The sequence below is a fragment of the Erythrolamprus reginae genome, chromosome 2 (genome assembly GCF_031021105.1).
Source record: "Erythrolamprus reginae isolate rEryReg1 chromosome 2, rEryReg1.hap1, whole genome shotgun sequence".
Lineage (NCBI taxonomy): Eukaryota > Metazoa > Chordata > Lepidosauria > Squamata > Dipsadidae > Erythrolamprus > Erythrolamprus reginae.
Window position 1 is genome coordinate 240,289,916 of NC_091951.1, and position 144,179 is coordinate 240,434,094.

The window sequence follows — 144,179 nt, forward strand, 5'->3', positions numbered from 1 at the left end:
CAATTCAAGGTCATATTTTTCTTCTTACTGGAGCAATTGATTAACTGGTTGATTAATTGATTGATTGATTGATTGATTGATTGATTCATTCATTCATTCATTCATTCATTCATTCATTCATTCATTCATTCATTCATGCCCTTCTCCTTGCGGACTCAGGGTGGCATGGTTAGCCCAGATATACTGTACTCATTTGCTGGTTGCCTTCTTCCAATTACTGTACATGCCTTGGCTGACCATTAAGTGGCAGCAAAGAGATATAATAAACTAAAGTCATAGTGGTCATCTGGAACTTTTAATATCTCCATTAATTGATTGATTGCATGCCATTGATTTTCTCCATGATAATCATCACCTCTTTCTCCAGCTTTTTCAATGGTGCATTTAAATTGCTGCATAACCGAATCTATCTGTCTTGCTATTGGTCCTCTTTCCTTTTTCCAATATTTTAGAGCTTTCTCCAGAGATGTCAATTAATATGTCAATGAAAAAAAAATTCCATAAAAGAGAGAATCTGAAGGTACCCAAGGATTATGCGGCAACTGTTTAACCCAACTCTTTTAGCACTTCCCTGTGGTAATGGATTCTTAAAGGTGAAAGTGGGAAACTATTTTATCCTCTTTTAATTTTGCCCACACTTGTGCTGAAAACAACAGCAGCAGCAGCAGGGTATAAGGAAAAGGTAGATTTGGGGAGGTGGAGAGGAAATGAGTTGTTGAGACTTAAGCTCAATGGAGCATTTAAGCACGCATTAAGTTTAAGGGCGTGAGTAATTGTGTTGGTTTTAGTTAGATGTGCTTCGTTGCATGGTGAGAGATATGGCTTGTGTCAATCTTATACTAAGCACCCAACTGCTTGTCTTTGTCAATAGGAAGGAAGCACATAATTGAGAGAAGGAAAACAACCATCATTGAAGAAAAAGACATGATTTTGTAGTGACTCAAATACAGCTTAGTGCTAAAGAACTAACCAGAGGGCCAAAGCAAACCTTTGGACTGCTGTCAATATTAACAGGCTGCAAAAAATAAATATTTTGACTTAAAACTGAGATAAAGATCCATCTTTAAGCAATGGAAATTCATCATCAGGCCCCAGTGGTGAGACAATGTATTCCAGAAACTTAATCATTGATAGAGTAGCAGGATCAACACTAAAAAAGCAGGAATGAGAACCTTACTAGGAAAAAAAATACAGCTGACTGCACCAATAGACAAAGCATTATGGAAGTTGGGAGTCACAAGACAATATTGGTGTTTCATGCTAAACTTGTAATGTGGGAAAAGTAATTAACTAGCTGAGATCATTAAAACTCAACCCTGCTGTTCTGTTCGGGTCGTATGTGACCCGAAGCCAAGTTTGAGTCCCTGTAAAAAATTTTCCCTGCATATCTGAAACTTGAAATTTCATGGCTTTTCATCATTTCAGGGGTTCTCTCTATGAGAATTTTTTTTGGGGGGGTGGGGGGTTTCTTTCTTGCTGAAAAACAAAAAGTCACACTTGTTCTGTTCCCGGGTCACCCTGACCCGGACCGCAAACTCTTCATTTGAAGTGCTTATGTTTGGTCAATTTGAATACTTTTTTCACTTGGAAAGTAGTCCGAACATTTCTGCACACAATGATATGAAAATTGAAATGAAAAAAGTAATTCTTATTGGTTTATTTTGCTGATAGAATGCGTGCCCCCCCCATTTTTGTGAAATATTTTTCAATTTATGGATAGTTTTGCTTGCAAAAACACGGGGGGGAGGCACATTTATGTGCAAAATAAACCAATAAGGATTAATTTGTTCAGTTCAATTTTCATTCCATTGTGTGCAGAAATGTTCAAACTTGTTTCCAGGTGAAAAAAGCTTTCAAAAAGACCAAATATAAGTACCTAAAATGATCAATTTGCAGTCCGGGTCAAATAGACCCGGGAACATAAGATTAGGGAGTTTTCTCGAACTGAGCAGCAGGGTTAAAAACAGGTCTCACCTGATCAGGGCTACAATAATGCAGGTGAGCCTTTGAGGGCAGAAAAGAGAGAGAGGCAAACTCCAATCTTGATAACATGTTGAGATCATCTGGGTTTCTGATGACTCCAATCTGATGGCACTCTGGTTAATACCTTTGGAAAGAATCTTCCAAAAGAGAGAGATTATATTTGGACTGTATAACTTAGACCGGTGATGGCGAACCTATGGCATGGGTACCACGGGTGGCACACAGAGCCATATCTGCTGGCACGCGAACTGTTGCCGTAGCTCAGCTCCAACGTACATGTGTGTGCTGGCCAACTGATTTTTGGCTTGCACAGAACCTCTGGGAGGGCATTTTTCGGCTTCCAGAGAGACTCTGGGCTTCGGGTGAAGAAATAAAGGTCAGTAATAGCTCGGGGCGGGTGGGATGGCTTTTTTTTCAAAGCACAGAATGAAGAGAAGCCATTCAAATACAGGAAAATTGGCCGAAAATTCAGGAAAAAAGATGGCGGCAGGCATGGACTACTACAGACAGAACTGGATCTGTGACACCAAAATTACATCACTAGCGAGTCGCTAAGGGTTCAAGTGATCTGGTCCGAACTGGGAGGAACCCACCCCTGCCTTACAGATGCTCTTTCTTTGTTCTAGATCAGTGATTTTCAACCTTTTTTGAACTGCGGCACATTTTTTTACATATACAAAATAATGGGGCACCTTGAGCAGGGCCGAGTGGGGGGGCTAAAAAAAGTTTGGACAAAAAAAATTCTCGCTCTCTCTCTTCTTCCCTTTTGCTCTATTTCTCTCCCTCTTTCTGACTCTTCCTTCCTTCCTCTCTCTTTCCATCCCTCTTTCTCTCTTCCTTCCTTCCTCTCTCTTTTGCTCTCTTTCTATCTCTCCCTCCTTCCCTGCCTCTCTTTCTCTCTCTCTCTTGCTTGCTTTCTCTTTCTTTCTTTCTCTCTTGCTTTCTTTCTTTTGCTTTCTCTCTCTCTCTTGCTTTCTTTCTTTCCCTCTCTCTTGCTTTCTTTCTCTTTCTTTCTCTCTCTCCTGCTTTCTTTCTCTTTCTTTCTCTCTCTCTTGCTTTTTTTCTCTTTCTTTCTCTCTCTCTCTCTTGCTTTCTTTCTCTTTCTTTCTCTCTCTCTCTTTCTCTCTCTTGCTGAGCTTCGCGGCACACCTGACCATTTCTCGCGGCACACTAATGTGCCGCAGCACACTGGTTGAAAAACACTGTTCTAGATTGAAATTTGAGATTTTCAGAACTGGCTCTGCCATTAAAGTTGAATAAGCAGCTACTTTAAACGCAATACACAGAAAGATGGGAGGTGATATTTTGAATATTAGTTGAATGTTTTCTTAAGACAGTTTCATATAACGTGCCAGTATTGCATTGTGCTTCCAGCTTCCATAATGATGGGGTATTGAATGACTTTGTCCCAAAAAGATTCTCATTTGTCCTTTCAGAGCTGCGCCATAGTACCATCTACTGGTCTGCTGGATAGTCAGGATTAAACAGCCCCTTTCACTTCATACCTTTTTCAATATTTACCTTCATCCCATTTTCTATGTACAGTGGTACCTCTACTTACGAACTTAATTTGTCCTGTGACCAGATTCTTAAGTAGAAACGTTCATAAGTAGAAGGAATTTTTCCCATAGGAATCAATGTAAAAGTGAATAATGTGTGCAAACCCATTAGGAAAATCCAAAACTTTAAGGCTTAAAAAAATAAGCGACAGGCAGACAAAGTGAAGGCAAACAGAGTGGAAACAGGCAAACAGAGTGGAAACAGGCAGCGAGGAGAAGCAAGGAATGGAGGTCCTAACAAAGGCAAACGAGTGGAGACGGGCAGTGAAGGAAGCGTCTGCCCCAAATCGCTTCCAAAATCACCCCTCCAGACGCTTCCTTCGCTGCCCCAAGTCGTTTCCCCCAGCAAAAGAAGCATCTGGAGGGGTGATTTTGGAAGCATTTTGTGGCAGCAAAGGAAGCGCCTGGAGAGGTGCTTTTGGAAGCATTTTGTGGCAGCAAAGCGTCTGGAGGGGTGATTTTGGCAGCGAGATGGGGCGGCTGCAGGAAGCAGAGGAGAGGGCGTGCCCTTTTGGCCACTGCTCACAGCAGCAGCTGCTGCCGAGAAAGAAGCAAGTGTTTGTAAGTCAAAAATGTTTCATGAGAAGAGGCAAAAAAATCTTGAATGCCCGGTCCATATCTCGAAAAGTTCGTAGGTAGAGGTGTTCGTAAATAGAGGTACAACTGTATTTGTTCCTATGTTAGTCTAACAATCTTATCCACTGGCTAGACTTTAAACCAGTGTTGGGTTCCTACAGGTATGGTCCACTCTGCCGTTCCGGTAGCAGCCCACTGATTGCATAATTTGTGCATGACTGCTCTGGTACCGTCTTTGCCGGGCTGTCGCACACACCAACTTTTTTCTGAATTTTTTCCTCTCTTTTTTTGCTTCCTGCGCATGCACGGAAGCAAAATCTCATGAGTGCATGCTTAAATGCAGGAGATTTCAGCAATTGTGCTTCTGTGCATGCACAGAAGCACAAAATTGCCAAAATCCCATGTGCGCGAGCGTCCCCCTTTGTTTTTATGCATGCACAGGAAGCAAAATCACGTGAGAGGACATCTGTGTGGGGGAAAACATGGCGATGTGCACAAAGCACACTGGTATCAAGGTTAGAGGAACCTACCCAGCTTTAAGCGTGGGTTTTTCCTCGTTTGCTGTTAAAAAAGGAAATTATTATTATTATTATTATTATTATTATTATTATTATTATTAATTAGATTTGTATGCCGCCCCTCTCCGCACAGTGGTACCTCTACTTACGAACTTAATTTGTTCGGTGACCGGGTTCTTAAGTAGAAACGTTTGTAAGAAGAAGCAATTTTTCCCATAGGAATCAATGTAAAAGCAAATAATGTGTGCGATTGGGGAAACCACAGGGAGGGTGGAGGCCCTGTTTCCTCCCAGGTGATTCCTAGAGAGGCCCCATGGAGGTTTCTCCTCGCCTTTTCCGGCCCTGTTTCCTCCCAGGAGATTCCCTAGAGAGGCCCCACGGAGGCTTCTCTCTGCTTTTTCCGGTTACAGTTTCGGAGACTCAGGTTTGCAAGTGGAAAATGGTTCTTGAGAAGAGGCAAAAAATTCTTGAACACCCGGTTCTTATCTAGAAAAGTTGTTAAATAGAGGCGTTCTTAGGTAGAGGTACCACTGTATAAGATATATTTTTTCTGCCCCGAGGCTTGATATTTTAATCTACAGAATGGGTGAGATGAGGTGTGGGTTTTGTGTGTGTGTGTTTGTATGATTTCTACAGAGCTCTGCAGGCAGGTGAATTCAATTCAGCAGTCCCCTGTTCAGGCCATGCACTGTCATATCCTTTCAGTCCCTGAGAAATTGTGTTTGCATAGCTTGCTTTGAGGTGGCAATTATTAAGATGTACTGTATTTAGAATATCCTTTTTCTTCCTTATTTTGAGCTTGTGCCTGACATGTAACCACTTCACTTTGTAATGTATTCCCCATATTTCCCTTCCAGCTGACCTAATGCTTTCATACAGTAACATACTACAAAGTTCACTAACCCTTTTTATCTAAGGGTGTAAATAGGCCTCTGTTGCTTCTGCTTCTTTGAAATCCACATCACTCCTTCTAAGCAAACTTCTTTTCAAATGCAGATAATCTCCAGGACTTTCTTCCCCTTCCCCCCTCACTTCCCCCTTAATCTAAGGGAAAGGCTTATCCATTTCCTTAGGGTATCTTGCAAAGTATCTGTTGCATTTATCTCCCACCCACCCCACCCCCCAAAAAAACCCTTGCAAATTGCATGTGGATATGAAGCTCATCCTAACTTGCTACAGTAATAGGTGACATGGAAAGACATTTTATTAGCTTATACCCCATTTTAAAATCCAAGGTTAGGGTATATTTGAAATCCAACAATGACTAAAATCTGAGTATACCAGTGGATGGATGGATGCACCATTGCAAACATCCTGAAGGACCAGGATGTGGCCGATCAACTTTTTGAAAAAAAAATCCCCCTGTGTGGTTTCTAAGAGTTGATAGCAAGCTGATGACAGATAATCAATGGAAAAGTAGCTAATGTGGATAGCTACCCACAACATTAATGGAAAACACACACTATTTTTGCTGCTCCGAAAACACACATGCTGTTCTTTAGAGTTATTTTTCTGATTATTATTTTAAAAATCTAGATTTTATAGTTTTGGCTGCACAGAGACTAAAACAGAGAAAATTTAATTCTTACAGGCTGATGCCTATAATACATTTCTTGAAAACGTGTGACTCTGTTTTAAGCCTCCAGCTATCTTTTTCGTGGGGGCGGATAGCAGTATTTTAATTCTGTAATACGTAAAATAAATTGTTTTATCGGTACTCAGCAAAGCATTCAATGGAAGGTGAGGAAATATTTAAGCTTTGTCAAACAAGCAGGATTAGGGCTTGTTAGTACTTGGAGAAGAGATAATGAGAATGCCACAACAGTAGGCTTGACTAGGGTTTTATTCATCTATCCATTCATCCAAATTCTATAGCTGGGTAGTCATAAGTATGAACAATGGTCATAAGTCACCTTTTTCAGTGCTGTTGTAACTTCAAATGGCACCATTTACTACCCATGGAGCTGCATTTTGCCCATGTTGAAGTTTCTGTGTTTTTTTTTCAAATATTTTTTATTAATTTTCTTTAAAATGACACACAGACTTACAAACATTTAACATACAGTGTAGGGATGTATCATCCCTGCTTTTCTCAAAAGTATAAATGCAGATACAGAAAAAGGAATACATGATTAAATACATAATTCAATGCTACTAATACAGAAAATATCTAATAGAAAGAAATTGATATCATAAGGAAATTCTAACTAGTTTCAAGTCAAACAGTCTTAAAAATTCTATTCTATATATATAAACTAAATCTAATATAAATCTCAATGAAAAAAAAGGAGTAATTTGAACCAAAATATCTATACTTATTATTAATCTTCTATCTTTGTTTTTTTTTCTTATCTATCCATTCATAAACATTGTTCCATGCATGTTGAAGTTTCTGAATGCTCTTTAAGGGCAGACCATACTATCAATTTTTGACCATTTTACAGAAGGTGAAATTGGAATAGCTGAAAGAGTCCCTTGATGTATTTATCTAATCTTTCTACAATAAATTGACTTACCTTGTCCAAGCAAGAGACCCTGTGCCCCCAAATTCCTCAAGTTGTTGTAACCCAAAACAAAGACTCTATAGCTGAAATGATAAAAAGAACAAACTCCAAAATAAAGTGCCCCCTCCCTCCACTCCCGAAAAAGTACAGGAGGGCTGAAAACATATCTATTTACAAATCACCCTTAATAGACTCACCAGTGGATGGTGGAGTTCAAAGAAAGCAATATATTACACCTTAATTACTTCTATAGTATTACAATGCAACAGACTTACATTCAGTAGAGTGGCTGCCTAGCAATGGGGGCCCTAAGTGAATTGTGGTGACATTCAAACAGTCTATGCTTCCAAGCATGCTTTTCAAAATGAAACCCACTTTCCTAATATTTCCCATAGGATATGTTTTGTGAGACACAGATATCCCAAGCCCCTCTCGCTGAGTTCATTATATCAAGAGGCTAGTATTTACTATTGACAAACAAGAACTGGATGCTGTTCCCCCAGTCACACTAAGATAACAAGCCAGCCTTGTCCTTGGGAGAAGTCTATTTAGATAAGCAAACCCAGACACAGAGAGAAGGGCAGCTTTCTTTCTTTCTTTCTTTCTTTCTTTCTTTCTTTCTTTCTTTCTTTCTTATTGGACTTTTATGCCACCCCTCTCCGAGGACTCTGGGCATCTTACAACATACAGTGGTACCTCTACTTACAAACTTAGTTCATTCCGTGACCAGGTTCTTAAGTTGAAAAGTTTGTAAGAAGAAGCAATTTTTCCCTTAGGAATCAATGTAAAAGCAAATAATGTGTGCGGTTGGGGAAACCACAGGGAGGGTGGAGGCCCTGGTTCCTCCCAGGAGATTCCTAGAGAGGCCCCATGGAGGCTTCTCCCTGCCTTTTATGGCCCTGTTTCCTCCCAGGAGATTCCTAGAGAGGCCCCACGGAGGCTTCTCCCTGCCTTTTCTGGTTACAGTTTCAGAGGGTCGGGTTTGTAAATGGAAAATGGTTCTTGAGAAGAGGCAAAAAAAAATCTTGAACACCTGATTCTTATCTAGAAAAGTTCGTAAGTAGAAGCACCACCACAGGTAGAATTACCACTGGAACAATATAACATCCTAAATTCATTAAAGTTAAACCAATAGTCTAAAAAACCGCCAAACCATAAAAACACTCATTCCTATTCAAACAAGTAACTCACAATACATTTGTTGGCCCCAAGCCTGCCGGCATATGTGAATCTTGAGACTCTTATGGAAGGCGAGGAGGGTGGTTGTGGTGCGAATCTCTGGGGGGAGCGAATCCAGAGGGCCAGGGCCCCTACAGAGAAGGGTCTTGAAACTGAACCACTGGAGGCAGAAATAAGTGACACTTTTAGAACCTTGCCAGGACAAGGACTTAGTGAAGAAGCTAGAAGAAGCTCCACAACTGATATGATTTCTGTGCCCTACGCAGAAGGTTACAAAAGCAACATTAATACTAGTATGAGTGAATCTCCTATACAAGTTGAAAACAGGCAAAAAAAAAACCCTAGCCTTTACTAAAATGTTAGTCGGGTTGCAAACCTAGCCCCATAAATCACCCAGTTTGCAAGATCAGCACCCATAGAGTTTATCCCAATACACATTTTGCCCTGTGGATTTGAGATTTCTCAGCTTTGTTTCCTAAATGTTTACATATCTTATTTTGAAACTTCCACTCTTATTGCCTTGAGTTCTTGTTATCCCACTAGCATTGTTGTCTGACGATTATTGGAGTTAGAGGCAAACATATGTAGAAGGCAACAGATTGGGGATGAAATAGCTTTCAGCAAATTGCAGGAGGGAGTAGCTATCTTCACCTAAGTTCCCCATTATCTGAGGAGATTCTCAATCAGAGTAAGCTATAATGTGGTTTACCATGTTGGGTGAACACAATTGTTACTCTTTATTGAGCATGACACACAATATTAGGCAAGGCTAGCAGTTTATTCAGGAAATGTATGGTATTTATTTATTTGTCATAGAGATAGTCCCTGACTTACAGCCATTCATTTAGTGATCATTCAAAGTTACAACAGCACTGAAAAAAAAGTAAATTATGACCATTTTCCACACTTACAACCATTGTAGGATCCCCATGGTCGCATCATCAAAATAGTGGCAATTGACAAGTATTTACTAAGTTGTAACCTTCCCAGCAAGCTTCCGACAAGCAAAGTCAAAGCCTGATTTGCTTAATTACCACATTCATTTAACAAGTGCAGTGATTCCCTTAACAACTGTGGCAAAAAGTTGTATCAAATGGGAAAAAAGGAATTTCATTGCCTCACTTAGCAATAAAAATTTTGGGCTCAATTGTGGTCGTAAGTTAAAAATGGCTCATCACCCTCACAAAGGGACTCTGGATGATATTACAATAAAATATGAGGATACAAGCAATTTTCTTAATAGTTTTAAATTAAAAGGATTAACTGATTAACTATGAATTGTTAATAACCCAGTGATGGCCCTAGAAAATGGTACTTCTGGCTGTATACACACGTTCTTCTATAAATCATGATTTAACAAAGCAGTGTTTAGGTTTACTTACCGTAGATCAGAAAACAAGCCATATTAGAAATAATCATATTTATTTATTTAATTTTTATTCCCACCCATCTCAGGTGGCGTAGTGGGCAGAGTGCAGTATTGCAGGCCACTAAAGCTGACTGCTAGATCTGCAGGCCAGCAGTTCAAATCTCATCCCCAGCTCAAGGTTGATTCAGCCTTCTATCCTTCTGAGGTGGGTAAAATGAGGACCCGGACTGTGGGGGCAATATGCTGGCTCTGTGCTATTGCTAACATGTTGTAAACTACCCTGAGTCTAAGGAGAAGGGTGACATAAAAACAAAACAAATGAATAACAAATAAATAAATCCAATTCACTCTGGATTGAATCATATGGTGTGAATACAGTGGTCCCTTGACTTTCGTGGGTCGCAGAAAGCCTATACTAGCTAATGACAGTCTGATCTTATTTTCTTGGACTTTTTTGTTTGTCTGTCTGAAGGCTACTTACTGTTGAAAGACAGGGAAATCAGAGCAGTGAGTGGATATGTCACAAGGGGTTGACTTATCTAAAATGAAAGAAGGACCAGAGACTTCAAAGTAGGCTTGTTGAGGGGGAAGTAGGAGCCCCCTTTCTTGAGCAAAGTACAGTGTTCCCTCGATTTTCGCGGGTTCGAACTTTGCAAAAAGTCTATACCACGGTTTTTCAAAAATATTAATTAAAAAATACTTTGCGGTTTCCCCCCCCTATACCACGGTTTTCCCCGCCCGATGACGTCATATGTCATCGCCAAACTTTCGTCTGCCTTCTATAAATATTTTTTTTAATAAACTTTAATAAATAAACATGGTGAGTAATAATTTAAGTGGTTGCTAAGGAGATGGGAAATTGCATTTTAGGGGTTTAAAGTGTTAGGGAAGGCTTCATAGCCAAAAATAGTGTATTTACTTCCGCATCTCTACTTCGCGGAAATTCGACTTTGCGGGCGGTCTTGGAACGCATCCCCTGCAAAAATCGAGGGAACACTGTATTTGTCTTGTGGCTTCATCAGTTTATCTTTGAAAGGCAGATTTGGCTACTCACTTGAAGCCACCACAAGATTCCCTGAATGAGCAGGCCACCCATACCCTCCCCAAACTTGTTTGTTGATTTCCCCCTTATTTTATAGTCTCTTTCTTCCTAGGATCTGATTCCCATTGATTTATAAGCCACAATCAGTTTAATAATTATTTATGTCACAAGCCACATTCAGAAAAAACCTAAACCCAAACTATGCCACCTCAAGACCTTCTTGCACTGTCATTAAAAACCAAACTGGGCTCTATGACAATTCCTCATGGCCAAAGTGCCACAGTCATCATGCCACAGGACAACTCAGTGCAGGACAAGTTAACACCAATATCAAAGAAACAGTGGAACAGAATCATTAAAGAAAGGATACAAAAGGAAGAACAGAATGAAATATGACCGGATAAAGTTAAAAATAATTAATTTTAAATAATTAAAAACAATCGTTAAATGGTCCCGTAACAAGTAGCGAGTTGCCAGCAGTGAATTTGTCACAACGCGTTGGCTGTGGCAAGTTGTCCCGTTCCCACCAAAACTGGCGGCCTAGTCATTGAAGGCTACAACTGCGGGACTTTAGTGGCCATCCATTGTCTGTAAGGGGTGGGTGGGTTGCATCTAATAGGGTGAAGGGTTGACTTATTCGGATGGCAAACTGCAACTATGCTGCTCAAAAACATAAAGGGAACACTCAACACATCCTAGATCTGAATGAACGAAATATCCTAATTGAATATTCCATTTGCACAACGGCATAGAAACATAGAAGATTGACAGCAGAAAAAGACCTCATGGTCCATCTAGTCTGCCCTTATACTATTTCTTGTATTTTATTTTAGGATGGATATGTTTATCCCAGGCATGTTTAAATTCAGTTATTGTGGATTTACCAACCACATCTGCTGGAAAATAATATTTTCTCACCTTACTTCTAATTCTAAGCATGTGGAATTGCCTGTCCATCAGTGTTCCTAAGTGGACAGTTTGATTTCACAGAAGTTTTATTTACCTGAAGTTAGATTCTGTTTTTTTTAAGTATCCCCTGTATTGTTTTGAGCAGTGTATTATTTGTTTTCCCCTAATGTGGGTGCTGGGAGCGTTACGCCTACCATCACCCCCCCAAGGTCTGTCGCCGCGTGGGATGCCTTGCAAACAACTACGCGGAAAATCCAGCAGGAGGCCAACTGGGCCCGGGGCGGAGGTCAGAGCAGGGAAAGGAGGAGGGCTTCTCCGGCCGGCGGCGGGAGAGTTTAGGGTTAGGCACCTCCTGCGGCCAATCCCGGCTAGCGTTCGTGACTTGCTGTCTCCATCCAGGGGGCGGCTGCTGCTGCTGCAAAAAATTAAATAAATAAACCCTCCGCCGTTCGGCTCTCCTGGAACAACTTTGAACCGGGAGATTGACGGAGGGATCGGGCGGGGGACGGAGCCTCCCCCCCTCCCTCCGCAGCATGGCGAATCCTCCTCCTCCTCGCAACCTGGGACGGAGACCCTTTAAGAGGTGGGGGCAGCGCCTGGAAGGCTCGGCTAGGGGGTGATTTAGGGAGCGAGCCGCTAGGACAGCCGCCTTAAAAAAAAAAGAAGTCGCCCTCAGAAGAGAACCACGCTTTGGTCCGGGGCGGGGAAGGAAAGCAAAGCCGACCCCCACCAAAGTTTCTCCCCCTTTCAAACTTTTCGTAATTTTTGGCCCAGTGAATGAGCTCTATCCCCCACCCACCCACCCGTGTCCCGGGCGTGGAGTAAACTAGGATGGTGGTGCCCAACGCCGAGCTTCGCTTGGCGCTGATTTGCCTCCTTCTCTTGCTGGCTGGAGCCAAGCCGAGTCCGGAGCCTGCTGCGGCCAGCTGCAGATCCCGCGGAAAAGTAAGTTTCTTGCCCCGGGGAGAAAACGAAGGCGCGGGCGGAATTTCCACCCCACGCGGGATGGCAATGGAAGGAAACCCCCCTACCTCCCGAGGTTTCGTCCGGCAAAGGTGGGGAGGAGGACGGCTTGGAAGGGGGAGTTTGCTTCGGGGGAAATTTGAGGGCGGGAGGGCGCGCGCACCTCCAGCTGTTTTTACCTCAGGAGGTCAGGGAACCTCCCGAGCTGTATCCGTCTCCGTGCAAGTTTTTCGTTTAAACTTTCAACAAAACTTTTTTTGCTTTTTTTGAGCGGGGCTGGCGGGATGAAGATGGGCAAATTGGTCGTGAGGTGTTGTTAAAAGCCGGATCTGCCTGGTCCTGCGGGCAGAGACTTTTCCTTCCCTTCAAACCGCAGTTGAGGGCAAACCTCGAGCGCCACCTTATTGTGCTTTATATAAACTGAGAACAATTTAGCTACCTGTTGTAGAGATGGGACTAGGGTTGGGTACCTGTCGCAAACGTTTTAGGAGTACAGTATATAGTACTAGAACAGGATAGAATTTTATTGGTCAAGTGTGATTGGTCCCCGAATCCCCCCCCCCCATTCCTCGGGATGCATGTTAATTAATTAAGGTGTGATTTATTAAGCTGAATTGATTTAATTCACCTGGTTTTCCCCTGTGTAGGGGCTGAGTTGGAAGGGAGGCGAAACCGCTTTTCCAGGCTCTCTGAGAGATGGAGGAGATAGCAAGGGTGGTGTTTTCTTCCTAAAAGAGAGGAGGGGGGCCGGGGTGTAAATTAGCCCTTGATGGGATTTAGAGTGCCTTTAATGAGATCCAGCCGGGAGAGGAGATAAGGTTCAGCGGAGGTGCCTGCCTGCTGTTTGTTTGGTTCGGCCTCTTTTGAGTTTTGTTTACTTTTGACACTCCTTCACCAAGCTGTGTGGATCCCCCCATCCCGCCTTCGCACTGTCTTCACCTTACCAAGATTGGGGAGAGAGAATGGAGGGAGGAGCAAAAACAGACAGGAGATTCCTATATTATTAATGAACCTCAGCTGCTGTAGCTTCCTTCCTTCTTTCTGTGGTTTTTTTTTTAATCTCTTTTAAAAAAAAAAGTTAAATGGCTAAATTTAAATTTGTTAAAGACTGCTTTTCTTTATCTTTCAAAAGTCTATCTGCTGATTGGGGGGTGGGGAATTTGAACTAGCTAAAATAAAATTGTCACATTTCTCATAGAGACACCCCCCCCCCCCCAATAAAAGTTCTACAGAAGATTGCAAAGAGCAAGCTGGTTTTGGGATGGCCTCTTTTAATCTTGCTCCCTGGAAATAATTTGCCCAAAAATATAACATTGGAGTGAAATTATTTTTTTTTATAAGAATCAGCCTGCATCCTAATTCTGGCTTGTTCTACCCTGGGAAATATGATGGTGTATGTACAGTCAAGGGCTTATCCCCAAAGAAAGTGTGCATAAACTTTCAGCAATAGTTAAGAAATAAAAACAGTTTGTCTAATATAAAGGCATGAGCAGTTTTACTCAAACTTTGTAATATCTTTTTTTTCTTGTCACATAAATGGTCAAAAACTCTGCTCCAGGACAGATTTGAACTAAAGTTGCGGGGGAAAAGTAAATTTGTGTGTACTCTTTGTATTAGGAATGTGTATGGGTCCAAGAAAACACCTACGAGGTCAGGCTATACACTAATATCAGGAGACTTGCACTTATTTCTTAAAATAATTCTACAAAGAATGGCTTTAAAATGCGTAGTGACCTCATTCACTTATGCTCCGTCCAGCTTAAGAAGCAATTTATGTACAGAATTGTGGGCCTTGATAATAGCAATAAAGAATGAAATTGAAGAAATAGACTCATGAAGAAATCCAAGCATTCAGTTAGAATGGGGCAAAAGTCCAGAAAGCAACTTTTCAAATGGTTTTAATCCTGACTACATTCCTTGAAAGCAAGTCAGTTTTAATTTAGTGTCGTGCGGTGCACTGGGGAATCAGTTTGATGGAGTGACATTAGAGTGGTATGTGACCATGGCTGAGCAAGAATTAAAATATGCAGTTTATCAGCAGACTAAAACAGTGTTTAACCCCCCACCCCCACCCCCAGCATGAGTTAGTCAGAAATTTGTGTTATCTCACATAACTTTATTCAGAAGTAAATCCTACTAAACTGAATGGGTTTTACTCCCTGGAAAGCATGCACAGTGTCAACCCTTGACACACAGCATTTTGGCTATGCTTCTACTAAAATCAGCTGGTTTTACGCTAGTCTTACATTTTTCCTTTGCTTTTAATGGCATTTACCTATCATTAAATCTGAGTTGATTTTAGTTTAATTGCAAGCAATGTTGACAATTTTGTTAGAAAACTATGGTGCTATCCAAAATAATGAATGCTTCAGGGTAAAATTCACAGAAGTCTTTTTTCCTGTTGATCTAATCGTGCAAGTTGGTATGTATGAGTAATTAAATTTCAGATAATCTGATTCTAGTCTAATCGGATTTTGGAAAACAGTGAATTGGCCCTAGAAACTAATTGACAGGCATGGCCTTCAATAAAGCACTATCATAATATGATCCTTGACATGGGCTTGCTCACAATCTGTTGCTGTGCTCTTTATCTCTTGGAGTTGCTGCCCATATAGAATGTTACAACAATCTAACTTGAAGATAACTAAACTATAAATGACCGTAGCCAGATCAGTGTCCTCCAGAAAACACATAATTGTTGCATCTAACAATAATACAGGAATAAAAGGGAACCCCTTGGAGGACTTCAAAGGTTGGTGGCTTTGAGACTTTTTGCCTTTGAGAAACAATCGGAAAAGTTGCTTTCAAGTTACTTAGAAGAAAACCATGGCTGATAATATCAATACCAGCAGAGAAGTATTTCCCCTCTTTATTTCCCAATGCACCTAACCCAGAAGTGGATTCTAAAACCTGGCGCTACCAGTTCATAGAATCGGGCCAATCCAGGAGCAACCCACTGCTGACCTAACCCCACCACAATCATCAAAGCTCTGTGTAGCTCTAAACCAGACTGAACATCTGATTCTTAAGGATCCAGATCACAGGTGGGTAACACCTGGGCTGTTAATCATATTGTTGTAGTCACTGATTAATTGCTGGTCCAGATTCTCTGGGTGGTATGCTGTCTGGGAAACTGGGTGATAAATAGGTACGTCTTGGTTTGAATTTTACATCTTCTGTCATATCCCTAGCTGGCCTTAGGCAAGCCACATGGCAGCAATAGCAGAGAGACAGATGCTACTTCTGGATTTATTACATACAGCAGTAAAAGGTTAGCTGGCGCTTGTGACAAAATATAGGGTTGGAGGGAGGCATTTAGTTACTCTACATTCAAGGAATTGGCATATTTGGGCATGCCACATGCATCTCTAATGTTATCGTCTCCAGTGAGTCCAAAGGCTTATAATAAATTTCCAGGCATCATGTATTGGCCAGATTCAAATCATATACTGGCTAATATCAATTGACAGGTCTTTGTGATGTCGGTTTTTTAAATATTGTCATTTTTAAAAAAAAGTAGCTCTCCATCTATTGCTCCATCTGTCGTTTACTTGACTTCCAAAGTACCCCCACTAGCTCCCATGATGGTTCTGTACTCTAGGACTCATCTGAGGGAGAACATTGCATCCATCTCTTCAAAAGGGATGGAAGCTGCATGGAGCTGAATGGACAGAAGATGCTGCAACGACAGAGGTGACATGTTATGGAAAAGTTTTGGACCTCTGGATCCTGATGAAGTAGACAAAGTTCCCTGCAGTTTTAGCTCTACTGCTTGTGATTTGCACCCCTGCTCCATCAGGGTAATCAAAGTGATGAGGGAGAGCACCAGTAGTTTGATGTAGGCTGCATTCAATGCCTCTCTGAATGAAGAGGAAATGTCAGAAGCTCTTAAAGATGGATTGGCTTGCCCAGATCTGGATCTAACAGAATTGGATAGTTTCCTTTTGGGGAAAGGTTATTGAGAAAGTGATGGAGGTAAAGCTACAGAAGCTATGAAGGATATCATGAACTTTTGGCAGTAGAATAGAATAGAAATAGAAATAATAATAGAAATCGAAATTGAAATAATAATTGAAATAGAAATAATAATAGACATAGAAATAATAATAGAAATAGAAATAATAATAGAAATAATAGAAATAGAAAATATGTGATTGGACACGCAAAGATTTTGTCTTGGTGCAAATGCTGTCAGTGTACATAAAATTAAAGTTTGTCAAGAATCATAAGGTACAACACTTAATGTCTGGGTACATATAAGCAATCAAATCCTATTCGGAATCAGTCAATATAAATTGTAAGGATACAAGCAACAAAGTTACATCATACAGTCATTTGTGGGAGGAGATGGGTGATGGGAACTATGAGAAGATTAATAGTAGTGCCTGTCATATCTGGACATGAAACATAAACCAAACTAATCATGATCATAGATGAAGGGACTTAAATGGAGGTGGCATGACCATCCTCGTCCTTCTAGAATTTTCAGCAGTTTTTGCTACTGTTGATTAAGATATCCTTTCTGAACCAACTGCAAAGTTATGAGTTGGACGCAAGCATCGCCCCGAGTCTTCGGATAGGGGCGGCATACAAATCTAAGAAACTATTATTAAATTATTATAAATCTATTATTATTTTTGCATTCCTTATCTGAGCAGACAGGTCCAGAGGATGGTTATGGTAGCAGGGGAGAACCCAGGGCACTTTATATGAAGTGTCTCCGTATTCAGTCATTTCTCCTTGCTGAAAGAAGTCATCCATCACTTCAGGTTGAAATGTTATCAATATGCAGATTATACTCAGTTAGATATCTCCACCAACTTCCCTGAGTCTAGGTGGGTAAAAATAATGAGCCAAATCTTGAAGCCCTTATTATTGATAGGGGGAAAAACAGGATTAGACTCAACCCAAGGAAGATAAAATTGCTGTTGATCCAGGTGCTGATTCCAAGGTTGCACCATTTCTGGTTCTCAAAGGAGTTGCATTTTTTTTTAAAAAGAGCCAACTTGTAGTATGGGTTATTGCTGAAGAGTAGATGAAGACTGTGGCCAGAAGGGTTTTTGCAGAAATTTGACTGGTGCACCATCTGTGGGCTTACCTGGAAAAGGATGAAGACAGTCCCTCATGCTTTTATGGTCTCTTTATTGGCTTATTGGAATTCACTCTGTGGTGCTGTCCTTGAAGACCACCCAGAACACAGCAGCATATGTGCTTGGTTGATAGTCACAGTGCTGCCACATTATACTGCTGTGTGAGAGCAACTGAAGGTGCTGCTTGCATCTATAAGACCCTGAATATCTCAGGACGATCTTTTTTAAAAATAGTTTCTATCAGGAGAACTACGAAGTGCCTACTAGAAGGAATGGCACGACTGGCTAAAGTTTACTGTTCTCTGTAATATCTCCCCTGCAGTGAAGGGCTGCAAAAAAATTTACTACCACACTGTGGTCATGGCTTATTGAGTGGGTGTGGCTTGATGGTCATGTGGTGGGTAGGAGTGGCTTGCCAGCCATATGACCAGGTGGGAGTGGCTTGACAATCATGTGACCAGGTTGGCTTAAAGATCATGGGACTGGCTGGGAGTGGCTTACTGACCAAGATAAGTTTTCAAATAGGTGCTTGGACTTTTTTTCAGTTGATTAGGTCACATTATTTGAATAGCAACAAAAAAGGCAAATGATAGACAGCGTTATTGGTTGAGGAGCACAGTGAGATTTTAAGGTTTTGTACTGAACCTCCAAGGTTCAGTATGATAACAGATTAGGTAAGTAGCTCAATTTTCTTTAATTGCTATAAAAGTTCAGTTCTAGATAATGATTAAAATGACTAAAGCGTTTATGGGTAAATAAGCATACTATTTAATTATTTCCTATTTTAAAAGTAACTAAGGATCATATTAAGGTACTAGAGAAGGAAAGACAATAAAAAACTATTAAGTATTCAATAAATAGTGCATCAACTTACTACTCCCACTGTGCCCCCATGGGGGCAGCAGCCCATCACTGCTCCCCTGCTCTGGAAATAGTTTGTTCCAGGAATGAAATTCAATTTTCCCCCTACCAGTTCTGTGGACGGGGCAGGGGAAGGATACTGCAAAATCCCCATTCTCTCCCCACTCCTGGGGGAAGGATATTGCAAAATCTCCATTCCCATCCCACTCTAGGGCCAGCCAGAGGTGGTATTTGCCAGTTCTCCAAACTACTTAACATTTCCACTACTGATTCTTCAGAACTTGTCAGATCTGCTTGATTTTGCCACTTGTTTGGTCCTTTAAGAATGGCTCCCTGTGTCATGGCCATCCAGAAGCAAATATTCTTGGATGGCCTTTGCAGGGGTTAAGTATGACAGTAGCATTTCCCATTAAACCTCAGTTTAGCCTTTTATCTTTAGATTTTCCCCCCAATTATTTTTATTCTGACATGTCTTCTATTTACTGTTCAGATTCTGTAAGCTGCCTTAAATCTAGCTGGTTTTAGATGGTTAGATAAATTTCATAAATAAAAGATACACATTTCTTGCTCCTGGTGTCTGCCTGTGCAGCTGCCTGAAAAAGCAAGAGAAATATCTGATTCTGATTTGGTTAACATCTTGATTGTGTCTTGTTTATTTCAAAGAATTGCTTTGGAAATATCTCAGCCCAAGTAGTTTGGTAATTTGATTTCACGGAAGACTTGACTGTTGCTATAGACCAACTTTTTCTGGATCTCTGAACAAGTTTGTTAAGTCACTGAGTAATATAGGTGTTTCTCTATAGATATAATTGGAAGACAAGTTAAAAGGTATTCTTTTGTATGCCTGTTACTTGAGGCTGTATAATATCCAGAAAATATGCATAACTTTCAGAAAAAATATTCAGACAGCTTAGTTGTTTGGGGTTTTTTGCCCTAGATTTGGTTATGCTATGGTAGAATTATGAAATGGGAAAAGCTAGTCTGTGTGCATTCAGATGGCAAATGAAAAGCCCATGTCAACATCCTTAACTAGTGTTGTGGTTAGCTCTGGCCCTGCTCCTGCCCCAAGGACTGGATGTGGGGGAGACATCCACATGCTGCAGGCCTGTTTTGCCCCCCCCCCCCGTGGAATCTGATGATGAAGGTTCCTCTGACCAAGAAGACATGAGTGACAGGGAGGAGGAGAGTGTGGTAGACAGCTCAGAAGGAGATCAATTATCTAGCTCCTCCTTGGATTCAGAACAAGAGTTAATGATACAGCCATGCATGTGGAGAGCGATGCATAGGCAGCAACAACTGAGAGATTATTATCAAAGAAAATGAGGCCACCTGTGGTTGGGTGGGGCTCTGGTAATTAGTGAGGCTGCTATAAATAGCAGCCTGTGGGTTTGGCCATTGTGGAGGATTATCTGATCGTTGTGTTTCGTGACTGCTTTACTGACTTTGACTTTTTGTGTGCTGATTTTCCCCCGCTTTGAAACTAAACCAGAGCAAAGTGTGTTTCACTTTGTGAAAGAAGAAGGACTGTGAATTGCCTCACAGCTGCAAGCTAAGTATCACAGAACTGATAAGGGACTTGTACAAATTACCAGTTTGGTTGGAGAGGAGTGCTCTTTGCTATACCAAAAGAGGGCTTGGTTTAAGTGAATTTTCATTATAAAGAACATTGTTTTGAATTTTCAAACGTGTGTGTCTGAAATTTGTACCTGTGAACTTTTGGGAGGAGTCTACCAGAGAGCTCGACAGAACAACTAGTAAGTTTTATGTCCTCTTGCCACCCTTGTAGGATCTGATTGCCAGCTCCAAAGCTATTTAGTTCCATCTTCCCCATTGGGACTTCACCTATTAGTGCTGATCTGAAAAGGGTAAATGGAGGCCTGGTAATCTGATCAAGAAACACCATTTGCTATTGATTTTAGTAGGTAGTTTACTGTCACGAAAGAATAGAATAAACATATAGCCAAGAATGATTGTCTATGTATTGTGTTCTATTAAAAGTGCCCAACTTTGGACCTTTTCGGCTTTTCATATTTGATCTGACTTGCACCATCTGGAATTAATAGTTATGGGATCCCATGTTTGTTGCTCATTTATTAAATTTCTGCACCACCCATTTCAACTAAGTGATTCTCAGTAGTTTGCAAAAGATACATTGTACCCTTTTAGGTGATTGCTTTTCATGCTGATACCTACATTAAACTTTTATCTGATTTTCATATTATTTTAGATTGAAAGTAGGTGAGAAGGAAAGCTATTTGGCAAAATGTTCCTTTTCCAAGAGTCATTATGGCAAAGATGGGGAAAGAGGCAACTTCACCTATAACCTCTTTAGCTTACACATTATCCTTAAGTTCTAGTTGAGCTTCTAAAGTACCATGGCTATTTAAAAAAAAACCCCACAGTTTAAGGAGCTAGACATAAAATGTCTCATTTTTAGACCACTCTCAGTGGTCTCTGTTCCTGGTCCTTTATTTTTACCAGTTGGATGAATGTCTGAGAACGGCAAAAGTTGTAACTTGTAGAAAGTTGTACAAGCAAAATTGAAGCTTGTACTTTCTTTAAACTTTTACATGTGAATTTATTTCTTTTATTTCTTTTCATGCTATTTTATTTTATTTTTATTTTATTTATTTGATTTTTATGCCGCCCTTTTCCTTAGACACAGAGCGGCTTATAACATGTTAGCAATAGCACTTTTTAACAGAGTCAGCATATTGCCCCCACAAAAATAATTTGTTTCTTGATCTATCCTATTTCCAAACATACAGTGATCTCTTTTATGTCTTAGCTATTATTTAAAATAATTACAGATAAAACATATTTCATAATCCTGTTTTCTCACAAATATTCAAAAAAAGACCCATTTTTGGAACCTTTTCATCTCTAACTTTACCCAAGTTCTGTTACACTTGTGATGTTCACATGTTAGCTTCTTATTTTTACTATAATAATGTCTGATAACTTTAAAGATTATTACAATAATCAAAAGAACTAAACACAGGAAAGCATATTAAATACCTGGTGACTCATGAAAATTAAAACTTGTATTCAGTGTTTTGAGTATAGGTCCTTGAATTGTTCGATTTGCCGGAACCGGTAGTGACTGGCTGGTTGATGTCATGATGATGTCACCAAACCGGATCCGTCAGTGCTGGTCTGTAGATACTGTCATATTTTTCAATTTTTTTTTAAAAAAAATCCTTCTGAGCATGCACAGAAGCCGCGTTCCAGCACTATGCATGTGGTCGCAATGGTTTTTTTGGCTTTGGTTTTTTTTTTTTGCCACGTGGCATAGGAGGAAGTGAACTGGCAGTGAGATAAGTTAGAACCCATCCCTGCCCCTTTCGGCTCCCAGGGGACTGTAGGGAGGCTTCTTCCTGCTACTAAAGACTTTTTAGGGTTCTTCACAGGAAAGGAGAAAGGGAGGGAGGGAGAAAGAGAGAGGGGGGGAGGATAAACTCTTTTACTCACACTTCATGCTTATGTTTGGGGATCTCCACGTACACTGAGTTAAGAGCTCACTGAAAGTGCTGTTAGCTATCCTTAGTTCAGGCTATGCTGTTCAACAGTGGAGCTCTAAGAATGCCAGATGATCAATGGGCATGTTCTCAGTTTCAAAACATCTGGCTTTTCTTCCTGCTACCAAAGACCTTCTGGGGTTCTTCACAAGAAAGGAGAAAGGGACGGAGGGAGGGAAAAAGAGAGGGAGACAGACAGAGAGAGGGGGGCTAGAAAGAAAGAGGAAGGAACAGGGGAGAGAGAGAGACAAAGAAAAAGAGAAAGAAAAAAGAAAGAGGAAGGACGGAAGGAAGGGAGAGGAGAGAGAGAGGGAGGAAGGAAAGAAGCACTACAAACCCTGCCCTTAGACGTGGCTTCAGAAGACACTTTGAAACAGCACAGCAGTTTAGGGCTGGAAGATATCTCGGAGGTAGTCTAACCCCCTGCTGCAGCAGGAAACCTTACATCATCTGGATTAGGGGGCGGCATACAAATCCAATAAGTACAAATACAAATACAGTATATATTTTGGTGCCTCTAACAGAGAGGAAAATTGCTAGAAAGGAGAAGGAGTTTACTAGGACAAGGCTGCCATGCAGAGGAAGGCAGAGATAGTCCTTGACTTATGATAACAATTGAGCCCAAAATTTTGGTTGCTAAGCAAGAGCGTTGTTAAGTGAATTTCACTACATTTTACTCAAGCCGTGACATTTCCTGGCTCTAGCATCTGCAAGCTAGGAAAGAACATCTGAAGGCATGTATAATGTTCTAATGTGCAGAAGTTATGGTTAAATGTGGCAGAAAGTGGACTCTTGCTTGTTTTTCCAAATGTAGTGAGGTTGAATGTATAGTTTTAGAAAAGTTCTCTCTCTCTCTCTCTCTCTCTCTCTCTCTCTGTGTGTGTGTGTGTATGTATGTGTGTGTGTGTATTCATACAGTATGTGTAGTAGATAATGTATCTTTTTATGTGTGTGTGTGTAATATGTATGTACATATGTGGCATATATACATAAGATTAAATAGTATATTTTGGATGTAAATAGTAGTACAGTGTTCTCTCGATTTTCGTGGGGGATGCGTTCCGAGACTGCCCACGAAAGTCAAATTTCCACGAAGTAGAGATGAGGAAGTAAATACACTATTTTTGTCTATGAATAGTATCCCAAGCCTTCCCTTAACACTTTAAACCCCTAAAGTGCAATTTCCCATTCCCTTAACAACCATTTAGATCATTACTCACCATGTTTATTTATCAAAGTTTATTAAAAAAATATTTATTAAAGTTGAATGAAAGTTTGGCAATGACATATGACGTCATCGGGCGGGAAAAACCGTGGTATAGGGAAAAAACCCACAAAGTATTTTTTAATTAATATTTTTGGAAAACCGTGGTATAGACTTTTCGCGAAGTTCGAACCCGCAAAAATTGAGGGAACACTGTAGTAATAAATAGACACAGAAACTGTATATCGTTGAGGCCTTTGAGGCGAGGAGAGGGCAGACATCCTAACTCTAACTCATGATCTGAGTGATGTCAAGTTGGCCACGCCTACCCAGTTACATGACCACCCAGCAATCCCCACCAAGTCATATGACTAAAAAGCCACTCCTGCCCAGGCACATGACCAATCAAGCCATGCTCACAAAATAAGCCAGGCCCACAGAACCGGTAATAAAAAAAAATAGAACCCATCCCTGCATTCATTCATTCATGTAGCTTCCATAAATTGAGTGTGTGATTCTTGCTTTGCTGCTTAGCAGTCTCACCTTCGTTTTGCCAGATGGAGTCATATTTTATTACAGAAGCCAGACTGTCAAAAGAATATTAATTATCAGCAGGAAGAAGCAAGTTCCGTGCTGGCTTCAATCTCGTTTTTCTTTGCCAATGAATGAGACTTGAGATTGTTTAACTTTGGATTGAAAGTTCTCCTACTTTTGAGTGTTGGTGCAGTGAAGGAACAGCTTCATTGTGTTGGGTTTGTATTTTAAAACCCAGTTTTTCCTATGACTAATCACATTTGTTTCCGTTTTAATGTTAGTATTTTTTTCCCCAGCCAGAAAAATAGATACACCTGCTTACTTTGCTAGTGTAAAAGAGTAGATCTGAGAAGTGCTTAAGTGCTTTATTCCAGGACTGTCTCCAAGTCTTGAAGAACTGTTTGTAGTCTGATTTTGGTTTGAAACGATGTTATCTGATCTTTCCTCTTATGGCAAAGGCAGTCATACTCGTGAGAGATAACCAGAAAGCTAACCATGTTTATTTATTTATTTATTAGATTTGTATGCCGCCCCTCTCCGTAGACTCGGGGCGGCTCACAACATATAATAAAACAATTCACAACAAATCTAATAAATAAAAAAAATAAAAAAAACCTATTATTAAACCAGACATACACACAGACATACCATACATAAATTGTATAGGCCCGGGGGAGGGGGGAATGCCTCAATTCCCCCATGCCTGACAGCAAAGGTGAGTTTTAAGGAGTTTACAGAAGGCAAGGAGGGTGGGGGCAGTTCTAATCTCCGGGGGGAGCTATTTCCAGAGATTCGGGGCCGCCACAGAGAAGGCTCTTCCCCTGGGACCCGCCAGACGAAACTCATTACATAGAAACTCATTACATTTTTATTACTTAGCTATTATAATCAGGTGAAATGCTCCTGGCTCGCTCAAGCCTGTCCGTTGTCGGAAAGCCAGTCGCAAAGGGAACGCGAGGCTCCACCCACTCGCTTGGAAACCACGATTTGGGTTCCTTTTTCTTCTGCGCATGCACATAATGCTTTGTGCATGCACAGAGGGTAAAAGAACCTTTCACGACCTGCTCTCCAATGATTGACAGGCACGAATGAACTGGGAGCAATTCACCCCTGATTATAATGCATAGCCAAGTGTGACTTTTCTTGACATTAATTTTCTTTAGTTCTCACAATTACAGAAAGAGGATTGCTCAGTCCTCTCATTCACGTCCATTCACCCTGCTTAACAATACATAGAACTTAGTTGCAAATGCAATTTAAAGTTGCTTGATTATTTAGAAACATAGAAGACTGAGGGCAGAAAAAGACCTCATGATCCATCTAGTCTGCCCTTATACTATTTTTTGTATTTTATCTTAGGATGGATATTTTAGGATGGATATCTTAGGATATCTTAGGATTGTATTTTATCTTAGGATGGATATGTTTAAATTCAGTTACTGTGGATTTACCAACCACGTCTGCTGAAAGTTTGTTCCAAGGATCTACTACTCTTTCAGTAAAATAATATTTTCACATGTTGCTTTTGATCTTTCCCCCAACTAACTTCTGATTGTGTCCCCTTGTTCTTGTGTTCATTTTCCTATTAAAAACACTTCCCTCCTGAAACTTATTTAACCCTTTGACATATTTAAATGTTTCGATCATGTCCTCCCTTTTCCTTCTGTCTTCCAGAGTATACAGACTGAGTTCATTAAGTCTTTCCTGATACGTTTTATGCTTAAGACCTTCCACCATTCTTGTAGCCCGTCTTTGGACCCGTTCAATTTTGTCAATATCTTTTTTGTAGGTGAGGACTCCAGAACTGAACACAGTATCCCAAATGTGGTCTCACCAGCGCTCTATATAGCGGGATCACAATCTCCCTCTTCCTGCTTGTTATACCTCTAGCTGTGCAGCCAAGCATCCTACTTGCTTTTCCTACCGCCCGACCACACTGCTCACCCATTTTGAGGCTGTCAGAAATCACTACCCCTAAATCCTTCTCTTCTGAAGTTTTTGCTAACACAGAACTGTCAATACAATTTAATACAATGTATTATAACTTTTGCTTGTCCTTCCTAATAGTGTTGTATATCATTCCTCCTCATGGGTGGGCTACTACCTGGTTGAGTGGGGGAATGCAGTGGGGTAGCGAAAATGGAGCTCCACCCCAGAGCACCCAATTTGCACTGAAAGATGTTGAAAGAAAATGCATAAGCCAGGCCCACAGTGTGGTAGTAAAAAATTTGGTAGCCCTTCACTCCTCCTCCTCCATTCTTAGTCTTATTAAAACATAGAACATGCTGGGTTTTGCATTTGCAGTTTTACTTCTGTAAGTCAACCAGAGTCAGCGTGGTCGTGTTAGGCAGCCATACAAAATTTCTTAATAAGTAAGTACCGGTAAGTAAGCAAGTAAGTAAGTAAATAAATTCTTGTGAAACATGGGCTTTCAAATTGAAAGTGTAGAGGCCATATTCCCACACTATACCTGCATCTTTTTTTTCTAACTTTTGCTTACTATGGTATTTATTTATTTATTTATTTATTTATTTATTTATTTATTTATATGTTTGTTTGTTTGTTTATTTATTTATTCATTTATTCATTTGTCCAATACACAAATACATAGGAAGAAAAATAGACATATAGTAATATATATATAAGGGTAAAGTGAACTTAGAGGAGAGGATATGTGAAAGAAAGAAAATATATATGATAAGTGAGAGAAAGGAAAGACAATTGGACAGGGGACGAAAGGCACACCAGTGCACTTATGTACGCCCCTTACATATCATGTATACCAACCTTAGTTTCAGTTTGAACACAATCCATTGTGGTTTAAATACAAACCATGTGTTTTTCGAACCTAATTTTTATGTGACATTAATGAGCAAAGCATTATTTCAATTAGTAACACTTAAACTAAGATTTCAGAAGACTTCACCAATGTGGTGCCATCCTAAAGGATTTGTGTACAGTTCCTACCATCCTATAGTCATCACCTCCTAAGTTGGAGAAGACTGCACTACACCACATTGGCTTCCCACTTTTCCACCTATTATTTCTTTCCTACTGTCAAAATATAAGCTCTTGGGACAAGCTATGGATTTCACTGTTTAATGGTCTTTCTATCTAGTTTGTGACATATTAGCCTTGCCACTTACTCGCAGTAATCTCCAAAAGCTATATAATATACTTCCCGTGCAAAGATTTTGTTTTTATAGGTACACTATACCTGCATCTTTTTTTTCTAACTTTTGCTTACTATGGTATTTATTTATTTATTTATTTGTTTGTTTGTTTATTTATTTATTCATTTATTCATTTGTCCAATACACAAATACATAGGAAGAAAAATAGACATATAGTAATATATATATAAGGGTAAAGTGAACTTAGAGGAGAGGATATGTGAAAGAAAGAAAATATATATGATAAGTGAGAGAAAGGAAAGACAATTGGACAGGGGACGAAAGGCACACCAGTGCACTTATGTACGCCCCTTACATATCATGTATACCAACCTTAGTTTCAGTTTGAACGCAATCCATTGTGGTTTAAATACAAACCATGTGTTTTTCGAACCTAATTTTTATGTGACATTAATGAGCAAAGCATTATTTCAATTAGTAACACTTAAACTAAGATTTCAGAAGACTTCACCAATGTGGTGCCATCCTAAAGGATTTGTGTACAGTTCCTACCATCCTATAGTCATCACCTCCTAAGTTGGAGAAGACTGCACTACACCACATTGGCTTCCCACTTTTCCACCTATTATTTCTTTCCTACTGTCAAAATATAAGCTCTTGGGACAAGCTATGGATTTCACTGTTTAATGGTCTTTCTATCTAGTTTGTGACATATTAGCCTTGCCACTTACTCGCAGTAATCTCCAAAAGCTATATAATATACTTCCCGTGCAAAGATTTTGTTTTTATAGGTACTGTAAATTGTAAATTGAAGCTATGGTCAAAATGAATTTTAAAGAAAGATCTTTCTTCAAAATAGGATAATGTATCATATCTGTACTTCTTTAAAAGACGACTGATCTCAAATGATTTAAGTTGACAGAAGAGGTCTTGAATTTAGAAAAAAAAATATTTTGTATGAAATATTTTTCTCTCTCCAGAAAATCACCCTTGACTAATCAATTTCTTAGATATATGAACTTAGAAGGGGCCATTGAGACCTCTAAATTCAATGTTGTGCTCAAACAGGAACCCAGATTAATGTATCACTGATAGTTTAGCCTCAGCTTAAATATACAGTACTGTATTCTGTAGAGGCTATCCCACTGTTAATTGACTAATGTTTCTAGAGCTTAATGTTTCCAGAAGTCTGACATCTGGGCTGGGCATTCAACAGACTTAAGACAGACACCCAGATGTTAAGGGTGAGATCAAAGGAAAAAGAAATGTGGCATTCTCAAAGCAGTTTATATATTTGCTTTCTCTACCTTTTAGTTTGGAATGCTTATTGTTTTATTTCACGGACAGTAACCAAGCTCTAGGTCACCAAAAGGAATCTTCCAGAATGCATGGAGGCATATAGCAGGTCAGTTTATGGAGGAGTACTGCAAGGCTAGTAATTTTAGATCCAAGACATAATAGCCAGAGGTGGGAGGAAGCCTTAGATAGCCATATGCATTACTTAATTGGGACATACAGCTTTATTGAGAAGCATAAAATTAACACTGAATTCCCCTCCAAGTCTGTTAGCTATCCCTGATTATGATTAAACACTAATAGCTTTGTATTTTAAACTCAACGTGTAAAATCCCAACTGTTACAGGAATAACATGGCATCTGCTTCTTTGGCAATAGAGTTTCTTATGTTTTTTTCCCCCTTGAAGATAAGAAAAATACCACTTCACTTTAGAAAATGGTAGAAGATAAAAATAACAACATACACATGTTTTAGCATTCGTGGCTAGCAAGTTACAATTATGACAACTATTTAAAAATAATAAAGAGATGCTGCAACACTTGCATTTGCATTCTAATTTGGTACGCCCACTTAATTTGGCATACTCAGTTGTACCCATGTCCTGAACGCTGATGTTTGATCTCCTGATTATGTCCTCCATCATTTTCTACTTTCCAGATTATGCAATTCTAATTTTTAAGCACAAAGTTGAGGTGCAGTTGTACAATTACTACTTTTTTTTAGTATTCCCGCAAGTGCAGAGTCTACTTTCTTGATCACTGAGCGCCACTTTGCACGACCAGTTGTGTCTTTAAGGTGCAGGCCCTCGTCTTGCATATCTTTGTTGATGGTGCCTTGTCTTTTCTATAATTGGTGCAGAAGTGGGTTCCTCCTGGTTCGGACTGGTTCGCCCAGGGGTGAGCTACTGCCCGGATGGGGGGGGGGCGCACTGGGGTAGCAAAAATGGAGCTCCATCTCAGAACACGCAATTTGCACTAAAAGATGTTGAAAGAAAATGCATAAGCCATGCCCACAGTGTGGTAGTAAAATTTTTGGTAGCCCTTCACTGGATTCGCCCAAAATGGTAGCGACCTGCTGGTGACATCACAATGATGTCATGGAACTAGTTTAGTCAGTGCTGGTCTGTGGGCACCACCATCTGTTTTGTGAATTTTAAATTTTTTTCATCTGAGCATGTGCACTGCACATGCATCACCATGTTGATTTTGGCTTTTAAAATTAAAATGTATGTATGTATGTATGCATTTATTTATTTATTAGATTTGTATGCCGCCCCTATCCGAAGACTCGAGGCGGCTCACAACAATAAAAACAGTACAAATCCAATATTTAAAAAGAATTTAAACCCCTTCATATAAAAAGCAATCATACATCTCACACAAACCATGCATAAAATAAGAACGGTCCAGGGGAATCAATTTCCCCATGCCTGACGACAGAGGTGGGTTTTAAGGAGTTTGCAAAAGGCAAGGAGGGTGGGGGCAATCCTAATATCTGGGGGAGTTGATTCCAGAGGGTCGGGGCTGCCACAGAGAAGGCTCTTCCCCTGGGTCCCGCCAGATGACATTGTTTCGTCGACAGGACCCGGAGAAGGCCAGCTCTGTGGGACCTAACCAGTTGCTGGGATTCGTGCGGCAGAAGGTGGTCTCGGAGATATTTTATTTATTTTTTGTAACTGCACATGCACGCTCACTCATGCGGAACGGGAAGAAGTGAACGGGCAGTGAGGTAAGTTAGAACCCACCTCTGAATTGGTGCCACACCAAAATGTTGTTATTTGTGATGTGGTCAAGAAGGAAGATGTCTGCTATCCAGCGGAGTGTTCACATTTCCATGGCATGGACATACGTGCTGCTGTAATTCGCCTCTGGCGGTGGAAGTAAGCATAGCATCATTAGCATAGAGCAGTGATGGTGAACCTTTTTGGTTCATGTGCCAAAAGGGAGGGGGAGTGTGTGGGGGTTGTGTGCATGTGTTCCCACACCCATAATTCCATGCACATGTGACCACCACTATTCCCAGCATGTGACGGCACACCTGTTTTTCACTCTCCCTAAGCTTCAGAATCTTCCTAGAAGCCTGGGAAGGAGAAAATGGCCTTTTTCACCCCCCACTACGAGGCTCCTTCCTCCGGCTGATAGGCAGGGACTGGTCCAAGTCTATCCAATGAAGGCAGGATTAGAACTCATAGTCCACTAGGTTGGTGCCTTCACCACTACAGCAAACTGACTTTCCCTGAACGAAGTAGAAGCATCATAAATTCATAGCATAAACAATCTAAGGTAATATAGTTTTCTACATTAAACCACTCTTGTTGACATTGTCATGGGAAATGACAGAGGTGTAATGTTTTTTGCTGTGTCTGAAGTTGATCTGGATTGATGGAATCTAAATGTTTTAATAAAAGAGACAACATTTGATGATGAATGTTCCTTTTTATTGTTGCCCAAGCGACCTCTGTTTAACAATTGTCAAACAGCTTTTGACGATGAATACAATGTCAGATTTTGGTATGTAATTTTAAAGATGGCATTTTCAAATTCAGACCATCTGGCAGAAACACATTGCGGCTCCTTTGGAAATAGCTCTGCTAAACTACAGTACAACATTAAAGAAAGTAGTAAATAAGTGTTACTAGTGTGAATGGCATGCTATTTCCTGTTTTGGATCTATAAATACCGTACAACCTTTTTCTTCCTGGAAAAATATGGCAGTGGCCATAACTTGAATAAATTTAGCATCTATTTTAAATGTTTTAAAAACAAAAGTAATTGGATAACTTTGCCCAGTAGTGGGTTCTAAATGCTTTTGCTACCAGTACACACATGCATGCGCAGAAAAGTTCTGAGTGGGTGGACAGAGTCTCCCACAGCCTCTGCTACTGGTTCGGAGAACCGGGCTGAATCGGGAGCTACCCACTGCTGAATTGGCCTATGTATGTCTTTCCAGCCTTCCTAAATTTAAGACAATCCCCCACCAAAAAAAGATTTGGGTGGGTGGGGAATCTCAATAAAGACAAAAATCCTTTCTACCATTGATCTTCCTTATCTTGCCAAACTTAGAGTTGATCACAGTTGACATTAATCTTGAAATCTTCCTTCCCTCCCAAAATGTGTATATCCTTGAAATCTTTGAATACATTTTGTGTGTACGTGAGTCTGTATACTTGTCCAACTATCAAAAGGCAAGGGTGTGATAATTAGAAAGTACAGTGTTCTCTCGATTTTCGCGGGGGATGCTTTCCGAGACCACCCGCGAAAGTCGAATTTCCGCGAAGTAGAGATGCGGAAGTAAATACACTATTTTTGGCTATGAACAGTATCACAAGCCTTCCCTTAGCACTTTAAACCCCTAAATTGCAATTTCCCATTCCCTTAGCAACCATTTAGATTATTACTCACCCTGTTTATTTATTAAAGTTTATTTAAAAAATATTTATTAAAGGCAAACAAAAGTTTGGCAATAACATATGACATCATCGGGCAGGAAAAACCGTGGTGTAGGGAAAAAACCCATGAAGTATTTTTTAATTAATATTTTTGAAAAACCGTGGTATAGACTTTTTGCGAAGTTTGAAACTGCGAAAATCGAGGGAACACTGTATTAATTGCATTTAAGAAATAATTAGTTTTCATTGACAATATAATTTACTTCAGTTATAAAATTAACTTTTTGAACAAAAAAGATTTTTTTAAAAAAAAAATTTTAAATTTTTTATTACAAATATATATACACATTTACATACAATATATGTTTTATATTAATACAAGGCTAAATCAACGCGTAACAAATAAACGAACAAACAAACATGACAAACAAACAAACAAAAATATTCTTAAAAAAAAGATCTAATTGCTTATTTAAGTACATTAATAACAATAACTATTCACTTAGCATATTTTATAATATTTGTACTTGTATTCCCTTCAGGAGGTAAGTTTTGAATGATTTTTGATTTTAAATTATTTTCTGGTGAAGCATGTTGTGTCCTCAGCGTATACCATTTTCTCTTGTAGGTTGTCACTGTTTTTTAAATCATTTAATTCTTTCTTATCCGCCTTCTTTTATTCATATTCAATTTCTTTAATGTCATACAGATCTTTTTTTATAAAAAGGTTTTTTGTATATATGTCTTTTGTATATATTTTTTTTCTATGTAATGAAAAGGATATAAAGTATTGTTAATTTGATTTTTTCTTTTGAATTTTATTTCTTTTCTTAAACCAGTTATAAAGATGTATCCAGGTTTTATCGTGTTCGGAATCCTCTTTATTTTTTAATTTAATTGTTAGTGCGTCAAATTCAGCACAGTCTAATATTTTTTTAATTATCAAATCGTCAAACCTGAAGCCTTTCTCCTGGGAATTATAGATAAAAAAATTGAAAAAAACAAACATTACTTATTAATTCATATATTGACAGCAATTAGAATAACGATAGCTCAAAATTGGAAGCAACCCGAACCACCTGAACAAAAAAGATTTTTTATTGGCCATGTGTGATTGGAAACGCAAGGAATTTATTTTGATGCACATGCTCTCAAAAAGAAAGATATTTTTTGTCAAGAGTCATAAGGTACAGCACTTAATGATAGTCCGGGTACAAATAAGTAATTCAATCATATTATAAACCAGTCAATACAAATTGTAAGAATACAAGTTACAGTCATTTGTGGGAGGAGATGGGTGATGGGAAGGCTGAGAAGATTAATAGTAGTGCAGACTTAGTAAATAGTTTGACAGTGTTGAGGGAATTACTGTATTTGTTTAGCAGAGTTCTGGAAAAAGAGTGTTCTTGTGTCTAGTTGTTCTGGAGTGCAGTGCTCTATAGTGCAGTTTTGAGAGTAGGAGTTGAAAGTTTGTGTCCAGGATATGAGGTGTCTGTAAATATTTTCCCAGCCCCTCTTTTTGACTTGTGCAGTATACAAGTATACGAGCGTGTATACTTTACATACATTAATGATACTCAGACACAGGAACTGTCACATGTAAAAATGTGTGAAAATGTACAATAAAAATAAACATGACTCAAAAAGTTGAGATAAGTTGTAGTTTCTCATGGGCCCAGTATAACCAATGGGCTTTCTGCAATGTATATGAGTATTGTAGATGATTAGTGATAGGCTTTACATTCCTTGTAGGTGGCTTCATATTATTGGTACTTTTTTTTTTTAATAGACTGTGTTTTGGGAATAATCATGTTGAGCTGGAGAGGCTTTGTGTAACTCCACAAAAGAGATATGGCATGTAATCCCACCATCATCAGATCTGTTTGGAGGAAGTGAAGGGCCTTGTTTAGATGCATATAGTCAGTCTCTAGACTAGACCCATTTGCCAAGAAGAAAAGTCAAATTCAGCTCCACTTTTGTTGAACTTCCATTAGCAAGGAGAGACTTTTTTTTTTAGATGGATGGGATGGCTTTTATTTATTTATTTATTTATTCATTCATTCATTCATTCATTCATTCATTCATTCATTCGATTTTTATGCCACCCTTCTCCTTAGACTTGGGGCGGCTTACAACATGTTAGCAATAGCACTTTTTAACAGAGCCAGCATATAACAGGCTTTTAGGAATGGAAAAGGAGCGGAAAAGACCTTTTGCTGTCAGTTTGGAAAGTGGGGGCTATCTATAGCCCTGAGTTTACTCATAATTCAGAAGACCTGATTGAAATTAGGAGGGTGGAAATTGTGGGCCTAGAACTTGATGCAGAAAATGATAGCTGAGTTCTCATTGCTCGCCAGTCCTTTAAAGTAGGGACCACAACCCCTGAGCCATGGTCAGGTATCAGTCCGTGGCTTGTTATGAAATGGGGTTTATGAAGTGGGGTGCAAAAAATGTTGGGTAGCATATTGTTGCTTTAAAGCAGTTGTGTCTGACCTTTTGGCTTGCCTGGGCTGTATTGCGAAGAGAATTGTCTTGGGTTGCATATATAATATACAGTATAATTAATGTGTGTGCACATAAATATGATGTTTAAAGTTTATGATCTTGTGGGGCTGCATTACTAGCAGTCCAGGCCTGTATGGCCCATGAGCCGCTAAACAGTCAGCTCTATAAAATTTTACTTCCTGTAAAGATTCTACTTAGGTTTCATTGGGTTCCAGTTCTACAGCCCCATTTTTGCCACAGGTTCCAGAGAAATTTATTATGTGAGAAAGTATTTTTTTAAGGCCACAAACTGCTTGTTGTTTGTGCAACCGCGGGGTCTGTTTTTAAAGTTGCAGGATTGAGTCTGGGAGCAAGTAGGATCATCCTTCATAGGACAGTCTAAAAAAAAATGCAGGCCTTTGTTTCATCCTGGGACCTTTCTTATATTAGATCCAAGAACAAGAGGTGGAGAGTGGGTGGGCAGGCGTTAATCAAATTCTAAGTGGGCCCGGGCGATGCCTTTTCAGTGTAAAATGCCTTTTCGAAAGACTTGGATGTGTCTGTGTGCTCTTTGTAACGTACAGATCAGGCTTATTTAAAACAAAGGCCTGTTGACCTTCCTAACCCCTTTCAATGCCTGTGGCAGCTTTCAGGATTCATTGTTTGCTTTTAAGTGGGGTAGGTGACACTTCTCGCTTCTTTGGACTTTCAGTTATCTTCATTCATCTTATCAACAAATAAGATAGATTTCTTTTTTTTTCACCTCCATATCCCGCCCCAAATCGCTTTGCCTTTATCTATAGGCTGCTAGTATCAATCTCCTATTAGATTTGAAAAGTTATAAAATACTTGTTATGGACATTTGAAGGCTGTTTGCAGCATTCTGTTTCGTTTTGCTTATTGGGAGATACTGTGGTCTTGGCTTTTTTAACAGGAGCATTTACAGAATTTACTATTGATGTATAATATCAAAGTTTTTCCTTTTCCTTTTCTTTTACATACATACTGCACTATTAGGAATATTATTTGGTTTGTTTTGGGGATAAATAGCATTGTGCAAAGCATAGAATAAGGAATAGTAAACAAAAGAAACTAGAAGTACCAGATTAGAGAAGATAAAAAAGCCTTCTGAATATATGAATTTAAACAGCACTTAAAAAATGCTCTGTATCAGCCCATTTTCTTGTAGATGAAATTAGTAATTGTGTTCTGTTCATTTCTCAGTGATTATTCATTTATCTATTTCAGTTGACCCAATGCTTATGTAACTTGCTAATATGAGAATTTTACCTAATATCTAATGAAGTCAATTTTTTCTTTTATTTTTTTGGATGTTTCACAGCCTTTCTGAAATTTTGCATTAGAAACTTAGCCTCAGTCAAGATTTATACCCAATCTAAGTAACTTTAATGACAGGCTACACAACGTATTGATCTCAATGATTAGTTATTCCCCATGTTGTTTCCTTTCCTTCAGCAAAGTGAGCTGAACTCCTTCCTGTGGACTATAAAGAGAGAGCCGCCATCTTACTTTTTTGGTACCATTCACGTCCCTTATACTCGAGTCTGGGATTTTATCCCTGAGAATTCTAAGAAAGCTTTCCAGAACAGTCATGTTGTCTACTTCGAGCTGGACCTCACAGATCCCTACACAATTTCTGCTTTGACCAGTTGCCAGCTCCTACCACAGGGCAAGAGCCTTCAAGATGTGCTCCCCAGGGACCTCTACCGACGACTCAAGCGCCATTTGGAGTACGTCAAGCTGATGATACCTTCCTGGATGACTCCAGATCAACGAGGCAAAGGCCTATATGCGGACTACCTCTTCAATGCTATTGCAGGCAACTGGGAGAGAAAAAGGCCCGTTTGGGTCATGTTAATGGTGAATTCTCTGACTGAGGTGGACATCAAGTCACGGGGTGTACCTGTTTTAGATCTCCATCTGGCTCAGGAAGCAGAACGCCTCAGGAAGCAAACTGGTGCAGTTGAAAAAGTAGAGGAACAATGTCATCCATTGAACGGGCTCAATTTTTCTCAGGTAAGGATGGTTCAGACTGTTTTTTGATAAACACATGAAATAACCTGTGCTCTCATAATGCTTAGCTGGTAACCTTTTCTTAGAGAAACTGAAGAAGCTAGAACACTAGGTCAGCTTTTTAACATTGAATACCTTTGTCTAATATTATAAAAGAAGGAAGCAGATCAACAGAATAAATATTATAAAAGGAGAAAAGAAGGTGTGCAGTCCATATGACTGTGCTTTTATTAAAGTCCCAGCAAAATAAACATCATATCTCCTGTTGGAATATTTGTTCTAGGAATATAATTTTTTAAAAAAATTTAATTTAAAAACACTTTTTGCACACATATTTATAGTTACTTTTTCTGTTCAGGCTTGAACTGTTTCACATTTCTCCTGCTGTGACTCTGCAAACGTGTACAGATTTGTCGAGTATTTGTTCTAAGCCAAATGTGTAAATTGAGATCCCTAACACCTTTCTGTTTAGCAAACTAGAGTTGCAAGGTTTTTTTTCTTCTTTTTAATGCATGATTTGGGTTTCTTTCCCTTAACGCCAGGATGATTAAAACAGTATATCGACTGCAAGTCCTTCATCACAGGCCATTTGGGCTAGAAGTGATGAGTATTGGAGTTCAGTAGTATCTTGGTTAGGGGAAAAAAACACCTAACAATAAAAAAGATGTCTCTTGGTTAGCCAGCCAAGAGTAGAAATTGGAAGGCTGGACGTATACACGAGCATATTTTATATGTAATCCCAGCCAATTAGCACGACTTGACAAATGTACAGTATTGATATTTGATGAATAGTCACTCTGAGGGCTGTCCAGAACTTTAAAAGGCAAAATATAGCACCTGTCTGAAATCCTTTAGAGTGGGCCCATATCTTCTCCCAAAATTGCACAGGTTCTAACCATGACTGCAGTGCAATTCCAGCTAAAGATAGATTTGGGTTAGAGAATTGCAGACAAATGCTATGTATGTTCTCCAAAGCACCTTTTTGCTTTCAAATCCAAATTACTGCCCTGTTGTTGGTAATGGTTGCCATACCACAAGGGACTTAGTGGGGATATTTGAAAAGATACCTGTAATTCCAACAAAAATGTAAGAAAGCATACAAGTTATTGAAAATGTCTTAGAATGCAACATATTGGAAGATATACTGTATCTTCGCCCCTGTTAAACAAGGACCTGGGGAAATGTTAACATTGTATATCTGCTAAATAATGCCTGAAATCATTGCCATTTCTTCTATGGAAGCAGCATGTTTGGAATGAGTTTAAATAATTAATATAGGCCCATCCTCTGTTGGTTTAATATTAAGTACACTAAAAGTACCTTACTATGATAACAAAATGGCATATAGTAGAGTCTCAAAACAGCCACTGGTGATATGATTATCAAAGAATCACAGGCTTTCACATAAATAATTTTGTCTCTAAGTGGTTTTGAAAAAGACTTTCAAATTGCCTAAAATGTTGGACATCCTCTTCCTGTCCAGATTCTGCAAGATGTTGATATAACATGAAAATCTGCGTTCATGGACATCTGGATAGTTCTAGGATATAAGTCAAGGCTCTTGATATTATCAGATGCAGTTTGTAATAAAACAAAAAGAGAAAAAATGTGTAATTTTGAAGATTTTTTTTTTTGCATTTTACATTTTTTTTCTCCACAATAAAAACATGCTCATAATATCATATACCTAAAGTATAGCTCAAATATATATCTTCTTTTCAAATGCAGCAAACTGCAAATTAAAGTCCTCACAATTGCTCACCTCCATGTCATCAATGTTAAAAAAGCACACAAGTCTTTATAATAATTCCAGCTGTCTAAAAAGGTTTTTCCAACAGCCTAACACAAGTTGCTTTCCTCTGTACAAAATACAGTAAGCATTTTCAAGATTTTCAAAGTTCACTCAAAGTTCAGTTAGCCAACAGATGAGAATCCTTATTTGCAACAATTTAAGACAAAATAGCCAGTGTTTTGTATTATGATAAGCTTCCACTTCAAGGTCAACAGCTGGGTAAATAACCACTAATAAATCCTTAGTGTAAAATCTCTTGCCAGCAGATGGCACAGCCTAACAGTCCAGTGTATCTCCTTTTGTTTAATAACTTTGTATATATTTTTTAAAAAGAACAATAAAAATATCTATTAAATCCAAAACTGTCTTAATCCAAAGTACCATATTTAAATCCAAAATTTCTCAACGATGGGCTTTAGTTAAAAGCTTCCCAATTGATCCCAGAATACACCTGATCCCCATTTTTCCTAAAAGAGCTGTCTTAACCTTTATATTGCTTTCTGGATAAGCATTTGCCTTTTGCTCTTGTTCAATATTTTTGAAACTTGGGAATTTTAAGTTGTGTGGACTTCAAATCTAGTTTGAGCAGCCGTTCTTGCATTTCAAAAGCTGAGAAAAAGAGGATTTGAGTTTGTTAGACTGTCTTCATATATATGCTTTTCAAAGGAACTTTAAGCCCAAGCCTATAATAGTTTTACATTATGATGAAAATTCATCCAGGAGAATAAAACATTGACAATGGTATTTAGGACCTAGGGCAGTGATGGCAAACCTTTTTTGGTTCGTGTGCAAAAAGGATAAAAATCTACACTATTTGCCACAGTTGTTAAATGAATCACTGCAACTGTTGAGTGAGTAACACAATTGTTAAGTGAATCTGTCTTCCTGGTTGACTTTGCTTGTCAGAAGTTCACAAAAGGTGGTCACATAACCTGAGGACACTGTAACCATCATAAACATGAACCAAATGCCAAGTGTTCAAAATTTGATCACGTGACTATATGGGCTGCAATGGTCCTAGGTGTAAAAAACACTTATAAGTCATTTTTTCCAATGTTGTTGTAACTTTGAACAGTCACTAAACAAATGGTTGTAAGGACTACCTGTAGTATTTATCATCTTGGTACCATACCTAGTTTGCCATGCTGCTCTTAAATGAAGATATTCCCACAGATATTGGCATTTACTTAATTATAGATCTGAGAATGAAAGTGTTGAGCTCTTATGTCAAAGAGGGTTGGTCTGTCTTTGGCAGGGTTTCTCAACCTTGGCAACCTTAAGATATGTGTGGATTTCATTTCCAGAATTCCCTAAGCAACATGGTTTCTGCTTCTCATTACAATTCTCTTTTGATTTTTATCTGCTAAAGATCTATTGTACTTCTGGAGGATCACAATGTATTCCAAGATGCTTTCCCACTTAATGTAGCCTACCAATCCAGTCCAATTATTTCAACTTACTATTGCTTCAAATCACCTAACCGGGTTTCAGGGAACATATGTACCATTTTCCTTTGGTTATGCACAGCAAGCAAGTATTTATATTTTATTCTGTGTTAATGCAACTAATATTTCCTGGGAGATAATTTGAAAGTGCTTATCCTTGATCTCACGTTACGTGAAATGGTACAATGTCACTCTGTTTCAGTAGATCACAGAGAATGGTTTGATGTTTTTTGAGCATTCAGAAAGCATCCTTGCTGCCTACATTTCAAAGCACAACTGAGGATTACATAATTAATGTTTACAAGGCTTACTCACATTAAAAGAAAACTATTTTCTCCTCAGAAGGGGAGAATCACCTTAGATTTACTGAGAAAATGATACTGAAGATAGATAGTGCCACCTTTCTAATGGATCTTTCCAGATGATGAATCTACGTTCAGGGGGCACATTGAAAATAGAGTGTATAAGCTCTTGAAAGCAACCACCCATTCTCCACATCTTACCATTGTTGTTCATTGGAAATATTCAATCTATTGCTACCTTTTAACACTGGAAATTATAGGTGCATCAATCTTAGTGGGGCAAAGCAATAAAACACCCAAGACTTATTGTTGTCAAATATAACAAGATACCTGGTTCAGCATTCTAATTTCATGAAAATGGTAGTCTCCTATTATCTAACACATCTATTTTCGGAATGATTATGACAGATAAAGTTACTACATTTCGTGAAGGTTTCACAAAACAAATTACAGACATGATTTGATTAAATTTACACTCGCTTTCTGCCATATGTGGAATCTAATTTCTTTTCTCACAAATGTGTCTAAAAACAATAACCAAATTCATATCAGATCTAATTTTTATCTTAACAAGAAATTTGAGTAAACCGATCACAATATATTTTAATAGCCTCTTGCCCCCATGTTCGTTTTATGCTAGAAATCATGACAGAAGATGGCACTGAGATTTATAGGATTAATGTTCTGAACACTGTTTTTAACATAATTTTTTTATTTTTTTCCTTTTTATTGAATATTTGATTGAAATAACCCCAATAGAATAAAGAGGTAAAAAAAGAAAAAAGAGGGAAAGGTTGTAGATAAAAGAATAAAAGCCACACCGAGTCCTTGGAGGGGCGGCGGCATAAAAGTCCAATCAATCAATCAATCAGTAAGTAAATATGAATCTTGTATCATGAAATCATGAATCATGAAACGTGAAGTTCATTATTTCATCAGTTCATTGATTGTGCAGAACTAGGTTTATTATATGATTTTTAAAAAACATATGAAATTAATATCACTATCATAATTCCAAGAAAAATGTGCACACATCATACAAGAAGAAAGAAGCAGAAAAACAAGTTCTTATTTTAAATTTCCTGCCAATGCACTCCAGTTGAAATGCACCATTTTTGTTTCAAGTATCTGACATCTGAAGGGGAGAAAATGCTTTGGCCAAAATAAACTAGATACATACAGTCTTTTATACTTATGTTTAAATGCAAATTTATCCAGGAGGATGAAATATTTTAGTCTTGAACGGCCATTGGACTGTTTGGGAGAAATGAAAAGCCAATGAAATTCTAAGACCCTGTGAACTTTTAAACCCAAAACTGTATCACCTATCAATTGTCACTGGAGGGAAAATAAAATTAAGGGGAATAGTAAGAGCTGGAAGGAAGAGACCACATGGGTCAATAATTGAAAGGACCTTGAGAAGAAAGAGGAGGTGAAAAGCGAGGAGGTAAAAAAAGCTCAAATTGTTGTCAGAGTGAGATCAATAGAAAACTGAAAGGCAAAATCGCAACCTCAAAAAACTGAATTGATACAGAAACACTCAAATTTGTTTTCCCCAGTTAATATAATAAAAGAGGAGAGAACATTAGTTTAGAGCACAGGTATCAATCCATCATGTTTGTGACACCTTTCCCAATTACAGAGCTGGGGTGGGCATGGCCTGCATGTGATGCAATCATCCCACAGGCCACCAGCTTGACCATTTTGTTTGGGGAAGGAATATCCATCTGTGGACTATTAAGGATGGCTCATTTTTTATCTAGAGACCTTTAATACTCTTTCTAACTGTATTTACAACTGCACTATCTTTATTCAGGATATAAACCTGAAGTAATATGTTGAGTCATGGTGCTTCAGCAGAATCATGCATTCTGATTGGTCAGTACATGTATATAATGTAATACAGTGTTCCCTCGATTTCCGCGGGGGATGCGTTCTGAGACCACCCGCGAAAGTCAAATTTCCGCGAAGTAGAGATGCGGAAGTAAATACACCATTTTTGGCTATGGACAGTATCACAAGCCATCCCTTAACACTTTAAACCCCTAAATTACCATTTCCCATTCCCTTAACAACCATTTACTCACCATTATTACTGGTACTCACCATTGAATAAGGCACTTAGTGATCCTGATATTTATAAACATAATTATTTATCAACAATAATTTTTTTTTTTGTTACTTATTTCCAAAAAATATTAGTTTGGTGATGAAGTATGACGTCATTGGATGGGAGAAACCATGGTACAGAGGAAAAACCGCGAAGTATTTTTTAATTAATATTTTTTGAAAAACCGTGGTATAGGCTATTCGCGAAGTTCGAACCCGCGAAAATCGAGGGAATACTGTACACCATTTGTATGGGTATGGTCTGGTTTGATGGTTTGGTTTAGTGGTTTAGTATAGTGTAGCCTGATAGTGATTAATTGGTTGGTGGTTTGTTCTGTAATACAGTGTAGAGTAAATAGTTACTTTTTGATACTACTGAAGAAGTAAAAGAGCCTTCATTGAGAAAACTACTTTGTGCCTGGTATTCGCCACGCTTCCAACACAAATTCAAAATAACTCTTGACAGTCTTCACTAATAAGGGTAAATAGCAATAGCACTTAGACATATATTGCTTCACAACGCTTTACAGCCTTCTCTAAGTGATTTACAGAGTTGCCCCCAATAAACTGGGTCTTCATTTTACCAACCTTGGAAGGATGAAAGACTGAGGGGTTTGTAAGATGAGGTATCACTGTACTCTTATTTTGCACCTTTCCCCTGAAACAATGAGTGGCAGAAATAAAAAAGTTTGATAAAATATTCCAAACCAGGAACCTGGTCTAATGTTTGTTATAATACTGTTGCTTTCAATAGTTTAACTACCTCAACTTTTAAGTACACTTAGTTTTTGAAGAGAGTTGTTACGGAATCATCCTGCCAAGTATTATGGGATTTTGGAAACATTATGGATTGGATTGAATTCAGCCTATTCAATTTAAATTGTCTTCCACCATAGAAAGCAGTTGAAATGTATAATAACAAGTTGCTGCAGTTGGCAGGCAATATAAATACCTCTACAGCAGACTGATTATGAAACATAAATGCTGTGTTTTCCCATAGGAGATCAATTTTGTCTGGCTGGAGCCAAAAGTATAATTCTGCTAGGGTATCATTATTTGCAAGGCAGAGTGGTTTATAGTCTATAATGCATGAAGCTTTTGCACCTTTGCAAACATAAATATTATGCTCGAATGGTGATCACCTAAATCTTCTAACCTGTTCAATTAAATATCAAATGAATTTGATTGTATATAAATAAACATGATGATGCATAACTCTTTTCTACATTTTCAGTTTGGTTATGACAGGCTCTGATTTAACTCATTTTAACAATTCAGCAACAGGTAAGAAGATTAGCACTGGAAAACACTTTTCTAAGAAAAGCAACAGTTCTTCAGGTTTTGCATTAGAGTTTTAAATTAAATACCCTGCATCTAGCATAACCTGTGACCAATTAAGTACTGTATTTGATGGTAGTATCAACCCCCCTCATATTTGGTAATAAATTTTACAGACATTGAGGAAAGAAATGTGTAAGATGACCTACACCTACTTAACTCTAATTGGCTGGATTGGATCTGAGTGTAAAAAATATTTAAGCTAAGAATCTATCTATCTATCTATCTATCTATCTATCTATCTATCTATCTATCTATCTATCTATCTATCTATCTATCTAGTCTGTCTAATCTATCTATCTATCTATCTATCTATCTATCTATCTATCTATCTATCTATCTATCTATCTAATCTATCTATCTAATCTATCTAACTATCTATCTATCTATCTATCTATCTATGTCTCTATGTCTCTATGTCGCTATCTCTATCTTATCTTATCTTATCTATCTATCTATCTATCTATCTATCTATCTATCTATCTATCTATCTATCTATCTATCTTTCTACAAAAACTGCTACTTTAAGTGTCAATCCATCAAGCCCCATCACATAGTTTCGTAGGTATCAGGTAGTTTGTTATAATCTCAGCCCTGGCATATACAGTACTGGTATTAAGGATGATTTATATATCCAGCCTTATAAATTTCTTAAGAGTTTTGTTTCTTTGCTATCACAGGATTAACAGATTGCTACATGTGGGTAGATTATCTCTTAATAAAAGATGAACTCATTCAGACTTTAGCTCTTGCACAGTTGTCTTTAGCTGGTGTTGCAAAGAACAGGTCTTTCAAAATGTCCTTTTCTGTGCTTGTGTTCTGTTTGCTTTAGAACAGACAGTTCTTTGTAGGCTGTGTTCATATCCTGAAAAATAAGACTTAAAATATTGATTCTTCAAATATGCACTGGATCTGAATCGGTCTGTTTAACTCTGTCCTGTGACATTTTAACGAGACCTGACTTGTTCCAGTCTTTTTCTTCACCAAGAGAACCCAGAGAGAGATAAATCTTTATGCCAATAATACCTAAAACATCTACATTCATTATGTCAGCAAATCATCCTTCGTGGAAAATTATTCCATCAAGTTTAGAATTCTTTCTGGTGGTGGGTGGTGGTGGGAGGACAAACTTCAAAACCTGGAAGGATTTTGTGTTACACTTTTTCAAAGAATTCCCAATACGCTAGGAAGACTTTGCCACACTGGAAGGTCTTTAACCGCTTATTATTTGAGTTTTTCTTACTAGAAAATGACAAGGATTAAATCTGACGTCTTGTACGTGCCAAAACAAAACTCTGTGTGTAGAATTTAATACCTTTATTCCTTTATCCAGAAAACCAGGCTTCGGAGATGTTTCACTGTTTCAGAACATCCCTGAAATAAAATCTTTTTTGCCTCCTCATTAAGAAATATTTAGACTTGATTTGCCTCTGCCTAAAAGTTTGTGCTCTAGTCTTGATTTATTTATTTATTTATTTATTACTTAGATTTGTATGCCGCCCCTCTCTGAAGACTCGGGGCGGCTCACAACATGTAAAAACAAATCATAAGCAATCAGGCAAATTTAAAATATTTAAATATTTAAAAACCCCATATGCTAACAGTCACACACACAGACATACCATGCATAAATTAAACGTGCCCAGGGGGAGATGTTTCAGTTCCCCCATGCCTGACGGCAAAGGTGGGTTTTAAGGAGTTTACGGAAGGCAGGAAGAGTAGGGGCAGTTCTAATCTCCGGGGGGAGTTGGTTCCAGAGGGCCGGGGCCGCCACAGAGAAGGCTCTTCCCCTGGGGCCCGCCAACCGACATTGTTTAGTTGACGGGACCCGGAGAAGGCCCACTCTGTGGGACCTAATCGGTCGCTGGGATTCGTGCGGCAGGAGGCGGTCTCGGAGATATTCTGGTCCGATGCCATGAAGGGCTTTAAAGGTCATAACCAACACTTTGAATTGTGACCGGAAATTGATCGGCAACCAATGCAGACTGCGGAGTGATGGTGAAACATGGGCATACCTAGGTAGGCCCATGACTGCTCTCGCAGCTGCATTTTGCACGATCTGATGTGATTGTTAAGTAGCAGAGTTTCCTATCAGGATACTTAAAGGTTAAATTACAGGTAGCGCTGACTTAGCCACTGTTTTGGACAGTGACTGCTTACAATTATGACAGTGATGAAAAAGTAACTTTGGGACAAGTGTCCATAGTTGCAACTTCTCAGATCTGTAAAGCAAAGGAAAGCTGAAGTAGGATCATAAACACTTACTGATTGCTTTGCTTAATGACTGAGTTGTTGGTCTCATTTGTGGTTACTAAATGAGGACTACCTCTAATGGATTGGAGTTGAGGGCTGCTTTATAATTGTAAACATTGCCAAAAGATTAAATCCAAAATGAATTTTGGACAATATTAATTTGAGGCCATTTTTCTATTTCCGACATATTTTCGCCAAATCAGAAGAGAGAAAAATATGTGAACTTGAACTTTCCTATGTTATTTAGTGAGGTTTTCCCCCAGCTCTTTACATTTCTAAAACACCCACTCTCAAAATAATAATTGCAAAAGTATAACCTCTATTTGTTCTAGTGACAGTATTTTTTCCCCATTTGTCAGACCTGTTGTGTTCGGTACAGTGAAACATATTTTTTTTAGAAATTCTTCTAAATTATCTTATCGCTGTGATCTATTTTTTTTCTCCAGTTGTCAATTTGGTGGCAAATGCAGAAGCTAAAATTGGCTTATTTCATTCAAAGCTCTCAAGAGTTCGACAATGATGACACAACTACTCAAAATGTGGGATGACTATAAAACTGAAGCTGCCTGATGCTTCTAACTCTATCTTACTAGTTAGTATAAGTGATATGAAATCCATTTACAAATGTATTCATGAATTCCTATTTCTCAATTTTGTATCTGTGTGCAGATTTGGCTGTTCAACAGCTGGCCGACTCTGTCTCTGAAGACAATTTCTGCTGTTGCTGAGATTTCAGAATCATTAGGGATGTTTTGAGCATGTCAGGGAAGCTGTCAGTTTGCGTTAGTAAAGACATGCCATCTGCACAGTGGCTCATAGTTCCTGCTACTTGGAGTGTGATGTTTTCATAATTCCAATAATTATGAGCTTTCTCAGGGCGGCTTGATAAAGACACTCTTCTCTTCCTCAACTTGCCATTGGTCATGGCGTGTGATCACAAGCCACTGCTTGTCAAATTTAAGTTTCTTTTTCTGTCTCTTCCTCTCCCTTGCCCTCCTGCCCTAAGTTGCTAGAGATTACTTGTCATGAGAGATCCGGTGTTGGCTCAAAAGGGGCATAGTTTGGAGTTGATTGCAAAGAAATACCGTATTTTTGGAGTACAGTAATACCTCGTCTTACGAACTTAATTGGTTCCAGGACGAGGTTCGTAAGGTGAAAAGTTCGTAAGATGAAACAATGTTTCCCATAGGAATCAATGGAAAAGCCAATAATGCGTGCAAGCCAATTAGGAAAATCCAAAACATTAAGGGTTTTTTTAAAAAAAGCTGCCGGCAGAGGAAGCTGAGGCGGAGTGGGGGGAGGGACAGCGAGAGGTGGCAAGAGGTGGCAGTCCCAATGAAGCAAGGTGAAAAGAGCCTCTCTTGATCTCCATGGGTCCCTCCCGTTTTTTCCCACCCTGTCCTGCACCTTTCTCCCCTCTTAATCTCCATGGGTCCCTCCCGTTTTTTCCCACCCTGTCCTGCACTTTTCTCCCCTCTTGATCTCCATGGGTTCTTCCCGTTTTTTCCCACCCTGTCCTGCACCTTTCTCCTCTCTTGATCTCCATGGGACCCTCCCATTTTTCCCCACCCTGTCCTGCACTTTTCTCCCCTTTTGATCTCCATGGGTTCCTCCCGTTTTTTCCCACCCTGTCCTGCACCTTTCCCCTCTCTTGATCTCCATGGGACCCTCCCATTTTTCCCCACCCTGTCCTGCACTTTTCTCCCCTTTTGATCTCCATGGGTTCCTCCCGTTTTTTCCCACCCTGTCCTGCACCTTCATCAAGAGGGGAGAAAGGTGCAGGACAGGGTGGGAAAAAACGGGAGGAACCCATGGAGATCAAGAGGGGAGAAAAGTGCAGGACAGAGTGGGAAAAAAATGGGAGGGTCCCATGGAGATGACTCAAAATTTAATTTCAGTCCCATCTCCATGATACTTTCAGAACAATCTGTAAGACAGGCTAGAAATAATTCTACAGTTTGATTCGCCCTAAAGTGTGTGCAGCCTTACTGGAACCTGTAAAAGGAGTGTACAATGTGATGTGATTTCCTACGCTTTGACAAATGTCTATTGAGATTCTCAGTCATCCAGGTCAAGGCTGTTCTAAAGGTGCTTTTCCAAGAGTAGCTGGACCTTCTGGTTTTTCTTTGAAGATGTTTCACTTCTCATCCCAGAAGCTTCTTCAAGTCGGAGCGGAATAAACTTCTTGGATGAGAAACAAACCGTGTTCTGGAATGAGTTGTATATGTTTTTTTAAAAAATGTTTTTTGTCTAGCAACTACTTATGCACTGACTGATTTAAAAATTCAACAGGATAGATAAAATTTAACAAATGCATGCCAGCAACTTGGGTTTCTAGTGCTGCATAAAAATGTCACTGACCATTATCTTTCCTGTCATTAAAAACTTTATAGCCTGACATGAGTCTGTATCAGCTTCAAGCTCATAGGTTTTTCCGGTTCCAAGATGCCTTCAGATGTTTACATTACTGAGTTAGGTGTTTAGGATTTCCAGGCAGAGCTGGAGGCCTCCAGATGGCAGTTGAAACAAGTAGCACTCTTCAGACTAAGACTCATGTCAGATCTACTGATTGTGTAAACCGAGATAATGTCAATGAGTGAACAGGTCATTTCCTAGCTGCATTTCAGGTTTTAGTGGCTTAGTCAATAATAAATACGTACATCTGTTGGCTTGCAAGGAGGTTGACAAGAAATTCTGATTGGATCACTTTGATAGAATGAATTTTAAAGTGTTTGAAACAATATTTTTTGTTAATTTTTTAAATTGATTTTATAAAATATGAACACACACACACAACATACAACAAGTGCTCTGTGATTGGTGCCCACCACCAGACATTCACACCCCACCACCAAATTGGGGGTGTTTCTTATATATACCATTTTAACTCAAGAGCAAAATACCTGTTTACATATTATAAAGTGATTCCAATTAATTCCTTGTAGCTTAGCCTCGGATTCTACTCTCCATCTATCTGTCTGTCTGCCTGTCTGTCTGTCTGTCTGTCTGTCTGTCTATCATCTATCTATCTATCTATCTATCTATCTATCTATCTATCTATCTATCTATCTATCTATCTATTTATTAGATTTGTATGCCGCCCGTCTCCGTAGACTCGGGGTGGCTAACAACAATAATAAAACAATATGAACAAATCTAATATATAAGTTAATTTTAAAAAAACCCTTATTTAAGAAACCAATCATACATACAGACATACCATGCATAAATTTTATAAGCCTAGGGGGAGGAAATATCTCAGTTCCCCCATGCCTGACGACAGAGGTGGGTTTTAAGGAGCTTACGAAAGGCAAGGAGGGTGGGGGCAACTCTGATCTCTGGGGGGAGTTGGTTCCAGAGGGTCGGGGCTGCCACAGAGAAGGCTCTTCCCCTGGGGCCCGCCAAACGGCATTGTTTAGTCAATGGGACCCGGAGAAGGCCAACTCTGTGGGACCTAACTGGTCGCTGGGATTCATGCGTCAGAAGGCGGTCCCGGAGAAATTCTGGTCCAATGCCATGAAGGGCTTTCGTTTGAAACAATAATTTAAAAAATTATCATACTGATTTTAGCCTTTGTTTGGATTCAATTTATATTTATAGAAGTATGTCATACTCATTGATGGTAGCGGTTAAGTTTCTGGGCTTGTTGGCTGAAAAGACGGCATCCCAAGGTTTGAAACCTGCGCGCCACATGACAGGGTGAGCTGCTGTCCTTGCCCCAGCTCCTGCCACCTTAGCAGTTTGAAAGCATGCAAAAGTTAGTAGATAAATAGGCACCACTTTGGTAGGAAGGTAACAGTACTCTGTGATGTCATGTTGACCACATGACTGCAGTAATGTCTCCGGACAGCTCTGATTGTTGTTTCTTATTGTAGCCATTATATGGAATTATCTAGGAGAATTATATCAAATGATAGGAATATAATTGCACTTGCTATTGGAGGAACATATACACTGCTCACAAAAATAAAGAGAACACTTAAGCAGCACAATATAACTTCTGTGAAATCAAACTGTCCACTTAGGAAGCAACACTGATTGACAATCAATTTCACATGCTATTGCGCACATCCAACTTTGTACAGAACGAAGTTTTCAATGAGAATATTTCATTCATTCAGATCTAGGATGTGTTCTTTGAGTGTTCCTTTTATTTTTTTGAGCAGTATAGTTTCACTTGCTATTGGGAGAACATATATTTAGGAAGGATTTGTGATTTGGATTGATAGAGAACATTACTACGTAAGCCAAGCAGAAAGAGTCCTTGATGGTAGTACAGAAATGACTTCTACAAATAACCTCCTCCTTTTGCCTTTTCAGAAATTTATAGCTCTTGTATAAAACTTAGAACAGTGACAAAAAAAACCCTGTCCATAAATAAAAAAGACAAAGAACAGCCCTAAAACAGCAGACTGGTTGAGAACATCTGGCCTACTGCACTCCTATCTTTCTTGATATTAGTTATTGATTGCAGCGTTGCAAAGATTGGCTGGTTTCTCTAAGAGAGAAACATTTAAGGAGTTTCTGTGTCTGAATGCCCTTGGATGATCATAACCTAACCGTTTAATTTCATTTTGTGCTAAAGCCTTAGCTCTTAAAAAAAAAAATACTTCCAACATTTTTATTGCTGTTTTGTAACACTATTGATCAGATGAATATGGTTTTATAATTTGAGAAAAAATGAGAAATCATTGCTGGACCGATCATAAAGGAAAAACAACAATTTTAATTATTTAATTGCCATGGGATGCTGATATTCTCCATAGTGGATGGCACTATGGGTGGATGGGTTGACCTCGTCCATTCAGCTTGCAGGACTGAGTCTGTCAATTTTGTTTGAGGGCTCCACCTTTGCTTGGAATCCTCAGTTATGACTCAGTCCTCAGGCTTGGTCATTTCCATTCTGGTTTTAGTGTCTGTGTCTAAGTTCTTCAGTGATTGAACATTCTCTGAACTGTGAGTTTGACTGTTCTCCAGCTTCCTGCTTGCCATCTCTGAGCGTCGGGAGCATCGCTATGCTGAGCTTCGGCTCTAGCCGCTGCAGCAGTTGCCCATGCCATCTGTGGCATTGAGCTAGGCCTTTGGGTCTGCCACTGGAGTCTAGTGCTTCCCCATTATCCACCTGAGTCACTTCTGGCCCGGGTCTTTGGCTCTGTTAATTGGGCCACCCGGCTGTGGCCTAGGAAGCTTTCATGCCCCCCCCCCTTCCTGTTCTGGTTTCTGGTAGAAATTTAGCAATTACAAATAACTCTTATTATATGCATTATATCATGAATAAAGAAACTCCATTTATTTCTGTGCTCTTCTGGAATTCAAACACATTTCATACACGCACTTATCTGTTGGTCTGTTATCTCCCTTGACCGCATTTCTCACATTCCTTCTCCACTTAACAAGATTTATTTTCCTAAACGCATGATCTCTAAAAACAGCAACCCTGACTGTTAATCACACAGAATACTTTTGCTTACTTGAGAGCGGCAAGAAAAACAGCCATTTTTCTCATCGGCAACGTTGAAACTCCACCCTTCTTCCCCACTGACCCCCTGAAGTGCCAAATACATCACTACAGTATTTAACCCATTTCTCTCCTCAATATCTTCTTCCAGACCTCTGTTCACTACATTTTTGGGCCCTTCTGAATTTAGGGTTAACCCAGCGAGCGTCTGATTCTCTCTCGCTAGATCCTGAACTCATAGCCCCATCCTGTGGCTGGTCTCCCACCTGTTCTACTACCTGTAACCCCGGACCCCCCATTAATTCATAAACACTATCTGAATCAGAGTCCTCAATATCTTCATCATCCTCCAACTGACCAGGAGTATGTACAACACCCCCAAATTAACATTGGGCAGAGAAGGAGGATTGGAAAGCACTGAGGAGAGGCTGCCTCAGAATTGTCAGGCTCCGGCTAGCCCAGCACTGTTGCAGAAGCCTACCCCAGGTGACTTGGCCACGGGGATCACATTCCCTCTTTTCACTGCCTGCATGGGGGTCTGTTGGTAATGACCTATAAAGCCCTATATGGCATCGGACCAGAATACCTACGAGACTGCTTTCTGCCACACGAATCCCAGCGGCCGATTCGGTCCCACAGAGTGGGCCTTCTCCGGGTCCCGTCGACTAAACAATGTCGACTGGCGGGACCCAGGGAAAAGCCTTCTCTGTGGCGGCCCCGTCCCTCTGGAATCAACTCCCTCCAGAGATTCAAACAGCCCCCACCCTCCTCGCCTTCCGTAAAATCTGAACTTACCTCTGTCGCCAGGTGGTAGTGATGGTTACCTCCCCCCTTCATTGTTTTTTTCTGACCTCTGTAGTTTGATTAATTGGATTGAGTGTGTACGAGTGCATAGTTGTGATTTTATGATATTGATTATGTTATATTAATGGTTTTTTAAATTGACTTTTAAATTTTAATATTAGATTTGTAATGTATTGTACTATTGCTATGTTGTGAGCCGCCCCAAGTCTTTGGAGAGGGATGGCATACAAATCTAATAAATTATTATTATTATTATTATTATTATTATTATTATTATTATTATTATTATTAATTAGATTTGCATGCCACCCCTCTCCGAAGACTCGGGGCGGCTAACAACAGTAAAGAAAACAATGTAACAAATCTAATATTAAAAAGTAATCTAAAACCCCCCAATTTAAGAGACCAATCATACAAACAAGCATACCATGTATAAATTCTATAAGCCTAGGGGGAAGGCAAAAATTTCAATTCCCCCATGCCTGATGATATTATTATTATTATTATTATTATTATTATTATTATTATTATTATTATTATCCACTCACCTCACCTACCACCGCTGGAGTCTTGCACTCATGCAGCTATTCATTCAGCCGCTTCCATTGCCATTGGAGCTCGGTGCCTGCATGTCGGAGCATTGATTCCTGATTGCCAGCTGATCAGGCAGTTTGCCTTGCGCTGAACAGTGATACGCCTCTTCTCGTAGGGTGGAACTATCATTCAGCCCCACCCTGATACAGCTGGGCATGAACTGTACAGCTGTTCATTGTCTTGTCTGGGGATACCTGCATTTATTAGACTGACCATGACGAGTCTGTGTACATCGACTTCGTTGCAACTGGGTATTCCAGGAAAAGGCGGAGCCCTCAAACAAAATTGACAGACTCAGTCCTGCAAGCTGAATGGACAAAGTCAACCCCCCCCTAAATGATAGTTCCACCCTATGAGAAGAGGCATATCAGGTAAGACCAACACCCCTTTTTGTTATGTCTTGTGGTCCAGTAATGTCCTAAATCCTAATTTGCGAATGTACTTTTAAGTGTTTAATTTGATTCATATCACAGGGATGTTTATCCTCTGCCGCCAGGCCTTTACAATTTTATGCATGGTATGTTTGTATGTATGATTGGTTTTTATAACAATGGGTTTTTAACTGTTTTAATATTGGATTGTTATATGCTGTTTTTATTACTGTTGTTAGCCGCCCTGAGTCTATGGAGAGGGGCGGCATACAAATCCAATAAATAATAATAATAATAATAATAATAATAATAATAATAATAATAATATTAATAATAATAATAATAATTTAAAAGGGGTTCAATTATCATAAAGTAGTGGTTTATGATTGCAGAGATAGAATGAATGGTTCATTTCAAAGCCTTGAGCCAAGGGTGGGTTCTAATTTACCTCACTATCAGTCCACTTCCTCCCACGCCATATGGGCATGTCTCGTGGGTGTGAGCACATGAAGCGCAAGCTGGAAGATGCAGTGGAAAAAAATCGGGAGGGGGGGAGCCAAAAATAAGATGGTGACTACATGCACAGTGCCAGAAACTTAACTTCTGTGCATGCTCAGAAGAAAATAAAAAATAAAAAACATTTTTTTAAAAAAATTAAAAGATGGTGGTGCCCATGGACCAGCACCGACCGAACCAGGTCCATCACATCATTGTGACATCACTAGAGGGTTGCTATTGGTTTGGGTTAATCGGTCTGACCTGGGAGAAACCCACCCCTGCCTTGAACTACATGGTAATTATAGAAAGCCCTGCTTTTCAAGAAAGAATGCAATGCCCATGGCTTGAATATATATGATCATATAAAACTTAGATTCTTATTAGAAGATTGTAAAACCTGAGGTTAGATGGCACTCCTGTAAACTCCAACAGTAACTTAACATAAAATAGACCATGGGGGTCATTCAGTTTAGCTGTAATTTCTGACACTTAACCATGTGGTTGTATTTTTTATGGATTGCTTCCTTAAACATTTATGAGAAAGCTCTATTCCCAAGTAAGAATTGGTCTGCTGATCATGCCAAGTTAGAAAGCTTGGCATCAGCAAATTGCGGCTGTCACCTAGCAACACCTACTTTCTGGAAGCCACAGTTTTTTAGTTATTTAATGATGGCATGGAATAATTAATATCTGTCTCTTCAAGGTGAAACCCTCCAAAATTTCATTAATTTGCTGTTGTAGGAAGAGGCCCATGAGGAGAAACAAAAAGCACCAAACTTCATATTGTGTTTCTTATTGTGTATTCAGTTTTTAACAGAAATGCTTCCTGGATTTAACAGAACTATAGTAACCAATTTTTAGCCAAATTTAAAATACCATAGTGGGATTTTCGCCGGTTGTGGTTGTTGCCAAGAGGCTATAAATGGCGACTAGTTTTTTTAAAAAATAAATCTAATAATCCGGTGTAAGTTTTTTTAATTAAAATTTATCAGAGAAACAGAAATAGGTAACAATTGGTTGGATTGCTTGAAATGTGGCAGATTTAGGGGTAGTGATTTCTGACAGTCTCAAAATGGGTGAACAGTGCAGTCAGGCAGTAGGGAATGCAAGTAGGAAGCTTGGCTGCATAGCTAGAGGTATAACAAGCAGGAAGAGGGAGATTATGATCCCGCTATATAGAGTGCTGGTGAGACCACATTTGGAATACTGTGTTCAGTTCTGGAGACCTCACCTACAAAAAGATATTGACAAAATTGAACGGGTCCAAAGATGGGCTACAAGAATGGTGGAAGGTCTTAAGCATAAAACCTATCAGGAAAAACTTAATGAACTCAATCTGTATAGTCTGGAGGACAGAAGGAAAAAGGGGGACATGATCGAAACATTTAAATATGTTAAAGGGTTAAATAAGGTCCAGAGGGAAGTGTTTTTAATAGGAAAGTGACCACAAGAACAAGGGGACACAATCTGAAGTTAGTTGGGGGAAAGATCAAAAGCAACATGAGAAAATATTATTTTACTGAAAGAGTAGTAGATCCTTGGAACAAACAAAGCAGACGTGGTAGATAAATCCACAGTAACTGAATTTAAACATGCCTGGGATAAACATATATCCATCCTAAGATAAAATACAGAAAATAGTATAAGGGCAGACTAGATGGACCATGAGGTCTTTTTCTGCCGTCAGACTTCTATGTTTCTATGTTTCTATGTTTCTATGTTTATCTCTATGCTCTTTGTTTCATCCAGAAAAACAGTCATGTTGAGTTTCCAATTTTTGCAATGTAGGCAGCATGTTTGTAGGCTGCAGAAGTGGCTTTTGTTGGGGTTTGTGCTGTAGTTGAAACCGCTTTATCCTTTCATCCGAAAATTAGCTGCTCTGTGTAGATGTATGAGCAACGAAAATCCTCTTGAAACATCTGTTGTGGATACCTGCAGTGAGCAGAAAAGCCGTATTTGCTGTCATGTGCCTCATGCTTGAGACCTTTAAGTATTTAATGCGAAAGTTGGAAGAGAATCTACATGCAGCCAGCTGAGTATATTTAGAAGCATCCCTATGAATAGAAAACCTATGAATAGAAGTAGTAGTATAACTTGGAGAATCTTTACTTGGGGTTTAAGGAACATCCTTTCAGATGCTGAAATTAATTGGACATAAGAAGACAAGGAGAGATAGAGACGGGTGGGGGGAATTCAAGAAAGGACTTCGATGATACAGTCTATGCATCCATCTCCTTATAGCCCATCCAATGGTTTCTCAAACATTTGGCAGAGTAACTGCAGGGGATAAAAAGATAGATTTCTGAATTGCTAAGTTAGTCAAATATAGTCAAGTGAGTACTTTCTTGTAGGGGGAAAAGGGATAAAAGTGATGGGAAAGTTAGACAGAAGAGAAGTAGCTGACAGTAAAAACGGAAAGGAGATCATCAGGGTATCTAAAAAATTCTGCTTCCCTTGTGAAAAATAATCACCTTTCATTCTCTGCATTAGCATGGACTTGGTGTAAAGCATTTCTTTTTTTTTGCAATGTTATGGTTAAATAAACTTTAATTGTTTGCAATCACCTGGTCTTCTGAGCAAATGCAGAATAGAACAATCTTCCTCCCACTTGTCTAACAGATGACAAGTGTCCGAAAAGGAACTTATTTGGAGATGAGGTGCTTTCATTTTACACTTAGGGGTATCAATGCAGAGATTTTAAGATGTGTTTAAAAATCTCAGTGTAGGAGGTGAGAAGGCTGAGCCCAAGGGTGGGTGGTCAAACTGGTCACAAGTCTCAAATTCCTTCTCACTCACAAGAGATCTAAATCCAGCCGACCTTGAATTCCATTGACTCTTATTTGCCACCAATTTGCTTTGACCATTAGTAGTTCAGATTCAGAGCCCAAGCTTGCAATAAATCTTTATGCTCATTTGAACTGCTTGGACCTTCTGGCAGCAATTAGTTGAACCATGTTTTGATATTGGTTATTACATCATGGATAGTTCTTCCACTCTGAAATTTACACTCAATGATAGGTTTTGGATCACACCTACTCAGGCTACTTGTTGGGACAAGCCCTCCCTCTGTTCTGAAATCATACCACTATTACAAATGCTGGAAAAGATAGAAAATCCCTTTCCTTCTCATGGATCTGCTCCTCTTAATTCATCGGCAATGCACCATCTGTTGGTTTTCACAAAATTTGGTTCTCAGCTAAATTAACCTGAGAAAACTAGGGAACAACTACTAAAACAACTTAGTCCCGTTGTGTATGGATGATGGAGTAGAAAAGGGATGGAGCCGGGGTGGCGCAGCAGGTAGAGTGCTGTATTGCAGGCCACTGAAGCTGACTGTAAATCTGTAGGTGAGCGGTTCAAATCTCATTACTGGCTCAAAGTTGACTCAGCCTTCCATCCTTCCGAGGTGGGTAAAATGAGGACCCGGATTGTGGGGGCAATAGCCTAGCTCTCTTAAAAAAGTGCTATTGCTAACATGTTGTAAACCGCTCTGAGTCTAAGGAGAAGGGCGGCATAAAAATTGAATAAATAAATAAATAAATAAAATAAATAAGGGGAAATTATAGTTCTTCCTGAAAATGATAACTAAAAAGCATATGTGAAGGTGAAATATTGATATGCAATATGCAATTAATTTTAATGGAATGAATTAAAAAAAAAATGACAACCCATAAAAAGATTTTAGCCTTAATTCCTACCTTTAAAGCTTTATACTTTAATAGTCTCTTGAACAATATTTTTAATAAAATGGACAAGGTTGTTTCGATTTTCAGGTGAGAGAGAAACGAGTCTCTGCAGTTCCTTACTTGTGTTGGCCTATTTTGGGTTATAAATGGGGAAAAGGCCTGAACGTATGCATTTTACTAATATTATTAATTTATGAATAATCAATAAATAACGTATTATTAATTTGTTAATAGCATTAATATTTTAAAGATTGCATTTCGATCTGTGTACATTCCAAAGAGGAAACGAACTTCTTGTAAATAATATCCTGCTCAAACTACTGCTCAAGCCAAATTCACTCAGGATTGATAAAAACCAGATTTTTCATGCTTACAGTGACACCTGCAGTATATCATTAAATCTTCCACAGTTGAAAGTTGGACTGGATTTCCGTCATGACTCTTTTTTTGTGTGGTTGGGTCTCTGATTGAGAAACACACGTTTGTCACTTAAAACATGCTGAACTAATGAGAACATCGAGCATTGATGAAAGTGTTTTACAGACTGTTCAGAGTTGTTTCACAAATTTGTATTTGGAATTGTTACTGCAATTGCACAATATACTTTCATCAATTCCAACCGGAGGTGGGTTTCCTGCCGGTTCTAACTGGTTCTACAGAACTGGTAGTAACTTGGCGCCATGGGTCACCAGAACTGGCAGCGACCCAGGCCTACCACACCTCCAAACCAGCTCTCTCAGCATCATAGGCACCACCATATTGTTTTTATTTTATGCATTTATTTATTTTTTTCAAACTTATAAGCTGCCCCTCTCCTGACGGACTCAGGGCGGTACACAACAATAAGATCAATACAAAAATTTAAAAACCTTAGAATAGCATACAACAATAATAAAATGATACAGAGTTAAAACCCAATATTAAACAAACATACAACCATCCAACATTTATACTACTAGCTGGAGCAGAATGTTATCGCTCTACAGTTTCAGGCCTGCCGACACAAGCATGTTTTTAAAACCTTTCGGAAGGTCAGGAGGGTGGGGGCAGTGCAAATCTCTGCGGGGAGTTGGTTCCAGAGGAACAGAGCTGCAACAGAGAAGGCCCTTCCCCGCGGTCCTGCCAGCTGGCACTGCTTGGCCGATGGGACCCGGAGAAGGCCCACTCTGTGTGATGTAATCGGTCGCTGGGACATGTGAGCCACCCCGAGTCTTTGGAGAAGGGTGGCATACAATTTTTTTAAATTATTATTAATGCTAATAATAATGTGAGGCAAAAGACAATTTTTTTGCTTCTGTGCATGTGCAGGAGCTGTGTTTTAAGCACTGCGCATGCACACCTGCACATGTGCAACACACACAGGGTGCGACATGTGCACGCCCACGCAGCATACCGCTGAGCGGAACTGGCAGTGAAGAAAAGCGGAACCTACCCCTGCCTCCAGCCCAGTGAGATCTGTCAAAATGATGCTCTCTTATGCATTCCAGGTTAAGACTGACTTAGAAACATAGAAACATAAAAACATAGAAGACTGATGGCAGAAAAAGACCTCATGGTCCATCTAGTCTGCCCTTATACTATTTCCTGTATTTTATCTTAGGATGGATATATGTTTATCCCAGGCATGTTTAAATTCAGTTACTGTGGATTTACCAACCACGTCTGCTGGAAGTTTGTTCCAATGATCTACTACTCTTTCAGTGAAATAATATTTCCTCACGTTGCTTTTGATCTTTCCCCCAACTAACTTCAGATTGTGTCCCCTTGTTCTTGTGTTCACTTTCCTATTAAAAACATTTCCCTCCTGGACCTTATTTAACCCTTTAACATATTTAAATGTTTCGATCATGTCCCCCCTTTTCCTTCTGTTCTCCAGACTATACAGATTGAGTTCATTAAGTCTTTCCTGATACGTTTTATGCTTAAGACCTTCTACCATTCTTGTAGCCCATCTTTGGACCCGTTCAATTTTGTCAATATCTTTTTGTAGGTGAGGTCTTCAGAACTGAACACAGTATTCCAAATGTGGTCTCACCAGCGCTCTATATAGCAGGATCACAATCTCCCTCTTCCTGTTTGTTATACCTCTAGCTATGCAGCCAAGCATCCTACTTGCTTTCCCTACCGCCTGACTGCACTGTTCACCCATTTTGAGACTGTCAGAAATCACTACCCCTAAACCCTTCTCTTCTGAAGTTTTTGCTAACACAGAACTGCCAATGCAATACTTAGATTGAGGATTCCTTTTCCCCAAGTGCATTATTTTACATTTGGAAACATTAATCTGCAGTTTCCATTGCCTTTGACCATTTATCTAGTATCACCCCTACCTTGCTGCAGAACCCTCAGCTCTTCTCTGCCTAATTTTTCCATTGATTTCCTTTCATTTCCAACTTTAAGGTAGCACTTCCTTTTCTTTTCACATTTTTTAGAGAAACATAGGAAAAAAAATACACTGGAGAATGGGATGCAAGCTCCATTTTAAGTTAACTTTGTAATCAGCCAGGCTTAGAGCTTAGCATAGTAGTAAAGGCCAACACTCCTGTGCATTCACAAATGCACAGTCTGTTTCAGATTCTGAGCTCTAGAACGACTTGTTTAGGAATTTAGAATTTATGTTCAAAGTAACATTCACACATACAGTACTCTTCCCATTTTCTCAGTGAAATGGGGCAATTTGCCACAGCCAACTTGCTGCGGCCAACTCGCCACATGGGACTACTCACTGCAGGTCAATTCAACAATTAAATTTAATTACTGTATTTATAATAATGAAAACATTTTTTACATTTTTGTCATTCACATTTCATTTTGTCCTTCCTGTGGCATCCTTTCTTCAAGGGTCTATTCCATCATTTCTTCGATACTAGTGTAACTCTTTATCCTGTGTCAAGTTGTCCCATAGCAAATTGGCCATTGCAAGTTGTCCCACAAAGAATTGGCCGTGGCAAATGGCCGTGACAAGTTGCTTGCAGAAAATTGGCTGCAGGTAATTGTCCTAGGACAGGGGTAGGCAAAGTTGGCTCTTCTATGACATGTGGACTTCAACTCCCAGAATTCCCGAGCTAGCAGGAATTCTGGGAGTTGAAGTCCACAAGCCATAGAAGAGCCAACTTTGCCTATCCCTGTCCTAGACAGAAATTGACTGTTAAATTTTTAGAAAGCTATTGGTTTTATTTTGTAGCTAATGCTTTTGGTGTCAATTTATCCAGAAAATGTCCTATATAAATGTCCATGGCCTGCTTAATTATAATGGTGCCTTATACACAGTGTTCCCTCTATTTTTTGGGGGGGGGGGCAGAAAAGTATAGTGTCTGAGCGGCAGTCCCTTCGGGACTGGGCGGCACAGAAATAATTAATTAACAAATAAACAAACAAACAAACAAACAAACAAATAAAAAACCCACCCTGTTTTGCCTCAGAGAATTTCAAAATAAAATACTGTACTGTGCGTCTATAACAATGAGCTCATAATAGGGCAACTCTATCAATATCAAAATGCCACTTAAATAGTTGAGCTAGTTTCAAACTAGATTTTCATTTTCTTTCTCTCTTCCTTACTCCCATTCTTTTTCTTTCTCTTTTCCTTCCTCTCTTTTTTCTATCTGTTTCTCTCTCTTCCTCTCTTCCTCTCTCTCTCCTTCCCTCTCATTCTTTCCCTCTCAGCTTCTGGGCAGGTTTGGAAAACTCTGAGTTGATGATGATTTTTAAGTGAGCGATTGCTCACTGCTCAGCTTAGAGGGAACTATGCTTATACATCAATCATATTTGATCTGGGAAAATATTTGAGTATTTCTTATAACAAACCTCAATTGGATGAAACATTATTAAAAGAATTTGATTCAACCAGGACATCCCAAGACTATTAACCAGAGCAGGTATTTAACATACAGTATCTGTATTATTTAGAAGATAGCTGAGCAATATTATATCTGCAGAATTTATTTCAGCTTTATATTTCAGTTCTTAGAAATTATATAGCAAGGATTCTATTTAAAAATTAAGTTCAACAAATGAGAGTACCGTTCCCTGAAAACACTAGAGTAAAGCTCAGGTTGATGGCAGACATGTGTTGCATAAAATCTGGAAAGTTTTCCCATCTCTTTTGTGCAATCATATTCTGGGGGATTTTTCCTACAGCCTGTTGTCATCAGGGACCATGTTCAGGTTATGCACTTTGCGAAGAAAGCATCGGAGAGTCAGACGTAGCACATCTAAGGAAGCGCAAAGCATCTGAGTGAAGAATTCCACTTTTCTTCTTCTCTTCAGTGCTTGGCACGGACCATTTCCATGACAAAAGAGGATGATTGACTTTCATAGCCATGCTGCCTTTGATGCAAGGGGTGCTTTGATTTCAGGGCCACTGCTTATGAGACCCAGAGCCCCGTCTCCTACATGTGCATGTGTGTCAGGTGAAGAGGAAGGCGATGAAGAAGTGGTCAATTGTTGCAAGTATTCCCAGCGTGAGGGTCCTGAGTGATGTGGCAGGTTGAAACGATCCCTGGGAACAATGAAAGACAACCGAGGGTTCCTCCTGAATTCCGGGAAGATGTTCAGCTAATAATTCACGGAGCTGAATGGCTCTCCAAGCTGAAAGCTGAAAACAAATGCACGCACATGCTCGTGCAGAGTGAGTGAGTGAAAGAGAGAGAGAGAGAAGATGAGGCAAAGGGATGGAACAGATGTGGGAGCCTTTGTTGAGAGGCCTCAGAGGGCTAGCGGGGTGGCGATAGGCTAATTTGAGGCGCATAATGCCAGGTCCCTTTCATATGTAGAACAGCACTTTGATCCAGTCTGGATGAAAGTGATGGAAAGTGGAGAGGATGGCCGGGGGTCTTTTGTCTTTGACAAAAAAGGCATCTGCCGAACTCTAACCCCCTCCCTCCCTCTCCATGCAACCTCTCTAGCAGGCTCTTCCAACAATGCTGGTCAAAGGGATGTGTCTCTTTCTTATCCCTCCGTTCCCGGACCAAAACCCCTTGTCTTGACAGCTGAAGAAATTCTAGCCAAGGGGGGGGGGAGAAAAAAAGGGGGGGAAAAGAAGACTAAGCGCTATCTTGACTACAAAGCTTAATCGTTTATTTTTCCACCGTACTAACATTTTCTCTGTTGTCGGCAAGGTCCAATACAGTTGTTACATTTGTTCTCTTGGGTACATCCTTTCAAGAGAGACTTTGAAGTTGGCATGAATTCATTTTCCACAAAGAGGGGAGTATCGCTTGTGGAGAATGAGGTAGAGACTTGCCGCTCATAGGGGAAAGGCTTTTGAATGCCAGCACACTGCACGGGATAAGAATAAGCAAAGATATACAGCCCATTCAGTACACTTTGCTTGAAGATGAAGATAAAAGTAATGATTGAATCCATACTTCAGTTAAAAAGGGAATACTTCTGTTTTATCCTGGCATTCAATATCTTTTCTAAGTATTATTTACTTACTTACTTACTTACTTACTTACTTACTTACTTACTTACTTACTTACTTACTTACTTACTTACGTACCTACTTACTTACTTACTTACTTATTTAGTTAGTTATTTAGTTACTTACTTACTTAGTTATTTAGTTAGTTAGTTAGTTACTTATTTATTTAGTTAGTTACTTACTTATTTGCTTACTTACTTACTTACTTAGTCACTTATTTATTTAGTTACTTACCTATTTACTTACTATTTCAATTTCCAGGCCGCCCTCCACCAAAGACCCAGGGCGGCTTACGACATAGGAATAACTACAAAACATAGCATAGTAGAAATAGAAACAAAATGGACCAATCTAAAATCCATTAAACTTACTAAAATAACAACCCTAAAAACCCATTATCTTAAAACCATTCACTAGTATTCAAACAGATCTCAGTCACAACATGGGCAGGGGCAGAATGTTCAGCAGCCCCAAGCCTGCCGGCAAAGATGTGTCTTAAGCAACTTCCAAAAGGCCAGGAAGGTGGGAGCAGTGCAAATCTCTGGGGGCCGGTTGATTCCAAAGGGCTGGAGCCACCACAGAGAAGGCTCTTCTGCTAGGGTCTGCCAGCCGGAATATTTTGGCTGGCAGGACCTGGAGAAGGCTAAGTAGTAATTCTACTTTTTAAGGGATGCTGCATTAAAATTTAGTTGGGGGATGAGTGCTTTTCCTAATATTGAAAATGGTGGAATAGCTTGCTGAGAGAGAGAAAAAAAACCACATTGAAATTGGTGTATGGCTATTTGTTTGTTTTGGACTAGCAAGTAGATAGTATGTCTGAGGTGGCCTACCTCTGGGCATCGCACAGTGATTGGGGTGACATGCCCGTGAATATTTCTTTCCCTTGGGTTTATGTTTGCTGTTGAGATTCTATTCAGAAAGATTGAAGATTCAGGTTTAAACCAAAGGGGGACTTGCAAAGCTGAATGAGAAGTTGTATGTATCCGTCAGTCATAAGTCTCATGGTTGTCCCGAAGGTGATTTTTTGAAGAGCTGAATAATCTTCCTGGGTGATGAGCAAAACGCCTTCAAAGAAAAACAAGAAAGTCCAGTTGCCTCTTGAAAAAAAAGCACCTTTGGGAAGAAGTTGTACAATTAAGGGACAGGTTTTTCAATGTTCACTTGGAGGCCTGGTGTTATAAAACAAAATAAAATAATCGGGCATGGCGGTTTAAGGAGCCTGGTTTTCTCAGTTTGTGACTCTGCTCTTTTGCTCAAAGTCAAGAAATATATCCTGGTATGCCTAGTCTTAAAAGTTGGAAATATTGCAAGGATGTCCCTTTTGCTAGATTGTAGTACAGGGAGTCTTTGTTTAGCCTCTGCCTTGTTTAACGACTGTTCGCAGTTATGCCAGTGATGGAAAATAAGCTTTACAACCAATCGGCACATTTACAATCTTTGCAGGTGTGTAAAGCAAAGGAAAGCTGCAATAAATTCCTAAGTACAGTTTCAACTAGCAACTGTTTGAGATCTGAGTTGCCAGCCCCAATTGTGATTGCTAAATGAGCATCAGTTGTAGCCAGAAACAGCTTCTTCTGTGTTTGATTGTGATAGCAGTTGCCACTAAGCCTTATTATCATTATTTTTTAAAGTATTTTTAAGAATGTATCATTTCTGTGTACAGGTAGTTCTTGACTTGCAACAGTTTGTTTAGCTATAACAGCACTGAACAAGTGACAAGTGACTTAGGATTGTTTTTTACACTTACAACCTTTGCAGCATTTCCTTGGCCACGTACTCAACATTCAGATGTTTATCAACTATTTCATATTTATGATGGTGTCACTATCCCAGGATCATGCAATCACCTTTTGCCAGATTCACTTAACAACCAGGTTACTGGCATGTATAACTGCAATGATTTAATTAATAACGGAGGTGAGAAAGGTCATAAACTGCAGAAAAACAAATGTCTCACTTAATAACAGATATTTTGAGCTCAATTGGGGTCATAAGTTGAGGACTATCTGTATATTACAACATTTTTGAATTTTGAGTTTTGTACAGGAATTATCATGCATTATGTGAAAAGTATAGACTTGGTTTTATGCCAGTTCACTCTAGTGAAACCTTAGTGTTGTCTCTGACAGTTTTGTAGGCTTAACAATGGCTATTTTATATGTCAAGATTTGCGTATTTAGATATGTAAAGCTTGGTATAAAAGCAGGTTGTTATAGATTTCAGTATGGTAAAATGTAATTAATCAAATCAATCAAATACAAACTAGAAGGTCCTGGCCTAGAAACCACGAGACTGTGAGTTTTAGGTGTACCTTATGCATGAAAGCTAGCTGTGTGATTTTGGGCCAGTCACTCTCTTTTAACACAACCTACCTCACAAGGCTGTTGTTGTTGTGGGCAACATAGAAGGAAGCAGGATTAAACTTGCTGCTTTGAATTACCAAAACACTTTTTTTTTAAAAAGGTAGAAATCTAATCATTATCATTCCCTAGTAAGACACGACTGTGACTCTCAGCAGCAGTCACCTTTCAGTCAAAAGAGCAAGAGGTCCCCCCCCCCCCGCCTGCCTGGGTTTCTCTCTCTGGCACAGTGTACGGGAGGCATCCTCGCACCTGGTATATGGGAGGCGTGTGCTCCTTCTTGCCTGCCTCTTTTTTTTTTAAGCCTTAAAGTTTTGGATTTTTTGGATTCCCCTCACCTCCCCTTTTTCTTTCGGTAGCGACTGTCCTCCTCCTCCTCTTCTTCCTCTCATCTTCCGAGCTTTTATTTCTTTCCTAATGGGTTTGCACGCATTATTTGCTTTTACATTGATTCCTACGGGAAAAATTGCTTCTACTTAAGAACTTTTCTACTTAAGAACCTGGTCACGGAAGGAATTAAGTTCTTAAGTAGAGGTACCACTGTAATTTAAAAAAAATTAAAATGACTTTAAAAAATAATAATTTGAACATTCTATAAGCATTTATAGTTATTGACTTACCTCCTTGCAGCAAAAAACAAACAGCCAATATCAGCCTTTGCCTCTCCCTACAGCAGTTTGCCTACTGCAGCTTTAGTTTCACTTTCATTTTAGCACTAGGCTTGGGGAAACTTCAATCAGCTGAGTGTCAGGAGGCAGAAAATCAGTGGCTTGTGCTAGTCAGGCTCTGCTGCTGTTTGCTGCAAGGAGGTAAATTACTGTCATTGCTATTTGGTGTATAAGATGCACCCATGTTTTCACCCTCTTTTTTCTGGGGGGGGGGAAGGTGCATCTTATACTCTGAAAAATATGGTAATGATATGTATATCCAATTGGGATGGTGGTGCTCCTGCTGTTGAGAAGAGGAAGGGAATCTTTCTTCCTATGAAATTTTCCCAGTGAAATATTGCAAAGTTGCCATTGAGTAAAAGAGGCTCATGTGACCCTGTCGGTTGTATACAATTGAATTCAAAACATTTGGGGGGGGGGGAAATGCTTTCCAATTGAAATGGCCCCCATTTGACATTGAAACAGGTTTCTCATCTAAAATGGGCTGTTTTGACTATGTGTAAGCCCCCCCCCCCACACACAAACATACCCCTCTAAACAGATCAGGCTGAATGGGAAACAGCTGCTTTGCATTCAAATAAGGGTATTTTGAATTCAAAATTTGGGGGGGGGAGACAAACTTTGTACACCACTATTATGTCCTAATCAGCAGAGCAAAGAGCAGTTTTGGGAAGAAGGCATTTTAATTGGATAAAAGAGTGAGTGGGGTGTGGGGGAAAGAATTATCCCCTTTCTTTTTATTGTTTAAGTGGGAGGAAGCCATACCGGAGATCTAAAAACAGAAATCTCTATTCCGCCTTGTCCTTAGAGCTAAACTCGATAGGATCTAAAGGTTATGCTTCCCAAACTAGGTTTAGTTTTCAACTATATGTTGAACCAGAAGTAACATAATGCAAAAGTTACCAGTTCATAATGTCTGCTGAGAGCACTGGTCTACTTATAAACTTTAAAGCAAGGTCCCTCAAAATGGTCATTTTTGGTGCCTGGGGTCAAAGGGATTATGCAAGGGGTTACTATTGTTATTCTTATTAGTGATAGTCCTACTAAAGTATTAAATAATTTTCATATAGTAAGCATCTGGAGGTCCGTGAACAATCTGAAACTTTATTAAGCAGTCAATAAGCTGAAGAGCTTGGGGAACCCTGATCTAAAGGCTGTAACAATTTCACCTTAAATCAGAGCCACTCTTTATAAAAACATGTCTTAAATAACAATAGAACAGAACAGAATTCTTTATTGGCCACACAGAGAATTTGGCTTTGATGCAATGAAGAACATTGTTAAGGAACTGCAAGGAATAGAAATCCTTCCATCTTCCACCATTCGGTCAGAACTGAAGAAGCTTCTTGGATGAAAAGCAAAACATCTTCAAGGAGAAAGCAAAGCCCGGTTGTCTTTTGATAAAGCACTTTTGAGGCAACCATGCCTGGGTGACTGAGAATCTACAGAGAAAGATCTTTAAGAAACATCTCCGGCTTAAAACTTGAACACTCTAATGCTTAAGTAGTTTGAACACATTTAGATCTCTGGACAACCTTAATTAAAGCACTGGACTGCAATAGACGGGCAATGCCGAGTTAATTTTTTGCAATGTTTATGTAAATCACGGTTCAGACAATTCCCATGAAATGCTTTGGATAATTGGAACATTACAGAAGTGCTAGCAAGTAGCATATCTGGAAAAGAAATGCTGAAAAGGGAACTAGGGACAAGTACTTGCCACATGCCATTTATTTTGGGTGCCCACTTTGAGATAAGCTTGCATTTTCTCCACGCTTTCCTCCCCCGCACCTTTGCCACCGAACAAAACCACTTCCATGTGAAGAGAGCACCTTTAAATTCACAAGCTCTGGAATTTTCTTCCTTGTTAAGAAAGCCTCCGACTTTGGAGTCACTTGACTATGTACTGAAGATAAACTTTTCACAAAGGGCGCCCTGTTTGAAGCTGCACCTGGTCTTGCAATCTCTGAAGGCGATAACACTTGCTAGAAAAATTGTTATTGGAGAGCTGTGAGGTTGGACTTAAGAGGATTCCATTTATAACAGCTATTACTTTGTGAGGGAGGCCATAAAGTTCCCACTCTTTAGAGAATGTAAAAGAATATTGGTTTCTTAATTGCAACTTTATTCATACACTAGGTGAATTGTATTTAATTAAGTTTATTCCCTCATAGGGCCATAGGAAAAAATATATTTTGGTTAATTCTACTATTACTGCAAAATGGTTGATTTTGTTTTTTGTTTGAATGAAAATAGATTTAGGTAGCTAGAGTAGATCCGTGACTGCTCAGAAGAATAGAATTAGGAGTTTAATAATAATAATAATAATAATAATAATAATTATTATTATTATTATTATTATTATTATTATTATAATTATAATAATAATAATAATTATTATTATTAATTAGATTTGTATGCCGCCCCTCTCCGCAGACTCGGGGCGGCTTTAAAGTTTACTTTAAAAATAAAACAAACATGATATTTTGTGTAGGAATTCTAACCTATTTTCCCCAAACAAACCAGAGCTGAATTCCATGTTTTATACTAGCCTTTCATTTTCTTTTTTTTTTTAAAGAAAGAAAATTCAGGGATCTCAGGTCATAAGTTATTATATGCTTCACCAGGGGTGAAATCCAGCATGTTCTGACAGATTCTGGAGAATCGGTAGTGGAAATTTTCAGTAGTTCAGAGAACCAGCAAATACCACTTCCAACTGGCCCGAGTGGGGTGGGAACAGAGTTTTTGCGGCATCCTTCCCCTGACATGCCCATCAAGCCATGCCCATCAAACCACACCCACCCACTAAGCCACGCCCACAGAACTGATATTAAAAAATTGGGATTTCACCACTGTACTTCACATTACATACTGTATGTATGTAATACAGTGTATATACACTGTACTTCACATTACATACTTCCAATGGCAATCGGGATCAGAATTTCCATTGCTAAGCAAGGCAGTTGTTACCTGAGCCACACCTGATTTGTTTTTTGCCACAATTGTTAAGTGAATCTCTGCAGTTCAGTAAATCCCACATTCGTTAAGCAAATCCCACCTCCTCCATTGACTTTTCTTCTTGGAAGTTGGCTGGTTTACAAGTGGTGATCCTGTGATCCCAGGAGGTTGCAACCATTCTAAATTCTGTACATGCCAATTGGGCGGTGTCCAAATTTAGATCATGTGACCTGTAAGGAGGCTGCAGAGGTTGGGTGAGGATCAGTCACCTTCTCAGTGCCAACAGGGCTACCTGTACATGCACACCCATACATACAGAAAAGTCTTACTTTTCTGTATGTATGTGTACACTTATGTACATATAGATGTACACATCTATGTCCGTCTACTGTAGGTTTACTGTATATAAATACTCTGCTTTGATTGAAATACCCTTCAAGGCTGCCTGATGTGACGACTCATGAAAATGGCTCTTTTTGATACATTTTGCTGATTTTCCATTATGCGCACAGAACTCAGTCCTTTTAGTACTTCTTCAAAGGAAAGGGTCATTGATTGGGAGCACTGAGATAGTTCCTCACTTTTTTTTTTAATCAAGGGATTTTGGTGAAATGTATAAATTTCTTCATTGATTTTGCTTCTGAAGAGGATTTTGTGCTGAATGGAGCAGTGAAATTCCTTTCCTTTGTAAGCCAGAAATGCTGCCTGTAGCCTGCAAACATGATTATTTGTGTCAAGTAACAGTACTGCAGTCTTGTAAGTCTATATGTACAAGAAGCTTATTAGCAGTTGGTTGGTAATAAGCTTTCTTTGGCATTTCAAGATCTGTATTTCTCTTGTACAAAACTACCCGGCATCCACTAAACAGGCCATTATAGAAACCACAGCGTAGTTCTATTTCATCTTCTTGTGAAGCTGCTGCCAAATTACTACACTTCCATATTGTATCACCTAATGTATTTCTTTATATATTTTCTTAAGTGCAAAGAAGACATTTGAAACTAGTAGGAGAGGAATGTTGCTGAAACCTTTTTGTTGTTGTTCGAAGTTTTAAAAAATTACAGGCAGAGAATAAATGGTCCAAAGAGAAGGATTAAGCAGAGTTTCTCCTCCAACCAATTATTTATACAGTAGATTAATTATATTTTTCTTAAAGGAAGTTGAGTAAAAACTTGAAATTTCCAGTGCATTGAACAATTTTAATAGCATTGCAGAGCAAAACAGACTTGAACAGTAAAAGATGTGAAGAGGGCATATAAGTGCATGGAATATCTGCTGGCATCCGTTTGAACCAAGCACCCATTTATTGACTGAATATACAGATAGTCTTTAACTTACAACAGTCCATTGAGTGTCCGTTCAGTGTTGCAACAGCACTGAAAAAAGTGACTTCTGACCATTTTTTTTACACATAAACCATTGCAACATCTCCATGATCACATGATCAATATTCAGGTGTTTGGCAGTAAAGTGCCCTGGGAGGCGAGAGTAAATGTGGAAGCCAGATTTACTTAACAACCGCGTTAGTAACTTAACAACTGCAATGATTCACTTAACATCTGTGAAAAGAAAGGTTGTAAAATAGGGCAAAGTTCCCTTAACAAATGTTAAATTCAGCAACAGAAATTTTGGCCTCAATTGTGGTCGTAAGATGAGGATTACCTATTTTCCCAAATCTAACAATTTCACTGTTGCTCTGGGAAGTCTCTCATCATGTGAGCCATGGAAAGGATGTATTGGGTTAAAGGAGATGCACATTGATGCTGCACGACTTATAGAAATGTTCTTTGTTGACTTTTCCTGAATATGAGTCATGCCCAGACCTATAAGTTTATTTATTTTGTGACATTGATGATGACAATATTATTCATCAAGCCGGGTGACCCAGTGGTTAGAGTGCAGCATTTCCCCTGCATGGAAAACTCCACCTCCTAACTTCCGCGTTTTTGCGATGCTGTAGGGAAATCCCAGGAGGGGAATCCCAGGATCGCAAAAATGGGCGCTCCACTGGCAACGGAAGTCTGGAGGTGGGGTTTCCCAGCGAGAGAAACCTCAGTAAAATCGCACCATCACAAAAACATGGAAGTCCTTGAAACCCCACCTCCGGACTTCTGTGTTTTTGCGATGGTGCGATTTCGCTGAGGCTTCCCTCGCTGGGAAACACCACCTCCGTTGCCAGCGGAGTGCCCGTTTTTGCGATCCTGGGATTCCCCTCCTGGGATTTCCCTACAGCATCGCAAAAACACGGAAGTCCGGAGGTGGGGTTTCCCATGGAGAGCAGCTTCAGGGGAATCCCACCAGCGCAAAAACGGGCACGTTGGCTTGAAAAAGGGGTAAATTTTGGGCTTGCACGCATTAATCAGTTTTCCATTGATTCCTATGGGAAACATTGTTTCATCTTACAAACCTTTCACCTTACGAACCTCCTCCCATAAGACAAGGTATCACTGTATAAGTCTAAATACCATTGCTATTGCTATTATAATAACCGATTATATAAACTATTTTCTTCTTTGTATATGGCTGAATGTTTAAAACATGTGTTTAGGGTAGATTGCACAGACACATGCATAAATGTATGCCAAATGTTTATTATTCCAGTTTAATATATCTTATTTAAGAGTGAGTTTCAAGGATTGATTGGGAACTTTAAAGACTGACTGGGAACTTTCCCCTTTCCCTTTTCCTCCATTCCATTCCATTCCAGGTGATTTTTGCTTTGAATCAGACTCTCTTGCAGCAGGAGAAGCTCCGAGCAGGCAGTCAACAGATTCCTCACAGTACAGAGGACCTTATCAAGCATTACAACTGTGGAGACCTCAACAATGTCATCTTCAATCATGATACTTCCCAAGTGAGTTGCGTCTCCCCATTCCGTTGTGCTGCTCACAATACTGCTAGTCAGCTTCTCTTGTGAGATCCCTAAGGGACTGGACATTTTAAAGACAGGTTTACTTTCACTATTCATAGTCGTCATCCATACTTCTTTGTTAACACTGCAATTGGCAATTCCAGGAACATATTTGATGGTGGCATCTGATGGGCTGTTTCTGATTTGCTGGGTAACAAGGCAGTTTATACTTTGCTTATTGGATTATATATACTGCTAAAAAATAAAATAAAGGGAACACTCAAATAACACATCGTAGATCTGAATGAATGAATTCAATTCAATTCAATTCAATTTATTAGATTTGTATGCTACCCCTCTCCGAAGACTCGCGGCGGCTCACAACAGTAATAAAAACAGTATAACAATGGAACAAATCTAATAATAAAATTATATAAAAAATCCCCAACAATTTAAAAACCATACAGCACATACATACCAAACATAAAATATAAGAAAGCCTGGGGGAGATGTCTTAATTCCCCCATGCCTGGCGATATAGGTGGGTCTTGAGTAACTTGCGAAAGACAAGGAGGGTGGGGGCCGTTCTAATCTCCGGGGGGACTTGATTCCAGAGGGCCGGGGCCGCCACAGAGAAGGCTCTTCCCCTGGGGCCCGCCAAACGGCATTGTTTGGTCGACAGGACCTGGAGAAATATTCTCATTGAATACTTTATTCAAGTACAAAGTTGAATGTGCACAACAGCATGTGAAATTGATTGTCAGTCAGTGTTGCTTCCTAAGTTGACAGTTTGATTTCACAGAAGTTTGATTTACTTAGAGTTATATTGTGTTGTTTAAGAGTTCCCTTTATTTTTTTGAGCAGTGTATTTTATTGTAACAGAGGGGGAACACATACTTCTATTCAACTTAATTTTTAAAAGATACCACCCTTTTTTTTAATGCCCCTGTAATCCCTTGCATTGGGATGAAGTCAGGGCAACTGAATGGAACTGAGCATTTACTGGCTGGATGCCCTTCCTGATGCCTAGGTGGAGTTCACAGCAGATATTTTCTCTCTGAACCCAGAGAGAAATATTTGCCACTACCTAGAATTAAACTCTCAGCATCCTGATTGTGAGGGAAGAGCTCCACTTGTAAGCCATCGCTCTTTAAAAATATATAGTAAACTAGGGGGAAATGGATACAGTACTTTGCCAAATTAGAGCCAGTTTGTTGTGCTATGTCTATACAATGGCTTCCTAAGCTGTGTAGCTTTTACATGAGCATAGTGAGGTGTCCTGCATTTCCCATTTTTCTAAGTGCATTAATTTGAAATGGATGACATAATCAAAGGCCTTCTATAAACAATGAAGCATATTTATTTATTTATTTATTTATTTATTTATTTATTTATTTATTTATTTATTTATTTATTTATTTATTTATTTTATTTTATTTTATTTTATTTATTTATTTATTTATTTATTTATTTATTTATTTATTTATTGATTGATTGATTGATTGATTGATTGATTGATTGATTGATTGATTGGATTTGTATGCCACCCCTCTCCATAGACTCGGGGTGGCTAACAACAATAATAAAAACAGCATGTAAATCCAATACTACAACAACTAAAAAACCCTTATTTTAAAACCAATCATACCTACAAACAAACATACCATGCATAAATTGTAAAGGCCTAGGGGGAAAGAGTATCTCAGTTCCCCATGTCTGACGGCAGAGGTGGGTTTTGAGGAGCTTACGAAAGGCGAGGAGGGTGGGGGCAATTCTAATCTCCGGGGGGGAGTTGGTTCCAGAGGGCAGGGGCCGCCACGGAGAAGGCTCTTCCCCTGGCCCCGCCAAACGACATTGTTTAGTTATGTTATAATACCTTTTGGTATTTATAACCACTGATATGTAGCTATTTTAGGTAGATATTTAGCTATTGTAGGTAGTTCTCACTGAATGACTGCTCTGTTTAGCGATTGTTCATAATTACGACAGTGCTGCAAAAGTCACCTTACGACTAGTCTTTGCACTTTATTTATTTATTAAATTAAATTTGTATGCCGCTCCTCTCCGTAGACTCGGGGCGGCTCACAACAGTAATAGAAAAACAATGTACAATACAAATCTAATAATTAAAACTAAAACTTATGACTGTTACAGCATCCTTGCAGTCTTATCAAGATTCGGGCAGGCTTAAACGACTATTGCAGCATTCTGTGATCACATGATCATCATGTGCACATTTTACATCAGGCTTTCAACAAGCATCGTCAGTAGAGCGCAATGAAATTACAAGTCACGTGATGTCCCGTTTAGCGACAGAATTGTATTTGCAGAAATGTACTCTATTACTATTCCATACTTTTATTTTATTTTTATTTTTTAAAATTCAATTTGTATGCCGCCTAACTCCCTAGGGACTCTAGGCAGCTCCCACTAATGAAAATTTTTATTATCCCAGATAAGAACGAGGATGGGAGATCAATATGAGACTTAGATTTAAACGATTTAGAATGGAAATGCCATAGAATAGGGGTCTAAACGATTTAGAATGGAAATGCCATAGAATAGGGGTCTTCAACCTTGGCAACTTTAATAGAATAGAATAGAATTTTATTGGCCAAGTGTGATTGGACACACAAGGAATTTGTCTTGGTGCATATGCTCTCAGCGTACATAAAATAAAATATACATTTGTCGAGAATCATGTGATAAGACACTTAATGATTGTCATAAGGATCAAATAAGCAATGAAGAAGCAATATTAATAAAAATCTTAGGATATAAGCAACAAGTTACAGTCATACAGTCAACATGGGAGGAAATGGATGATAGGAATGATGAGAAAAACTAGTAGAATAGAAGTCTGACAGTGTTGAGGGAATTATTTGTTTAGTAGAGTGATGGCGTTCAGAAAAAAACTGTTCTTGTGTCTAGTTGTCTTGGTGTGCAGTGCTCTGTCGCGACGTTTTGAGGGTAGGAGTTGAAACAGTTTGTGTCCAGGATGTGAGGGGTCAATAAATACTTTTCCCGCCCTCTTTTTGACTCGTGCATATACAGGTCCTCAATGGAAAGCAGGTTGGCAGCAATTGCTTTTTCTGCAATTCTGATTATCCTCTGAAGTCTGTGTCGGTCCTGTTGGGTTGCAGCACCAAACCAGACAGTTATAGAGGTGCAGATGACAGACTCAATGAGCAGATGGTCTCTTGAGTAGGAAATACGTTGAGAATTGCAGGGAGTTTGCAGAGTTCTCCAGCCAGGGAGTTGAAGTCCACAAGTCTTAAAGTTGCCAAGGTTGAAGACCCTGCCATAAAAGAAATATACCTCTGTCTCTGGATTTTGGGAGAGTACCCTTCACATACCCATCCACTATCTTACAAAAAAAACCCCACCAGCACCACCATTATAAATTGAATACTAAAGGCACCATGTTAATGAACAATTGTATTTAGTTTTCTCTGGAATGCTGAGTATTCACCAAGCTGTCAAAACTGTTAGTAGCAGCTTGGAACAGTTAATCCCCAAAACCAGCCTCTCAGAGCTTTGATTAATAAGGTTTATTAAGAAGAAGCTTATAGTAGCAAGAATTCTGGCAAGTAGTCGGCTTTTAAATGAGAGACCTCTGCATAGCAAAATAAGATGAGAAGTCGCTGGTTGTTTTGACGTGCTTTTCAGGATGTGGTAGAGATAATTTGCATCTGCTATGGATGTTTAAGTATTATATTTATACTCTGTTTTCATACAGTGTTGCTGTGATTTGAGTGGCACATCTCTTAAATATGGAGTCTCACCATTATGTGTGGAGACAGAAGAATATGGGGTGAACATCCTGCCTCTGAAGCAACTTGTTTTTCAGGGAATATGGGAAAGAGCCCTTCCTATACTTGCAACATCTGATATAGGAAAAGTTTCTATTTCTCCTCCAATCCAAGATACCGGCTATCCAAGAGGCAGTCAGCTAATCACTGACAAGCCATGTGCTTGAAATGTTTGGGCCTTGTTCTGTCGGGCTCTCTGGTAGAATCCTCCCAAAAATTCACAGGTACAAATTTCAGACACACACACGTTTGAAAATTCAAAACAATGTTCTTTATAACGAAAATTCATTTAAACCAAGCCCTCTTTTGGTATAGCAAAGAGCACACCTCTCCAACCAAACTGGTAATTTGTACAAGTCCCTTATCAGTTCTGTGATACTTATCTTGCAGCTGTGAGGCAATTCACAGTCCTTCTTCTTTCACAAAGTGAAACACACTTTGCTCTGATTTAGTTTCAAAGTGGGGAAAAATCAGCACACAAAAGGTCAAAGTCAGTAAAGCAGTCACGAAACACAACGATCAGATAATCCTCCACAATGGCCAAACCCACAGGCTGCTATTTATGGCAGCCTCACTAATTACCACAGCCCCACCCAACCACAGGTGGCCTCATTTTCTTTGATAATAATCTCTCAGTTGTTGTTGCCTATGCATCGCTCTCCGCATGCGTGGCTGTATCATTAACCCTTGTTCTGAATCCAAGGAGGAGCTAGATAATTGATCTCCTTCTGAGCTGTCTGCCACACTCTCCTCCTCCATGTCACTCATGTCTTCTTGGTCAGAGGAGCCTTCATCAGCAGATTCCACTGGGGGGGGGGCAAAACAGGCCTGCAGCATGTGGATGTCTCCCCCACATCCATAGTCCTTGGGGCAGGAGCTGGGCCAGAGCTAACCACAACAGGCCTCAAGACCTTAGTATTTGAGAGTCTTATACACATGGCTCCCCGAGTAATCTCATTTACTGCCTGCCCTTAAAGGTATGCAGTGCTGGTGTGACTCTCTCCAGTCATCAGTAAGGGGGAATCATGTAGCTTTTTTTCCATCCCTGGCATATTTCAACAGTCTCCTGTTAATACATGGGTTATGCATGTGCATAAATTACATTCTTAAAAAAAATAAACAAAGGACCAGATTGCTAGTCTCAACTGAAACTCACCTGACCTGTTTCTCATCAAAGCTTGCAAAGCAAGGGGCTACCTTTGAAAAGTGTTCAGAAACTTCAGATCATGCAGAATACAACTGCGAGAGCAATCATGGGCTTCCCCAGGTATGCCCATGTTAAACCAACACTCCGCAGTCTGCATTGGTTGCCGATCAATTTCCGGTCACAATTCAAAGTGTTGGTTATGACCTATAAAGCCCTTCATGGCATCGGACCAGAATATCTCCAAGACCGCCTTCTGCCGTACGAATCCCAGCGACCGATTAGGTTCCACAGAGTTGGCCTTCTCCGGGTGCCGTTGACTAAACAATGTCATCTGGCGGGTCCCAGGGGAAGAGCCTTCTCTGTGGCGGCCCCGACTCTCTGGAACCAGCTCCCCCCGGAGATTAGAACTGCCCCCACTCTCCTTGCCTTCCGTAAACTCCTTAAAACTCACCTCTGCCGTCAGGCATGGGGGAATTGAGGCATTTCCCCCCCTCCCCCGGGCCTATACAATTTATGTATGGTATGTCTGTGGGTATGTCTGGTTTAATAATGGGGTTTTAAAATGTTTTTTAAATCTATTAGATTTGTCATGAATTGTTTTTTTTTTTTGAAAAAAGTTTATTAGATATTTACAATAAAATCACACAACTACAATACATATAATACAACACTATGTACACAAAGATTTAAATAGAGAGAAGAAAAAAGATGAGTAAAAATAGGTGTGAAAGAAATTAAGAGAGAAAAAATAAAGCACTCTGCTTTATCAATTACATTTTTGATATGTCATGAATTGTTTTATTGTATGCTGTGAGCCGCCCCGAGTCTACGGAGAGGGGCGGCATACAAATCTAATTAATAATAATAATAATAATAATAATAATAATAATAATAATAATAATAGAGCCAGATAGTGTTCTGGCTGAATGGGAGAGCTGGACCCAAGAGAGCCTGTGCTGTCTTTCCCTTTGGCAATGGATCTTCATGACATTTCTCAATAATTTCAGAGTGAGATAGTTCTAGTTAAAAGACACAAAGGACATAAATCATGCCAATTGCCAGGTGTTTGGCCATCTTCTTTCCTCTGATCTTAAGAGTTACATGTATTATCCACCTGAAGAGAGCAGAACCGATCCTGACAGTTTAGAACAGTGATGGCGAATTGGGGCGCGAATGCCACAGGTGGCACGCGGAGCCATATCTGCTGGCACACGAGCTGTTGCCCTAGCTCAGATCCAATGTGCATGTGCGCGCTGGCCAGCTTATTTTTGGCTCACACAGAGGCTCTGGGAGGGTGTTTTTTGGCTTCCAGAGAGCCTCCGGACGGATAGGGGAAGGCGTTTTATACCCTCCCCCCCCAGCTCCAGGGAAGCCTTTGAAGCCTGGGAAGGGTGAAACACGAGCCTACTGGACCACCAGAAGTTGGGAAACAGGCCATTTCCAGCCTCCAGAGGGCCGCCAGGAGTAGGGAAGCTGTTTTTGCCCTTCCCAGGCATTGAATTATGGATGTGGGCATGCAATAGCGTGCACCCACACTCTTTCAGCACCCGAGGAAAAAAAGGTTCATCATCACTGCACTTGTAGATCAGTTTCATGTCTAGCCACAAGGATCTTCCTATACTCCTCAAACCCAAAACATCAAGGGGTATTCAATCATCCATCTCATGGTGATATCAGCCACAATATACACATGGAGTGTCTATACAGATTCTCAATCATCCAGGCCATGGTTGTCCCAAAGGTGCTTTTCCAAAAGGCAAGTGAATTTTCTTGCATTTTTCCCCCTTGAAGATGTTTCACTTCTCACCCAAGAAGCTTCTTCAGTCCTGCTGAATGGTGGAGGACAGAAGGATTTATATTTGGATGATTGCCAAGGAGTATAAATCCTTCTGTTCTCCACCATTCAGCCAGTATCGAAGAAGCTTCTTGGATGAGAATCAAAACATCTTCAAGGACAAAACCAAGACAGTCCAGGTCCCTTTGGAAAAGCACCTTTAGGGCAGGTATCCATGGGGCTTCATTAGTAGGGCTTCACTGCTGTTTAGACCAAGGGTCTCCAACCTTGGCAACTTGAAGACTTGTACAAGCTGGCTGAGGAATTCTGGGAGTTGAAGTCCACAAGTCTTAAAGTTGTCAAGGTTGGAGATTCCTGGTTTAGACCACAATCCCGGACACTACCGCCACAATGCAAATATATCAACAGACATAGGGAGAAAAAGACAGAGCAGGGCTAAACTTTGTCTCTTCTCATGTCCCACACATTTTCTCCCTCCAATTGAATTGTAGCAAACAATAATCCTATTTTCTTTCAGCAAAATATTTTGTTGAGCAAACAAACACTGGAATGAAAAAGTGCTTAATGGCAGCTGTACCTTGATGCATCCGAGTTTGATTTACAAGCCTCAAGACCTTTTTTTTTACTACAATAATTGTTTTTTTAAAAAAAAGAAATAAACACTAATACAAATTACAAAAAAAACAATAAAAAGAAATACTGCAGATAAAGGAACAACACAGGGAGAAAAATATAAAAAGTAAGAATATAACAAAGAAAAATAAGTTTTTTGATGTTTTTGCAAGGAGCCACAGTCTATTGCACAAGGAGAGCAGAAAGTTTTATCACTGTAGCTAGTAAGATTCCCCTTGGGGATATTTCGGGGTGGGCACTTGATCATCTATGTCTTCTTTTGCCAAGCAGTAAAAGCAATACAAATTGAATATTTTCACTGCTGCTGAATTTTGCTTTGGCAGGTCAGCTTTTCAATGGGCAATCTATTACTACTAATATTGGGTTTTTATTATGGCTCCTAGCTATGTGGGTCTATGTGGGTAGGATGTTCTCTTCTCCTGTAAGAATGGGGAATATTAGCGTAAATATTCTTTTTTTTTTACAATGCTGAGCAGTCTTCCCTCCCTTCTTCCTTCCTTTAACTGTTCTCTTTGGTGGAAGTACTGTTTCCTTCTTTCTATTTATCTATTTCTGTTTTTATAATAGATTTTTTTTATTGCCCAAGGGTGATAGGACACACAAAGAATTTGTCTTTGCTGCATATGCTCTCAGTGTACATAAAAGAAAAGATAAGTTCCTCAAGAATCATAAAGTACAACAATTAATGATAATCCAGGTACAAATAAGCAATAAAATCAAATTAGGAAACCAGTAAATATGAATTGTAAGGATACAAGCAACAAAGTGACAGTCATACAGTCATTAGTGGGAAGAGGTGGGTGATGGGAACAGAAAGAAATGAGAAAATTAATAGTAGTGCAGGTTAGTAAATAGTTTGACAGTGTTAAGGGAATTTATTTGTTTAGCAGGGTGATGGCATTCAGGGGAAAAACTGTTCTTGTGTCTAGTTGTTCTGGTGTTCAGTGCTCTAGTCTATAGCATCGTTTTGAGGGTAGGAATTGAAACAATTTGTGCCCAGGCTATAAAGTGTGTGTAAATATTTTCCCTGCCCTCTTGCAGGATACAGGTCCTCAAAGGAAGGCAGGTTGGCAGCAATGTTTCTTTCTGCAATTCTAATTATCCTCTGAAGTCTGTGTCGGTCTTGTTGGGTTGCAGCACCAAACCAGACAGTTATAGAGGTGCAGATGACTGACTCAGTAATTCCTCTGTAGAACTGTATCAGCAGCGCCTTGGGCAGTTTGAGTTTTCTGAGTTATTGAGGTCATACTTATTCTTAGTGATGTACAAAATATTGTGATCTCAAAGTGATCTATTTTGATCTAATCAGACATGCTCCAGGACTATTCCAACCAGTCCCAAGGTGTTTTGGCTTGAAATAAGGGTGCTTTTGACACTAGAATATTTCCAGAATGGTCCTTGGGACTTCTGTACAGTTGGAACATTTTTTTTTAAAACCTGAAGCAGCAGTTTTGAGTTCAAAAAAGGAAGTTTCAAGTGCAAAACAATTTAAATGGATCACTTTATTATCCTGTCATTTGCAACGCGATGAAGAAATTTGACCTTGCTGCTTGAGCAAATCAGAGGAGTAACCCCCCTGTAGGAACAATAACTCTAGTGTTCTATTTACAAATGAAAACTATTTATTAGAAGATCAATATCCAGCGTAATCTATCTAGAGCTGTCTTTGAAAATAGGATAGCTAAACTGATATGAAAAAGTTCTGCAAGAAGTTAATATGAGCAGCATTATCTGTTCCGTACTTTGTACTTGTGCCCTTCCAAACTGGTTCTGGATAGCTTGGTGAGCATTTGAATAAGCACTGCACAAATATCATAGCCTCCATTCTTCCTCTGGCTATAGTCTTTTATATGAGCCTTCTGTCTCTTTCTTTGAAATCATGATTTCTTTGAAGAGCCAGGGTGGCGCAGGAGGTAGAGTGCTGTACTGCAGGCCACTGAAGCTGACTGTAGATCTGTAGATCAGCGGTTCAAATCTCATCACCGTCTCAAGGTTGACTCAGCCTTCCATCCTTCTGAGGTGGGTTAAATGAGGACCCGGATTGTGGGGGCAATATAATATGCTGGTTCTGTTAAGAAGTGCTATTGCTAACATGCTGTAAGCCGCCCTGAATCTAAGGAGAAGGGTGGCATAAAAATCAAATGAATAAATGAATGAACGAATGAACGAATGAACGAACGAACGAACGAATGAATCAATCAATCAATCAATCAATCACTCAATCATAAAAATGCGATTCTCCCAAGTTTCTGAGAATATGCTTTGTAACTGTAGCTTATTCAAAACCTGTTATACCCTTAAAATCAAATTTAAGTTAAATGGTTTTGAAAATCAAAAGTACGAGTTAAGAAATTGGTGATGCTGCTGATTCACAATTTTATTTACTCTTATCCACCTGCTTCTGCACATGCGCAGAAGCCCCAAACCACAAAACATTAGAGCCGTTCCAGGAGCGTGACCAAACGGCGATCACTTCCAATTTGGCAATGGTTTTATAGAACCAATCCAAATCGGGAGCAACCCACACCTGCCTTTGCTATATTTTCTTTTATTTACAAAAAGCAAAATTGGACCTCAAAAATCAAAGCCCAATCCTGGAGAAATGCAGTGGTTCTAATGAAGTGAGGCATTGTGGAGCTAAGCACAGTCGATATTTTTCTGCCTGTTACAAGAGTGCTAGAAATATTAAGAATGAGCTAACTCCAGCGTTATATAAATAGATTTCCATTTCCAACTCTTATTTCCTTTTCCTCTGCATAAAACCTCAAGTTTCCCAACTCTCTGGAACAAATCTGTGGGACGTGCTGGGACACGCTAGGAAGGGAGACAGATTTAATCTCCTATGTTGTATAATCTTCTTTCTTTCTCATAGGTCCCAAATTTCATCAATGCATCCCTGCAACCTCATGAGCGCATCATGGCTCAGGAAATTGACAACTACTTCCGCCATGAGCTTATCTACAAGCGGAATGAGCGGATGGGCAAGCGAGTGAAAGGTTTACTGGAAGAATATCCAGATAAAAGCTTCTTCTTTGCATTTGGAGCTGGTAGGTATACATTTTAGAAGTCTTTTAAAAGATAACATGGATAAATTAATTTTTGTTTTAGTAATGTGGAAACATCCAATTCAGAACATTGCACCTTCAATGCACAGAATAGAACAGAACAGAATTCTTTATTGGCCAAGTGTGATTGGACACACAAGGAATTTGTCTTTGGTGCATATGCTTTCAGTGTACATAAAAGAAAAGATACGTTGGTCAAGAATCATGAGGTACAATACTTAATGATTGTCATAGGGCACAAATAAGCAATCAGGAAACAGTCAACTTAATGTAAACCATAAGGATACAAACAACAAGTTACAATCACAGTCATAAGTGGGAGGAGATAGGTACCGTAATAGGAATGATGAAAACACTAATGGTAATAGTAATAATAATGCAGTGAATAGTTTGACAGTGGTGAGAGAATTATTTGTTTAGCAGAGTGATGGCATTCAGGAAAAAACTGTTCTTGTGTCTAGTTGTCTTCCTCTATAGCGTCATTTTGAGGGTCGGAGTTGAAAAAATTTATGTCCAGAATGTGAAGGGTCAGTAAATATTTTCACAGCCCTCTTTTTGACTTGTGCAGTATTCAGGTCCTCAATGGAAGACAGATTGGTAGCAATAGATTTTTCTACATTTCTGATTATCCTCCAAAGTCTGTGTCTGTCTTGTTGGGTTGCAGAACCAAACCAGACAGTTATAGAGGTGCAGATGACAGACTCAATAATTCCTCTGTAGAACTGTATCAGCAGCTCCTTGGGCAATTTGAGCTTCTTGAGTTGGCGCAGAAAGAACATGTGAGACTTGGTGTATCCCAAGGATCAGTTTTGGGACCTTTACTTTTTAATTTATTCATTAATGATCTGGATGTAGAAGTAAATAGTGAGGTAGCAAAGTTTGCTGACGATACTAAATTGTTCCGGGTAGTGAAAAGTGAAACTGTTGGGAGCTCCAGAAAGATCTCTCAAAATTCAGTGAGTGGGCAACAAAGTGGCAAATGCATTTTAACCTAAACAAGTGCAAAGTTATGCATATCAGGCCAAAGAACCCCAATTATACCTACAAACTGATGGGGACCAAGCTTTCTGAGACAACCCAAGAAAGGGATCTTGGGGCTTTGGTGGACAACTCAATGTAGACGTCAAGCCAGTGCGCAGCAGCAGTAAAAAAAAAAAGCAAATTCCATGCTTGGCATAATTAGGAAGGGAATCGAAAATAGGTCGGCAAGTGTTGTATTACCTCTGTACAAATCGATGGTGAGACCACACTTGGAGTACTGTGTACAGTTCTGGTTACCACACCTCAAGAAGGATATAATGGAACTGGAAAAGGTGCAAAAAAGGGCAACAAAAAAGATCAAGGAAATGGAGCATCTCCCTTATGAAACCAGGTTTAAGACGGCGTTTAAGGGGTGACTTGATCAAAGTGTATAGAATCATGCATGGCATAGAAAAGGTGGATAGAGAAAAATATTTTCTCTATCACACAATACTAGGATGAGGGGGCACTCCCTAAAGCTCATAGTTAAAAAAGTGAGGACAAATAAAGGAAAATATTTCTTCACCTGGAGGGTCATTGGTTTATGGAATTCACTTTCAGAAGAGGTCATGACAGCTGTCAGCCTGGATAGCTTCAAGGCAGCATTAGACAGATTCACAGATGCCAAGTGTATCGGTGGTTATTGAAATGGATGTCCAAGTGCCGCCTCTATGATGTTTGAGGGAGGCAGAATTTCCTTGGGTACCATTTGTTGGGGGTCAAGAGAAAGGAAGGCTTTTGCCTTCTTTTTCTGCTCAAGATGGTGGGCCACTGTGTGACACAGAATGCTGGACTGAATGGGCTTTGGCCCAATTCAGCATGGCTCTTCTTATGTTCATAACATTCTATGTTGTACTTGTTGGTGATGTTTTTGATGTTAGGTGACCATTTTAAGTCTTGAGATATGATAGAACCTAGAAATTTGAAGGTATCTACTGTTGATACTTTTTTCTGCAGAACCAGTTCCTGGTGCCCAAAATATTGGGGGCTACTACATTAAAGCATGCAGTTATGTCACAAGATGTCTTTGTTTAAATTGACTAGTGTATCATGTCAGACTGTACTATCTGGAGGAGTTACTGGAATACTCCACACAAGGGGGAGAGAGAGCGCAATTGTATTTCAGTGCTTATTTTGTGAGATAATCAAATTATCTCAGATATTATCTGTTCTGGCATGCATAAATATTCCACTGACGGTATGTATTCAGACATCTGCATGATGCCCCTTTCGCTCAAGGAAAAACTGATCAGGTGCACAGGTTTCGTATACTCCTGGATGTTGGCATTGTGTAAATTAGCATCTGTCACTTCTCCTGAATTTCTGTTGGCATGTAGTATGGAGTGTTAATGCTGACTAATCCTTTTGATCATTGGTGTTAGTGAAAGAATTCTAAACATCAGCCATTTTTAAACTTGGAGCACTCCTGCCAGCAAACCTATAATTAAAGATTTGTTTAAATATATATTTGAAGTTATGTACTTATTTAAATATGCAGGTTTTGTAGATGAATGGCAATAATAGTCCATGAAAGATATTCTTATTAGGCCTTAGAATGTTTTCAAATATTCATGTTTGAGACGGTCTTCATCTCCCCTCCCACAAAAGTTTCTATGTTATTTATTTATTTATTTATTGGATTTGTATGCCGCCCCTCTCCAGAGACTCGGGGCAGCTAACAGCGACAATAAAACAGTGTACAATAGTAATTTGGTATTGATGATTAAAAATCTATTAATATAAAAACCAAACATACATACATACATACCATGCATACCATACCATGTAAAGGCCTAGGGGGAAAGAGTATCTCAATTCCCCCCTGCCTGGCATCAGAGGTGGGTTTTAAGTTGTTTACGAAAGGCAAGGAGGGTGGGGGCAGTTCTAATCTCTGGGGGGAGTTGGTTCCAGAGGGCTGGGGCCGCCACAGAGAAAGCTCTTCCCCTGGGTCCCGCCAGGCGACATTGCTTAGTTGACGGGACCCGGAGAAGATCCACTCTGTGGGACCTAACTGGTCGCTGGGATTCGTGCAGCAGAAGGCGGTCCCTGAGGTAATGTTCCCATTTCAGTGATTCCAAAGAGATTTCAAGAGGCATCTTTTTAAATGACAGTACTTCATTAGGAATCATAAAAGCATGACATTTACTCAGTATTGCTATTCTCCGTACTGAAGGAGTGGGTCCAGCAGTCACATGGGTTTGCTCTGTCCAATCCGGTGGAACTGAGCCTAGTATTAAAAAAGACTGCTGGATCCGCCCCTTCCCCAGAATTCGCTCAGTTCGCATTCCTTCGGATGTGTGTGAATGCTCGTTCCTCCCAAAACACCTTCCCTTCGATCTCTCTTCAAAACCAGTAAGAATTTTCCATTACTGTATTAAGCTTGCCGGCAGGGGATTCCACTCAGCCCTCCTGGGCTTTGAGTTGGGGGAGAAGTTAGCGGCTCAGCCCCCGCGGTTTTTCCCTCCGTGCTGCTGCCGCGGCCATTATTTTACTTTTACGGTCTGGAGGTCCCGCCGAGAGCAAGCCTTCTTTAACTAAAATAAACAAACTATTAAGGGCTAATTACCTCCCGCGGTGTGGGACTTGATTTGTCTCCCGGGCTTAGTGTCTCCGATCAAATTAACGGAGCGTTTGTTTTTGGCGCCAAAGGCCCTCGCGCCCAGTAATTGCACTTTCGGTTCTGCCCTAAGAGGTCGGCCATTAGTGCTTCCAGCCCGCCGCTTGACCCTTGGAGTCGTCGTTTCGAGTTCCCTCGAACCTATTCTCCACGGAAGTGGCCTCCAACCAGTTGTGCCTTGGTTTTTCTTAAAGTTAAGTTTGTGAGGCCTGCCACGCTGCACTTAGGGACACGAACTCTCTGGTACCGTCCAGGATTGCCCCTTAAGGCGCAGCTGCTCCTGGGCCTAGGAGCAGGGTCACCTCTCCTCTTGGGAAAGCTCACAAAAAATTCTTCTCCCCACTATTTTATTGGCTCAAGCCTTGTCCTCTGTAATTTGTTTCAGACTATGGCTTCTTTTCCCAAGAGAGGCACTACTAAGGGTCCCAAAGAGGTTAGGCCTACTGATAATTCTACTGAAGTTCCCCAGGCCTCTTCTTCCTCTTCCTCAGGCACCCATTCCTTAGCCGGGCCCACCAGGGCTGAGAAGAGAAGGGACCTAGCCCTACAAAAATTACATGATAAATCAACCAAACGTTTTAAAGTGCAGGCCCAAGTGCATACCAATACACCCCTCCCGGAGGCCTCTAACCTGCCTCCCTCTGGGGTTCCTGTGATATCCCTGGATGAGCCAAACCTAAATCCACCCCAACCTAACCTATGGGGTTTAGGTCCAGAGGAGCCAGATATTACTGAGGATCCTTCCCAGCCAGAATCTGCTCAGGCCTTCAGGGATCCTCCTTCCTTTCCGGCTGATGTTTCTTCCTTGCCTCCGGAGTTTCAGTCTATCTTGACTATTTTGACTAACACCATGGACGCTAAACTCTCATCTTTCAATGTGTCTTCTTTGTCTCATCCCCTCCCACGCTCCTCCCGCCCCGTGAGTTCTGCTCCTTCCTACAGAGCCCCAATCATGGAGGTTTCTGACTCCTCTCAGGAAGAGGATGAGGACGTGGATGCAGCAGAGGATGATGACCCCTTTCAAGGGCTGTCGGAAGACGAGGAATCCCAGATCAAGATTCCAGCCCCAGCTGCTATCTTCCCTTCTCAGCTTTTCAAATCTCTCCTGCTTAAAGCAAGAGTATCCACGGGGCTAGCCGGACAGGGAAAACAGGCTACTACTCCTTCAGACCCTCCGGAGGAAAATCTTCCTTACTTCATGGATGAACAGGAAGACAATGAGGTCATTCCTATGCCCAAATTATTTAAGGATGCCTTGCTCAAACAGTGGGACCACCCAACTGCTCGCCTCACTCCCACTTCCAAGGACAAGAAGCTTTACAAGCTCTCTCCCTCCTATGAGGAGCTCCTAACATGTCCTAGGCCAGATGAGCCAGTGAAAACACTCCACTCAACGGCCGCCATGCCTGGCGAAGCAGAGGAGGTCCTCCGGCCGGAGGACAAACGCCTTGAGCAGATGCTCAAAAGAAGCCTCTTCGCAGATTCATGGGCCATTAAGAGTGCTGCAGCGGCATCCTTCTTCTCTAGAGCTATGCTCTTGTGGCTCCGTCAGCTCCAATCTCACCTGCCTCCAGATGATCTAAGGGGCCAACAGGATTTCAACAAAGTCTTCGCAGCTGCCCAATACGTAGCAGATGCTACCCTCCAATCTTCAAGATTTGCAGCCAGGTCAGTAGCAGCCTCAACAACGGCCAGAAGACTTCTGTGGCTCCGCCCTTGGCAGGCGGGAGTAAGACAAAAGTGGCAGCTAGCCATGGGTCCGCTGAAACGCAACTTGCTCTTCGGAGACCTCCTGGATCCTCTCCTTACAGAGACCACAGACAAGAAAAAGGTCTTAGGACCCACCACCAAGAAGGCTCCTAAGCCGCAGCCCTTTCGGCGCACAGGACGGCAACAGGATCAAGGCTTCACCCTTCAAAGGAGTCCAGGTCAGTATTCCCCTCGGTTTCGATCCCAATCTAGAACCACCAGGGGCAGAGGTTCCCGTTATCAGAGAGGATCCTCCTCTACCAGGGCTTCCAAAAGAGCCAGATGGTAAGCCCTCCTCTCTTCCCATAGGCGGTCGCCTAGCCTGGTTCTCTTCCGCCTGGCACCGTTCTTGTAAGGACCCCTGGGTCATTGACACTGTGAACAGGGGCCTAAGATTAGAGTTCATTTCTTCTCCCCCTAACCGCTTGTTTCTTGTCCTTCTCCCAGCCTCCCTTCAGATCGTTTCCGAATGGAGGAGGCTATTTCCCATTTGTTGGCTATTAGAGCTATTCAACCGGTCCCCTCTCTCCAGAGAGGTTCTGGCTTCTATTCCATCCTCTTCATGGTCCCTAAGACCTCTGGAGGCCGGAGAGCCATTTTGGACCTAAAGAAATTGAACCGGTTTATAAAATATAGGAATTTCAAATGCATTCCTTATCTTCCATCCTAGCAGCCCTTCATCGGGGAGACTTTATGGTGTCTCTGGATCTCACGGAGGCCTACCTCCATATTCCCATTGCCAAGGCCCATAGGAGATTTTTGCGCTTCGCCTTTCAAGGCAGGCACTTCCAGTATAGGGCTATGCCATTTGGGCTCAGCTCCCAGAGTCCTCTCTAAACTCTTGGGATCCTTGACGGCTCATTTCCGAGCCTCTCCCATTCATATCTTATGTTATTTAGTTGACATTTTAATTCATGGGAATTCCAGAACTGGAGTGACTGCAGACCTCTCCCTTACCATGTCGGTTCTACAGAATCATGGTTTCTCCATAAATTTCAAAAAGAGCCACCTGGATCCTTCCACTTCCATTCTGCATCTGGGAACTATCATTAATTCTGAGATAGCCCAGGTTTTCCTCTCCACTGAGAGAAAACGTAGTTTTTTGGATCTCATTGCTCGCATTATGCCCCAACAATCTGCCTCCATTGCCACCCTATCTTCCCTTTTGGGTAAAATGGTGTCATGTATTGGTATTGTCCCCTGGGCCCGCCTTCACGCCAGGGAACTACAGTGGCTTCTGTTACCGTTTCAGAGATCGGGCCACAGCAACTCAAATCGCCGCATTTCCATTCCTCTGCGGTTCGCAGATCCCTCAAGTGGGGGTCGTCTCCAGCCCTAGCAAAGGGATCTCTCTTCCGGTGCCCCGACCAGTTTGTAGTCACCACAGATGCCAGCCTCTCGGGCTGGGGAGCCCACGCCCAAGGTCTTTTAGCTCAGGGCACATGGTCACCGGAGGAGGCTTCCAGGCCCATCAATTGACTAGAATTAAGAGCCGTGTCTCTAGCTCTAAAACAATTCCAATCTCACATCTCCAATCAGCATGTGTTGGTCCTCACGGACAATATAGCCACCAAAAGCCATATTTGCAGACAGGGAGGCACAAGATCCAAGGCCCTCATGAGGGAGGCCCTGAGGTTAGGCCTCTGGGCAGAGAAACATCTCCAGTCGCTTCTAGCCGATCACATCTCGGGGAGCCTCAACGTCCAAGCGGACTGGCTCTCGCAAGCGACCATAGACCCAGGCGAGCGGAATCTCCATCAGTCACTGTTCCACCAAATCTGCCTCAGGTTCGGCCACCCAGTGTTAGATACGTTTGCGACCAAAGCCAATGCCCAGCTCCCTCGCTTCAGCTCCAGGTTCCCGTCTCCGGGAGCAGAGGCAATAAATGCTCTCAGGAGTCCTTGGCCTCCGGGTCTACTGTATGCCTTCCCTCCAATTTCAATTCTGTCAGACGTGATCCACAAAATGCTTCTGGAAAAAGCCGGGTAATTCTGATAGCCCCTCACTGGCCTCGCAGACCATGGTTCGCGGACCTCCAACAACTGTCCATCCAGGACCCCTGGCGACTCCCCGTTTCGGAGGAGATGTTGCGGCAAGGGGCCCCCTTCCATCCGGACCCGGAGTGGTTCCACCTCACCGCCTGGCTATTATCCGGAGGGACCTAGACCTGCGAGGGTATGACCCGGACACAGTGGAAATCATCCTGAAGTCCAGAAGGGGGTCTACCAATCGGATCTACGACCATACTTGGTCCAAATTCCATCAATGGTGCTCACAGGAGGGCTTATCTCCCCTGTGTCTTCCCATACACAGGATAATCGCCTTCCTCATGAAGGGTTTCCACCAAGGCCTCTCTACCAGCACCAGCCGGCGTCACCTGGCAGCCATTTCTTCCGTCCTGGCGGGGCCTCGCAGGCAGCCCCTCCGCTCCTTCCCGGAAATCCAAGAATTCCTAAGAGGAGTGGCCAACCTCAGGCCTTCCAAGATCCACAGATATCCTACCTGGGACTTGCCACGGGTTCTCCACTCCCTTACTCAGGCACCTTACAAACCCCTGAAGTCTGCGTCCCTCAGGTACCTATCCTTCAAGGTAGCATTCCTGGTGGCGATTACATCCGCCCGACGCATATCTGAGTTGGCAGCCCTTTCTACCAGACAGGACCTCTGTCAGTTCCACCAGGACAAGGTGGTTCTGCGACTGGACCCCACCTTTCTCCCAAAGGTCAGTTCCATGTTCCACAGATCTCAGGATATCGTCTTACCTTCCTTCTGTCTCCAACGAGAGCATCCCCTGGCAATTAGATGGCACACTCTGGATTTCACTAGGGCGCTAAAGATCTATATCCAACGCACAGGACCCATAGGAAGGTCAGAAGCACTCTTCGTGGCTTACCACCCCAGATCCCTGGGATCTAGAGTGTCTTCCACAGTAATAGGCCGTTGGATCAGAGGGACCATCTCTAAGGCCTACGAGACAGCTTCCCTTTCCATTCCAAGGAACATTACAGCGCACTCCACCAGAAGTGCTGCCACTCCTGCCGCTTGGGCAACTCAGGCTCCGTTGGAAGAAGTCTGCAAAGCAGCCACTTGGGCCTCACCAAATTCCTTCATTAAGCACTACAAAATTGATTCGTACGCATCAGCGGACGCTGCCTTCGGCAGAAGAGTACTCCAATCCGTTATCTCTCACGATAGCCATGTATTCCCACCCTAGGGACCTATCTATTGGGTATGTCCCATGTGACTGCTGGATCCACTCCTTCAGTACGGAGAATAGGCGTTGATATGCTTACCTGAACGCCTCTTCTCGTACGGTGAGTGGGTACAGCAGTCACTTCCCTCCCTTTGTGTGGTATTCTTCACTTTCTATTCTAACTTCTTTTAACACGGGAGTTGAACTTAAAGAGCTTCACTACTGAGCCTAGTCTACGGATTCGCGAATTCTGGGGAAGGGGCGGATCCAGCAGTCTTTTTTAATACTAGGCTCAGTTCCACCGGATTGGACAGAGCAAACCCATGTGACTGCTGTACCCACTCACCGTACGAGAAGAGGCGTTCAGGTAAGCATATCAACGCCTATTTTTTATTTATTATTTGTTTAGTAAACAATACATTTATTAATATATTTTCTAATCATGTTGTGGCCATAGCTGAAAAAGCGAACATACTTTCCTTAAGATATAATGCAAGAAGGGTTTGAGTGGTTGTTTTCTTCAACTGTGGTGAAGATAGTACAAATATGCAGTCGCTTAATGCAATGCAAAAAATTTTCTAAATATTTGCAGACAATTTAAATAGAATGCGTCTTAAAGTCGCCTTTGGCTTCTGGAGCAGTGATGGGATAGCCACCCAGAAGTATTGTATCAGTGAAATAAGCAGCATAGAAATTTAATGAATACATTTAATAAATAGATCTAGGTTAAAATACAGGTAGTGCTTGACTTACAATGTCTAGTGATTGTTCAAAGTTGTAACTTCTCTTTAAAAAGTGATTTATATAATTTTTCTCACACTTATGGCCATTGTAGCATTTCCATGGTCACATGATCAAAGTTTGAATGCTGGGCAACTAGTTCATATTTGCACAGACCAGGAGTCATATCATCACTTTTTGCAACCTTCTGATAAGCAAAGTCAAGGGGGGAAAGGCAAATTCACTTACCAACCATATTACCAATTTAACAACAATAATGATGCACTTAGCAACTCTGGCCAGAAAGGTTGTAAAATGGGACACAATTAACTTGACCACTATCTCATTTAGCAATGGAAATTTTGGACTCTATTGTGGTCGTAAGTCAAAATCTATCTGTAATGGATTACAGTACACAGCTCTTGAAGAGAAGACAGTCCTCTGTAAAGATAGATAGATGTAGAGATATTGTGATGTCCCCAGAGACAGAGATAGTTGGACTGTATTTAGGCATGTCTCTTTAAGATATTGCATTAGAGGAAATGTAGTGAAATTGCACTCTGGGTAATGTAGTTCTACATGTGACCACATTTGTGTATTCCTATTGGCTCTGACTCGGGATGAGGGGTAATTGGAGAGAACATTCCAGAGGGGCTTTGTCTTCACTCTTTCACTAAGCCAGCCAGCATGTAGATGCTCCACCTAGAGCCTGGGTCAATTCAACCTCTTTTTATCTGCACAATGGGAAAGATTATACTGCAGAAGAATCGCATCATAACTGTCAGTTATTGTGAGAATTCCTGTAATAAAATGATCTGTGATATCTTATTGTGCTGAGTTATCTGACTGGGAAAAGTTGAGCTTGTACCAGAACAGACCAGATAAGGTAACAATTGGCAAAAACCTTCTGACTTCCACTTACTGTTCAAGCAGGAGCAGTATGTTCAGAAGGGTACCCAAATCTCAAATCTACTATTTATGGAATAATACTTGCCCAGAGATAACACCGATATTAATAGAACAATCTGATCAACAATGCTAACTCCTGGGTCCAACTTCAGTCTGTTTTGCCCCATCAAAACCCTTAAGATCTTTATGCACTAGAATTTCATGCATCTCTCCTACAACCCAGGCTGGTGATGTGAAGTAGCTTAACTTGGATATTAAAGGACAAGGGAGATCATATATCTATGGCACCCTGTATATCTGAGGCCAGTGGGCTGATCTCTCACTCGTTCCTCGATTGAGTGAAAATACCAAGTGAGGAAGGAGAGGAACTTCTGCAAAATAGTATTGTTGGTCTGCAATCCCCATAGATTTGGGGTCCAGTAAGATACTATAAGTCAGTGATGGCATATCGGAAGGCACATGAGGTGTTGCCCTATGTCAGCTCCAGTGTGCAAGTGCATGCTAGCCAGCTGATTTCCTGCCTTGGGGAAGGCCATTTCACCCGCCGGAGGTTTTAGGGAAGCTTCCCTGAAGCCCCAGAGTGCAAAAAAATGTCCAATAGGCAAACTGGAAGTTTGGAAAAACGGATTTTTGGTTTGCCTGTTGTGCTGTTTTTTGCACCCCAGAGGCTTCAGGGAAGCTTCCTGAAGCTTGGGAGTGCGTAAAAAAGCACAAGAGGCAAACTGGAAGTTCTTTTTCTGAACTTCCGGTTGCCCATTTGGCCGTTTTTTCACCGTCTCAGGCTTCAGTGAGGCCTCATGTGTGGAGATGGGGGGGGATTGTTCACGTGCACAGGGGCAGCACAGAGTGTGTGTGTGCATATGTGGGGGAGGAATTGGTGTGGGCACGTCCGCATGTGCTAGCATATGCAAACACACCCTTTTGGCACATGAACCAAAAAAGGTTTGCCATCACTGCCATAGGTGATGATACCAAAGGTCACGAAAAAGTCAAAAAGGATAAATGGGCACACTACCTTCATGTAGCCGCCCCGAGTCTATGGAGAGGGGTGGCATACAAATCAAACAAACAAACAAACAAATAAATAAATAAACAAATAAACAAATAAACAAACAAATCTAAGTTCAAAACAGGCCATCTAAGAAAGCAATCGATGTAACCTTTGTCCAGTGAAGGGCTACCAAAATTTTTACTACCACGGTGTGGCCGTGGTTTATGCAGGACACCCTGCATTTTCTTTCAACATCTTTCAGTGCAATTGGATGCTCTGGGGTGGAGCCCCATTTTTGCTACCCCACTGCGTTTTCCCTATCTGGGCAGCAGCCCACCCCTGCCTTTGTCCCATTCCCAGGTTGGAGTCCTGACTGAAGGGACTCCTATTAATTTGCACCTTTAAATGGAGCAACGATGTTGGTCTAGGAACTTTATCTAACATTGCAACCTTTGTTGGCTAAGCACTGTGAAAATGGTTCACATGCTGAAAACCTTCCCAACTGAAGCTTATAATAATAATAATAATAATAATAATAATAATAATAATAATAATAATAATAATAATAATAATAATACTGGCGGCACAAGAACAGGCCATTAGAACAAATGCTGTCAAAGCCAGAATTGAAAAATCAACAGATGATCCAAAGTGCAGACTCTGTAAAGAAACAGATGAAACAATCGATCACATACTCAGCTGCTGCAAAAAGATCGCACAGACTGACTACAAGCATAGACATGATGCTGTGGCACAGATGATCCACTGGAACTTGTGCCGGAACTACCATTTACCAGTGGCAAAGAACTGGTGTGATCATAAGCCCGAAAAAGTGGTCGAAAATGAGCAAGCAAAACTACTGTGGGACTTCCTACCTCAGACTGACCGAATTCTGAAGCATAACACACCAGACATCCTGATTATGGAGAAAAAGAAAGTATGGGTCATCGACATCGCAATCCCAGGAGACAGCAGAATTGAGGAGAAGCAGCTAGAGAAATTAGTGAAATACGAAGATCTAAAAATCGAGCTGCAACGACTCTGGCATAAGCCCGTGAAAGTGGTCCCAGTGGTACTTGGCATTTGAAAACCATCGGAATTGACAAAATCTCCATCTGTCAATTGCAAAAGGCCACTTTACTGGGATAGGCAAACATAATTCGCCACTACATCACGCAGTCCTAGGTGCTTGGGAAGCGCCCAACTGGTGATGAAATACGAAATCCAGCATAGTGATCTCGTTTGCTGTGTTCTACTGACATAATAATAATAGTAATAATAATAATTTATTAGATTTGTATGCCGCCCTTCTCCGAGGACTCGGAGCCATATTGTGGGATCTGGCTTGTTCAAGACTGATGGGTGCTTCCTATTTAAACCTAGAAACTGGAATAAGAGACAGGATCTTCTACTAAACCATAATCTGTGTTTAGGTGAAAGCACTCTGGGATGTAAAGGTCCCTCCTCTTTAGCAGGACTCAAAACATTTAAAAGAATATAAATCTGGGTCTGTTGTCAGGCTTGAAAGAATAAATCCACCTTGGGTGGAGGGGGTTGGGGAAAGGAGGGGGGAAAGAAGCCTTCATTAGAACAGAGGGTACCTCTCTTTATTTAAGACTAGATGAAAAGAGTATGGCTTTATTTACCCACTTGGCTAGAATTGATACTTACAAGGAGATCCCAGTTTCTCCTGTTCTCGAGTTTGAACACAGAACAATGACTGCCAAAGTAAATTGACCTCCCGAACGCCTGTGTTCATGTAGTAGGATAGGGATAATGGAGAGCAGAGTGCAAAAAAGAGAAGGAGGGGCCTTCTGCTGGCACAAGGGTCCGGGAGCTTTTCTCTTTGGAGTCACTCAAGTGTGTCGGGCCAAAAGAGGAAACAGATGAAAAGGGTCTCTGCTCCCTATCATGCTTCTGTGGGCAGCCTCCCGCAGGAGTGAGGCTGCTTGATCTTACGCTTCTGGGGCCACCGTGTTCATTCATAGCTGCTTTAAAAGAAATGTTGAAAGTGGTAGGTGAATCTCTTTAAATTAAAGCACTTCTCTTAATTGCCGGAGAGTCTAGGATGTGCCTGTGTTTGGACAACAGCATCCAAGTGCATTTCTGTCAAAGATTTCTAGTAGAAAGCAAGCAATGCAAAGATAAGATTCTTTCTGCCAATTCAATTGGGTAGGTAGTAGCTTTCAGGACAGGGAGGAGACAGATTGTCACAGCTGAGCGTAATGCACTCCAGAGAACGTATGTTGTTGGAAAGTCCATTATGCACCCTTGCCCAAGCTAATAAGTGAAAACTTCATTGGTATGTGTGTGCTTCTGTGTGTATGTATACAGTGGTCCCTCGATTTTCGCGGGTTCGAACTTTGCGAAACGGCTATACCACGGTTTTTCAAAAATATTAATTTAAAAATACTTTGCTGTTTTTTTCCCTATACCATGGTTTTTCCCGCCCAATGACGTCATATGTCATCGCCAAACTTTTGTCCGCCTTTAATAAATATTTTTTTTAATAAACTTTAATAAATAAACATGGTAATAATCTAAATGGTTGCTAAGGGAATGAGAAATTGCAGTTTAGGGGTTTAAAGTGTTAAGGGAAGGCTTGTGATACTGTTCATAGTCAAAAATAGTGTATTTACTTCCGCATCTCTACTTCGCGGAAATTCGACTTTCGCGGGCGATCTTGGAACGCATCCCCTGCGAAAATCGAGGGAACACTGTATATCTGCTCATTTCCCATTCTACATATGTTTTGACAATTGTTCCTTATCTTTAGCCTTGATTTAATGGTTGTTAATGATTGTTCAGTAGTGGTAGAAAAAATTGAGAATGATCAAGAATATTGATAATAATTTTCAATATTAAAGGAACAAACATACAGAAAATTGTGCTGCTCAGAATTGAAGACAATGTTCACAATAGGGTCTAATTAACACTAAATGATGTGCAATAAATTATGCACCCTAAAATTACATTGGCCTCTTTTGCAGCATATTAGATGGCCATTCTTAGCCAGCTACAATTCCAACAACTTTTTCACATTAATTTTTTTAACTGATAAAGATGATTTTGACTTGTATTTGTCGCTTACAGTATTAGTTCTCCTGCTTTGTGTCCTCTGTAAATTCTTTCATGCACTTGTCATCCAAGTCATTAATAAAAAATGTTAAAAGGCATAGAGTCTAGGGCTAAACATAGTCCTACCTCATTTGCTATCTCCCTGAGGATAAAGATTTTTTGATACAAAGCCCTTAATCTGATTTTTTTAATCCAGTAATATATGCATATAATTGCCATGCCATGCAGCCCATGGGGAACTGGTTTGACATTTCAGCACGACTTGCTGTAATGACAAAACATGTATATCTATAGCATCTTCATAAGATACTACCAGAAGCTACCTACTGGTAATTTAAAAAATTAGTAGTTCATCTAATACAACTTGTTCCTGATAAATCCATACAAATTTGTGATGATCACCTCATTGTTCTCTAGCTTCTCCGTCATAATTTTTTTATTTTTTTTCTCCAACACAAAGTTTAAAACAATACAAAATTTCCAACACAAAATCAAGCTTATTGTCAAACATATACAATTTTTTTCTTTATACGTTGTAATCATTCACTGGAGGCTCTTATATCTTGACAAAGCTTCTCAAGGAATCATTTACTTTGTCATTTGCTCTATAATTTACCAAGTATTAATGTCAAATTGAACAAATTCATGGATTCTCCTTTTCTTCATTTCTGAAAGCAGGATTTTAGGATTTATAAAGAAATACATATCAGGTTCAGTTAGCCTCGTGATGGCAAACTTATGTCACATGTGCCACAGGTGGCGCGCAGAGCCATTGCCCCAGTCCAGGTCCACCGCACATCATGAGAAAGGCAGGGCTAATACTTTACAATTGTAAAGAATTAAGCTAATTCATTTTGTGTTTTTTTAATATATATCTGAAAGTTTGTCTGTATGTTTTGTTTTGTTTTGTTCATTATTAAAAATTTTTAAAAAGAGAAAGGCAGGGTTAGATGAATCATAAATTGGAATTAAGATTGTGGGGAGAAACAATCAAAAACCTCAGATATGCAGATGATGGTGCCACTCTAACGGCAGAAAGTAAAGAGGAACTAAAGAGCCTCTCGATGCGGGTGAAGGAGGAGAGTGCAAAAGTTGGCTTGAAACTCAACATTAAGAAAATGAAGATCATGTCATCTAGCCCTCTCAATTCCTGGCTATAAATAGATGGGGCAGAAATGGAGGAAGTGACAGATTATATTTTCCTGGGCTCCAAGATCACCGCATATAGGGACTACAGCCAAGAAATTAAAAGACACTTGTCCTGGGGAGAAAAGGTATAGCAACTCTGGAGAGCATACTAAAAAGCAGAGACCTCACACTGCCAACAAAATTGCGTATGGTCCAAACTATGTTTTTTCCCAGTTGCAATGTATGGTTTTGAAAGTTGGACTATAAGAAAGGTTGAGTGCAAAAGAATTGAGGTCTTTGAACTATGGTGATGGAGAAGACTCCTGCGAGTCCTCTGGACTGCAAGGCAATCAAACCAGTCAGTCCTAGAGGAGATCAACCCTGACTGCTCTTTAGAAGGCCAGATCCTGAAGATGAAACTCAAATATATTGTTCCACCTAATGAGAAGGAAGGACTTACTGGAGAAGAGCCTAATGCTGGAACGATTAAGGACAAAAGAAGAAGGGGATGATAGTGAATGAGGTGGTTGGATGGAGTCACTGAAGCAGTCGGCGTGAACTTAAATGGACTCCAGAGGATGGTGGGGAACAGGAAGGAATGATGTCCGTGGGGTCGTGATGTATCGGGCATGACTTCACAACTAACAATACAGTCAGAATATGTTTGTTTCTGTTTCCAATAGTGGTTAGTATCCAACTACTTTCTCTGTGTCTTCTTGCAGGGTACAACTACATCCCCTCTGCCTTTCAAGGTTATGCCATTATAGCGTTTGTTACACAAGATCTTTTTCTTCCTTTGAAGGTTCAAAGCCAATTGTTTCTTTAAGAGCTTCAAAGCTCTTTTTTGGAATTGAAGAATACCTTCTGTGTCTCTTGCTTCTTTCTGGTTGTCATTCTTATCTGCTGTACTTGTTCCTTTGTTTACATTTCTTCCTTACAGACAGTTACTCCTTTTGTTGGGTGCTGTTGTATCACCTCCTTTGTTCCCAAAACAAATCTTTGTTCTTTTTTATGAATGGTAATACAGTCATTGCCGCTCCACTTTTTACCTTGAAAATTAGATTTCTTTTTTTTTAAATCACATCAGCATAATAACATTAATTAGGCAAATATTAATTAGGCAAATAGTATTTTAGGAAACTAAAATACTATTATTCTGTTACAATAAAAATGTGCGATGTTGAATAATGATGAATTTCTAAAGATTCATGTGCTTGGTATTTATAATGAGTTAGAATGCTGTTTCTGAGGCAGTAAAGAAACTTTCTTTCCAAATCAATGGATTGTCCATGTTTCATTATATGGTTGAGTGAAATATTCTTTTAATAATTCAATTCAATTTCAATTCAATTTATTAGATTTGTATGCCGCCCCTCTCAGAAGACTAGTTAAAGGATTAGAATTATAGCAATTATAAAATAATAAAAGAGCCGGGGTGGCGCAGCAGGTAGAGTGCTGTACTGTAGGCCACTGAAGCTGACTGTAGATCTGAAGGTCAGCAGTTCAAATCTCATCACCGGCTCAAGGTTGACTCACCCTTCCATCCTTCCGAGGTGGGTAAAATGAGGACCCGAATTATGGGGGTAATATGCTGGCTCTGTTAAAAAGTGCTATTGCTAACATGTTGTAAGCCGCCCTGAGTCTAAGGAGAAGGGTGGCATAAAAATTGAATGAATGAATGAATGAATAAATAAATAAATAATACAATGGTATAATGGTAGAAGATGTTTTGCATGTTGTTATTCTGTATTTTTGATCGTTATACATCTTTCTTCTTTATGCATCTTTGGTTCTTCTTAGGCCCTTTCTTATATGAGGATATAACAATAGTTAGTGATGAATCTAGTTATGAGCTTCATTAAATATAGGAACCCTGGTGGCACAGTGGTTAAAGTGCAGTATTGCAGGCTAACTCTACCCACAGCCTGGAATTGAATCCTGATGGGGCTCAAGGTCAATTCAGCCTTCCATCCTTCAGAGGTTGGTAAAATGAGGACCCAGCTTGTTGGGAGCAATATGATGACTCTATAAACAGCTCAGAGAGTGATGTAAAGCACTACGGGGCAATATATATCTAAGTGCTATTGCCTTTGCTAAAATCTTATTCCTATCTATCTTCCATTTCTTTCTACGTACTTAATTAATTAATATTTTAATGTTTCCTCATAGAAATCTAATGAGTTGCTCCTGGTATGGACCGATTCTTAAGACGGGTGGCAGTGGCGGGAGGCTCCGCCCATCTGCCCGGGACGCTTCTGTACATACGCAAACTGCTGGCAAACTAATTCATAACCCATCACTGTACTGGAACAGTCTAGTATGGGCCTCTCCAGATTAACCCATCATGCAGGATAAGGCCCTGCATGGGAGATGCTATTTCCTGAATTAGTACATTGGCTGTATTGGATTGCTTGCTTATTGATGCAGATAGGCATGGGGATTCTCAGCTATAAAACCTTCAATTCTGCATTTAATAACATTGGATTTTTAAAATTATTTGTATTATTATGTTTTTAAAGAGAGGTTTGTTTATATTTGTGGTTTATAAGTACCTTACGTTTAGGGTTCGATTTCTATTAAGGATACTGATAAAACTGAGCAAGTCCAGAGACAGTCAGAAAAAAATGAAGCCAGATCTAAGGGACAAAACTCATCAGGAGAGATTGGAGGAACTGAATATGTATAGCCTGGAGGACAGAAGGGAAAGAGAAGACATGATTGAAATCTTTAAATATATTAAAGGTTTGAATAAGGTTCTAGAAGGCAGCATTTTCAATATGGAATAAAAATCAAAAACAAAGGGACCTAAACTCAAACTGACAGGAGGTAAATTCAAAAGTAATGTTGGAAAGTATTATCTCACAGAAAGCGTGGTGGAAGCCAAGAACCAACTTCCAGTGGAGGTAGGGATTCGGTCCTCGGTACCTGAGTTTAAGCATGCTTGGAATAAACATATGTCCATCATCTGACAATTATTTTTTTAAAAAAAATTAAAAATAATAAAACAAAAAACTCCCAAAACTCAAAATGCAGACTCAATAGACAGTAGGTCTTTTTCTGCTGTCAGTTTTCTATGTTCCTATTTCATTATAACTAAACTTAAATCCAGCATGATTAAATTAATTCCTATAGCTATAGCAGCATTTCTCAACCTCTGTCCCCAACTAGGGGATGGCTGGTTTATAACAGAACTTCCTAAAATCAAGTAAAGCAGGTGTTCATAGTAAACTGTGCATTGTTGTCTAATCTGTACTTAAAAATGTTGTTTATGTGTCTTGATTAATGTTACTTGGGGCTTTACTCTTTTATTACCTGAAGGTCATTTCATGGGCAACAATACAGTCATAGATATTTTGAGGAGAAAAGGATATGAAGTTGACCATACATCCGCTGGGCAAGCAATCAGGTAACAACTGCTTTAACAATAATGATATTAAGCATCTTCAGGAAATAAAACATAATAGAAAATGCATTTTGGGGTTGAAACTGCTGCCATTTTATTCAAGGTAAAAAAGAGCTATGAAACTGGACACTCGCAGAATGAAAAGCTTTCCAGTTTTCCACACCCTCCTCAGCTTCTCACTCATGCCTCAAGTTCTCTGGGTGACCATTCTGTCAAGTAGTCCTATCACGTAGCAGCTCAATATTTGTAAGACGAGTGAAAATATAATCATGTCTCCATAGCCGTCATGCACTACTGTATAGTTTCATAAAATAGTGTTTCTGATTTAGTGATGGAGGTTATAATTTTCTTCCAGATGACATAGGTCTTCTATAAGGGATATCTTATCTTCTATCTATTCATGGTAAATGGTAGTGGATGTCAATGGACACAGGGCTTTTTAATTGCAACAGCAAAAGAATAGAACTATGTCATTCTCTATTATAGAGGTGTCAAACTCACATCACCACAGCGTTGCCACATGACATATTCTGACTTTCCCCTTCGCTAAACCAGGCTTGGGCATGAGTAGGGCATGACACACACAGTTCATGGGCCACGAGTTTGACAGTCCTGCTCTATTACTACACCTGGCCATGACAACGATAGTTTAAAATAAACACAATAATCATTTAATGTTGACTTAAATTTACATTTTTGTTTTACTGATTATAAGACACGATCCAAAACATGAGAAAATGTTAGACTGCAATATGACCTTTTTCTCTCCCAACCAATGGCAATTTTATTCCATATACTGTACAGTGGTAACTCTATCTATCTATCTATCTATCTATCTATCTATCTATCTATCTATCTATCTATCTATCTATCTATCTATCTATCTATCTATTTTGTATGCCGCCCCTCTCCGTAGACTCGGGGCGGCTTACAGCAGTGATAGAAACAATGTACAATACAAATCTAATAATACGAAGTTAAAAACCCATAATTTAAAAAACATGTACACAACACACCATACATAAATTATATAGGCCTGGGGAAGATATTTAAGAACTTAATTGGTTCTGTGATCAAGTTCTTAAGTAGAAAAGTTCTTAAGTAGAAGCAATTTTCCCATAGGAATCAATGTTAAAGCAAATAATGCGTGCAAACCCATTAGGAAAGAAATAAAAGTTCGGAATTTGGGTGAGAGGAGGAGGAAGAAGAAGAGGAGGAGGAGAGTCGCTGCCAGAGGAAGAAGGTGAGGTGAATCAAAAAAATTCAAAACTTTAAGGCTTTAAAAAAAAGAGGGATTCTGAGACGGTGAGGAGGAGCACACGCCTCCCTCCATTCGCTCTGGGCTGCCAAAGCCTCCTTAAGCACCACCGAAAGACTCCTCTGGTAGCCCAGAAAAGCCCGAGATGGCCGGGATTAAAGGAGGAATGACAGGAAATTGGCCAGACCTTCGTGCCACTCTCAAATTTCCTGGGAAATTTTTCTGGGCTCGGGTTCTTAAGTAGAAAATGGTTCTTAAGTAGAGGCAAAAAAATCTTGAACACCTGGTTCTTATCTAAAAAAATTCTTAAGTAGAGGCGTTCTTAAGTACAGGTACCACTGTACATGGAAGGGTGGAAGAAAGCAGGAAGGGAAAGATTCTTCTAGGTTATAATAATGAACTACCAAGTAAAAGAATGTTGTGATCAGCATATAATGAAGGTGGTTAAATATTTGCCCATGTTTCTCCAGAATGGAATGAAATGTTTCTTTTGACTGCCTTTTCCTTTAGTATTTAATCATATGGAAGTGGCGTTTATCCTTTTGCTTAAACATTCTTTATGGATGAGTCATTAAATGTTGACTCATCGGAGAGAATGGGAAGTATCTCTGTACAAACCCTTAATGAATTGTAAATGCTGCTTTCTGTCTCTAGTTACTCATCCTGTTCTCATCTGGGCTCCCCTGAGAAACTTTTGCATTTCACTTTTGCATGCTTTTAATAGGAAAGTGAACACAAGAACAAGGGGACACAATCTGAAGTTAGTTGGGGGAAAGATCAAAGGCAACATGAGAAAATATTATTTTACTGAAAGAGTAGTAGATCCTTGGAACAAACTTCCAGCAGATGTGGTTGGTAAATCTACAGTAACCGAATTTAAACATGCCTGGGATAAACATATATCCATTGTAAGATAAAATACAGGAAATAGTATAAGGGCAGACTAGATGGACCATGAGGTCTTTTTCTGCCGTCAGTCTTTTATGTTTCTATGTTTCTATCTCCTATTTTCCTGGCTTTAAACAGTTTACCTGAAGTTTGTTTTACATTCCCATTCCTGAATTAAGGTTCACTGGATGCATTTCATTGAGCATCAAAGGCATGAAGGAAGTTTGTTTTAGTTTCTGCCTTTTTTGCGAATTCAGCTCACTGGAGAAAGAAAAAGGGAATCCCATAATATCCACGGCTTTGCAAATGCTACATTTTTCTACACGTTGCCCTTAGCATGCAATGGATAGTGTTTGCACACAGTATGCTATTTTGTGCATTTGGAGAGACTGAAGGTTTTCCTTTACTCTCATTCTTTTAGTACATTCTGTGGGCAATACAGTATCAGAAGTGGCTTTGTGTCGGAGTGCTACTTCTGGTCCATTTGCAGCCATTTGCAGTGTCCCATGGTCATATGGCCATGAGTTACAATGGCTTTGCCAAAAATTGGCACATACAGTAATACCTCGTCTTACGAACCTAATTGGTTCCCGGGGGAGGTTCATAAGACGAAAAGTTTGTAAGATGAAACATTGTTTCCCATAGGAAACAATGTAAAATCAATAAATCTGTGCAACGAAACCCCCCCCGCAAAAAACCACTGCCGCCCAGCTGTCACCTTTTGCAACAACCGGGGGGCTTCTCAGCGTCCTCCTGAACCCGAACGCCAAACCCGAACTTCCGGGTTTGGCGTTCGGGAGGCCGCCGTGAAGCCCCGCCGCCTAGCTGTCACCTTTTGAAACAGCCGGGGGCTTCTCTGCAGCCTCCCGAACGCCGAACCCGGAAGTTCGGGTTTGGCGTTCGGGTTCAGGAGGATGCTGAGAAGCCCCCCGGCTGTTTAAAAAAGCGACAGCCGGACAGCGGGGCTTCTTGGCAGCGGCGGCGGGTTCGTAAGAAGGAAAAAGTTCTTAAGAAGAGGCAAAAAATTTCTGAACCCCGGGGTCGTATCTCGGGTTGTTCGTAAGACAAGGGGTTCGTATCATGAGGTACCACTGTACTTCTAACTTTCGGAAAAACCATACCATAGAAAACAACCACTTTGCTTAACAACCACATTTGCACTTACAACCTCTGTGTTTGATTAATGACTGATGCAAGAATTGTAAGATCAGGTCAGTCATGTACCATCCCATTTTATAACAACTTGTGACCATAATGATTGTTAACTACCTGTACTGCTAAACCTTTTATGTTTATAAACTTTAACTGGGTGAAATGATGCATCATATGCAGGGGCAGATTGCTGTTACCGACTTCCACAGGTGCGCTGCCCACACAGCTTGGGTTGTCTCTCTTGTGCGCATCCCCACCGGTACTGCTTTCACGCATGCGCAGGAAAAAATGAAAAATGTGAAAAAATGTGCTGAAATTTCATGAAGGGGCGCGTGTGTGCACACGTGGTTTTGATGATATTTTTGCTTCTAAGCATGCACAGAAACAAAAAAAATTGCCGAAATCTCACATGCACGAGCATCCTGTCATGAGATTTTGCTTCTGCACATGCGCACAAAGCAAAAAATGTATAAAATTAAAAAAAAATGGCGCCCAAAGAACTTGAGGGGCCCAAAGGACTGGCAAATTGCGCAATCTGGCGGCCGCTACCTGTGCCAGTCGTTTCACTGCACCGGTAGCAACCCATCCCTCATCCTATGACAAAACCTTTTCAACCAAGTTACTTCAAATGGGATAACTTACAGAATGCCAGGATGATTCCTACTGAGATAATGAGATCTGGGGAGATGTGAGTGCTTCACTATTGTCAAGCTGTCAACTTCTCACTGCAGCAGTCGTGTCATCCTCATTGCTCCTTGACAGCATCCTGGCCATTTGCACTATCCCTTGTTCTCTCCCCTATCGAGTAGCAGCCACCATGTACCTCCCCTTTGGAAAGAGAAGGGAGGGAGGGAAGGAGGGAGGGAGGAAGGAAAATTTCTATGCTCACTGATGCCTTCCCATAAGAACATTCAATGTGGAAACCAACAGGAAGTCAAAAATTGCTCCCGCTCCCTTTGAATTATTGCCAGCCCATGGCCATTCTCAATTCAATTCAATTTATTAGATTTGTATGCCGCCCCTCTCTGAAGACTCGGGGCGGTTCTGTTTATTCTGTTTCTCTGTTTAGATAAGGAAACATATCTGAAATGATAGCAACACTGGGCACATGTTTTTTATTGTCTTATTATAACCTGCTTTAAAAAGAAGGTATTGGACACTTTCGCCGTTTTGAACATTTTTGGCCCTTTCAAGGGGCTGAAATGATTTCAGGATAGACTTCGAATGTCCATAGCAATTTATTTGTTCTGCACATTAGCTTGGAAAATGATCAACCCCTATTCTCAATCTTATTTTATTTTGCTTTTTGTAGTGGAAAAAATCAACAGAAGTTTTTGTCCGCCCTCTCCTCAACATCCCCAGAATATGCCTCTTACATTATCTCCCAAGAGATCCAACAACAACAGGAGGAAGAGGAGGAGGATGACCTGTTGCCCCACACCTTATTGCCCGAAAGCATAGACCTGCTGGAGAAAGCAGAGAGGAAATACAACAAGAAAAAGAAACAGCAGAAGAAACAGCGTTTACGTCAGTTCAATGACCTTTGGGTACGCATCGAGGAAAGGTAATGAGTGAGTAGAAGCGAAAGGGGAGAAATAGCAAAAGGGGAGCCCCTTAAGAGGAACATAATTTGTTTATTGGTTTTTCTGCCTACCGCAAAAGGAAAGCTTCTCTGCAGTTTACACTAAGCATAAAAAACACAACACAATAAAATACCCATAGCATAATTAAAGCCGCTAAAAATAAAAGCAGATGAACTCCAAATTTACACAATGTTCTGGTTTCTGGTAGAAATTTAGCAATTACAAATAACTTATTAAATGCATCATTTCATGAATAAAGAAACTCCATTTATTTCTGTGCTCTCCTGTAATTCAAACACATTCCATACAGCACTCGGTCCGTTATCTCTCATAGCTGCATTTCTCACATTTCTCCTCCTGCTTCACTTAAATAAGATTTATTTTCCTAACAGCATAACTTTGAAAAACAGCAGCACTGATTGATAACAATACAAAATACTTTTGCTTACTTTAGCGCGGCAAAAACACATCCATTTTCCTTTCGGCAACGTTGAAACTCCACCCTTCTTCTCCACTGACCCCCTGACGTGCCAAATACATCACTACAATATTTAACCCATTCCTCTCCTTAATATCTTCTTCCAGACCCCTGTTCTCTACATTTTTGGGCCCTTCTGAATTTAGGGTTAACCCAGCGAGCGTCTGATTCTCCCTCACTAGATCCTGAACTCATAGCCCCATCCTGTGGCTGGCCTCCCACCTGTTCTACTACCTGTAATCCCGGGCCCCCCACTAATTCATAAACACTATCTGAATCCGAGTCCTCAATATCTTCATCATCCTCTAACTGATCAGGAGTATGTACAACACACAATAGCCAAAAAATCAGCTAAATCAATTCAAACTTTTAAGGCTCTCTGAAATAGTTCAGTTCAGTTTTTAGTAATTCACAGAAAGCCAGCAATGTGGCAATCTGATCTAATTACCAAAATGAGGCTGTTCCTTAATGCAGGATCAACACCTTCAAACCTCCAACTGACATACTTTGCAATGGAGTGGGTGGGAAGAATCACCACTTGGACATAAAGTCCTGCCTGTCGGCGACTACTTCAGCTTCAACCACAACAACACAAGAGCGCACAACAGATTTAAACTTAATATTAACCGCTCCAAACTTGACTGTAAAAAATACGACTTCAGTAACCGAGTTGTCGAAGCGTGGAACTCATTACCGGACTCCATAGTGTCATCCCCAAACCCCCAACACTTTACCCTTAGATTATCTACGGTTGACCTATGCAGATTCCTAAGAGGTCAGTAAGGGGCAAGTACAAGTGCACTAGAGTGCCTTCCGTCCCATCCTATTGCTCTCCTATATCTCCTATACCTTTCTTCTATTCCTATATCTCTTCTTCTATTTTTTCATTGATATGTTCTATTACCATATCTTCTTTTCTATTATTTCTTAGATATATTTTACTATGAGTATTTCCTCTATAACTTTCATCATGTATTTTACTATGTGTATAAAGATATATACCCACCAAAACCCTCATTGTGTATTGGACAAAACAATTAATTAATTAATTAATTAATTAATTAATTAATTAATTAATTGTTGGATAGTTCAGAAGTGGTTGCAGAAGATGATCCTACAGGTTTCTCCCTGCCAAACTATATAGATTTACAAATCAAAACCAGTTCTTGAAATTGCATTTGGAAGCCTATTGGAAGCTAGTGAAGATCCATGGCACTGATGTCATATTCTTTTTCATGACACGTATCAGCCAACACAGGCTGCTGCCTTCTGGACCAATGCTAGCTTCTTATTGGTATTCAAAAGCACCTTAATGTAAAACATATTGCAGCTGTCCATATGAGCCATGTTGAGGCCATGAATCATTGTTTCAAAGTTGTTTCACTTCAGGTAAGGCTGCTATTGATGCACTAGCTGTCCATCCAGCAATAGCTATGAATCGTGGAGGATATGCATTTTTAGAAGTAGTAGCATCCCTCTGAGAGACAGTATTGGAATTCACATTCATGAAAGATAGTTACATACAAAAAAAGAGTAACACGAGAAACTTACAAGCTTAGGCAAAATTTGTATCACAAGTTAGTTCATTGTGTATATCTGGGAACTTCACAACCAAGAGAGCTGTTGCTGACCAACACATCATATTTAAGAGACACACTCTTTGATTCACGGGGATAATTACATAATAAATAGCCATAAACATCAAAAACCACTCATGGCCATATCAGTGAATTTGTTTTGGCCTTTTAAAAACCATCTAAATAAACAGCTCCACTATAATTATTGCAGTGAATTATATCATTTAATTAAGCATTGAAAAGAAATAATAGTGTACATGTGATTCTTTTACTTTTTTTGGGTTCAGCAACAGAGGCTGAACTCTTAATACTGCAAGAGAAGGAATTTTTTTAAAAGGTTTTGTTCATATTTTCCATACCATCCATAATCTGGTCATATTTTAACTTGGTTTTCCCAAATTTGCTCCTTCGTTACTCAAATATGCCTACCAGAAAGTCCTTATTCAAATATCCCTGTTGTGTTTGAGTAATAGGTTTATGTATCACTAGCAAAAGGAAAAAAACACTTTTACCGGTATCCTATTTGTGTAATTTATCCAAGTTTGTCTTATCTTGTGTAAAACCCAAAATAGTTCTGTTTTAACTTCTCAACCATAAGGAAGAAAAATTCTATGATTACAAAGAACAGGCATTGCTACCAAAAAAAGTAAAAATAAAATAAAAATCAAGGAAACATCATTTCAAAAGTGAAAACATTTTTAGAGGTTCCAATTGTCATTTATTGTAATAAACTTAACATTAACCAAAGTTAAACATAATAATTATAACTGCTGTTGCTGGTATTTTCTTTTTTAAAAAAATAATCTTTATTAAGTTTTTACTTAGAAAAATGGAAGAAAAAAAAATAAACAAAACAAACAAGAAAAAAACAAGAAAAACTGACAGATGAACATATAAACTTGAACAACATATAAAACATATTCAGTTACAGAAGTGTTCTTTATATGCACATGGAGATAGTTATTTACTTATCATCAATTAATATTTTCTTTCACTATGTACATATATTTATTTGTTATATAGAAGACATAATTTATCAGCCATACTGTTGACTCTCACAATCAAGCAACCTAGTGTTAAGTATTTGTATCTAGTGTGTGGATTTGTAGGTTTGTTTTCTTTAGTTCTGTATATTATGTTATATTCATTTGGCATATTTGTGAGGAAGATACGGATTTATATTTAGGGGTTTTGTTTTCCATCGATTTATGGTGCATGTTTCTATATTTTCAATTTATTTGAGTACGCAAGAAAGGAGTGTCTAGTTTTGCTTTTCCTTTAAATTTTTTATATATATTTTTCTGTTTGAGCCATTTGTACCGTATTTTGTAGAATTCAGATCTATCTTTTTCCTGCAGTTCCAAAGTCATTTTGATCATTTCTATGCACTCAAGGACCTTAATTATAAAGCTTAAAGTTGTAAAATACATTCTGGTATTTTCTTATTTCATTGTTAATAAAACGACTAAAGGGTGAATGAATATAACTATATAATCTGAAGGTGTAGGTAGAGAACTATGGCAGCATATAACCATTCCACATTATTTGGTTTGGAGTACGGGACCTTTTATAGTACTGAGCATTTTTTTAAAAAAAGAGCTTCTCTGTTGGTTTCTGAAAGTTAAGCCGAAAGTTTAGTCTCGGTTCCTCTTTGGAGAAATCTGCCATCAGCATTATTTGTTTTTTTAAAAAACAACAACAAATAATGCTGATGGCAGATTTCTCCAAAGAGGAACCGAGACTAAACTTTCGGCTTAACTTTCAGAAACCAACAGAGAAGCTCTTTTTTTAAAAAAATGCTCAGTACTATATATATATACCTACCTACCTACCTACATACATACATACATACATACATACATACATACATACATATATATATATATATATATATATATATATATATCAAGAATAGTCCTAAAAATGCGAGTTCCAGGTATGTGTGTGAATGATGAGGCAGCAGCCATCTCGATCACCGGAACATAGAAACTTTAATAAAACCACTTAGCTTTCGTTAGCGTGCTGCTAACTTCGTCAGAGTATTAAAATGCCATGGGAGACAATCACCTTTATAAAGCATTATTCAGTCTGCTCATTGCCCGCGTCATAGGGCCACACCCTTCCCTCCCCTCTGCGGCAAGCCTAATTGTGGGCTTGCTCATGCTGGCTAAAGGGGGATCTACCGCTTTTACTCGTGTCTGTTGCCTCTTTCCCTCCCCAAGGGAGGAGGTGGAGTTATGAGGCAATACTTCGGAGGTGTTCGGTATTACTTTCCCCCCCCCATTATCGTTGTTACTTTCTATAGTGGTACATGTCTGCTCTTGCAATTTTTTTGCCCATGCCCTCGTCTTAGGTCTGCACTGTTCTAATCCCCCCTTGTCCCCTGTGTTGGAACTGCATTGTGCCCCTCCCCCTCTACCTCCATGTTGCTCCAGTATGTTCCCTTGCTTCCCGTTGGGGGTTGCTCTACCCTCATTTAGCTGGTTTCTATGCCCAGTCTGGGGAATTCTGTTAGGGGCTTTATCCAATCCTAATGACCTATCCCCTTTAAGTCGTTGCTGGTGCCTTAAAGCCTGGTATGCCGATGGCATATCAATATGTCTATTTAAAGAATTTTCATTAGAGAACCAGGCTTCAATGCAGTTCCAACACAGGGGACAAGGGGGGATTAGAACAGTGCAGACCTAAGATGAGGGCATGGGCAAAAAAATTGCAAGAGCAGACATGTACCACTATAGAAAGTAACAACGATAATGGGGGGGGGGAAGTAATACCGAACACCTCCGAAGTATTGCCTCATAACTCCACCTCCTCCCTTGGGGAGGGAAAGAGGCAAAAGACACGAGTAAAAGCGGTAGATCCCCCTTTAGCCAGCATGAGCAAGCCCACAATTAGGCTTGCCGCAGAGGGGAGGGAAGGGTGTGGCCCTATGACGCGGGCAATGAGCAGACTGAATAATGCTTTATAAAGGTGATTGTCTCCCATGGCATTTTAATACTCTGACGAAGTTAGCAGCACGCTAACGAAAGCTAAGTGGTTTTATTAAAGTTTCTATGTTCCGGTGATCGAGATGGCTGCTGCCTCATCATTCACACACACACACACACACACACACACACACACACACACACACATATATATATATATATATATATATATATATATATATATATATATATATATATAAACAAATTAAAAACATATTAATTTCAAATTAAATTAATGGAGCACATGCTCCAGCCACTCACACGGCCCAATTCCAAATAGATTATGGCCCAGTAATAGGCCACAGCCCAAAGGCTGGGTACCCTGCATTAAACGAAAAGAAACAAAAATTGGGAAATTTGAAGGTAGGTAATGTACCTTTTAAGCCCACACATCCCTGAAGTTTTATCAAATGAAGATGCTCATGGACAAACAGAAAATAGCCGTAGCTTTAGTAGTGAGATGAGTAGCCAAACCCCCAACAATTTACCCTTAGATTATCTACGGTTGACCTATCCAGATTCCTAAGAGGTCAGTAAGGGGCGAGTACAAGTGCACTAGAGTGCCTTCCGTCCCCTGTCCTATTGCTCTCCTATATCTCCTATACCTTTCTTCTATTCCTATATCTCTTCTTCTATTCTTTCATTGATATGTTCTATTACTATATGTACTTTTCTATTCTTTCTTAGATATATTTTAGTATGAGTATCTCCTCTATAACCTTCATCATGTATTTTACTGTGTGTGTGTGTGTATATACATACACACACACACACACACACACACACACACACACACAGTAAAATACATGATGAAGGTTATAGAGGAGATACTCATACTAAAATATATCTAAGAAAGAATAGAAAAGTACATATAGTAATGACCTTTAAAGCCCCACATGCCATTGGGCCAGAATACATCCAGAACCGCCTTCTACCGTACGAATCCCAGCGGCCAATAAGGCTCCAGAGTTGGCCTTCTCCGGGTCCCATCGACCAAACAATGTCGTTTGGCGGGCCCCAGGGGAAGAGCCTTCTTTGTGGCGGCCCCGGCCCTCTGGAACCAACTCCCCCCAGAGATTAGAACGGCCCCCACCCTCCTTGTCTTTCACAAATTACTTAAGACCCACCTGTGTTGCCAGGCATGGGGGAGTTAAGTTGTCCTTTCCCCCAAGGCTATTACAAGTTATGCATGGTATGTTTGTGTGTATGTTTGGTTTTTTTATAATAAGGGTTTTTTAGTTGTTTTTATTAATTGGATTGTTCATGTTGTTTTACCATTGTTGTTAGCTGCCCCGAGTCTGCGGAGAGGGGCGGCATACAAATCCAAATAATAATAATAATAATAATAATAATAATAATAATAATAATAATAATAATAATAATAATTTGGTAAAGGAAAGTGTGGGGAAAGAAGAGAATTGATTTTTAAGGAAGCTGGGATGGAATGCTTTCAATTTTATACTTGTGTTGATAGCGAAGATTAATATATTTCTGCCCAAGAAAATATCTATCCTCAAGCCCGAGAGGTTAGAACAGTGGATCAATTATAGAAAGGTTTAATTTAAACAAGGTTTTGTGGGAAAAGTCAGAAGGTTTAATACCGTTTGATGTTTTTGAAGCTGAAAGTTGATTTAAATCAATGCAATGATATGGGAAATATCTGACTATTATTCACCTTAGGAAGATTGTACAAAATCTGAAAAGATTATAATTTGAATTGCTTTGGGGGTTAAATTGATATTAAAAATAAAGCAAGTCAATGAATTTGCATACTTCGGCAGAATATCTATTCATGTTTACTGAAGATAGGAAAGTAGATGGAGAAATTTGAAGATGTGCAAACGTTGGTAATAAGAATACGATGTTCCAAGGCACCCAAAGAAGCAAAAAATGTCTGGGAATAAGGCAGAGAAGTCAGAGTTGGGAATATCAACAGAAACATACGAATTCCCATTTGAGTGCAATGGGAAAGGATTCCTTAATACCAAGAAAACCCTATTTGACATCACTGGCAGCTATAATGTAACTAATGTTAGAAAACTGGATCGCTTTTACTATGTATTATGCAAAGAATGCATGTGGAAGATTGAATACTTCTATATTGGTCAAAAAACTACGTTTCTTGTGAACTGTGCAGTGTAACACTTCTAATGATGTTTAATAATTAAACATAATAAATTAAATTGTAGCTTTTGACAGGGCTTGTCCGTCTCATTCATTCATTCATTCATTCATTCATTCATTCATTCATTCATTCATTCATTCATTCGATTTTTATGCCGCCCTTCTCCTTAGACTCAGGGCGGCTTACAACATATTAGCAATAGCACTTTTTAACAGAGCCAGCATATTGCCCCCACAATCCGGGTCCTCATTTTACCCACCTTAGAAGGAAGAAAGGCTGAGTCAATCCTTTGCCGGTGATGAGATTTGAACCGCTGACCTACAGATCTACAGTCAGCTTCAGTGGCCTGCAGTACAGCACTCTACCTGCTGCGCCACCCCGGCTCTTGTTGTCAGCACATTCAACTTTATAAAGAACAAAGTATTCAATGAGAATATTTCATTCATTCAGATCTAGGATGTGTTCTTTGAGTGTTCCCTTTATTTTTTTGAGCAGTGTATATTGTAGCAAAAAGATGGGGCACTGTGGATTGGAAAGATTTTATTTGTTTGTTTTATATATGTCTCCCCACCCCCTTGAGAGTTGGCCTTCTCCAGGTCCCGTCGACTAAACAATGTTGTCTGGCGGGCCCCAGGGGAAGAGCCTCTCTGTGGTGGCCCCGGCCCTCTGGAATCAACTCCCCCCCGGAGATTAGAACAGCTCCCACCCTCCTTGTCTTCCGTAAACTGCTCAAGACCCACCTATACCTCCAGGCATGGGGGATTTGAGATATCTTTCCCCCAGGCTCCTTATAATTTATGTTTGGTATGTATGTGTTGTCTGGTTTTAATATGATAGGGTTTTAGTTATTTATTTTAATATTAGATTTGTGCCACTATAATATTATTTTTATCATTGTTGTGAGCCGCCGCGAGTCTTCGGAGAGGGGCGGCATACAAATCTAATACATTATTATTATTATTATTATTATTATTATTATTATTATTATTTTGATCAACTGCATTTAATTGGATTCCCCCCCCCTTTTTTTTGTCTTATAGCACCACTGAGCCACCTCTGCGGATTCATATAATTAATGGCTACATTTCCGTGGAACCTCAGCCACGAGAACCCAAGCAATCCCGCCACATCCAGGCAGAAACGAGCTCTTCTAGCAGACATGTTCTGTTCTTCTTCACTTTGACTTTTGTGATGCTTATAATAATAATCTGTTGACGCTAGAATGACTCTCCCATATTCAGCTACGTGCCTTTAAAAAAAGGGGGGGGGGGGGTTAGTGAAAAAGGAAAGCATTTTTTTTCCTGAACAGGAAATCTGTGTGGATTTTATTCTTTTAGAACTCACCTTTTTCCTGAATCTGGACCATTAACTTGATTAACTGTTTTCACCATACCCAATGCAGGAAAAGGTATTCTTTTTTTTTTTTTTAATGAAAGCCATTATTTATTCTTCCCTTGCAGAAGAATTATTTCATGTTGTCCCAGAATTATTTGGGAAATATAAGTGTAACATAGCTGTTATTTAGCTGTATGGATTTGACTTGAATGCAATTTATCTGGGGGCTAGTTTGTTTCCACGTTGTTTCTAGTTTGATGGCAAAGAAACTGTTCAGCACTTTAAAGCAATAGGAAGAGATTAAAAGGAATGCCAGATTTACTACTTGTTTCCTTCCTTCCACCTGTTCCTGAGAGGCCTTGTTCTCTGGCTGTAACAGCAGTTTCTTCCACTGACATTTTATCCATCTGTTCCTTTTTTAAATTTCTCTAAGTGCAAATGGGTTTGACAGTTCAAAAACTAGTTCTTTTTTTAAAAAAACCCAATGACTATTACTGTAAGCTATTATTTGTACGCTATTTGACTCCTATTTGAAATAAAGAAGTGCTCCCTACTCCCAGTCTCTTCAGAAAGATTATTAAATCTTGTCTAAAGATGGTGGAGCTTCAATATATGACAGCACATCTGTTTATAAGCTGGCAAGATAATATTAATTCTTCCTTTTCTCGAAGAGCAGGTGGCTGTCATGGCCAGGAGGCCTTTGAACAACTGCAAGTTGTGCACTGGTTAGGCCTTTCCTGGATTGACGACCACTACGCACGGTCACTCATGCCCTAGTCCAGTGGTGGCAAACCTATGGCACAGATGCCACAGGAGGCACGTGTAGCCATATCTGGTGGCATGTGAGCTGTTGCTCTAGCTCAGCTCCAATGTGCATGTGTGTGCTGACCAGCTGATTTTTGGCTTGCACAGAGGTTCTGGGAGGGCATTTTTGGCTTCCAGAGAGCCTCCGGGGGGGATGGGAGAGGGCATTTTTATCCTTCCCCAGCTCCAGGGAAGCCTTTGGAGCCTGGGGAGGGCAAGCCTACTGGAGCCTACCAGAAGTTGGGAAACAGGCCATTTTTGGCCTTCAGAAGGCCTCTGATGGATGGGGGAAACTGTTTCCGCCCTTCTCACGCATTGAATTATGGGCATGGGCACTCGTGCATGCATAATTGTGCACACACATGCTCTTTTGGCACCCAAGGGGGAAAAGGCTCGTCATCACTGCCCTAGTTACTTCCTGTCTTTATTATTGGAATAGATTTAGATTTAATTGGATTTATATGCCGCCCCTCTCCGAGGACTAGGGGCAGCTCACAGCATGTACAGAAAAAATCAGGAAACAATAATAACAATCAAATTGTACCTTAAAAACAATCTTAAAATTCTAATTAAAAACTATCAATATCATTCATTCAGCAGTCAAACTAAGCATTCATCGGTCAGGGGGAAGGTCTAAGGAACCCCAGGCCTGGCGGCAAAGATGAGTTTTTAAACTTTTTCGGAAGGCAAGGAGGGTGGGGGCAGTACGAATCTCTGGGGGGAGCTGATTCCAGAGGGCCAGGGCCCCCACAGAGAAGGCTCTTCCCCTAAGTCCCGCCAGCCGACATTGTTTGGAATGTGCTATATATGGGGCTGCCCTTAAAGAGCATCCACAAGTTCAAGGAGGTGCAAAATGCAGCGGCCCACATGATTTTGTACAGACCTCTGTGCACATTTATTACATCTCCTGCAGGAGCTGCAATGGTTGTGATTAGTTTCCAGGTGCAATTCAAGGTGCTGGTTGTCATCTTTCAAGCCCTTTATGGCTTACGTTATCTGAGGAATCATCTCCTGATGGTCACATCTACCTGTCTCCACCAGAGGGGAGTGGCAAGGAAAGTGGTGGGTCCCATGCCCTAGGGAGATAAACCTGGTAGGACCCAGAAGGTGGGTCCTTTTTAGCTCCCTCTGTGCCTCTCTCATTCCGCCAGAGATTAGAATGGCCTGTTCTCTCTTCCAGAAGTTGCTGAAGACCTGGTTCTGCCAGCGGGCCTGGGGAATGAAGAGTGAGATGGAGCCCATTAAACAGTTTGTGTGATGAGTTGTCACTGGGGTGGGGGATTATTATTATTTTATTATTATTCTTTTTAATTAGTTTTTCTTGTTTTATATGTGAGGTTTGTTTGTTTGTTTACTTATTTATTTATTCATTTATTCATTTATTCATTCATTCATTCATTCATTCATTCATTCATTAGATTTGTATGCCGCCCCTCTCCGCAGACTCGGGGCGGCTCACAACAGTGATAAAAACAATACATAATGACAAATCTAATAATTAGAATCTAAGATAACAATTATACATATAAAAATATAAAAGAAAACCCCCAGTATATACAAGCATACATACAGTCATATTGTGCACAGAAACTACATAGGCAAGGGAAAAGTGTCTCAGTTCCACCAAGCTTGACGACAGAGATGGGTTTTGAGGAGTTTACGAAAGGCAAGGAGGGGGGGGCGGTCCTAATCTCTGGGGGGAGCTGATTCCAGAGGGTCGGAGCCGCCACTGAGAAGGCTCTTCCCCTGGGTCCCGCCAGACGGCATTGTTTAGTCAACGGGACCCAGAGGAGACCAACTCTGTGGGACCTAACCGGTCGCTGGGATTCATGCGGCAGAAGGCGGTCTCACAGATAACCTGGTCTGGTGCCATGAAGGGCTTTATAGGTCATAACCAACACTTTGAATTGTGACCGGAAACTGATCGGCAACCAATGCAGATTTCATATGCCTGTAAGTCGCCTTGAGTGTGAACAGGTGGCAATATAAATTTCCTAAAACAAATAAAAAATACAGCTCCTCCTAGGACAGTGATGGCGAACCCATGGCACGGATGCCACAGATGGCACGTGGAGTCATATATGATGGCACACGAGCCGTTGCCCTAGTTCAGCTCCAACGTGCATGTGAGTGCCAGCCAGTTGATTTTTGCCTTGCACAGAGGCTCTGGGAGGGCATTTTTGGCTTCCAGAGAGTATCCAGGGGGATGGGGGAGGGCGTTTTTACCCACCCCTGGCTCCAGGAAAGACTTCGGAGCCCAGGAAGGATGAAACATGAATCTACTGGGCCCACCAGAAGTTGAGAAACAGGCCATTTCCAGTCTCCAGAGGGTCTTTGAGGGGTGGGAGATGCTGTTTTCACCCTCTCTGGGCATTAAATTATGGCTGTGGACACTAGCGCATGCACAATAACACTCACTCATGCTCTTTCAGCACCCAAAGAAATAAAGGTTTACCATCACTGTCCTAGGAGCTGAGGAACCATGTATAATTTTGGGAAACATATCAATATGGCTACCTGACAATGCAAAAGGACATTCAAATTAAATGGTGTGCGAGAGAGATTGTGCATTCACACACATGCAGAGACAGTAAGAACCATTACGAGCTCAGTAGAAACTCTTCAGTGATTTGAAAAAAAGTATATGTTGGCATGTATTTCAAAGTGGATGAACAGCCATGTTATTTAAAAAGGCTCATATTCTTGCTTTTGGATGGACAAATTAAACTGCCAATGAAACAAAGAAGAAATAACCTGCAAAGAAATTGAAAAGGATTTTCAGTAGGTAGCAAATAGCAGATAAGATTAATTGTGCTTGACTCCTGGGGAGAAAGGTGGACTTCATAAATATGCACCGATGAAACAAGAACCAGAAATACCCAACCAGGAAAAAAAAACCCCTGGTATCAGTTCATCAGCGCATATGGAATAATTCTGAAACAGGAAAATTCTAGACAATATGAAGAAATTGATTCAAAAAGAACTACCATATTACCATCTATGTATGAGTATTAATATTTACAAAACTGCAACTTTATTATTTCCATCTCAGATAAAGATAGCGAACTAAGTAAATTGCAGAAGTTTCAGCATTTTTTAAAAATGACCAAACGTGATGAGTTCAGGAGAGAAGTGGTTTATATAATTATATGGAGAACCTAGAGGGTTGGGTTTTTTTAACTGAAGTTCATCCAATTACTGTGGCACATGTGCAGAGCAATAGCCGGTTATAAAATCACTTGTGACAAGATTTGATATTGACTTTGATGACTTTAAATTATGATTTGGCAAATTTATGGAAAATGACAATATGGAATCTCCAGGTTTTTACAGAATGTTAAATGCTTTGGTTCAATTCTAATATAGGATCCTCAAACCATTCTCTGTTACTAGATTATATGGATGTTTGGTTCTTATAATCATATTTTTATGCTGCTCAATTCTCTCAAGACTACACGCATAGGGTGTTGTGGTTTTTTTTTTTACAAAGTCATTCTGAAAAAAATGCATGAAGCGTAATAAATGAGTAATGGTTTTCTGTTCTTGTAAAGGTATCTGGTAGTACAGTAGTTCTCAATCTATGGTCCATGATGTTATGACAGAGGGTGCACAAAGATCTAAAAAAATGTTATAATTTCAATATTGAGTTAAGTCTTGGTGAGTTCATGCCTATAAAAGCTGTTTAAAAGGGGTCCAAGATGAATAAAAAGTTGAGGACCACTGCACTAGTAGATACTTTAGACCAGTGTTTCCCAACCGTAGCCACTTGAAGATATTTGGACTTCAACTCCCAGAATTCCCCAGCCAGCGAATGCTGGCTGAGGAATTCTGGGAGTTGAAGTCCAGATATCTTGAAATTGCCAATGTTGGGAAACACTGCTTTAGACAACATTTATCAATTTTTCGTGCAAAAAGAAATAATAGATATGCTCAATGCTCAGAACCTACGGTAATTCAAATCTATCAATAGATAGGAACTGTTTTCATCCCTTTACATTGCTTGCTTCCTAATCTTTTTTGATTGCAATAGTTTTTGGTCGGAATAAAAAAACTGAATGAAGCAACTTTAGTTCAGATTATGGGAATGGATTGGCATATGATTAATGGAGATTCATCATTAGTATTCCGTATGAATATGGCTCAAGATATCAAAAAGTGTCATACTACGCAAACACTTGCAGATGAATAAGTATGCATTTTGTCACACTTTGGCCTTTTCTTTCTGCTCTTTCAGCATCGTTTAGGCTAGAGTGCAGTAGCAGAGTGCAGTTGTCCCCAAATTAGTGTTAAATTGTAATTGAGACTGTTAATTAGTGTTATAACTGGTAATTTTCTTTTCTACAGGATCTAATTGAAATGATCATCAGGGGCGTGAAAATGAACTCATGCATGGAATGTCATGGGTTTTTTTGATCCGCTATTTATAATATCACAAAATCAAGAACTATTGTTTTCAATATGTTTAGAGACAAAACCAAAGCAAAACCAGTCATCTAATTCTAATTTAATTGTGCAAAAATGTTTGAAAAGAATAAGGAAGACTGTAGAAGTGAAAATGATAGAAAGACAATGTATAACTCTCCAGATGCTGAATTCCAAAACTTGTTAGCCTAGCCAAGAATCTGGAACCTAAATTTGACAAATTAGGACTTTGGGGCAGGGTTTACTTTTGCTATAGAGCAGAGATGTCAAAATTGTGTCGTCACATTACGTACCACAACTTTTCTCCTTCACTAAACCTGGCATGGGCGTAGCCAGTGCATGACATCCTGCCCCGCAGGCTGTAAATTTGACACCTGTACTATAGAGAATCAGGATGACATCATGGAGCAGGCTTTAGCTTATAGTACTGCTTGGAAAAGGAAAGGCTGATCACTAAAGCATGGTGAATTCTACACTGGCTTGTATCACTTGAATGGGACTAGAGAAGACAAAGACGAATTGGGAATATCATCATTGTCAATGACAAAAAATGGCACACTGGCATTGCAAAAATTCAAACATAGACTCTGTCAAGTTCATATGAGTAAGTTTGGAACAATAGAAGACCGTCGTTTCGATCTTCCAAGCTAAGTAAATAGCTAAGTGTAAAGTTTATTCTGGTAATCATGGTAGACAGAAAAAACCTCATGTATGTTTAATGATATGACTCTTTCCTTTTTTTAATGAGGCTATGAGTCACATTTCTCAGGAGTGCTGCACATATATTTTACTCAGCCTCTCCTAATAGTGACGACACCAAGATAATTAAATAGCAAGACTGTGTATTAGGAAGATCTCGAGAGAATAAGGAAATTTGTCAATAAAAAAATGGTACCTTCAATCAATTACCTATGCATCAACCGGATAATTGTTGTAGCATTATTTTTAAGGCATCCGTTTTAAAAAATAAACTGTTTGTGCATCATGAAGAAGATGGAGAAGGAAAAGCCCTCCTACATTACCACCACTCACAATATTAGATAACACAGTAACACAGTAGCGACCTTCAAATTTCTAGGTTTTATCATATCTCAAGACCTAAAATGGACACCTAATATCAAATACAGTACATCATCAAGAAAGCAGAACAAAAAATTTCTTCCTGAGCCAATTCAGGAAGCTCAAACTGCCCAAGGAACTGCTGATACAGTTCTACAGAGGAAGTATTGAGCCTGTCATCTGCAACTCTATAACTGTCTGGTTTGGCACTGTAACCAATCAAGACAAACTAAGATTTCAACGGATAATTAGAACTGAAAAAAAAACAATTGCTACCAAACTGCATTCTATTGAGGACTTGTATAATGTACAAGCCAGAAAGAGGGCTGTGAAAATATCTACAGACCCCTCGCATCCTGGACATAAACAGTTTCAACCTCTACCTGCAAAACAATGCTATAGGATTCTGACTCAAGTTTTTCCCCCATGCCATCACTGTGTTAAACAACTAATTCCTACAACACTGTCAAACTAGAAATGCAGTACAGTATTACCATTATTATTCTCATCTTCCCTATTACTTTTGACCTTATCTTCTTATGAGTATAACTTGTTGCTTGTATCTTACTATTTAAATTGCTCAATTAATATCCTAGTATCATTTATGTTGATTGCTTATTTAATATCCATGACTATCACAAAGTATTGTATCTAATATGATGAATGTACTTTTACTCCGACTATGATAATAATCTATTACTATTGTATGTACACTGAGTACTTATGCACTGGAGACAAATTCCTTGTGGGTCTAATCACAGTTGGCCAATGAAGAATTCTATATAAAGTTGTTTTCAACTCCTAGCAACCATATACAGTAAATTGATTTGCTCCATGACAAACAATATATCCCTAGCTTATTATTTCAGATCTCTTAATAGTGTACTCATTGCCACTGTAACTGTGTTTATCTACCTTTTTAAAATTAGACACCCTAAGTCAGAGACGGGAACAACAGATTTAAGTTTTAAATCATACCGAGAACAGTATTTCTCAGCTATGGCAACTTTAAAATGTGTGGACTTCAACTCCCACAATTCCCTATTCCTTACCTCCTAAGGTTAACAAGGATCAAAACCTTTTACTGTAGATACAATAGAACCCTTGGCCGTTGCCTTGACAATTTATTTATTTATTTATTCATTCATTCATTCATTCATTCATTCATTCATTCATGTCAAACATATATTAGATAACATATATAAGTATAAACATGATTATGAATACATGAAATGGATACAAATAAAAGGGAATATTAGGACAGGGATGGTAGGCATGCTGGTGCACTTATGCAAGTGCCTTAAAAACCTCTTAGGAATGGGATGAAATCGACAGTAGTGAAAGTAAGATTAAAATTATGAGGTCTTGGGCATTAAACCACAAAGTTGGGTAGTGCATTCCGGGCATTGACCACTCTGTTGCTGAAGTTGTATTTTCTCCAATCGAGTTTGGAGTGGTTTACCTTAAATGTGTATCTATTATATGCTTGTATACAGTGATCCCTCGAGTTTCGCGATCTCGATCTTCGCGAAACGCTATATCGCGATTTTTTAAAAAATATTAATTTAAAAAAAAACCACTTCCACATTTGGCTTCGGGAGTCAGCTGGGAAGCGGCGCGGCTGTTTTAAAAGGTCGCAGCCGGCCTGGGGGGCTTCCCAGCACCCCCCCGAACCCCCAACCCGGGTTCGGGGGGTGCTGGGAAGCCCCCCAGGCCGGCTGCGACCTTTTAAAACAGCCGCGCCGCTTCCCAGCTGAGTCCTGAAGCCAAACGCCAAAGGCGAACTTCCGCGTTTGGCTTCAGGACTCAGCTGGGAAGCGGTGCGGCTGTTTTAAAAGGTCGCAGCCGACCTGGGGGGCTTCCCAGCACCCCCCCGAACCTCCAACCTGGGTCTTCCCGGCCACCCACGCAAAGGGGAAACCCCGGCTCCTCGCTGATGCCCGCCGCTCGCCCGCCCGCCAGCAAGAGGGGGAAGACCCAGGGAAGGTTCCTTCGGCCGCCCAGCAGCTGATCTGCTCGGTAGCGCAGCAGCAGCGAGGAGCCGAATCGGGGTTTCCCCTTTGCGTGGGCGGCGGGGAACGCAAACTCCACCATCTACGCATGCACGGCCATAGAAAAAAAAGGGCGCGCATGCGCAGATGGTGTTTTTACTTCCGCAACCCTACATCGCGAAAAATCGATTATCGTGAGGGGTCTTGGAACGGAACCCTTGCTATAATAGAGGGATCACTGTATTGTTGTGGTTGAAGCTGAAGTATTCATTGACAAGTGGGACATTGTAGCAGATAATTTTATGTACACTTAGGTCAGATCAAAGATGGCAAAGTTATAAGTTGTCTAAGCCCAAAATGTCAAGTCTGGTGGCATAAGGTATTCTGTTGTAGCAGAGGACTCTTCTCATGAAATATCTCTGGATTTGTTTGATTGTATTACTGTCTGATATGCAGTGCAGATTCAAGACAGATGAGCTATATTCAAGAACTATTCTAGTAAAAGTTTTGTACGCTCTAGTTTGTAGTTCAATATTATCAGAGAAGCTAAGCAATATTAGGTTAACAATTCTTAGTGCATTTTTTGCAATGCTGTTAGTGAGCTCTGACACTTAGGTCATTTGAGATGAGTACTCCAAGGTGTAGTGTACTCCAAGACAGAGTGAGGGTTCTCTATGACAGTGTTTCCCAACCTTGGCAATTTGAAGATATCTGGACTTCAACTCCCAGAATTCCCCAGCCAGCTTTTGCTGACTGGGGAATTCTGGGAGTTGAAGTCCAAATATCTTCAAGTTGCCAAGGTTGGGAAACACTGCTCTACGAGGTCATATCCACCCAACTTGTATTTTGTGTTCTGATTTTTTTTTTTGCCAAGGCATAAGACAGAACATTTATTGGTTGAGATTTGGAATTGCAAATTGTTTGACCATTCTACCCATTTTGAAGGGTAGCAGAATTGTCAATGGTGTTGAATAGTTTTACATCATCAGCGAAGAGAATGCAGTTGCTTATACAATCCGAAAGGTCATTTATATAAAGTATAAAGAGTGTGGGCCCTAAAACGCTAGCTTGGGGGGACATCACCGTTAACAGGTGCAGGGTTTGATAGGCCGTTCCCTATTTTGATTACTTGTTGCCTGTTTGATAGAACCACAGCTATCATCTTATGCAGGGAAACGGAAATGCCATAAAATTTAAGTCTTAGTAGTAGTTTGTTGTGTACCACTGAAGAAAAGGCTTTAAAGAAGTCTATATAAATTGCATCCATTATTTTGCCCTGGTCGACCAATTATATATTACCATATATAAAAATTGCCAAGGAATTCCATGTAGTCAAATAAAACAATGAGGGGCTTAGTAAAAGGAGAACTAAAAGTCAAGGAGAAAAATTCAAAAATTTAGGAGAGACTATAGAAAACAAAGCATAGTAAGTACCCATAGGAGCTCCATTATAATATGTTCTTAGGATAAGACACCAAGTTCAATAACTCAGCAACGTGGTTAAAAAGTAATGACAAGAGAACAATGAAGGAATGCTGGGTTTGAAAAGACAATGAACATCCTGTTCGAGAGAGATACTTCTGAAAAAGAAATGTAAGCATACATCTGCACCATACTTATTACACTATTCCCTTTAGGAAAGCACTGTTACTGAAAGGAACAGAATAAAAATGATAAGCCAAAGATATTATGGCATTGGGCCAGAATACATCCGGAACCGCCTTCTACCGCACAAATCCCAGCAGCCGATAAGGTCCCACAGAGTTTATTTATTTATTTATTTATTGGATTTGTATGCCGCCCCTCTCCAGAGACTCGGGGCGGCTAACAGCAACAATAAAACAGTGTACAATAGTAATTTGGTATTGATGATTAAAAATCAATTAATATAAAAACCAAACATACATACATACATACCATGCATAGAATTGTAAAGGCCTAGGGGGAAAGAGGATCTCAATTCCCCCGTTTCCATGCTGTAGCCGGGCCTGAATCCAGACTGTTGAGGACCTATATAATCGGCTTCTTCCAAGGACCGCTGGAGCTGAAGTGCCACCACTTTCTCAACAACCTTCCCCATAAAGGGAAGGTTGGAGACTGGACGGTAGTTATTGAGTATGGCTGGGTCCAGGGAAGGCTTCTTGAGGAGGGGGCGCACAAGTGCCTCCTTATAAGGAGCCGGAAAGGACCCACTCCCCAAGGAGGCGTTGACAATCTCCCGGACCCAGCTCCGTGTCACCTCTCGACTGACCGAAACCAACCAAGAGGGACATGGATCCAGTAGACAGGTGGCGGAACACACAGCTCCAATGGCCTTGTCCACTTCCTTAGGTGTCACTAAGTCAAACTTCTCCCAGACAGATGGACAAAGACGTTTAGCCCCAGTCACCTCGACTGACTCGTTGTCAGTTGACTCTGTTTTACAATTGGAGTCGAGATCCGCTCGAATCCGAGCAATTTTATCAGCGAAAAACGTGTTAAAATCCTCGGCACTACTCTGCAAGGGCTCCCTAACTCCCCCCTGGTTAAGAAGGGAGCGGGTTACCCTAAACAGAGCGGCCGGGTGGGATTCCGCTGATGCAATCAAAGTGGCATGATACGTGCATCTTGCTGCCTTGAGTGCCACTTTGTAAGTCATAATATGAGCTCTTACAAGTGTTCGATCGGATTCGGACTTACTCTTCCTCCATCGCTTCTCTAGACGTCTCTTCTGGCGTTTCAACTCCCGGAGCTCCTCGTTGAACCATGGAGCTCTACGGGGTCTAGTGCTGCGGAGAGGTCGCAGCGGTGCAATTCGGTCAAGGGCCTCCGCTGCAGCCTTGTTCCAGGCCTCAGCCAGACACTCTGCCGAATTGTGGACGAGTGCATCTGGAAGATCCCCAAGCGCCTTCTGAAAGCCTTCTGGATCCATCAGGCGCCTGGGGCGGAACAACTTAATCGGTTCCGCCTCCCTGCGAGGGAGGATTGGAGCCAGGAAGTCAAGCCGCAGTAGAAAATGGCCTTCTCCGGGTCCCATTGACCAAACAATGTCGTTTGGCCGGCCCCAGGGGAAGAGCCTTCTCTGTGGTGGCCCCGGCCCTCTGGAATCAACTCCCCCCAGAGATTAGAACAGCCCCCACCCTCCTTGTCTTTCGCAAATTACTCAAGACCCACCTTTGTCGCCAGGCATGGGGGAGTTAGGATATTCCTTCCCCTAGGCCATTACAAGTTATGTATGGTATGTTTGTGTGTATGTTTGATTTTTTGTAATAAGGGTTTTTAGTTGTTTTATTAAATTGGATTGTTACATGTTGTTTTTTTATCATTGTTGTTAGCCGCCTCGAGTCTGCGGAGAGGGGCGGCATACAAATCCAATAAATAAGTAAGTAAGTAAGTCAAATCTGTTTCTCATTACCAAGAATCTCCACTTTTCTAGTTTTACAAACTATCCTTGTTTCAATCATGTCCTCACAGGGACTCATTTTTTAAAAATCCTGCTTTTATTAATAGAAATAATTCAATTATATCCATCTCCTTCCATTTCCCCCATAACAACTGTTAGGTGGGTTGGGCTGGGAGAGAGCACCTACAGCCTAAGGTTACAAAGCTGGCTTTCATGCATCAGGCGGCCCTTGAACTCATAGCCTCTAGCTTGGACATTGCTTTCTGTTCTTTAAACTTTTGTCTCTTTTTGAGGTTTTCATCTCTCCATCAACCACAACTTTCTTTTCCCCTTCCCTTTCATTCATTCTTCATCACGTCTGTTTTGTGATTCAACTTATTGGACCAGATTACCTCCGGAACCGCCTGCTACCACACGAATCTCAGTGACCGATAAGGTTGGCCTTCTCCGGGTCCTGTCGACTAAACAATGTTGTTTGGCGGGCCCCAGGGGAAGAGCCTTCTCTGTGGCGGCCCCGGCCCTCTGGAACCAACTCCCCCCAGAGATTAGAACTGCCCCCACCCTCCCTGTCTTTCGTAAACTACTCAAGACTCACTTATACCGCCAGGCATGGGGGAGTTGAGATATTCCTTCCCCCTAGGCCAATACAAGTTATGCATGGTATGTTTGTGTGTATGTTTGGTTTTATAATAAGGGTTTTTGGTTGTTTTATTATTGGATTGTTACACGCTGTTTTTATCATTGTTGTTAGCCGCCCTGAGTCTACAGAAAGGGGCGGCATACAAATCCAAGAAAGAAAGAAAGAAAGAAAGAAAGAAAGAAAGAAAGAAAGAAAGAAAGAAAGAAAGAAAGAAAGAAAGAAAGAAACTTAATTTACACCAGTCATTACATTTTGCATTCAGTGAAGATTTATTGTTGGCCTTTTCTTGTTGTACACATTTCTTAAATAACAAATTCTACATTCAATTTTTCTTTCTGCACATTCATAAATCACCTAATAGCATTCTATTTAGTTTTATGCTCATATACTGAGCTCTCATTTCCATGTAAGACAAAATGCATGCTGTTACTCTTAAATTATGCATCTTTTATTATTATCTATTATTAAATTTATTATGGCCACCCACCCTAGAAGATTCTGGCTGTTGTTAAGCATTTATTCTTTGGAGGTTTTTTTATCACTTCAATATACTATATATATTTTAAATATATTCAATATACTATATATATTTTAAAAATTACAAAAAAAGGAAAATATTAAATCTGACCACATGGGAGTAATATTGATATTTTTCTAATAAAGCAAATTAAGATTCGTTACAAGCCATCCTCACCAAAAATTCCTTTCTTCAATCTTCATCCACACCTTTCCATCTTTCTGACCATTTATAAGATGGGAACCTGTGCTCAACCACAGGTATAGCATTGCGCTGCCACTAGATGTCGCCCAAGTGACATAAGACTGAACAAAAAAATACAGTAGTTTCTTCTCTAGACTGGAAAATTCTATGCAAGACACAACAAATTAGGCACTTAACCTTAGAGCAAAACCTGAATAGAATATGTGATGTTTCACAGGGCTAGTGGAAAAACTGATTAGAGGGCTGTATATTTATCTACTTCACTGCTTTTACAATAGTTGGGGAGATAACTATACTGTGTGGTATTTGGAGATTTATTCAATCAATGCAACAAAATCTCATTTTAATGTATGCTGATTCGTGTACATTTAAAGTGACAAAGTTGTTCTGTTCTATTCTAATTCCATTCTCTATCTATCTATCTATCTATCTATCTATCTATCTATCTATCTATCTATCTATCTATTTGATTTTTATGCCATCCGTCTCCTTAGACTCAGGGCGGCTTACAACATGTTAGCAATAGCACTTTCTAACAGAGCCAGCATATTGCCCCCACAATCAGGGTCCTCATTTTACCCACCTCGGAAGGATGGAAGGCTGAGTCAACCTTGAGCCGGTGATGAGATTTGAACCGCTGACCTACAGATCTACAGTCAGCTTCAGTGGCCTGCAGTACAGCACTCTACCTGCTGCGCCACCCCGGCTCTATATTTATAAAAGTATATACGTATCTATTTTTCTATATATAACTATAAAAATAAAACTATATTTATAAAATCTATATAAAACTATTTTATTTTATTCCCTATTCCCCATTCTATTCTATTGTTAGTCTATTCTATTTATTCTTATTCTATTCTCCTATTCTATTCTATTTCTATTCCCTATTTATTCAATACTATTCTATTCCCTTTTCCCTATTCTAATTTTAATTCTATTCTATTCCTATTCTATTCTAATTCTATTACCTATTTATTCAATACTGTACTATTCTGTTTCCTGTTCCCTATTCTATTCTATTCTATGTTCCCAATTCTAATTCTAATGCCATTCCATTCTATTCCATTCTGTTCTAATTCTATTCCATTTATTCAATGCTATTCTATTCCGTTCCCTGTTCTCTATTCTATTCTATTCCCTTTCCCCTATTCCATTCTCTTCTATTGCTTATTCTATTCCTATTCCATTCCATTCTATCCATCATACCTACGGAACAGCGGTTCAAGATCCAGCAAAAATCCTTGAGATCTGACGATGCTTTGGATCGCAGTACTGCCAAGGATTAAGCATTAATCTCTTCGATCTCTTGGGGAGGCGGCTGCGCGTAGCAGGGGAAGAAGCACGAGGGCGGGGCTCCCTGACCAAGAGCGACTGCAGGTGACACGCGGAAGCCCTGGCGTCGTAACCATAGCGACACTAGCTTCCCGCCCCTTGGTTGCGTCCCGCCCGGGGAATGCTGGGATACGGTCCTGGGGACTGTTGCTTAGCAACGGGCGACTCTCTGGAGGGCCTGAAGTTTCTATAGTTTCTGGGCGGGAAAGGTAAGTTTCTCCAACAGTAAACCCCGCGGGTGTCCCCTCTTATTTTATAAAAATGGTGAAAGTGAGGGAATTTCTCTGCTCCGGCTATTGCCATCCCGAAAGGATGCTCTCTTCCGACTTTATTGTTTTTTTAGCTGTACTGTATACCTTTTGCAAAATGCATTTGAGCCAGGCTTGCAAAAACTGCCTCGTCCAGAGAGAGCAAGGGGCAATCGAGGGTGCCAACCTCTTTCCTTTGCCGTCCCGTCATTAAAATTACTGTATTACCCAAAGTTATCTTTTGGTTTCTCCTCCTCTTCCTCTTCCTCCTCTTCCTGCTCCTCCTCCTCCTTCTTCCTCCTCCTCCTCCTCCTTCTACCGCTTCCTCCTCCTTCCTCCTCTACCTCTTCCACCTCTTACTGCTCCTTCTTCCTCCTCCTCCTTCTTCCTCTTTCTTCCTCTTCCTCCTCCTTCTTGTTCCTCCTCTTTCTTCCTCTTCCTCCTCCTCTTTCTTCCTCCTCCTCCTACTTCCTCTTCCTCCTCCCCCTTCTTCCTCCTCTTCCTCCTCCTCCTTCCTCCTCCTTCCTCCTTCCTCCTCCCTCCTTCCTCCTTCCTCCTCCCTCCTCTTCCTCCTCCTCCTTCTCCATCCTCCTTCTCCTTCCTCCTCCTTCTTCCTCCTCTTTCTTCCTCTTCCTCCTCCTTCTTCCTCCTCTTCCTCCTTCTCCTCATTTACATTTTTTTTCTTGCCTTCTGTGAAATAGACATTTAGAGAGCAGGACTGGTATATTTAAAATAGTAGAGAGAAGGAAATGTGGGCTAACTTGAAACAGAATAAATCATAGCTAATTACACAAGTCTACAAAAAATGTTTTTTGTAATCATCGCAGTTCACCCTGTACTTTTCTGAATCATTTTTTTGTTGTGATTTTAACAATGTACATAGTTCCCAGGTATAGTTTCCACGGAGTGGCGTCATTGTTATACAGAATAGGAAATATACCGGCAACATTAATAAAACAGTAATTACCACATGCATTGAAAATGTAGAAATAATGTAATAACAAAAATGCTTCTATATCGGAAACTTTATGTGATAGAGCCAAACTAAGCATATTTTTAGAATCAGCACATCAAACTCCATAAAAGACATATTACCTTTGCTGATGATTTTTTTGTATTGACCAGTATTATTAATCTTTGCCTCTGTGTCTGTCTGTCTGTCTGTCTGTCTGTCTGTCTGTCTGTCTATCTATCTATTTATTTTTCTTGCTCCCTCCCTCCTTCGTAATATTTTATGCTGCATCTTGATCCATCCCCAAAGTGGGATACTTTAACAGTATGTTTCTCAGTCTTAATGTACTTATACCAATACACATTTTCTTTTCGTATTCTTATATTTTTATTAATGTTTAAAAGGCAGTTTGTTTATATTAAGAGTTATAGTAAGGTTACATATTTTATTTTCAGGCCACTATGTCGAAAAGAATCTTATTGCCTTCTATCCCATCATTGGAATCAACAGCTACTGGTAGTAGAAGCAATCAGAGTTCAAGTGAAGAGTCTTCTAATGGGAAAAATTCTCCTTCAATAAATGAATTAAGAAATAGACTGACCAGTGTGGCTCCAAAACAGATGCCATCAAATCCTGAAGCTCTGAAATTTGAACATAATACAAAATCTCAAGAAAGAACTAGAAAGCGGCAACAGCCTATAAAGCTAGAACCTTTAGTAGGTTGATTTTGATTTTAAGACTATTTTTAATTTGGAAAAAGTTGTGGGGATTTTTTCAGATATATTTAGAAAACTGAAGTTAAGTCTAATTTTTTTTTTGTTGATTATCATCCAAGTTGGTTGGATGACTTTAGAAAATGCTATAAGTCACTAATGTTTGCTTTGAGAGAATGTGCAAGCCGTGTAAAATAAAAGCATGGTTCTTTAACCTATCAGACTCCTGCCTAGTGGTACATGTTGTCTTCCCTATCTACAGTTAAAGAACTGTGACAAAGTCTGTACTTGGCTAATTTAATGTTATTGTCTATTAACTTGTACAAAACTTTTATCAATGAGTTATTCATTTTTTAAAACTTACTTCATTCTTAATTTTAGCCTTCCTTAAAAGTATATCAGCACCAAAAACAACCTGAATATATATACCAGAAGAACAGAGAAAAATTGTTAGCAGCTGGGGTATTAAAGCCTACAACTTCAGCAGAGAAAAGAAAATGGCCTGGGACTGTGGAGATAATTTCACCTGAACTCCATGAAGAACTGAAAGAAAGACAGGTATTGTCTGTCCTAACAGGTTGTGAGTACATATTTTTAATTTAAATATTTTAATCTTCCCTTCAAATAAAATACAGGTAATCCTTGACTTATGACCACAATCGAACCCAAAATTTCTGTTGCTGAACGAGTCTGCGGAGAGGGGCGGCATACAAATCTAAATAATAAAATAAAAATAAATTAAATAAATAAATAAATAAGACATTTGTTAAATGAAATTTATCCCCTATTTTACGACCATTCTTACCACAGTTAATTCACATTTGTGAATCATGGCAGTTGATAAGTTGTTAAGTGAATCTGGTTTCCCCATTGTCTTTGCTTGTCAGGACGTCACATGTGACTCCAGAACACTGCAATCATCATAAATAGGAGTCAGTTGCCAAGTGTCTGAATTTTGATCACATGATCATGGGGTCTCTGTAATGGACATAAGTAAGAAAAATAGTCAAAAGTCACTTTTTTCAGTATCGTTGTGACATCGAATTAAATGAACTGTTGTAAGTTAATAAGGGATACCTGCATGTTCAAGGCATTTACAATTTATTATTCCAAATAAAATAAAACAAAACAAAATAAAAGTAATTTTAAGGTATTCTTTGCATGTTGGAGTTAATGAAATATCAATAATAAAAAATACATCAATCACCTTTTCAGCATACTTTAAAAATATTCTTAGATATCCTAAAATGAGATCACTTTCCACTTATTTAAATTTTAAAATACATTAAAGGAGATTTCATTTCCCTATTAATGTAAGTGTATGTGGCCAGTTGTAATTCTTCATAATATGAAGCTGCGTTGCCATAAATAGTTCTCACCTGGTGAAGGAGGTTCACTGTAAGGCCAATGTAGTCCTCTTTTTTCGTATTGTACTCATATTTATACCATTGTTCTATATAGCAGGGGTGTCAAACTCTATTTCATTGAGGGCCACATTGAGGATTTGACCTTGGGGGGACATAGTGAGTGTGGCCAGGATGGGAGTGGTCAACTCAACAGCACTTGTGTCAGGGGCGCCTATGGCGGCCCGAATGCTCTACCAGAGAAAATAGTCTCCCGAGCTCAGTTTTTTGCTACGACAGTCTCCTACAATTGTCTGCTGGCAGAGGCACCATAGGCCAGTCTTTTGTTGTTTTCAAGGTGACCTTGTGGGCCAGATCTAAGCACCCTGTAGGCCAGATCTGACCCCTGGGCCTTGAGTTTGACACCCCTGTTCTATAGTATTAATTTAAAATGGCAATCTAGTTTTATTATTCCATTGCTATTTAACTTCTGTATAAAATTATAGTTAACATTTTTAGGAGAAATGTTGAATAAAAAGTTTTTGAAGTTTAAATTAAAAAAAATTAAGAGGACGATACTTCCATGTTGCACTTCTGCTATGGGAGCTGCACGAATTACTGTTTTGGTTCTCAGTGTAATTCAAGGTACTTGTCACTACCTACAAAACCAGGCAAGTTTCATGGCCCAAAATGTCTTACGGACAAACCTTTCTTCAATGGTTTCTGCCCATTATACAGAAGGAGGAGGCTCTGCAATAGACATTCTATTCAAATGTTGCAAGAAAGTACAATTATTTGAAAATTCAAAGAACTTTTTAACCCTACTTGTCTGAGATAAAATAAATGCACAGTGTCTCCTGAGGCATTTAGAATAAATATATAAACATTATTATTTATTGTTAATGTGACAGTTTTGTACCTGTATTCTCAATACTTTAAAAATATAATCACCAGGAGTGAAACCAGTTTCAAACAGCGCATTCTTTATATAGTAGCAATTTTCTTCCTCTGGAAGAGCTTGCTTGCTGAGGCAAAGATGGCCCCCACCCTCAGAGCCTTCTGGAGCTGGATGAAAACATGACTTTTCCAGAAGGCATTCAGGTTTTAATTGTACAAGCGGTGCCATATTCAATTAATTCGGTGTATTATTTACTGTTTAGCATGGATTAAATCGAAGCGTAATTGGGTTACCATTTTAATTACAATGGCAACTTGCATTGCATTTATTCTGTAAGCAATTTAGAAACGTCTGGTTTCAGGTGGTAAACAAATGTTATTAGTAAAAAGACATTAAACCCCTAAGAATTCTGATAGAGGATGCTATTCTGTCAAAAGCACTGAAGTAATGTGCAGGTGTTGGGCCAGCTGCATTGTACATGTGGAGTGTGGAGGAAGGTAACTGGGGCTTTGCTTCAGAAATCCAAGTAGATTTATCTGGCCCGCTTACTTGATCGCAACAAAGAGCTCAGAAACACTCCAGTTTTCAGATAATAAAATTTCTCATTAAATCTGAAATGGATACCTAAATATGGTTTTTTTCAAAACACTTTCAATCCAGACTTACTTGACTGAAACATAATTTAGTTTCTACACTACAGAAGAAAAGTAGAACTTCTTGTTAATTTAGGAAGGGAAAGGTTCCAAAGTTTTATAAGCCATTCTGGAGGAAGACAGTATATCTTGCTAGACTAGTGCTCCTTGCTATGCTAGTATACAGTACATAGTGATAAACCATGATATCGATTGTGTTTTAAAAAAATATATAAGGGGAGCAGTTATAAATATTATTGTTGTACAGTAAATTTGTGATTTTATACTCCTAAGAATCTACAAGAAAATGCTGAGTTTAAAAAAAAACACAGGAAATCAATAGAACCTTTAAAAAAAATGTTGAGTTATATACAGTATAAGTTCCTTTCCTTTATTATCACAGATGCTGAGTGCTATGGTACGAGTTCCAACTCCTCCTAAGCAACCCCGTAGTATATTAAAGACAAGTGCTTGCAAACCAAGTTCGGCTCCACCTTTACGTACATTTAGTGAACCAGAAGAAGTAATCAAAGCTAATATTACAGAGCCTCTGGAGATTATAAGAACAATATGTGAAAACCAAAACCTTGGATTTCTGTACATGACTCCTGCGGTGCCTAAATCATCAATTGAGTATCACACATATAACCTGAAGTGAGTTATCTTTAAATGTTGAAGCAATTGTATGTTAAAAAACAATAATTTTATGTTTAATATGAACTCCAGATTTACTACTTTAATACCAATCTCTGTCCGACTGATGGTTAATATATTTACTTAAAGAAATAATATAATTATATTTAATTTCTATATTTTTCTTATATGTATATGTTTTAACATAAATACGATGCTAAAATTCTCTTTTCCGTAGAAAAGAGAAACTGAAATGAAATTATCAATTAAGGTACACTGTTAAATTTTGATAAAAAGGCAATTATATAATGTATGCATCTCAAAAGATGTAGGCTATATAATTAGTGTGAAATATTTCAACTTTCAATTTCCAAACATTAGAAGTGCTCAAGGGTTTTGAAATGCTTTGGGGATTGTAAATATATTTTGGTTACTTTAATATGATTTACAGTAGATTTGCTTGGTAAGTAACTACATAAATATTATAACCTTTTAAATGTTTTGTTTGTTTCATGAATATATATAGGATTTATTTCAAACAGTTGTCTTAACATAGAAAGACAGCATTATATATGTTTTGTCATATAGTTTTGTCGGGTAATTTATATAACAACTACCAGCATACACTAATTATTGTATCCTTAGTATTCAGGCAGTTTAACTACCCTTGTGCAATTAACAGTATATGATTGAAAGAGATGGGGAGAAAATGTCTGTCATTTCCATTAGAACTATGCAGAGAACATATCATGCTTTGAAAGCATGAATTGGAATATTCACTCGTTGCAAATCATGACTCAATACTCCGATCAGAGCAAACTTTGTTAAAATCAAAATATATTGTATCTTAATCTAGCAAGAAAAGAACATGAATTGCTGTCATATTATTGTTTTTAGCAAATTGGGACAACAATTTGATGCGGGATAGAGCTTTCTGCAAATACAAAGTGTGCTAAATTGTACAAAAATTGACCAGGGACATTTGAACATTAATGCATTTAGAAACCTTGATTTATGTCACTGTAGCTTGTTGTGGATTTTATGCAAATATGATGGGATGAGGCTGCATCTAATAATTAAAAAAACAATCCAATTCGTTCAGTTATCCAGAATATGTCAGAAAACGTCCTGCCATGATCAAACATGATCACACAAGTTATGTTAATTGCCACCCTCCGTCCTTGAAAATTAATAGATAGGTTGCAAAACCCATGATACAGAATGATACAAAAACAACAGGTATTATTCTATTAGGTTCTGTTTCCTACAGGTACAGAATAGGCATATATAGATAATCTATCATTGTTTATTCAGGTCTTGGCAAATAATTTATCCTATTAAACAAGATGTTTTTTAAATTTATTTTTAGAATTGTAACTTATGACTGCATTAACAAAAATGATTACTACACTATTAGTCCACAAGCAGTTATTCATACATGTAATGGAGAAGTTGAATACCTGGATCTTGAACGCTGGGAGCAAGAATATGTCTATCATAGGGCACTTATCAAAATAACTATATTTGCTATATTTCGCAAATGGAAGTCATTTAATGTATGGAGAAAGAACGTCCGCTGCAAAACTATTAATTCATGTCGCCAAGCTTTACAGAAGAACTTATTCATCGTTAATGCTGTATGTATTGAGTTTTTATTGTATTGTATTGTTTTGAAGAGGTCATTGTTTACTATCAAAATGATTTACATTGTACTGTAAGTTTTCTTGTGTGAAATACTGTATAATCATATTAACGTAGCTGTAGTTCCATAATTCTAAATTGGTGCTGCTAGAGTTTAGTTAGTATGGAAAGTCAATAAATCTCATCATCTAAAAAATTCACAGAGATTAAAATATTTTACAAAGAGAAAAATAGTTGAACTGTCAGAAATTCCTGTTAATGCAAAGAGAATAAGTTTTTCACTTATTCTCTTCTCTCCCAAAAATCCCTTGATTTGCGTTGAAGTGAGTTGGGCTGAGAGAGATGGAGACTGGTCTAAAGTCATTCATGCCTAAGGCAGGAGTAGAGCTCACAGTCTCCTGGTTTCCAACCTGGTACCTTAACCATTAGACCAAACTGACTGATTATGATAATCCTGTTCTTCTACCTGGAGAATATTTTTAAAAAAATTATAGTGGTACCTCGAGATACGAGTTTAATTCGTTCCGGACCTGGGCTCTTAAGTCGAGCAGCTCTTATCTCGAACGACTTTTCCCCATAGGAATTAATGTAAATAATTTTAATTGGTTCCAGCCCTCAAAAAACTCACAAAGTTAGTCTAAATTATGCAGAAAGACATGTTTTTAATGAAGAAATGTACATGTACATATAAATGAATAATGAAGTTTCTTTCACTTAACTTGTAAACTTTCTTAAACTTTTAAATTTACATATGTTCAACTTCTCTGCCACCCAATCCTGTAGGACAGAGGTCCCCAACCCTTTTTGCACCAGGGACCGGCTTTAAGCGATCAAGAGATGAATGGGTGAATGAATGGACGGAGGGTGGGAAGGAAGGAAGGAAAGAGGGAAGGGACAGGAACAGAGGAAGGAAGCAAGGAAACTTATGAAAGGGGAGAGTAAGAGAGGAATGAGTGAAGGGAGGGAGGGAGGGAAGAAGGTGGGAAGGAGAAAGAAAAGAAGAAATAGAGGAAGGGAAGGTAAAAGAGAAAGAAAAAGAGCAAGAAAGAAAGAAAGAAAGGGGGAAGGGACAGGAACAGAGGAAGGAAGCAAGGAAACTTATGAAAGGGGAGAGTAAGAGAGGAATAAGTGAAGGGAGGGAAGAAGGTGGGAAGGAGAAAGAAAAGAAGAAATAGAGGAAGGGAAGGTAAAAGAGAGAAAGAAAAAGAGCAAGAAAGAAAGAAAGAAAGAAAGGGGGAAGGGACAGGAACAGAGGAAGGAAGCAAGGAAACCTATGAAAGGGGAGAGTAAGAGAGGAATGAGTGAAGGGAGGGAGGGAGGGAAGAAGGTGGGAAGGAGAAAGAAAAGAAGAAATAGAGGAAGGGAAGGTAAAAGAGAGAAAGAAAAAGAGCAAGAAAGCAAGAAAGGGGGAAGGGACAGGAACAGAGGAAGGAAGCAAGGAAACTTATGAAAGGGGAGAGTAAGAGAGGAATGAGTGAAGGGAGGGCTTTGGAAGCCGCCGAACGCCGTCAGAGGGGCGCGTCAGCGGCAGGAGCCGGACCCGGCCGCCGCCCCCCCCCCCACGTAGAAGCCAAGCCCCCCCCCCAGCCGAGCCTGGTGGCAAGCTCGCCCCCAACCCCCGTGATCGAGCGCACGAAGAGGCATCTCTCGCCTTCTGCCGCTGGCCGCCCGCTCTCTTTCGCCCAGCGCTGCTTTGGAAGGCGCGATGGGAAAGCGCTCCGGCGTTGTCCGGGCTTCTCCCGCCACGCGCAGCCCAGCAGCGGCGGAGGAAGGCGAATGCTGCTTGGAAGCTGGGAGGGGGGCGGAACGTCTTTGGCCACTTAGCTCTTCCGCCCCCCTCCCAGCTTCCAAGCCGCATTCGCCTTCCTCCGCCGCTGCTGGGCTGCGCGTGGCGGGAGAAGCCCGGACAACGCCGGAGCGCTTTCCCGTCGCGCCTTCCAAAGCAGCGCTGGGCGAAAGAGAGCCTTCCTCCGCCGCCGCCAGCCGCGGTTCCGAGTTGGGGGGTGGGGGTGGGTGCTGGCAAGCCCCCCAGGTCGGCTGCAGTCTTTTAAAACAGCCCCGCCGCTTCTCAGCTGACTCGTGAAGCGCGGAAGTTCGCCTTTGGCTTTTGGCTTCAGGAGTCAGCGGAGAAGCGGCGGGGCTGTTTTAAAAGACTGCAGCCGACCTGGGGGGCTTGCCAGCACCCACCTCCCACCCCCCAACTCAGAACCACGGCTGGCGGCGGCGGAGGAAGGCGAATGCGGCTTGGAAGCTGGGAGGGGGGCGGAACGTCTTTGGCCACTTAGCTCTTCCGCTCCCCTCCCAGCTTCCAAGCCGCATTTGCCTTCCTCCGCCGCTGCTGGGCTGCGCGTGGCGGGAGAAGCCCGGACAACGCCGGAGCGCTTTCCCGTCGCGCCTTCCAAAGCAGCGCTGGGCGAAAGAGAGCCTTCCTCCTCCGCCGCCAGCTGCGGTTCCAAGTTGGGGGATGGGGTGGGTGCTGGCAAGCCCCCCAGGTCGGCTGCAGTCTTTTAAAACAGCCCCGCCGCTTCTCAGCTGACTCCTGAAGCGCGGAAGTTCGCCTTTGGCTTTTGGCTTCAGGAGTCAGCGGAGAAGCGGCGGGGCTGTTTTAAAAGACTGCAGCCGACCTGGGGGCTTGCCAGCACCCACGAAACCGCTGCTTATGCCGGGCGGCTCGCCTGGAACGCCAGCAATGCCACCCGGCCGATTGCCGAGCGGGGGTGGGAGGAGGCAGCGCCGCACCGGACCCTTCAGGCCGCTCCACCCGGGTCGAGCCCCATCCCGGACGGAGCGGCCTGAGGGGTCGGGGGGGCGCTGCCTCCTCCCACGCCCCGCCCCCGCTCGGCAATCGGCCTGGTGGCATTGCTGGCGTTCCAGGCGAGCCGCCCGGCATAAACAGCGGTTTCGTGCCTGGGGCCGGGCAGACAAGAAGTCTGGCGCTCCCACGGGGAAGGGAAAAGGCGGCGGCTTAAGCCCTTCCCTGTGCTTTGAAAGCCGCCGAACGCCGTCAGAGGGGCGCGTCAGCGGCGGGAGCCGGACCCGGCCGCCGCCCCCCCCTAGCAGAAGCCAAGCCCCCCCCAGCCGAGCCTGGTGGCAAGCTCGCCCCCAACCCCCGAGATCGAGCGCACAAAGAGGCATCTCTCGCCTTCTGCCGCTGGCCGCCCGCTCTCTTTCGCCCAGCGCTGCTTTGGAAGGCGCGACGGGAAGAAGGAAAGCGGCACGGCGGGCGGCCAGCGGCAGAAGGCGAGAGGTGCCTCTTCGATGTGCGCGGACCCCCCCACCCCCAGCAGAAGCCAAGGAGCCCCAGAGTGGGGCGGCAGGGGAGGCGACCGCCTCTCCACTCACCAAGTGCCGGGATACGAGCCGAGAAGAGCCGGGCTGGTTTACTTTCCTTCCTTTCCGCGCTGATGCAGAGCCACTCGAACAAAGCGTCACGCCCCCCTGACGCTTTTGGCGGCAAAAGAGCCCAGCGTCGCTTCGGAAGCCGCCGAAAGCATCAGAGGGGCGTGACGCTTTGTTCGAGTGGCTCTGCATCAGCGCGGGAAGGAAGGAAAGTAAGCCAGCCCGGCTCTTCTCGGCTCGTATCGCGGATTTGAGCTCGGGAGACGAACAAAAATGTCTCTCCTCTCCCAGCTCTTATCTTGAGTAGCTCGTAAGTAGAGCTGCTCGTATGTCGAGGTTCCACTGTATTGGAAAATACAGCCTCTCCTTCCTTTCCTTAGTGAATACAGTGCTAGGAACATTTTTCCCTTGGATGGAATTTGGAAATCTTATTATTTTGAAAAATTGGAAAGCTGCTTTGTTCATTTGCTTTTAAAAAGGCAACAACAAAATATAGGTTCTTGCTGACATTATATATTTGATCATTCAGGACCACAAATGTTTTGCATAGCTCTTGTGTAGTCAAGGCAATACAGTGGTACCTCTACCTAAGAATGTCTCTACTTAAGAACTTTTCTAGATAAGAACCGGATGTTCAAGATTTTTTTGACCTCTTCTTAAGAACCGTTTTCTACTTAAGAACCCGAGCCCAGAAAAATTTCCCAGGAAATTTGAGAACAGCATGAAGGCCTGGCCAGTTTCCTGCCATTCCCCCTGGGTTTCTCTCAGTGTATGGGAGGCAGCCTTGCACCGGGTGTATGGGAGGCGCGTGCTCCTTGCCGCCTCAGAGTCTCTCTTTTTTTTTAATGCCTTAAAGTTTTGGATTTTTTTTATTCCCTTCACCTCACCTTCTTCCTTCGGCAGCAACTGTCCTCCTCCTCTTCCTCCTCCCACCTAAATTCCGAGCTTTTATTTCTTTCCTAATGGGTTTGCACGCATTATTTGCTTTTACATTGATTCCTATGAGAAAAATTGCTTCTACTTACAAACTTTTCTTCTTAAGAACCTGGTCACGGAACGAATTAAGTTCTTAAGTAGAGATACCACTGTATTTTTAATATATGGGAACTCAGAGACACTAATATCCAGGAGCCATTTTCTAGGAGCCATCAACTATGCACATTTATATTTCAGTTTGGATAACATATATGTAAATATGCCAATGCCCTTTTATTCCATCAAGATATGGGGGGGGGGGGGGGGGGAACTGGGAGACACAGAGAAAATAAAAAAAACAGATTTAACCATGTGATTTCCAATTTGTCTCAAATATAGTGTAAATACGAAAGCCAATCAATTTGTTTTTGTTGTACACAATACTTTCTAATAGTTCTTTCTGTCTTATTGATTTGTTCTGTTTTGCAGTGTTTGAGACCAGCAATTCTAAACATCCAAGAAATGTGTTATCGAATTAGTGACATGGTACTTTGTCAAATTGAAAAGGGCTATATATATACATTGATAGAGTTTAAAGGGACTCAGTTCAGTCAACTAAAAGATGTGAGTTTCATGTTTCAGTTGTTCGTGAGTTCATATAAATAATTTAACTGAAATTTAATCACCTGCAATTGCATTAAAATTTTAGGTGGCGTCTCGTTTATCAGAATTTAGAGAATTAGCCAAAGAAGTGGTTAGAAGTGCATGTCGAACTGCACTACTTGAAACTGGTTTCACTCCTGATGATTATTTTTATCATATTGAGACCTCAGGTACAGAACTGTCATATTAACAGTAAATAATAATGTTTATATATTTATTCTAAAGGCCTCATGAGAGCATGCGTATTTCTTTTATCTTAGATAAGTGGGGTTAGAATGTTCTTTGAGTGTTCAAATAATTATACTTTCTTGCAACATTTGAACTTTGGGAATTTTAGTTTTTTATCGTTAAGGTATCTGGCTAGAAACAGAGATTGTGATTTCTAGTTCCACCTTGGGCACAAAACCAGTTGAGTGACTGGCCTAGACACTTTTGCTGAGCCCTTGACAATGGCAAACCACTTCTGAAAAACTTTGCCAAAACCCCCAGAAGTTGATCTAATTCAATAGAAAAAAATAAATAAAAGTTAGAGAGAATCAAGATATGATCTTATGTACTGTGAGAAGAAAGGTGCATTGGTGGGGGGGGGGGGGAGGCTGCCACCTACCATTACAATCTCAATATGCAACAAGGAGAAGATAGTGTGAATTTATGGGGGAGGGAAGTACAGGCTGACCCAATCCATACTTTCCTCTGTATCAGTCCCAATCATTGGAGTGGCCCCTGTAAAATTTCACAGGGACCAGTATAACTCTCCCATTCTAATTCAGACAGGGCTTACAACAAGCGATAGATTTTTTTAAAAAAAATGTAGCTAACTGTTTATGGATAGGTCACTTCTTTAACTGTAAATCTATTGTTCAGCTTTGTGCTTGGGATAAATAGAGAATTTCTACCTGTATTTTTACTTAGAACATTTAACAACGGCATCAAGAAAAGAAGTTGTGATAGGAGCCGTTATTCCTCGTGTTGAGAAAGACTTGTATGCTGAACAACCTGAAAGAATGACATATACAGAACAGGCCAATAAAAGGGCTCAGTGTGGAAGGCTAACTTGGTTAGTAATAGCCTATCTATGGGTGTCTTGTCATAATAGTCCACGGAGAGGGGCGGCATACAAGTCCAATTAATAAAATAATAAATAATTAAATATCTTTTTCGCAATTTAGAACTGTTAATGTAAAATAGCAAAAGTGCTTTTTGCAAAAAGTGGTTATAATTTAAGCTAGTTTACCTACTTTGTGAAAACAGAAAAAAACATCTGATTATGGGTTACCATGCAATGAGACCTGAGCCATAGGCATCGGAGGCCTTAAAACCTATTTTGTAAATGTTGTAAATATTTCTTTAATCAGTCCTTCCATCAGAAACCTAGCTAATCCTTGATAATAATGGTGAAAATATAAATGTGAAAATTATAGTCCATGCCATCCTTGTTGTATTTAGTACTGTGTATATCATATCTTGGTGTTATTTATGTTTCTTGGCAATATGAAAGAATAATCAATATATTAACCAGTATGAAACAGAAACCAATACCCTGGGAACATTTTTAATGATAGTTAAAGCAGTGTTAAGTTATTGCTTTAACTTAGGCAGTGTTATTTTCTGCTTGCTAATCTTGGCCCTTTGTCTGAATTTTATGTGTTGAAATTATGTAGTGTAATGTTGTTTGTGCTGAATTGGTGATACCTGGTTCAATAGTAGTAACTGTGAGAGGAGTCTTGGATTCCTAATGGACAATCACTTAAATATGAGCCATCCAAAAAAGTCAACATAGCCCTAGGTTGCATTAACAGATAGTTAGAATCAAGATTATGTTAAGTGTTAGTACTGCTTTGTAATGCCTTGGTAAGACCACTTGGAATATTGCATTCAGTTTTGGTCACCATAATAAAAAAAAGATGTTGAGACTCTAGAAAGTGGAATGACTTGCCTGCAGAAGAACTTGCCCCCAGAATACTGAATATTTTAAAGAATAGATTGGACAATGATTTGTCTGAAATGGTGCAGGGTTTCCTGCTTGAGCAAGAGACCGGATCAGAAGACCTCCAAGGTCCCTTCCAACTCTGTTATTATATTATTTTCAAAGCCATTTTTATTTGTTTTTCTTTGAAAGGCAAAATAAATAGGATAATGTCCTCCAGTGTGCTGTTTGGAGAGGCCAAGCATAGACCAGCTTCTTACCCAGGACTGAGCAATAATCATTTGGCCATGCCTCCTGTCTGGCCTCACTGAGTCAGTTGTTTTACTCAGTCTGAACAGATAAATATCACTTAGAGTTATATACTGCTTCACTGTTTTACAGCCCTCTCTAAGCCAAAGGTCTCCAACCTGTGGGAACTGGGCCACGTGAGTGGTGGGATGAGTTCATGTTCAGCCCAACTCATGCGATCAGTGGGCACCAGCGCTTGCAGCTCCACTCACGTGAGCAGTGGGCACACTCACACAAATGAAGCTATGTGTGTATGCATGCACCAGCATTTCACACAAAACCATCCCCTCTTCCTCCCACCCACACTCCTGGCTGCCAACCAGGAAAGGTTGGGGAACGTTGCTCTAAGCAATTTACAGAGACAGCATATTGCTTCCAGCAATCTGGGTCCCCATTTTACCAACATCAGAAGGATGGAAGGCTGAGTCAACCTTGAGGTGGTGAGAATTGAACTTTTGAGCTAGTGAGGATTGAACTTTTGGAAGTCGGCAGAATTAGCATGCGATACCGCATTCTAATCATTGCACCACTCCACTACCATAAGGAGTATTTCAGCCTTCTTTGAATATATAGTAGTACTTATCTATTTCTCTGAAGAAACTCTTGATTTATATATGGAAATATAAAGCTTCATATTTCCATATAAAGCTTTAAACATGACAACCAACACCTTTGACTTACGCCAAATGCAGCCTAATAATGGTGGTGTTACATGGACATACTATAGTACACCAATTTTGCATGCGCCACTGTGTTCTGAATCAATGGAAGTTTCTGAATGTTCTTCAAGGGCAGCCCAAACTAGAGCTCATTGCAGTATCTGAATTGGAAGGTGACTAAGACCTTAAGTGATTGTAAACAGCCCTTCCTGATCTAGGAATAGACCAACTGGTACGTAAGATAGTTAAGTAATGGTTCTCCTTGAGCAAGAATTGCAACCCAACAGCACCCCCAAATTGCACACTAAAGCTACTTGGGGGAAATGTTACATCATACAGTTAAGCATATGAATTTGCCTTGTGTGACATCTAATATATAGGAAAACCATATAGGGAAACTTAAGTTTAGTGTCAAATTTATTCTGTCACCGTACACAGTGATCCCTCGTTTTTCGTGGGGGATGCGTTCCAAGACCACCCGTGAAAAATGAATTTCTGTGAAGTAGAGGAAATATATATTTTTGTGTATTTAACGAGTATTTGGACTTTTAAAACCCATCCTTTGCATTAAACAGTCATTCTATAATGTTTCTCAGCTGGAACTACATGTGATATCCTACCAGTTTCTTTAATAGAGTATAGTAGTACTGTTAAAGAATTTTATGAATTTTTAATGGATTTAAAATTTTCAATGGATTTAAGCCCCTTTTGAAAACCCGTGAAGTAGTGAATCCGCAAAGGATGAACCGCGAAGTAGCAATGGATTACTGTACTGTTCATTTTGCCATTGGTGTTATTCTCCAGGTTTAGTTTCCCATAAATTGCTGTTATTCTCCAGGTTTAGTTTGTTTAGTATAGTATTGCTTTTCAATCTTTGGCCCAGACAGTATATTCTTAATAATTTTTGCATTCTCTTTCTCTCCCTCTCTCCCTCTCCCTCCCTCCCTCTCTCTCTCTCTCTTTCTCTCTCTCTCTCCCATGTACACACACATACACACACATGAAAAGTCTCATTAAAGCCTGTGGGATTGTCTGTGCTAAGACAATTGCATTGTTGATCTGTTTGTTTCTTTCTAGCTTTATTCGTCTTGCTGATTATCTAATAGTAAATACTATGCACGTCTTAGCAGTTAAATCTGTTGCTACTCTGTTGCGTTACCTTACTGACAAATTGAAGAAGACACCACTTGCAGAAATTATCCAAACATGGAATACAGATCAAGAAGCACCTGAAGTTGTGGAAAAGAAGGTAATATTAATCAAAGTGAGA

General features: G+C 40.2%; 2 protein-coding genes across 7 annotated transcripts in view; both read left to right on the forward strand.

The window, feature by feature from the left end:
* The first annotated feature begins 12,047 nt into the window (after positions 1–12,047).
* Positions 12,048–114,257, forward strand: TRABD2A (TraB domain containing 2A). Of its 4 annotated transcripts, none has more exons than XM_070736227.1 (7): positions 12,048–12,584; positions 35,589–36,149; positions 70,918–71,064; positions 81,321–81,495; positions 100,237–100,324; positions 104,932–105,183; positions 113,410–114,257. In XM_070736227.1, exons 1-7 carry the CDS (start codon positions 12,471–12,473, stop codon positions 113,582–113,584), a joined length of 1,512 nt encoding a protein of 503 aa, XP_070592328.1. In that variant the 5' UTR covers positions 12,048–12,470; the 3' UTR covers positions 113,585–114,257. The 4 variants fall into 4 exon arrangements, with proteins under 4 accessions (XP_070592328.1, XP_070592330.1, XP_070592331.1 ...); XM_070736229.1 differs by having other exon boundaries at positions 12,246–12,584; positions 104,932–105,166; XM_070736230.1 differs by lacking the exon at positions 12,048–12,584 and adding an exon at positions 34,587–34,790 and having other exon boundaries at positions 104,932–105,166.
* Positions 114,258–128,189: 13,932 nt separating this feature from the next.
* The window catches only part of DNAH6 (dynein axonemal heavy chain 6), a 223,660-nt gene continuing 207,670 nt past the window's right edge, over positions 128,190–144,179 (forward strand). For all 3 annotated transcript variants that reach the window (XR_011558276.1, XM_070742321.1, XM_070742322.1), the window contains exons 1-9: positions 128,190–128,267; positions 129,714–129,974; positions 130,353–130,529; positions 133,248–133,498; positions 134,847–135,114; positions 139,862–139,996; positions 140,082–140,205; positions 140,948–141,092; positions 143,987–144,158. Coding sequence is in view for 2 of the 3 variants with exons in the window: in XM_070742321.1 (XP_070598422.1) it covers positions 129,720–129,974; positions 130,353–130,529; positions 133,248–133,498; positions 134,847–135,114; positions 139,862–139,996; positions 140,082–140,205; positions 140,948–141,092; positions 143,987–144,158 (1,527 nt within the window). In the remaining variant the exon portion in view is untranslated. The remainder of the gene's footprint in view (positions 128,268–129,713; positions 129,975–130,352; positions 130,530–133,247; positions 133,499–134,846; positions 135,115–139,861; positions 139,997–140,081; positions 140,206–140,947; positions 141,093–143,986; positions 144,159–144,179) is intronic.

Bases quoted from the DNA above. Each gene is read 5' to 3' on its own strand.
- TRABD2A (XM_070736227.1), top strand. From the start codon at position 12,471: ATGGTGGTGCCCAACGCCGAGCTTCGCTTGGCGCTGATTTGCCTCCTT. The intron at 12,585-35,588 runs GTAAGTTTCTTG...CCTTTCCTTCAG, and splicing joins GCTGCAGATCCCGCGGAAAA to CAAAGTGAGCTGAACTCCTT. The intron at 81,496-100,236 runs GTAGGTATACAT...TATTACCTGAAG, and splicing joins CTTCTTTGCATTTGGAGCTG to GTCATTTCATGGGCAACAAT.